The 144,179-nt window shown below is 38.3% G+C and overlaps 4 protein-coding genes, 3 non-coding genes and 1 pseudogene across 7 annotated transcripts in view; all 8 read left to right on the top strand.

The window, feature by feature from the left end:
- LOC122044052 overlaps positions 1-1,050 on the top strand; it is a 3,034-nt gene extending 1,984 nt beyond the window's left edge. Inside the window, exons 4-6 of the mRNA XM_042604596.1 lie at positions 1-146; positions 235-340; positions 418-1,050. The exon at positions 1-146 is cut by the window's left edge and continues 402 nt beyond it. Of these exons, the coding sequence (XP_042460530.1) occupies positions 1-146; positions 235-340; positions 418-1,050 (885 nt within the window). The remainder of the gene's footprint in view (positions 147-234; positions 341-417) is intronic.
- A 27,305-nt stretch (positions 1,051-28,355) lies between these two features.
- On the top strand, positions 28,356-33,583 carry LOC122044051 (annotated as a pseudogene).
- A 7,970-nt stretch (positions 33,584-41,553) lies between these two features.
- Positions 41,554-59,718, top strand: LOC122042476 (formin-like protein 1). Its single transcript, XM_042602618.1, has 4 exons — positions 41,554-42,961; positions 43,067-43,260; positions 48,952-49,196; positions 58,722-59,718. Exons 1-4 carry the CDS (start codon positions 41,616-41,618, stop codon positions 59,517-59,519), a joined length of 2,583 nt encoding a protein of 860 aa, XP_042458552.1. The 5' UTR covers positions 41,554-41,615; the 3' UTR covers positions 59,520-59,718.
- Positions 59,719-62,907: 3,189 nt separating this feature from the next.
- LOC122042475 (PHD finger protein ALFIN-LIKE 8-like) lies at positions 62,908-75,645 on the top strand. Its single transcript, XM_042602617.1, has 5 exons — positions 62,908-63,192; positions 63,264-63,296; positions 64,004-64,232; positions 74,917-75,046; positions 75,158-75,645. Exons 1-5 carry the CDS (start codon positions 63,093-63,095, stop codon positions 75,416-75,418), a joined length of 753 nt encoding a protein of 250 aa, XP_042458551.1. The 5' UTR covers positions 62,908-63,092; the 3' UTR covers positions 75,419-75,645.
- Positions 75,646-76,046: 401 nt separating this feature from the next.
- TRNAS-AGA lies at positions 76,047-76,128 on the top strand. The gene has a single exon. It is a non-coding gene; the product is annotated as a tRNA-Ser (tRNA).
- A 121-nt stretch (positions 76,129-76,249) lies between these two features.
- TRNAS-AGA lies at positions 76,250-76,331 on the top strand. The gene has a single exon. It is a non-coding gene; the product is annotated as a tRNA-Ser (tRNA).
- A 121-nt stretch (positions 76,332-76,452) lies between these two features.
- Positions 76,453-76,534, top strand: TRNAS-AGA. Its single transcript has one exon. It is a non-coding gene; the product is annotated as a tRNA-Ser (tRNA).
- Positions 76,535-77,779: 1,245 nt separating this feature from the next.
- On the top strand, positions 77,780-143,140 carry LOC122044050 (glycine-rich cell wall structural protein 1.8-like). The gene is made up of 3 exons (XM_042604595.1): positions 77,780-78,367; positions 142,800-142,985; positions 143,069-143,140. Exons 1-3 carry the CDS (start codon positions 77,780-77,782, stop codon positions 143,138-143,140), a joined length of 846 nt encoding a protein of 281 aa, XP_042460529.1.
- Positions 143,141-144,179: the final 1,039 nt, after the last annotated feature.

Here is a 144,179-nt window from a genome sequence, read left to right as displayed (position 1 = left end):
GGGGTCCCTAAATCACTACGTGACCCAAACGCAAGCATTCCTGGATTCTCAGCAAGCAATTCATCAATCATCGTCCAACAAATTGATCTCCAACAAGCACACTTGACTGTTCTAGAAAATACAGAAGAAATATCTTCATACATTATGTAAGTGTACTGCATAACTAATAATTATATGTACTTGGCAGTCCATATGTATTCATGAAAATAAAACTTTAGAAGTAAAATTCTTCAGTGAACACAAATCCTTCTTGAAGACAATGTTTCCCAAGAAACAGAAAGATGCAAGGTGGATACAAGATGCTCATAATAAGAGGTTCATTGACTGGTTTCGTGCAAAGGTGATGTAGAAGATGCTAACATACAATATTTGTTAATCATTGTTTTGATCACACTAATTAATAGGAATGCATGTCAGGTGGCTGCTGAAATCGATAGTTGCAATGGTGGAATGACATCGTCATTGAGATGGCTGGCCCATGGACCACGTGTGCGAGTCTTAAAGTGTGATAGCTATGTCATAAATGGCAATTTAAACCAAACAAAAGAGCGGGATGATGAGAAAGTTTATCAAAACAGTGGTGTTTCTCTACTTGCCAACACGATGCTTGTTTGTAGTGCCAAAGATAAGAATCCCGTGTTAGAGAATGTAACTTTTTATGGAGTTATTGAAGAGATATGGGAACTAGACTATCATCAATTTCAAGTTCCTCTTTTCAAGTGCGCATGGGTATCAAATGACAAAGGAATACAATACAATGATGAATGTGGCTTCACCTTAGTTAATCTGAACAAACGAGGCCACCAGAAGGATGAATTTGTGCTTGCAAGTCAAGTTAGACAAGTATTTTATGTTGCTGACCCATTGAACAAAGGGTGGTCAATAGTGCTTCAAGTTCCAAATAGATGTTACGAGGGAGAAGAGGATCTTTGGACCAGAATTCCCGAAGCTCGACCAATTGATAATGTTGATATTCATTGTATTCTTACACATGAAGGATACTTTAGATCTTCTAAAGAGGGGTTCTTTGTAACAAACAAGAAAAAATGATGTTTTCCACTTTTATGTCATCTGCATTAATATTTATTGTTTTTACTAGTATTATTTTTACTTGTTCGTATGTGTTAATGTTATTATTTGTATCACGTCTTCTTTTATTACATTGTCACTGCATACTTTATATACCGTTATCTCATCATTTATTTTCCTATATGCAGGGAAAAGAACAATGCGTCCTAAAAAACAGCGAAAAAAGCAAAATATGATGAGCCACGTGTAGTTGAGGACACCGAACTACACCATGATGTTGATGGGTTAGCAGCTGCAGAGCTACGAGGAGAGACTGAAATAGAAGAACCTCCTATTACTGGGCAGAAGAAGACTCGGGGGCCTACATCAATGTGCAGACTTATTGCTGCTGCAAGATGGGGAAAAAAGTCGACGATTGAATATGATGACATGGGACGACCTGTGTACAATGAAAATGGGAAGGCACTACAATCTTTCATAGGCTCTGTTGTTAGATCCATGGTGCCTATTAACATAAAGTCATGGCCCACTGTTCCAGAGAACATGAAACAGAAAGTGTGGGAAGAAATATCGGTGAGTATAATCCAATAATACACTTCCTTATGAGATTTCTTATGTTTTTTTTTCATTGTGATTTTTTCAATATACAAACTGATAGCAATTACTGCTGTGTGTTTTAGAATGTCTTCGACTTAGCACCTCAAAGCGAGGCGGCAGTGATGAGTTCAGCAGGCCAGAAATGGAGAAACTTCAAAAACAAACTCAACAGTAGGTTTGTCTGGCCATATAGAGATAATCCTGAAAAACTGAGGTCACCACCGGAGCAGATCAGATCCCATCTGCAATTTGGAAAGCTTTTCTTGATGAGAGGCTACATCCATCTTGGGAGGTACTTGATGATATTATCATGTTATATTTAAATTATTATATGCACCAAGATTTAAAACATTTAGGGCATTTAATTAACAAAATGAAGTTCTGTACAGCAGGAATATATATAATAAGTTCATCATACTCCATCCTATTGTTTTTAAATTCTAGCCATTCTTCTAAAAATTTACTTTTTTTTTACGTGACATAGGTCACTCATGAAAAACAAAAGGAACGGGCGAGCAATTGCAAGTATCATCACAAAATGTCTCGCAAGGGATACATTGGATTGGAGACTGAATTGGTAATCCATGGAACATTATATTATCCTTTTCATGTAGTACGTCATGTTTTAAATGATCATTTTTTGGAATTGTAGAGGCAGAGAAAAATATTCAGGGAGGATGAGGAAGTTGATAGGTCATTCCTTTGGCGTAAGGCCCGCGAAGACAAATCCGGAGACATCACAAATATAGAGACTGCTGAAGTTGCTGAAAAAATTATATTATTTTAGTTTTATTTCGAGTTCATTCATAATAAGTGAAAATAGTGTCTTCATTGGATATTTAATGTTACCTCCATGTTTTTAGGATGATTTGTTGGACAAAAAAAAGAGGGGAGAGTTCATATCTTCTGGAAGCAATGACGTATTAACTACTGCATTAGGGAGCCAAGAACCTTAAGGAAGGGTTAGAGGTGTAGGGGGATTTGTGAAGCCCCAAGTCTACTTCAAAACTCCAAGGAAGAAGAGGGAGTTGGTGTCAAAGGCTTTGGCTGAAAACTTCAAAGAGCAAGTGGAGGAAACAAAGAGTTTGAAAGCTGAAGTTGAAAAACTGAAGGCTCTTCTTGCTCGATTTATGCCAGAAACAAGTGATCGAGTTTCTGAACGTGTAGCATCTAACAAGTCATCGCACATGGCAGTTCAAATATTGGAAGATGATGTGGAAGTTTTTGAATGCGACAATTCATTCAATCAGGTTTTGTATTATATTTGGTACATTAAATTTGTTTCCTAGCTTCAGATATTAAAAGATAATATCTTAGTGTTCAGGGGAAAAAATGTCATTTGGCTCTGAAGAATAAGGGGAATGTGGTGGCATATGGCACGATAGTATCCGACGGAGGCCCAAATGTAATGTTGCACAATGCTCCACTTGGGGAAGGCAACTTAAAGGTGTCTGTTGATGTTGTTTTACAGGAGGAAGCAGAGCTTCCAATTCCACTTAAGTCGGGACCAACAGTAATGGTAGATGCTGTTGGAACTGTGGTTGGCTGGCCAAAAGAATTGGTGATATTTCCGACGACAAAGGTATTTTCAGTTCACTTTTCTGTTGCTATAGTTATATATTTTGCTACAATTATTTAAAATTATAGAAAAAGGAGAAACCTGCACCACCATTTGCTATTTTGGAGGTTCCTGATGAGAAAAATAAATTCAAGGAAGTTGAAAGTGCTCTACCAATGCCATGCAAGTTTTTGTATTCTTTTGTTGTTAGACTGATGACTGAGGAGGAGACCATTCCTATCGAATTTGATGAAGCCATGTTTGGACGTAATGTGAGTACATCGTTGTTGAGAGAGGATGTCATGCGCTGTATGGAAATGAGAGAGATAGGGTCCAGACAAATTTTGGTTTACATGGGGTAAGTTATGTCTTATATACAATTCTTCTCTTTGCATGAGTTCATGTCTTAAGTAACCATGTTTTTTATTACTTGAATGCAGTTACTTGTACAAGTACTTGAAGGAAACAAACAGGACTGAGTATGTGTCGTTTGTGGATCCCAACAAAATACTAGCCGCTCAAGATGGCAGTACCTCTTCACAACACATTGCTAATCAGTTGAAAGCATCAAACGGAGACAGCATATGCCTTATCCCATACAACACTGGGTATATTTGTAATCCCTGCTCAATTCCTAATATATAGTAGCTTAGCTATATATTGACAATCGTGCAGGAACCACTGGATCTTGACCGTTATAAACGAGGACAAAGATACAATTTATTTATTGGACTCAATGGGTAATAGGACCCGAGATAACGCTTGGAAAACTACAGTGTGCAAGTATGCTTTAGATTATGTAGATTATGAATAGATTGATTAGCAAATATGAAATGACATAAGTTCTATTTTTACAATGTAGTGGAGTGAGGGCGTACCTTTGTATGAGGGGTAATCCAAAACGACCAACTTTCAAACAGTTGACGGTATGTCTTATTGAAAACATGCATTCCTGGTTCTTATATATTTGGTTTTTCACTTTGCATTAACTTTGATTCATTAGGGTAATCTCAAACAACAAGGTTGTGTTGAATGTGGATATTGTGTCATGCGGTACATGAAGGAGATTGTTGAATGTGAGGATCTACAGTTGGAGAGGAAGGTGTGTAAATTTCTTCCATTTTGAACAGGAATGCACATACTGAATCAAATCGTTCACGCCCTGCTACTGCTTTCTTCTCATGCTTTGATATGGCTTCTTTCCTTCTTTTTTTTCCTCGCCCTTAGATGACACCCTGTTTATGGTTTTATACAAAACTGTGTTATGCATAGTTCTATTAGTAGCTGGGGGAAATTAGTAACTGATTTGGGCATGGTTACCTTATAGACCTAATAAACTATTAAATTTCTGCTTGCCGATGATTGAGAATATAGAAGGTTGTCAAGGAACAACTATAATAGTCTTGCTATTAGCACTAATGTTATAAAATGCTTTTAATTAATACTAGTCATTTGCTAATAACAATGACAAAACCTTTCTAGACACGTGCTTAATTTAAATCAAATCCAATAGAACCTTAGGCATCAAAATATAAACTGTATTATGAGTTGAAATTCAGATGTTTTAAGATGAGAGACAAGGGATCATAAGTCATACCTCGATATTGAACATTATTTATGACCAAGGTGGGTAGAATACTGACATCTCCACGAGAACCATGCCCAAGCTACCATAAGAAAATGTTCAGCATATCAGCTAGGCTACTTGAAAGATCCAGTTATCTGTCCACACCGCTAATTCAGTACTTTCGTGTTGTGTGATTATTGAGCAAGTCTCATTGTACAATTTTTTGCTTTTTTGTCATAGTGCATGTGAAATTGAGAATGCAATACATTAATTTAACTGAGCATCTAATCACCATGCGATTGGAACTACTAAAACTTAAGGTTCAAAAAACTGTTGGATCATTTTTATTGCACATTTGATGAAATGTTATTGTTACTATAAGAGTGCATATAACAATACATATTTATTTGTCTTATCATGCTTTTGTTAATTTAATTCATGATTTTTTTGTCAACTTGCTGTGTTTTGATTTAAAGTTTTCAGTTACAAAACATAACATGATGGTTCTTTCTAAATTGCAGTTTACAGGTTGTGTGAAGAACCAGTACTATACGCAGACACAATATGATGAAGTGAGAAATGAATGGAGTGAATTTGTGTATTCGTATTTGAAGTGAATTGCAGGTTGTGTGAAAGAACCAGTACATGTTTTTGGTTTTTTATGGCTTATTTTGATCATATTTAGGGAGATTTATTTTGTATAAACATATGCTGAGATCATGGCTTATTTTGATCAAGGCTTATGAAGTTACCTTTTGTGATGCTCAAAATTACTGAAGTCTAAAAATAATGAAGTAAAAAGAGAAAAAATACTTCAATTTATTCATAAAATCTGAAGTAAAATTTACTTATAACTTCGAAGCAATACAATTTGTTGCTGTAAAATAGTATCAACTACTTCGGTTACTACCAAAAATTTCGAAGTAGTATCTATCTATTACTTCGATCCAGAACGAAGCTAAATGTAATTTAATCGATAATTACTTCAGGAATTAACGATATATGACGAAGTAAAAGTACTCCATTACTTCATTTTTAACCGAAGTTAAAGTAGGTATATTACTTCACAACACATACTAAACGATGAAGTCGAAAAGGATTTATTACTTTGGTGTTTTTAAAAACCGACGAAGTTATACGCACTTTTTACTTCGTAATATGTCCGAACCCGACACCCAATACGACTTCATTTTTTCTGGAGCACTAGATTCTGCAGGATTCATTAAAGCAACGTTGGAAAAATAATCTTTCTTTTTAGCTATAATATTATGGCCTTCATCAAAGTATATCATCCAATCTTCATCTAGCTTATGATGCAGTATGTCAAAAGTTTCTAATTCTGTAAGATCTTCTTGTGTAAAATAATTAGCTATTTCAAATAGAAGGTAGACGTATTCATTTAAATCATCATAAAATAAAAAGTTGTCTTTCTCTTTCTGTGAGTGTGTACTAATTTCTATATTCATTAGATTTAGAACAGGTTGGTTATCTTCCTAGTTGTCTTCTTGAGAAGTTGAGGACTTGTAATTATGAAATCTTACTATTGATTTACCATGTCTGTCTTTATAGATTATGGATTCTCTTGGTTGTAATGTTAGTGGTATAATGTTTAGTTCTAGGTTAAGATTCCAGTCTAATCCAGCAAGTAGGTCAGACGAAAAATCTTTAGGTTTGATGAAATAGATTCCCCTTATTGTAAGGGTTTCTATTATGTTATTAATTTGTACTTTGAAACTGTTGTTGATGCTAGTCATTATCTTTCCTAGAAAGATTATGTCTATTTAGATATATGTTTTTGAAAATCTCCATATCCCCTGGCTTGAACAGAATTTTTAATATGTTCAATAAAGTCTAGAATGGTCATATTAAAATTGGGACAAAAATAAATAATTCCTAGATTACTATTCATATCTACTTCTATAAATCCAATAACTGCTTTGTCATTATCCGAAAACCTTGAGTCATATAGTACTAAAAAGATTTTAGCTCTTATACTTTTTCTGGTAAGTTCTCTTAGGCCAACACAATAAGTCCTACGTGGATATAATTATATTTTCTTTGTAGGAGTATTCTAGCTGATTCTTCATTCATAAGGGTAAGTATTTCTTCTCCCCCATCTAGTAAGTATAATGGTTGGGTTCTATGATGTCTATAAAGTGAAGTAGAAAAGTTATTTTGGTATAGCTAATTTGTTCAACGGCTAATTTGTTAGGCATTGATCACAGTAAAATTTATTTTTTTTAATTAAAAAAAAAATTATAAATACATTTCAATCTCTCTTTTTTTTTATTTATCTTATCACTCTCTTCACTCTCTACTTCTTCTTTCTTCCTTTCATTCTCTATTTATATTTAAGATAAATGAAACTTTCTATAGCTCTTTACAAATCTTTTGAATTCTTCAAATGCATAAGAAAATGCATCTTCTCAAAATACTCACATTCTTCCAAATGTCCAATATCTTCATTTATTTCTCTCACACATAATACCCTCCAAATTTCTAAAATATTTCATATGCTTCACAATATCCTCCAAATTCCTAAAGTTTTCAAATTTTTTAAAGAATCCAAGTAGCGTCGCCCCAGCTCCATTTGGTATGTATCCACCCCTAAGATTTGTCAGCCATGGGCAGCCAATTTGGGATGTCTTTTCTGTCGTATGTATTTGTTGGACCATGTTAGGCCGGCTAGAGGGGGTGAATATCTTACAATTAAAATTAATAATCTCACGCTAACTTACTTTAGCAGGGACACAATATTAGTTAAATTAAACAACCATTTAAAAATATAAAGTAAGAGACTCATAAATTACTTCATTATAACCTAGGTGGTTGTTCATCCAAGGTAGAAGAAAAGCTCTAAAGATCTCATTTGTTAAAAGTGGAGAAACCCCTTATACTATTTAATAACTCAGAAAGTTAATGGGAATTGAATACAGAAGTTGTTAAATTCTTAGTTCCAGAGGGCTTTTTATAGCCTTTGGAAAAATATTACTATTACTTGGAGGTGCCTCCAAGGTCATCCAGGGCACCTCTAACGTGGATAAAGTTTTATATGCATTCCAATGGTCAACCAACAGCTCTGACTGTTTGGAGGCACCTTCAATGCCATTGGAGGTGCCTCCGCACCTCTGCTTAAGGCACCTTCGAGCTTGCTCGAGGCGCCTTCGCACCTTTCCATATGAGGCGCCTCAGACTGCTTTGAGGCACCTTCGTGCCTTCCTCAAATAGCTTTGAGGCACCTTCATGCATTTTCTAAATAACTCCACTAGTTGCACCCAAGGTGCCCTCAATCACAAGGGAGGTACCTTAGGTCTTCGAGATCAACCTTCGAGTTAATCTTCTTTGATCTCGCTTGCTCGGGTAATGTTCCAGTCATTCAGAATTGAGTTCACCTGAACCCAACTCTGATCTTCTCTTTGAGTAGACTTTCTCCTTAGCTTCTTGTCCCTCGAATGTCATGCATGTCCTTCTCATCCACCGGTGTACTCTTCCGCAACACATTGTCCCTTGGATGTACCGAACCTGTCAACTCGTTTCCAGTGTCATCCTTCTCGTTAGCTACATCTTTCACTCGACTTCTTGTATTCCTAAGCTCTTACACACTTAGACATAAGACATCAAATACAACATGTCACGCCCCAGAGGAGTCCCTGTCCGAGAAAATTTCGGCAGTATGTTCCCTGTACGGTGGACAATCTGAAACTTTTCTACATCCTCATATACCTCAGCCACAGGCGGCTGGAATAATAAAACCAATAAAATACAACCACACATACATCCACGCAGTTTATATATAAGTACACCGATCAGTAATATCATGACTCGAACACAACTCTACTCCACTACACTCGTAAAGCTCAAATCCGACAATAAAACCAACTTACCTCTTCTGCCATCTAAGCAGGCATGTAGTAAAAGCAAATCCAAAATCAAATCCATCGACATCACAAAATCCATACAATGTCCAAGTATCATCAAACAAGAATAGAATCTGAAACAAATTTAGCATAGTCTATGTAAGAAAAACCAAAAGTCCAATAATATCCTCGAGGTCTGCAGGGGACTAGCGACTGGAACTCTCTCCTGACAGCATCAACCTGAAAATATCAACCATGGAGGCGGGGTGAGTCCAACACTCAACAAGTACAACTGATATACAAAGTAAGGAAATAACACCTAGCACTAATCATGCATACAGTCTCCTGATGTAATAAAGGTAAATGCAAACTAAAATAAACAGGAGAATACTGTACTAACCAGGACCTGGGTATAAAGACAAGCAGTCCGAGAGATATGGAAATCCTGTATGCATGTCAAACATAGGTATCCAAACAATATGCAGCATATAAATGCAGCAAACACAAACACAAGCAATAAATGCATCATGCATATGATGCCAATGATGCGTCCTGGTCACCCCTGACGCCAGTCGATCATCTCACACAATAGAGAGGCCGAGTGGGTAGGGCTGTGACAACCGTGCACTCTGTCGTCACTACTCCTGATGAGTGACCGAGTGGACGGGATGCTGTCGGAGTACACCTATCCTCCTACCCCAAATCATAAATGGGGGAGCGCAATGCTCTCATCTCCCGGTACACGATGACGGGGAGGAATCCATGCCGGATAACACGTTGTGTCACACTACCCATGAGCGAACCAACGGTGCCTAACAGAGTCCCTGCTGCAACACACTCTGCCTGAATCGACCACTAACCCATGAGTGGTGGTGTGTGCAGATCCATGTAACTGACTATGTGCTCACAATAATGGAGTGAACTATCACACAACATGCAATTATGCAAATGGTGCATGACACTAACCACAACATATCCTGACCTAATCCATATATATATAAGTGCGTCATAGGTCAACGAATCAAATCAAATCAAAGGTACACAAGGTATAAAACCTAGGTCCTGAACATGGTGAAGCGTGGTATATCACTACCCCTATAAGCATGTATCAACAGGTAAGGAATACATGAGATGCAAAACAAACAATCAATCAATCATGTAACAATTATCGGGTAGTGATTAACCGGAATAAATAAGAAACATAATTAATGTAACTTGTTATATTCACTACTATGTATATCAAATGATATAAGTCAAAAGTACCCGCCTCCAAAGAACAAGATCCAAATCCAAAATAGATCCCTTGTCGAGACACCGTCTCGAATCAAAGTCCTGTACCAATCAATATATATACATTTTTATTTAGCTACAACTCATATAAATAACTAAATAAAAATCTCTAACACTAAATTAGGGTAAAACCCTAATCATATAGCATTAATCCTACCAAAATTAAATCCAACGATTATTTAGGGTTAATTGCCTTAACCCTAATCATACCATTAATTTAATTCCAAACCTAATCCATTTCACCTTTCAAATTAGAAATTGCTACTAACCTAGTCAACCTGAACTCGATAAAATTTGAGTCTAATCTCATTCCTAATCTTTCCTTCAAATCAGTACACACTACAACATAAGAAACAATTGCACTACACCTTACCTCAATTCTCACAGCCCCCTATTGATGCTAGAATTGTTGCCGAAGTCACAGCGAAGTTGCTGCTAGGAACCTTGTGGCTTCTGTGGCAGCAACACAAAGAAAATTTCCAAGTATTAGAACAGCAAGCACCCGGAACTAGGGCATAATGGCAAATCAAAAGGGAAAGGTGATTGAGGTCGGCTTACCCTCGAATCAGCAGTTCCTTCTTCGACGACTGGTTCCAGCGGCTGTTGAATACTGGCTAGGGCTACACTGGCGATAACAACAAGAAGAACTGAGGAAGAAGGCACAATCTAGGTCACCAATCATAGATCAGAAAAGAGTAAGGATCGGTAGCTTACCCTCGGAGTCCTAATTGTCCCTTCCACGCCGGCGATCTAGAGCACAGCAAGAACAGCAACACCCTTATTCCGGCATCAGCACTGCTCCGTGCGGGGAAGAGAGCGATCGGCACGAAGATCAGAGGGGAAGGAAGGTAGAGGCTTCCGGTGATCGGCGCTAGGGCTCTTTGGACCGGCGGCGCTGGGTCGGAGTGGCGACGACGCGGCTAGGGCTCGGCTCCGGGATGAAGAGAATATGGAGTGGCGTCGACTTTTCCCCTTGGTCACGGATTAAGCACGAGGGAGAGAGGAAAACCGCCGGGGTCGGCGGTTAGAGCTCCGGCGGTTAGGGCTCGGAGGTGTCTGGCGCGCGGCGAGGCTCGAGCACTCGGGTTCGGCGAGGAAGAGAGAACGGCGGAAAGAAAATAAAGAAAAGGCAAAATAAATAAAGAAAAGGAATTAAGAAATTCAACTTTTCCTCATTTAAATGGGGTAGCCTAAACAGGCTTTTCCGGACCCCGTTTTTATCCCCGTCAACTCGTCCGTACGAGCTCCGAAAAATTCCCGAAAAATGTCCAAAAATTCCGGAAAATTCTCTTATTAATATTCACCTATTTTTCAGTATTTTACACAACAAGACCTAACTTAACTTGGTTGACCACATCAAAACTAATCCGGAATACTTGTAATCTCCCTTTTTCGATGTGCATCAAGTTAAGTTAGGGTAACAAATAATAAATTAACATATGAAATATCAAGTATAATATTTGCAATAATGCAAATATACAAATATGCAAAATGCCCGTTAACTTGCACATCCTCGTCCACCGGTATGCTCTTCCACATCACTTCGTCCCTCAGATGTACTGAGCTCGTAGACTCACTTCCTATTGTCATCTTTCTCGCTAGCCGCGTCTTCTGCTTGACTTTCTATGTTCTCAAGCTCTTACACACTTAGACACAAGGCATTAAACACAATATGACCTAACTTGACTTGGTTGACCACATCAAAAATAACGTAAGGTACTTATAATCTCCTTTTTTTTTATATGCATCTAACCAAATTAAGTTAGGGTAACAAATAATAAATTAATATATGAAATATCAAGTATAATATTTGTAATAATGCAAATATACAAAATATCCCTTTAACTTAACCTTAACATTTTCTCTTCCTTTGATCATATATAAAAATATAAGAGAAAATATGAAAACTTATAGAAAAAATTTTGCAAAATTTTCTTAGGGTTTTGTAAAATAGTGTTTTTCAGGAATATTATTTTTTATCGAAATTAATTTTCAAAAGTAATAATTTTTATCAATTTAACCTCAATTTTGGTAAAAATAATTTAAAAATTATTTTTAAATTTCAAAAAAAGGCGACAATTTTTGTCTTGGTCAAATAGAAAAAGTAGGATTAGGAAAAAAATTCACAATATTTTTTTTATTTTGACCAAAATACTTATTTTTAAACAAAAATGACTATTTTTTACTTTAAGTGTTTAAAAATAGATTTTTAACTCAAAAAATCTTGATATTTTTCTCAATGTTCAAAATATAATGATAATCTTTAGAAAAATTAAAAATTTTAAAATTAATCTCCAAAATAAATTTTAAATTTTAAATTATAATTTTTGATTAATAATTCATAAAAAATCAAATAATTATCAAAAAAATCTTGAAAAACTTTAATCTAACAGAAAATGAATTTCATTATCATTAAAAATATTTGAATAGAAACACACGAAAAGTAGGTATATGAAATAATTAATTTCCTAAACAATAACGAGATTAAACTAACTTTTTATTTTAGCATACATAATTAATTAAATCAAACTAAATATGATTTAGGCACCCAATATAAGTTTCTAACTATTGTATTAATAAGATAAATTTTTGGAATAAATTTTTGAGTCACTTTTCTAATTTATGCCTTGTTAAATTTAAAATACCAGTTTAGTTCTACATCATTTCTAAGGTTTGAAACATATGAAACATTTGAGCATGCATGGTCCTTTTTCATTTTTTTTCTATTTGATTCTTTATTTTTTTCATTATCAATTTTCAACTTATCAAAATCTTCTAGTCGGCATGCATTTGCTAGGGAAACTTTTAATTTAGTATTTTCCCTCTTTTAATTGTGCATATTTTGATTTTAGTTTACATGAACTTCTAGAAAGCAATTTTATAAATTCATACAATTTATTGGGAGATAGAGAATGTACCCCACTTACCGTGTCGGTCTCATACTTCGACCCTCCCTCTTCATCACTATTTTCTTCTTAAGTGTCTCCCCCTTTGTCAATGTTGTTAGAGTGTATACCAAAAGCCTAAATTTTGTATAAATATTTATTTAGAAATAAAGAATCATAATGGTCAAATATCTACATTTATTTGTTAAATGTAATTTGTTCAATCAATTTATATAGTAGACAACATGGTGTGTGGTGTCACACACAGAAGATCATGTTGTCGATTCTTTATAAATTATAAACAGTTGCTCGTGACTAAAATGGAAAGGAACAAACCGTTGAAGTAGTCGTAGTGTAATTAAGTATTAGTTTATCTTAACTAATAAATTACACTGATACACTCCAAGTGTATTGAGTAGAATCATTTTAAGTAAGTTCTTTTTGTACTGACTTTATAAAAGAACTAGACCTTAGTTATTATGGAAGTGTGTGCTCTTAATCCTAATATAATAACAACCACATATATTTAGTATTTATTTCTTTGACTTATCAATGGGTGAGATTTAGCTCGATAAATCAATAAGCCCGATAAGTTGGGAAATGATATTACTTATAGTGTGTGTTGTTGATTATAGAAGGAAATTGTGTCCTAGTAATCTAGGTAGAGAATGACCCCAAGAGGAGCTCATAAGGATTGTCATGTTAAACCCTGCAGGTGGACTTAGTCTGACATGACGATAAGGTTGAGTGGTACTACTTTTGGACTAAGATATTAATTAAGTGAGTTGTCAGTAACTCATTTAATTAGTGGGTATTCATTATCTTAAACACAGGGAGACTAACACACTCATAATAAGAAGGAGCCCAAAACGTAATTTGGGATTGGTGCGATAGTTCAATAATAATTCTTTAGTGGAATGAATTATTATTGATGAAATTAAGTTGTGTGTTCGGGGCGAACACGGGAAGCTTAATTTCATCGGGAGACCAAAACCAATTCCTCCTCTCGGTCCTATCATAGCCTCTTGTATATAGAGATTTATATCCACCACATACACACTCCTTACCCAACCCAAGGGGGTTGGCCAAGCTAGCTTGGAACCCAAGCTAGGGTCGGCCAAGACCAAGTGGTTGAGCCAAGTTGGTGGCCGGCCAATGCTTGGAGTCCAAGTATGATGTGGCCGGCCACATCACATTAAAAGGGATTTTATTTATAAATTTTTCTTATGTGGATTCACATGGTTTTAAAAGAGAGTTTAAAATTTAAATCTTTCCTTTTATAGCTTTCTACAAAAGATTAAGTTAAGATTTGAAATCTTTCATTATTTGTACATTGAAAGGTAGATTTTAATTTTGAGAAAACTTTCCTTTTTTAACCATGTTCTGATTTAAAAGAGAGTTTAAAAATTAAATATTCTCTTTTATAAGTTTCTACAAAAGATTAAGAAAAGATTTGATATCTTTCCTTATTTGTAGATTGAAAGGAGATTTTAATTTTTAGATATAACTTTTCTTTTTGGAAATCATCCACATGTTTAAAAGAAAGATTTTAATTTATAAAATTTTCTTTTACAAACCACCATGAAGGGAAAAATTATTGGAGAATTTTTTTATAAATTTCTGGAAACAAATTAGGAAGTTTTAATTCTTGTGAATTAAAACTTTCCTTGATGGAGAATTTTAAGTGGCCGGCCATATGATTTAAGAAAAGGTTTTTAATTTTAATTAATTAAATTTTCCTTTTCATGGCAAAGGAATTAAGGAAGTTTTTATTTAAATTTCCTTATTTGCCAAGGCCAAGGATTATAAAAGAGGGGGTAGAGGTGCCTTCATGGAAGCGAACTCTATTCTATTTTCTCCTCTCTTTTTCTCCTTAGGTGTGGTCGGCCCCTCCTCTTTCTCTCTTCCTCTTCTTGTGGCCGAAACCTCTTCATTGGTGGAGTTGCTTTGGTGGCCGGATCAAGCAAGGAGAAGAAGGAGAGAAAGGTAGCCTTTTTTCTAACATCCCTTGGAGCATTGGTGGTGGCCGAACCTCTTCATCTTTGGAGGAGCTCTTGGTGGCCAAAACCTAGAAGGAAGAAGAAGGAGTTTTGGTGGTTCTCATCTCGGTAGATCGTTGCCCACACAACGTCCGGGATAAGAAGAGGAATACGGTAGAAGATCAAGAGGTCGTTGCATACAAAGGAAGGTATAATTAGTAATTAATTTCCGCATCATACTAGTTATTTTTCTTTGTATGAATTCCAAACACAAGAGGCATTAGATCTAGTTTTTCGAATTTATTTTTCGAGTTTATGTTTTCTTTGTTTTTCGAATTTGTGATTCGATTGTTTCATTTGGTTAACCTAGAGTTATTTAAGGAAATTAAATATTAGCTTTCCTTAAAAGGCTTTGTCTAGGCAGTGGTGGTTGCTCCCATATCCAAGAAGGCCATGTGCCTCGCCATGCAGTCCTGGAAGCCATTTTTGAAAATTAATATTTAATAGAATTAATAACATAGGTGGATTTGGATCAATAGTGTTAAGTTTCGCTTGCGATCCAAATCTAAACCATTAAGAACAGATAAGTTAAATTTGGAATCAACGATGTTAACTTCCGTCTGCGATTCCTAATTTAACTTCTAAAGAACACAATAGGTTGTTTAGGAAAGGTTCGACACTTGTACAAAATTTTTGTACAGTGGAACCGGTACGATCTTCCTAGGACCAACCAACAGTTGCTTATCTCCGAAGTGCTTTCATCATTTTTTAGGTGATCCGCTAATAATGTCAATCTAGCGTACTCTTCTAGTTCGAACTCGGATGACGACGACTCGCTCCAAGTTGCTTTAAGGTTCTTGTGTTTTAACTGTCTTGCCCCTTTTCCTTTGTCCTTACCTTTATTGTTCAGCTTCGGACAATTGTCCTTGATGTACCCTTTTTCTTGACAGTTGTAGCATCGAACATTCCTTTTGCTTCAAAAGAGTTTCCTTGCCTACGCCTTATTGAACTTATCAGTTTTAAAGAACTTATTTAGTTTCCTTACCATATAAGCTTGTTCATCTTCATCGATGGAAGACTCTGATTTTGGTTTGTCTTTCTTGGCTTGTAGTGCCAGATTCTGACTTAGTTCCCTTCTTTTCTTATACCTGCATATCAAAATTCATATAATTCGAATGTAGAAAAAATATTTTCTAATGTACTTACCTCTAAGTCCTTTGAGATGTAGTAGGAGTCGATAATCAATATCCACTCCGGTGTTCTTGGAAAGACGTTAAACGTGTATTAGAGATAGTCCCAATTCGTTACTATTTCTTTGAGGTTTGTTAGACCAGTGATTAGCTCCTTGATTCTTGCGTGTAGATGAGCTACCATTTCTTCCTTTTCTTTTTGAAGGTTCTTCAATTGATTTCAGAGCAAATCTCATTTCGCTAGCTTCGCCTCCAAGGTTCCTTCATGCAACTCCAAGAATTTCTCCCAGAGTTTTTTGGCTGACTCATAGGCTCAAATCTAATTAACTTCATAGGGTGGAAGGACGCTCAGTAGATGAAACTCTATTTTATCGTTTACCACGAAGTCAGCTTGTTCCTTTTTTATCCATAAGTATTCTTCTTTTTCAGCTCCATACTGATCTTTAGGTTCTACAAAACCATATTTAATTATTAAAATAATTTTAAAGTTTGTTTTGAAGAATACCTCAATTTGATTTTTTCACATTATGAACTCCCTCTTGAACTTTGGCGGGTGAATACTAGATCTGACCATCATCTTAGTGTTTTAGTCAATGGTTAGTCCTTCTGAGGTGGTTGGACTTTGATACTAATTGTTGGACCGCATTAGGCCAGCTAAAGGGAGGGGGGAGGGTAAATAGCCTACAATTAAAATTAATAATCTCGAGCTAACTTACTTTAGTAGGAACACAATATTAGTTAAATCAAATAACTATTTAAAAACATAAAATAAGATACTCAAAAATTACTTGGTTACAACCTAGGTGACTGTTAATCTAAGGCAGATGAAAAGTTCTAAAGATCTCATTTGTTGAAGGCGGAGAAGCTTTTTACACTCTTTAATAGCTCAGAAAGTTAATAGGAATTGAATACAGAAGTTGTTGTTGAATTCCTAGTTCTAGAGGGCTTTTTATAGCCTTTGGAAAAAATGCTACAATTACTTAGAGGCACCTCCAAGGTCATCCAAGGCATCTCCAATGTGGATATAGTTTTATTCACGTTCCCACGGTCAGCCAATGGGTCTAACTGTTTGGAGGTGCCTTCAATGCCTTTGGAGGTGTCTCTGCACCTCTGCTTGAGGTGTCTCTGAGCTTGCTCGAGGCGCCTTCACTCCTTTACTAAACAACTCCACTAACAACACCTAAGGCACCCTCAATCACAAGGAAGGTGCCTCGGGTCCTCAAGATCAACCTTCGAGTTGATCGATCTTCTTTGATCCCTCTTGCTTAGTTAATGCTCTGGTCGTCCGGAATTGAGCTCACCCGAATCCAAGTTCAACCTTCTCCTCAAGCAAGCTTCCTCCCCGGCTTCTTGTCCCTGGAACATCGCACACATCCTTCTTGTCCACCGATGTACTCTTCCATAGCACCTCATCCCTCAGATGCACCAAGGCCGTTGACTTGCTTCCCTTGCTATCCTTCTCCCTAGCCGAGTCTTCCGCTCAACTTTCTATATTCCTAAGCTCATGCACATTTAGACACAAGGTATCACACACAACAAGACCTAATTTGACTTGGTTGACCATATTAAAACTAACTTGGAGTACTTATAGTATATTCTCCTCCTCAACCATCAATCATGCTTTCGAATGAATCAAGAAGGGCTAATATAGACCCATCTAGCAACGACAAAGAATCTCTAATGTCATCATCTGTTCCTGCAACTCAATGGTCACCACACTCACCATAAGAAGAGCATGAAATTGAACTAGAGAAAGATGATTTGAAATGAAGATTTTGGTCTCTCGATGAAAACATGATCCTTTTGAAGTCATGTGCAACTATCAGCATTGACGCAATCATTAGTAATAACCAGAAGGATCAAGTTTTTTGGAAACGTATAACTGATTACTACAACAAGCATCATCCAACTTTAACGAGAAGCTATCAGCGACTAAAATTATATTACTATAAGTTTGCACCGATAGTAAATAAATTTTATATAACTTATAATAATTTTTATACTCATCGTCAAAGTTATTGAAGTGACGAGAATGTGTTAGAGAACACACTAAATATGTGGAAAGCCAACAACAATAACAAGGACTTCAAGTATATGAGTGTGTGGATGGTTCTTAGATAGTATGAGAAATATGATCTACAATCAATTGCTCATTATTCTAGCAAGAAGGCAAGAACATCTGAATCAGGGGGTAACACTTCAACATCAAATCCAGATACAAATGTTGATGTGGATGACTCTGAAGTCAGCATTTGTCCTATAGGGCAAAAGGCAACGAAGATGAAGGGTAAATCCAAAGTCAGAGAGGGCGACACAATTGAACAAAACATCAACAAAGAATGACAAAATATTAAAGAATATCAAATGTAAAAAATGACTTTGCGGGAAGCCAAGATCTTTCATAAGGATTATGAAATTCTTATGTCATAATCCTTATGAAATATACTAGTGAGATGACACTAGGACAACTTCATATATATAAGAAAATGATTTCAAAAATTAAAGAGAGATGTGACCTCGTATAGATGTGTTTAAATTTTTTGTATATATTATTATAATTTATGTCTTTTATTTGATGTACAATAATATTTATATAATTTATGGATTTAAATTTTATAAAAAATTAATTTTATATAATGTAAAATATGAAGAAAAGATACCAAATATATATATTGGAAAAGTGTGGGACCCATGAAGGAGTTATTGAGAGGTTTCTTTGATAGTGGAGAGATGTATGAGTTTCATTACTTTTGACATGACACCGATGTGGCAACGAAGGAGATCTCCAAGAGCTCACACGACTGTGGATGCTCTTAGATCATTTGACACGTCAACAATTTGAAGACAGTAAAGCACTCTGTGGATACACAATATAAAAATGGCAAAGGACATCCATAATGGGAGCTCCTATTATGAGTTGGCAATTCCGAAAAAGCTCCCTCCCATAATGGGAGGGACCTTTTTTGGTGTAATTGAAGAAGCGGGTCCGAGGTTACGGAGTCGCTTCAACTTTTTTTTATATTGAAATATTTTTTTAATATTTGTTAAAAAAATAGACAATGACTAAAAATTAGTCATTGCTCAACAGTTAAATTTAATTTTTATTTTTTTTAAAAAAAATCTATAAATATATCATTGATTTCATTTTTTTTCATTCATCTCATCGTTATTTTCGCTCTTTACTTCTTATTTCTTCCTTTCATTCCCTATTTGTATTTGAGATGGATGAAAATTTTAATGCTTCATTTATAAATTTTTGCATTCTTCAAATACGGAAGAAAATACATCTTCTCAAAGTACTTGTATTCCTCCAAATGTCCAATATTCTCATTGTTTCTTTCACACACAATATCCTCCAAAATTTTAAAATATTTCATATGTGTAGGATCGAAAAGCGCTAGAGGGGGGGGTGAATAGCGCTCGTGGCAATTTCGTTCATTTTGTAATACTCAAATGAAATATGCAGTGGAAATAAAAGAGAGAAAAACAAAACACAAACACCAAGGATTTACTTGGTTCGGAGCATGTGGCGACTCCTACTCTAAGGCCCGCGCGTAAGAGTGTTTTCGATGGGCAATCACTATAGCTTCTAAAAATTACAACTTTGAATTACAATATTAATGCACTAAAAAGTATAACGACAAATAAAGTAGGAGAAATTAAAGCTTCCGGTTGTCGGAGTCGAGTTACGATTTTGTCGAATCATCCTTTGAGCAGTATACAGAAGAGGGACTACAAGTTTGTGTTGTTTTTTGCTGTTACTTGGACCAGGCTTAAATAGCCCATTGAGGGCTCCTCCAACCTCCATAGGAGGTGGCTCCGGCCCTGAATCGGCCACGTTGATAAGCCCCATGGAGTTTGCTTCTATCCACCCGAATGCGCCTCCAAGCTCCATGGAGGGCGCCCTCCATCCAACGTTCGAGGAGCCTCCCATCTCCTTGGAAGGCGCCTTCACTCCCTGCTGCGAGACTTTTATCCAAGGCACCCGAGGCACCTCGAAGCTCCATGGAGGGTGCCTCAGGTACTGTTCATCTAAGGCTTCCCTTGGAGAACTTCAAACCTGCAAGGCATATTAGTCCACAAACAAAGTATACCCTGCAAAACCAAGTTACCACAATAAAATACAAATAATATAAGTATTTGACAATCATTGGACTGTCTGATTCTGATTTCAGATTTCCTCCGAAAATCCTAGGTCGAACCGACGCCTACTGTTCCCTCGTCGGGGAACGCGTCCTCACCTACTCCTCTCAGGAGAGTTTACCTGTTGCCAGACCAATCCTCCAGATCGATTGGACTTTTGCTCAGCGTCTGAAGCTTTCGGTCTTCATGCTGGACATTCACTTCACGACCTGTCCAGTCTTCCACCCGGTTCGCAATACCAAGATTTCAACCTAGAGTCCCTAACTCTAGGATTTTTGCCCGAAGCCTTCGACCCGCCAAGACTTTCTGCCTAGGGTTACCACCTCTAGGACCTAGGGTTACCACTCACTAGGGTTTTCCACCTGCCTAACCGTAGCTAGAACTTTTCCTCACCTAGGGTTACTGCCCCCTATGACCTAGAGTTACCACCCCGTAGAGTTTTCTACTTGCCTAACCGCAGCTAGGACTTTTACCTAAGAACACTTAGGACTTTCTTGCAAGCTCATTCAAACTTGTTAGATCACAAGACAACTTAACTTTGAACCCTTTGATATAATCAAAACTCAGGTTCGATCATCGGATACTTCCCGCACCAACAATATGTTTCACAATATCTTCTAAATTTCTCAAATTCCGAAAGTTCTCAAAAATTTTTATCGAATCCAAGTAATGTTGCTCCAGCTTCATTGGTATGTATCCACCCCAAGATTGATCAGCCATGAGTAGCCAACTTGGGATGTCTTATCCTTACGTAATTTGTCCTACTCAACTACCAATCATACCTTCTAATGAATCAAGACGGGCTACTATTGATCCATCTATCATCAACAAAGAATCTCTAATGTCATCATATGTTCCAACAACTGAGTGGCCATCACATTCATCACAAAGAAGAACATAAAGTTGAACCAGAAAAAGATGAATCAAAATGAAGATTTTGGTCTCTCGATGAAGACGTGATCCTTGCAAAGTCATGGGTAACTATCAACACCGATGCAATCATTGGTAATGACCAGAAGGATCAAGCTTGAACATGTATAGTTGATTACTATAACAAGCATCGACCCACTAAATCTATGACGAGAAATTATCAATAGCTGAAATCACATTATATAGGTTTGGACCGATGGTAAATGAATTTTCTGCAACCTATAATAATTTTTATACTCATCGTCAAAGCAGTTGGAGTGACAAGAATGTGTTGGAGAATGCACTAAATATGTGGAAAGCCAACAACAATAACAAGGATTTCAAGTACATGCATGTATAGAGTGTTCTTAGAGAGTATAAGAAATATACTCCATAATTAATTGTTCATTACTCTAACAAGATGACAAGGACATCCGAAATAGGGGGAAACACTTCAACATCATAATCCAGATACAAGTGTTGATTTGGATGACTCTGAAGTCCGCATTCATCAGATAGGGCAAAAGACAAGGAAGAGGAAGGGTAGATCCAAAGTCAGAGATAGCGACACAATGGAACATAGCATCGACAAAGAATGACAAAATATTAAAGAATATCAAATGCAAAAAATGACTTTGTGAGAAACTGAGATCTTTTATAAGGATTATAAAATTCTTATGAAGGATACTAGTTAGATGACACAGAATAACTTCATGTATATAAGAAAATGGTTGAAAAAATTAAATAGAGACATAGCCTGGTGTAGATGTGTTTAAGTTTATTTTTATATATTATTACAATTTATGTCTTTTTATTTGATCTACTATAATTTTTTTAATTATTAATGTATATATATATATATAATGAAAAGTGTGGGACTCATGAAAGAGTTGTTGAAAGATTTTTGGATAGTGGAGAGATGTGTAGGATTTTTTACTTTTGATGTGGCGTGGATGTGACAACGAGGAGCTCTACGAGAGCTTCAACCATTGTGGATGCTCTAAGGGCATTGATAACCATGATTTTGCTACATTATTTTAATTCATAATGCATGTTTTTATTGGTCTATTCATAGCTTAATCTCATATTTACATCATATTTCATAATTGTATGTGATCTTGGACTTAATTACAAATTAGCCTATTATCATGATATTTGATGCTAATATTCGATTATTATTTCATAGGCATCAAAAGGGTCATGGACCCGATCAGATCAAACTATACTTGGGATTAAATCTAGGGTTAAACGAGGCGATCAAGCCTTAGAGCGATTTTAACTGTCCATTAAAGATCGGAGAGATCTGAGTCATCCGTCAAGGATCTAGACCATCCGACCTAATGTGGAGCAGATCTCGTCTGTTGATGAAGATCCAGAGATTTTGATCCAGATATGAGTTCATCTATGTAGGATCGAAAAGAATTTAGATATCTCCACAATAGCATGATATTATCCACTTTGGGCCTAGACCCTCATGGATTTGCTCTTGGTCTCTCCCCAAAAGGCCTCATGCCAATGGAGATATCTTTTCTCTTAAAACCCATGATCTTTCTAATGTGTTTCCAATATGGGACTATGTTTGCAACCTTGCAACCCCAACAATCTAGTCATTGATCAAGTACGAATTGATTTGGACTGTTGGATCAGATTGGAAGGGGTTTAAATCGCGCGAGAAGCTATAGTGCTTCTATAACGACCACCCTTCTTACTACTACTACTCTCTAAGGATGACCGTTACTTAACTACTAACTCTACTTAACCGGTATGATTAAAAATCACATGGAAACCCTATCGAAAAATTTCGACAGAGTCTCCCCTGTACCGGTGACCATATTCAACAATACATGCAATATATACTCGGCCACAAGCGGCTGGAACACAAATCAATCAACCACGCAGTTAAATAAGTATCAAACACACAAATATCTACTTACTAACCTGAACTCATCCTACATGCAATCTAAACAAAATAATCTCAAATGACATGAACTTAAAATACAACTCAAATGTTTACAATAACTAAAATGCGGAAACTAAAATTAAAACTTCTTTCCTAGTCCCAAGGCTTCCATAGTCCTGGCATCACACATCCTTCGAACACCTCCTTGTCGCCTTTCTTTCTATATCTTTTCCTTTCCTGTATCTGCAGTAAGAGGAAGTGCAATCTATAAGCAAAATTTGCTTAGTAAGCGCTATCTAACTCACAAAATCACGAATGTGCATGTATACGAAAAAAAACTAGAAACTATATGCTCTAAAAAGAAATAAAGCATAAACATAACTGCTCATGTCAAACTAATAGCAAAGAAAAGCTAAGGAATCTACTCATGTAATTCTAATAGCTAATCATGCTACTCATCTAATAGGTAAACATGAAAACTACTCATCCACTAGATAAACATGGTAGAATAAAGAACTAAACTTACTGATTTTCAGAACTATATGAAGCTTATTTCATTTGTTCTAACTTAATCTTTAATACTTTATGTTTATGTAAAACTCGTTTTACTTATTCAAAAACTTATACTTATAATACTTCAAAATAATAATCAACTTCTCTTGGGCCCGGCAACTGTGCTTTTACTTTTGTAACAACCCGACCCATTTGGCGGCCCATTGGGCGACCCTCGGGTCGTCGACCGTCGACCGTCGACCGTCGGCCGTGTCGTTACTACTAGGTTATCTAAACCTAGGGACGACTATGAGAGCCCAACCCAAGGACAACTGAGAGTCCAGCACAGTGCCACTGATAAAAGTAAAATACTTGTTATCTTTTAATACTTCTATATAATACCTCGGCATTTTCTTTAGCACCTTGTGTGCCAAAATCCCTAAAGTCTTGACTTCGGGATCTACTTAAGGCCTTGGCCTTTTTCTTTCTTTTCTTTATCTTTCTTATACTTGTTAATACTTCTAAAAGAATATTTCTTTAAAAAGAAACTGAAATGTTTAAGCAAATTCTAACTTTGAAATGCTTAACCCAAAATCTGCCTACTATGCTAATAAAATTCTGCATATTAAACTCTAAAGAAACTAGAAACTGATTGTTTTAAAAGGAAGGCTACTCATGCACATCTAATAACATAAGAAACTAGAAATCTGCTCATGTTATTCCAATAGCAAAGGAACTAGAAATCTAAATCTGCACATGTTCATGTTATTTACTAAATCTAAATAGCAAAGGAACTGAATGAATATATAAATGCACACTTGAATGAATCTGTTCATGCCTACTTCTACTTGAATGAATATAAATGCTCACTTGAATAAATCTGCTCATGTTATTCCAATAGCAAAGGAACTAGATGCTAAAAGGGGACTAAAATTCTGTTAGTCAAATTCTCGCATGAACAAGAAGAGAAATGCATAATCGTTACCAATAAAACATGCATTGAGTTTGTAGCATGCAAAAGCATAGAACCAAAACTAACATAACCTACTAATTTATCTCTTAAACATGGTTAGGTTTGCCATTCCTAAACATTATTATATGAACTGAATATTATATAAATTAGTTTAGAACATGCACAATTTATATAGAACCAAAACATGATATCATGATAAGAAATCAATCTAACCTTACAAGCTGTAGAATTACCAAATTCACAAAATTATGGAAACTAACTAAGAGTATTAACATAATTAAAATCATGCACAATTCATTTAACTTAAACATGATATCATGACCAGGAAATAAGCCAACCTTCTAAGCTATAAAATTTCCAACCTTCACCAGATTATAGAAGCTAATTAAGATCATTAATATAATTGCTCTACTGAAAATATAGCAGCCCTAAAGAACCACTGTTAATGCACGGCAGAAACAAAGGGAATTGCTACTGGAATCCCAAAATCTGAACCATCTAAAGAGGTAAAGTCATCTAAAGGGAAAGGAATCCACACAAGAAGCCAACTTAAACCCGAATTACTCTATTACAAACCACAAGCAAATACTGATTACATATATATCAGTAACATTGAAATGCTACAACTGGGATGCTAAAATCGACATCAGAAGAAAGAAATCAAGCAAGCATGCTACTCTTAACCTCCAACAAATCCTAATTCTGAACATAAATGAATTGATCCACTCAATACCACAGGGAAGCTTCTGAAGAACATCAGATCTTTCCAAACCAAAAACCCTAGCTAAATTCTGAAACTTGTAGGGCTCATGTGTAAACCGAACATACCAATTAGGGTAACAAACAGGAAACCCAAATCAAACGCTGAATTGCTAACATCAAAGCTTGAAGAAAACTAAATCCGAAACCTCAATTCACAGCGACAAGGCAGAAAATCCCGGAACTACTCTTACCGCAGGTGAGTGAGCAACTTACCTCTTCTTAAACCTACAACCGGAACAACTTCTAGGGCTTGCGGAAATTGCAAGCTTCGACTCCTTCGTGCTTACGGTTCCTCCTCGACGCAAGGATCACGACGGTGAAGAACCACCCCAAGTTAGCCACCCGCCGGCCGCTGGAATCGTGCCCTAGCCGCGGCTTGTTTCCGCCCGAGCTGCCTTTGTCGCGCGAGAGAGGAAGGGATCGGGAGGGAAAAGGATTAGGTTTAGGTCACGGGAAAATTAAGCCTTCAGTTTCTCTTTTAAATTCCCGAATTCCATTAACTTCCTTAAATAAAATTTCCTACCTTTTCTAAACAGAACCGGTGGCTGGATCACTTGGTCAGCTGGGTTTTGACCGAGCCAAAGGCCACAGGTTCAAATCCCCAGCCGAGCCTTTTATTCTCCTTTTATTCTGCTATTAACTATTTATTACTTAAATACAATTCGACCCTTATTTGATCAAGTAATAACTGCTAGCCCAATTGGTTAGTCGGGTTTTGCTCAGGTTAGGGGTTGCCGGTTCAAGCCTCAGCTTGGACATTATTTTGTCGAAACTTCTTTCGTTTAGTAAAAATACCAAACGACCTCTAAAAATTGCACAAAAATATTCTATAAATTCCTAAAAATCTCTAGAATTTTTCTAAAGTATTTCTAAATATTTTAAACCACTTTTAGAACTCCTAATGAGGAAAATTGGGTCATTACAGCTTCCCTGAGCTCGGTTCCTCGCGATTTCCCTACTTTTCACCATCTTCTTCGCGCGACGGTCGCAGTTCCCGTTCACATTTCCAAATCTGAGAGCTAGACTTCTTCATCGTCGGTGATTTTTGAGTGAGTGGCGACCAACATCCTAGGGCACAGAGAGCTCTATGTTCTTCACGTGTTGAGTTGCCAGGCGATTGCAAGCTTGAGAGGTGTTCCCAGGAGCTGCGCAAATTCGTCTGTGCTAGCCATGAGCTTGGCTGATTTCCGGAGATTTCCCAAGAGGCGTTCCCAAAGGAGGCATTGTGTGACGGTAGTGGGAAGAAGCTTAGTTTCTTGATCTGTGTTTGTGAACGTTTTACCCTTTTTGCAATTAGTTTGAATTCTCCATTACATTGCTCAGATCATCAGATTTGATTCGTTTTCCTTTTCATTTCTTCTTGTTTCAGTTTACTGCAGTTCCTTTTCTGAATTTCTTTGCTGCAAACCCAGTTCTGATTTCCAATTTGAAATTCTGATTCCTTAAAATTTCTGCAATTACAGCAATGTTTAGCTACTAACTTAGTTTGCAATTTTCCTTTTTATTTGGAATTCTTTGTTTCAGTTTCTATAAGTTAGAGTTAGTTTCAATTAATCAATTTTGAAAACTCTTATTTGATTCATTGGATTTAGTTGTGGCGGTTAATATGCTTAAATTGTTGAATGCTTAACTTGATGTTTCTGGTTATATATTTCTATTCAATGTTGCTGCGATGAGGTATTTGATTTCAATTGATGAATTAAGTGTAATTGATAATTGGATGATACTTCGGTTTTACAAGTTGTTTGAGATTTCGAGTTCAATTGATACTTGCTACCATTGTTCTGTGAATTAGAATTGTTATGACTGTCATTTAATTAAGATGTTGAATGAATCATTCGAGCTTTTCATACTTTAACTTTATTAAACATTGTTGAATGTGTTTGAGAATTGAAGCCTTTGTGCTTGAGTGTTTAATTTGATTGTGATGGTGAATGGAGTGTTAATTTCGGATTACAATTGTATTGAGTTCTTGAATATAATTGTTACTGTGGTTGTGAATTGTGGAGATAGAAATTGATTCATGTAATTAAATGATGCATTAGATCTTGAATTTAAATGAGGCTCATTTGGTTAGAAGGAAGTGGATCATGTTTAGATGAGAGTTATCTTTCTTTGATGCTATTCTTGACCTAGTTGAAATTAGATTTTGATTGGAACCAATTCTAGGATTCACACACACTTATTAGTTATCCTTGGAAAAATACGACTTGGGACTCCTTACTACAACTTTATTCTTTAGCTTAAATGAGTTCCAATCTTTATTAATTTTGATGTGCCACGTGACATGTGAAAAAGGCCAACACCATAATTTTAGGGCGCCGTTGCTGGGGAAATAACTAGTAGTGTGTGTTTATTTTAGATTTAATTTGATTGATTTTATTGTTAGCATCTTGATTGATTTGATTGATATTCTTTTTGTATTTTCATGTCGGTTTGTTCTTGAATTGTTAAGTTCTTTAATGTTCATATTATCATGTGTTTGAAACTTTATGCTTTTGAATCTTCTAATTTTGAGTGCTAGTGTTGTAGTGAAGAACAGGAGCTTTCTTTAGCATGAATCCATATTTTCAGAATTTTGGATGTGAAATGGAGAATTAGTATTTTCAGCCTGAGTATCAAATTTACCCAAACATGGATCAACAAAATAGGTATGAGTCATTTTCTAATGGTTTTAATGTTAATTGGGTGGATAATTCATGTTTCAGGTGTGAAAATGAACAAGGACAATTTATTGAACAATGTCCTACCTACCAGAATTCATATGGGTTTCAAGAGGTTTCAACATCTTTTTCGCCATATCCTTTTCAACAAAATGATCCTCAGATGGATGAGTCAACATGAAAACTCAGGGAGATTATGTAACAAATGAGCGAGCATCAAGAGCAACAATTTTCAAGGATACAGAACATACAGTTACAATTAGATCAAATTGCATCATCCATCAATCAGTTACAAACACAAAGTGCCAGTGAGGAGGTGGATTGTGGAGCTCTTGTCAGGCCTGACACTGCATCTACTACTTCACTAGATTCTTTAAGTACTTTTATTGTTGTGATGATGTAGTTGATCATACTTTTGATTCTACTGATATGGTTGCTTTATATGTTGTAAATGATGCAGGTATTGATGTTGAAGTTGATTTAAGTGTAGGGGAATGCTTACTGGAAGCATTACCTCAAGAATCACCAAGAATAGAGAATGTAAGTATAGGGACTTGTGCTATGGAGCCAAGCGCCCAAGAATCACTACATAAAGTTGTACATTCACTAGAACCAGAGCTTGTGTCATTACTTGATGAACAATCACCACTCCAAGTACCTATCAACATGACAAGGTGAGTATTATTTGTGATTTTTCAGAAATTTAATTGAGGTACCAATTATTGACTTTATTAGATGTGATTCATTTCTTGATAAATTTTCTACTCACACTAATATTCTCCTATTTTCTTCTTATCCCACATGCATGTGGGAGGGATTTTCTTTTAATAATGGTGTAGGAGAATACAAGCTTCTGGAGTGGATGCTTGAACTGAACCGCCTCCGTCCTCCAGAAAATGTTTTCAAGGGAAAAATGAAGAATAAAAAAAAAGTTAGTTTCGACTAAGGATACTCCACTTCTGGGGTGGCTTCTACTTTTAAATCTTCTTCAACCACCGGGGGAAAGGGGAGTTTGTTCCAACTTAATTTCCTTTTTCAATTTTAATTCATGCTTAATGTTTAGTCTTTTCTTTAATAAATCTTTTGAAATACAAATGTTGATTTTCTTATTACATTTGGTTATGTTTATAGTTGGTAGTTTTCTTATTGCATTTGATTTTGAGTGTGAATAAGAAAATGACACCCCTAGCAATTTTTCTATAACATGTTAGAAGTGGGGAATGTGAGCTAGATTTGAGAATCTATTTTGGAGCTTAATGTCAATAATGGACTTTTAATTTTCTCAAGGTTTATATTTAATTATGGACATTTGATTGGTAAATTGAATTGATACTTTTTCATGTCTAGTGAGGATGAGCCTTAATTGAGTGATGCTCTTGTGTTATTACACTCTAGAACTTGCTTTGATTCTTTCAAACCCACAATTCAATGGATTGAATCATGTTTGTGAAGGTTAATCACTTTGCTTATTTTTCTCTTCCACACAAATTCTTGCTATTCTTTTTGATAATCATCATATCAATTTATGTTTTCTCAATTATAAAATCTTTTGGATGTGAATACATGGTTTATTATATGATGAGTGACTTGGCCAAGATGAACAAGGATTCAAGTGTGGGGGAAATGTGAAGTAGTTTTGAATGTTGGATGCATTTGTTAATGACTGAAATTTAAATTCAAAACAATGATGGAGTTTTGGAAGGATGTAATGGAGTTAATGTTAAAGGTTGTGGATGTTTGTATAAGTTACAATTCAGGAGTGTTGCTACAGATCTGAAAAAGGAAAATGCTCTGAATTCCGTTAGTATCTATGAGATTAATTTCATTGTTGAAATTTGATTGTGAGTGTAAGTGATTGAGGAGCTATGCAATTCAGAAATGGAATGAAGAATGTAATGGATTTAAGTTGAATTGCTCAAGTTTTGATCATTGTTCAGTTAACTAAGGAAAAATGTATCCAGATTTGGAAGAAGCACCTGGAATCAATGTGAAACTCAAGTGAGAATTGTAAATGTCAGTAACAAATGAAAGGAGCAGATATAGACTGGAAACTGTACCAAATTCAATTTCGAAACTGAATTCAGTGAGGAAGTAGAGTTAAGCCCTTGCATTTACACACAAATTGTATTCTTCTACCTCTATACACTGTATATCTGAATGTCAGAGCTGGGAATTACTGAACAATGCAAGAAATCTGTGAATGCAGCATTGATTTTGGGCAACTGGAATGAACTTTGAATTTAGTTTGCTTCCATAGGATTGTTGCTTCAAGGAATTCAGAAAATCTCTCACTTTGAATTTGGATATGAAATTTTGTAATCAGCCACAAATGGAGTTCATTTATTTCCATGTCTTCTATAATTGGATGAAATTGAATTATGTTTCCTGAAACACACAAGTTGCTAAATGTAGTTACTGAAATTGTTTAGAGAAAAGCTGCAGAATGGGAACTTAAGTTGATGATCTCTGAACTATACAAATCAAGAGCATTTTTCATACTAACCAAGAAAGACTATGACTTGTAAATGAAGAAAAGATACTTAAATCTGTACAAATAGAGAAGATGCAGTGATGAAATTCAAATATGAAGAGTTGAATCTGTTTAGAGATTAAGGCTGATTGGATTATCAAAACAAAATGGAATCAAGTTCACTACAGAGATTAACTGTCAAGTTTGATCAACAACTTCATAAATTGAGCCAGTAAAACATTTGAACCATTTGAATTTGAAAAGAATACAGTAAAGGCAGCAAGAAACAAAATAGAATTCTGATTTAAATGTGTATCAAGTGTGTACCAATTTGTCATCACCAGCCTTTGAAGTCATTGGGAAATTAAGTGAAACTCTTGTATTATCATAAGCAAATGTTGTTTACTTCTTTTCCATTTTTTTTACAAACCTGCTGAACAGAATTTGGATAGTATCAAATTACTGAAATGGAAATCAGTGCAGTGTTAATCAGTGATGGATCTACCGGAAATCTGATCAAATGGATCAAAATTCGAAAGTCATTTGTAGAGCATCATTCAACTCATAGAGCACTTCAAGATGGTTACATAACTCTGAATATTTGAAGAAGTTACAATCCAGAAACCCTTTTGAACAATTTCATAAATAAATTGTTGAATCTGAGCAAAAATTTCAATACTTTTATAAATTTGTTGAGTTCTTCTAATGTGGAAGAAAATACATCTTCTCAAAATACTCACATTCTTCCAAATGTCCAATATCATCATTTTTTCTCTCACACACAATATCCTCTAAATTTTTTAATGATTTCATATGCTCCATAATATCCTCCAAATTCTCAAAGTTCTCAAAATTTTTTGATGAATCCAAGTAACGCCGCCCCAGCTCCATTTGGTATGTATCCACTGCAAGATTAGTTAGCAATGGATAGCCAATTTGGGATGCCTTCTCCTTGTGTATTTTTTTCTAGTCAACCATCAGTCATGCTTTGGAATGAATCAAGAAGGGCTACTATTGACCCATCTCTCAACGACAAAGAATCTTTGATGCCATCATCTATTGTAGTAACTCAGTGGCCACCATACTCATCACAAGAAGAGTGTGAAGTTGAACTGGAGAAAGATGATTTAAAACAAAGATTTTGGTCTCTCGATGAAGACATCGTCCTTGCGAAGTCATGGGCAACTATCAGTGCCGATAGAGTCATTGGTAATGACTAGAAGGATCAAGCTTTTTAGAAACATATAGCTGATTACTACAATAAGTATCAGCACATTGGATCTATGATGAGAAGTTATCAGTGGCTAAAATCGCATTATTATAGTTTTGCACTGATGATAAATGAATTTTTTGCAACCTATAATAAATTTTATACTCATCGTCAAAGTGGTTGGACTGATGAGAATGTGTTGGAGAATGTACTAAATATGTGGAAAGCTAACAATAATAACAAGGACTTCAAATATATGTATGTATGAAGGAAATATGTTCCACAATCAGTTACTCACTTTAGCAAGAAGGCAAGGACATTTGAATCAGGGGGAACACTTCAACAACAAATTCAGATACAAGTGTTGATGTGGATGATTTTGAAGTCCGCATTCATCCGATAAGGCAAAAGGCATCGAAGAGGAAGGAAAAATACAAAGTCAAAGAGGGTGATACAATGGAACAAAACATCGACAAAGAATGACAAGATATTAAAGAATATCAAATGTAAAAAAATAACTTTGTGGGAAGTCGAGATCTTTCATAAGGATTATGAAATTCTTATGAATGATACTAGTGAGATACATGAGAAAATGGTTGAAAACATAAGCAGAGACATGCATAGTTTAGTGTAGATGTGTTTAAGTTTATTTTTATATATTATTATAATTTATATTTTTTATTTGATGTATTGTAATATTTATGTATTTTTTTAAATTATTAATGTTATTTCATGTTAGCAATTTATGAATTTAAATTTTATAAAAATTTAATTATATATAATAGAAAATATAAAGGAGGGATGGAAAATATATATAATGAAAAGTGTGAGACCCATGAAGAAGTTGTTGAGATTTTTTTTATAGTGGAGATATATATATATATATATATATTGTGCTTTTTTTTTACGTTCGACGTGGTGCGGATGTGACAACGAAGGAGCTCTAAAAGGGCTGACACATCAACACACACAAAAAGTATTCATTGTTCCTCTAATACCCTTAGATCATTCATAATGGTTGGAGCTATTAGAGAGCTCTTTAATTGTCACATATGTGGCATATTAAAAGTAAAAAAAATCTCACACATCTCTTCACTAACAAAAAATCTCTCAACAACTCTTTTATAACTTCAATACTTTCATTATGTATATTTATCATCTCTCATCCATATTTTATATTATAAATTAATTTTTTTTAAAAAATAAAACTATAAATAATATTAATAATTAAAAAAATACACAACGAGATGCTATTGTTTTTTTTTATTTTTTATTTTTTTTACAAATATTAAAAAGAAAAATATTATTTTAATAATAAATTTTTTTTGAAGAAGTGACTCCCTAAATACGAAGTCGCTTCTTTGTGTTTCACGAAGGAGGTCTCTCTAACTATAAGGGCGTGTTTGGTTCAAGTCATCGTGTATAACCTTGGTTATGTGATTACTTAGTAATCACATAACCAAAGTTATAGGGAATACAATATAACCTTAGTGTTGTTTGGTTCAATCAAAATAATACTATAATTTAATTTTACATTTACTATATTACCCTTAACCACCGAGGCCTCCCTCTCCGCCACCCTCTTCCCTTCTCCCGCACCTCCCCCCTTCCGCTCCTTCACCGTCCTCATCCTCGAGCTCTCCCCCCACCCCGTTCCCTACCTCTGACGCCGACGGAGGTTTCTCCCTGATCGTGCGCCAGCTCCATCCGGACGCGCCGGTGGAGGATGCTGAGGCTGGGGAGTTCGCGTCTCCGCGTGGTGGGGGTGTGGTGGTTGTGGGATTCGTTCTGTACTTCCCCAACTACTCGTCGTTCCTAGCGAAGCCGGGGCTGTATGTGGAGGACATTTTTGTGCGGGCGGCATAGCGACGGAGGGGCCTGGGGCGGATGATGCTAGCGGCGGTGGCGCGGCAGGCTGCGCTGCTGGGGATGGGGAGGGTGGAGTGGTGCGTGCTCGACTGGAACGTTAACGCAATCAAGTTCTACGAGGAGATGGGCGCCGAGGTGTTGCCGATGTGGAGGATATGCCGGCTCGCCGGACCAGCATTGCAAGCTTATCGTCTTCAATTGCATTACAAGGAAGGTGAAGCTGTGGCCAAAGAGGAGTAGCCATTTTTTCTCTTTCCTATGACAATAAGGGTGGCGTCGAGACGAGCAAAGTAAATGTGCTCCCAATCGCAGCTGTGGCGGCGTCGAGACAAAACCTTTGCTTTGTGATTCGAAGGGTAATTTTGGAAAAAAATATTGATAACCCCGGAATCGTCGAAAACCTAAGATTTCTAAGGGTTTGTGATTCCTGGTTCTATTCTCTAATTGCTGATGTGGCGGGAATGTTGTATCACCAGGAATCACCAATTACTTAAACCAAATAAGGTTATCAGCGATAACTCTGAACTAAACACGCCCTAAGAGGAAACTCCTTAGGTGTTGTTATTCACAATGGGGGTTCTGAATTATGGATGCGCTTTTATTATTGTATTATTTTTTTGTCGTAATTATTATTATTTATTTGAAGTTCCCATGTTTGTGAAAGACGAGAAAAAAAATTGTCATAGATGATGACCTAGCAATCTAGGATTATGAAATACGTTAAATCATGGTGTTTCTTTGCATCTTTGTTGAAGACAATATGATATGAGAAGAAAGTTTAATTATATACTTGCAGTTATATTATTTACCCGTCCTTTTCTATCGATTTTGTTAAGGTTTTCAACACCTTAATAATATTGTAATAACTATGCAGAGGGATAATTTAAATTAAAAATAAACTATTATTTTGATGATTAATCAAAACAAAGGAACGCGGGAACGCGGGAACGCGACACTTTCTATTTTTGACATAAAATATAACATTCTTTTATGTATTATTTAATTTTCTTTGACTAAAATAAAAATATATATATATTATTTTAACGATACCATAAATATAGTTACGGTGACCTTTGAATGTGTGACGGTGAGTTGGCTCACGTGGCAGAGAATCCTTGGCAGGTCGACGTCGGCAGTAATGACGCAGCCAGGAGTCGAACTTCCTTAATATATAACTATTACGAAAATGATGGTTGATCGAATCCTAAGCCGGAAAAAAAACTGCATAATTCAGAGCGCCCATGCCCCGCCGCTGGGTTCCACTTTCCCTCTTTTGTAAGCTTGCGGATGGGCAGCTGTCGGTGCACCAAATAAGTCTGTATCATTACTCAATGGCTCTTACAAACCACTTACACGTGGCAGAGAATCCTTGGCAGGTCGACGTCGGCAGTAATGACGCAGCCAGGAGTCGAACTTCCTTAATATATAACTATTACGAAAATGATGGTTGATCGAATCCTAAGCCGGAAAAAAAACTGCATAATTCAGAGCGCCCATGCCCCGCCGCTGGGTTCCACTTTCCCTCTTTTGTAAGCTTGCGGATGGGCAGCTGTCGGTGCACCAAATAAGTCTGTATCATTACTCAATGGCTCTTACAAACCACTTACAACACTGACTATAAAAAAAACACACACGTTGCTTTTTATTTTTTATTTTTTAAAATAAAACCATATCTCTTCCAAATTTTATTAAAAGTACTTTTATTAATGTTATTATAATAGGACTTTGGGGGTATGGTGCTCTCCACTGTCTTCGACTGACTGAACGAATTTCCGGCGAACCTGCAAGGAAGTCGAGCCGAGAAGGGGTTCCCGACGACGACCCTCCGACACTCAAGTCAGGCAAGAGGAAAACGATGAAGTGGCTCCAAAGATGAGGGATTGCGTACCTCCGGCAAAGTCCGAGAGCTCTTATATAAAGCTGTGGGGAGGCTTATGCACACCTACCGAGGCGTACACGTGTCCTTTACCATACCTTAGTATGAGTTTACCAGAGGAGCATGTCTGACATCATATACTGCTATAGTCCGAGCACCTCTCTGATGGGACGACAGAACCTTCCGTGAGAATCCTCATTTCGCCTTTATCACTCTGCCATGTCCATGGGTAAAATTAGGTAAAAACAAAAGGCAAAATTGAAAGGATATTTTATTATTATTATTATTATTAAAAATATATTTCTACTTTATTTATTATCAAAAAGATATTCTTCTTTACATATTTTATTTTAAGAAATTAATTTTATCATAACCGCTACCAAACTATAAATATTACAAGTATAATAATTATAATCCCATAACTATTACATTGATCATTGATCTAGGGGTAATTAGAGAACACAATGTGAATAAAGGATATTAGTAATCAATCATGTGGAGATAGTAGTTCAAGTCAAGGGAAAATTGAATTGATCTCGACTTCTTGACGCTCTCGACTCCTTGGCGCTTTGATTCTGTAGTGCTCGTATCTCCTTGGTACCCATGTCTTTGGCACCTAAAATCGGGATTTCAGACTGTTTCAGGAAAAGAATAATGCTCACGTAGATATAGAAATTTTTGACAATTTTAGAAAGAGGATAAAGATAGTGTAGATATCGGGATTTCAGACTATTTCAAGAAGCGAATAACAAATCACGTAAATTTTGAAACACACGGGGAACGTAGGACTCAGCCATAGCTCTATAAAAGGTAGTCCGCCCCTATGGGCTCAGGTACGCATAAAAATGCATTCAAAACCCTAGAGCTACTCATCTTTATTCTCCCTCCTCTACCGTTGTCAAAAACTAACTAGAGTGTCGGAGTAACGTACTAGAGAACTCCTTGACCATCATTATAACCCTCTTGTTTCTTGGTTTTCTTCTGTCCAAGCTCTAGCGGATCTCCTCGCTGATTCTCACTAGGCGATTGATGGCAAGTCAACATCCACACCAACTCATCAATGGTTTATTTGTCAGCGTTCTCAGGCAGGATAAAATTGACATTGTTTATGGGAACACTAAGTTAAGACCTAAACTAAGACATTAATATGGATGACACTGGAAGACCCAACATCATCGCCATAGAATGGAGGATTTAGACAAATTGATAGCTACGGCGGTTCAGGCGGTATTGCTAGGGCAGCCCCAACAAACCTTTCCACCGAGAACCAATCCACCAACTGAGCCTACATCTCGGTCAGTTGAAGCGATGTTGATGCCTCATCAGAAGATGCCCTAGCCCGTCGAAACATTACGGAACACATTCCCCATGCCGATTGGTACGTTGGTCATAAGGAAATCTTTTGTAGAATCCATGGAAGAAACAACCCACTGAGATCCTCTGAAAGGAAAAGCCCCATATCTAGAGGGGCAAAAGCACCCCAGCGCCCTCTGTTCTTAAGGAATATTATCTAAGACGAGTTGCCAAGACACTTTTGGGCATTGCAGATTGGAGAATATAACTGTACAACCGATCTTGAAGATCATATATGTAAATTTAAAAATATCTCCCTATTATTTCAATATACAGATGACGTCACGTATCGAGTCTTCTTAATGGCGCTCTCAAGCTCGGCGCAGAGGTAGTTTAGCCACTTTCTGCCTCTTCCATTCAAACTTTCGAGGAGTTTAAGACAATATTCATGAAACACTTTGCCACCGGTCGAAGATATCAAAAATCCTCACATGATTTGTTTGATCTCAAGTAAAAGCCCAAAGAACCCTTGAAGGAGTATCTACAACGATTCAATCGGGTAGTTATTGATGCTCCCTTGGTTTCCCCTAAGGTGCAGCTTAGCACTTTCTTGCTGTATTTAATTGATGGAGATTTCTTCAGATCCTTGGTGAAGAATCCCTTGGTCAACTTCGACGGGTTGCAAGCTCGGACACTTAAATATGTTTAAGTCGAGGAAGCCTAGTTTGCAAAGAGAAAGGAAGCTCTGAATCTAGCTCTCATCTCCACTCATCTAGATCATAGAACCCCTTCTCTCTCCTTGCGAAATTGAGAGTTCATAAATTAAAGGGGGGGGGGGGGAATATGGTACAGACAGTGGAAGTAGCCCCGACTCAGCTATTTTGCCTTCCAGTTGGCCTCTTTAGGCCTCCAACGCCACTTGAAGGTCAGACTTAGTGGCTTCCAGGACCTACATGGCAACTTTGGCTGCCTTCGTCTTAGCAAGCATGAATTCTGCTTTGCGTAGCCGGGCCTCTGCCAAGGCCTTGACCGACTTAGTTCCCCATTTGATGGCCTCTAATTCCACTTTTAAGATCCCCAACTCAGTGTGACTGACTTCCAATGTGGTCACAATTGCTGTCACCTCAGCCTTAGCAACCTCTGTCCTCGCCCGATTGCCCTCCAGTGAGATCTTTCGTGCCACAGGGCATAGCGCAGACGGTGAGAGTATGACATCTCTGGCGTAATGGTTAAGGTTCAATTATCAGGAAATAACAGTCTGAGGTTTACCCCACCATGTATCTAATGCCTGTGTACCTACATTTACCTCCTTCCATATTCGTGGGGCCGGCATTAGGGGTCGTTAAATTAGTGGATCTATCTTTTTTTGTGCTTTTGCCACAGTCTTCAGTTCTTCTATCTCCTTCCATTGCCCCTCCACCTCCGACTTCAAGTTCTTGTTCTCGACCTAGAGAGATTTAACCTCCCTCTTCATCTTGTCTAGGTCATATGTCACCTAGATCCTCTTCGTCGTCACCTCTGCTATTCTCCTCTTCGATCGGGTGATCACTGCTTGATAGGAAGTGTTGGGTTAGCTTATCGTTTCTTTAAGCTGTTGATCTCCGATCGTGCAAGGGGCATTTCTTCTTGGGCTACGGTTAAGACCTCCTGAGAAGGGGTTGGGAAGGGGTTGGGCTAGTCGAGATTCCAGTTCCAGTACTTGGGCCCACATTTTCTGTTGATCCTGTTAGATCTTAGGATACTGTTGGCCAAACACCATTAACTGGGACATGTGTTTGGTCTCATTCAGCATAAGCTTCTTTGCTAAGACCCAGATGGCAATGCCCTTGGTCGTTTTCTCGGCATTCCTTCATACAATGGTCATCAGACCATAAAGGGTGAGATCTAACTTATGATCCCCTTGGATTTATTCCTGGGATGCTTCTTGGGCAATTGGGGCATCATTGTCGTCTGGAAAATCTACCTGGTTATTTGCAAAATCTAGGTCTAAAGGAGGGTGTGAAGGACAAACCCTGGTGTGGAAATCCCCCGACTCTATAAGGGACGCAGGAGCTAGGGTCGGGTGATTCCCTGACCCAGTTGGCGTGTTCACCCATTGAGCAAGTGTAGGAATCAATGGTCTTGGAGAGCTAGCAAGAGCTAACAGTGGGGCAAACAGACTTGAATGGTTAGCGAAAGTTCTTGGCGAGTGTCGCCTTATCCTAGTGAACCTAAAAGGTGTTCTCAACTCTTGGGACGGAGTCGGTTCCACGATCACTAGTTGTGTAGTTGGGGGTTATCTTGCTTCTTGGGATAGGGGCAAATCTCTAGCCATTGCTTGGGAAACGATCTCTGTTGGAGCTACAGTCAAGACCTGGAGGTGCCCTTTCCTCGGGAGTCGCCTCTCTGAGGTGAGATCGACAATTGCCATCCCACATGCCTCTAACTCCATCTTAGTAAGTTTCAACACTTTGTTTATAGACGCCTTCAACATAGTGTCAGTTGCAAAAAATGATACGCCTTCAGTTTTGTTGTTGAGACTTGCAAAGATTAAAAATCTTACCAAATAAAGCTCTAAGGGGAGTTAGAATAAGGCTCACCTCATACATATCCAGCAATCTCTCTTTGAGTATAAGGTTGTTGTCGAACTTCAAGTCCTTCAACTTTTGTGATGCACTAAAATAGCTCCACTCCAGATGATAATCTTTCAAGGTAGGAGACACGGGTAACTCACATTGCCATCGAGTCAGCCAAGACACTACACTTAGGGGTTTAATGAAGGAAAACTATGGTTTCCACCCCTTGTGTGATGACGGGAGGCTCTTAATTAAGCTTAGTCTAACTCAGAATGAGAAGAAGAAGACCTCATCTTTTATTTTCTTTGGGTAAAAGAAGAAATGAAAGATGCGAGGGGAGAGAGGAAGGCGATACAAATGAAAGAGGATTACTACACCAGTTAAGATGCAGAAGGAATTAGGCCCAAGTTGTGATAATAAAATAAAAAATACAGTGATACTTCGATGATAAACATTAGAATAGAAAAATACAACCCACTCAATAGATGACTTCGAAAGAATGTCATGAAACCAGGAAGAAGATGATCTGATCGGTCATTATTGTTTGGAAACCCTAGCAAATGGTCAATCGATATCTAGTAAATGATCCTTAATCAATCTAAAGACGCATTAGTGAAATTTGACTCAATAGACATATACTAGGGAGCATAAGACAATTTCCTAACCATCAAGATGAACGCTACCTAACCACAAAGACTCAAATTAGAAAATTCCTAATTGAAATCAAGAGCGACAACTAAGAACCAAGTGACCTATTGAATAAGGAGATGCCAAAAGTTTGAAGATGACAGACAAAGAATGACAAATAAAAAAATGTTTACATGATTCAAACAACGAATGACAGGAAGGAATCAAGCAATTTACTAAGCAAAAAAACATCGGAAGTTCAAAGAGGATGAAAAATGATGGACGCAGAAATAGTGAGTGGAAGGTTAAGAGTAAGGGCATCCTTATCTGACCTAATTTATCCCAACTTGATTAATAAAAGCTTTTGGATCTCCGCTATTACATGGGCAAGATAAATTTTTGATCATAGGATCAAGAGCATGAAACAAATCAAATCTAAGTAACCTTTATCTGGTGAAAGACGCTTAGTCTTCCTTATTGCATGTTACATCATATTATTATGATACAACATCAGATATACACTGGTGCATTTTGAGCTTGGGAACTGAGACAGATAACATAAATAACATGTTTAAAAAGAGTGTTGTATTTAAAGACATTGATTTATTGTGTAACCCTTTCAAAAATATGCAAAGGACTTGCCATGGGGCTTGGGCAGTCAAAGTAATTGTTGTTATACAACAGTTTAGTTAGTTAGATTTTTGTTTCTTTCAACTAAATTTAAAATGAAGATTTGTGATTCAAAAAGTAATCAGAGAACGCCACGTAGATAAACGAGATTAGTAATCCTACAGAAGTGGGGGTTCAAGTCAAGAAAAAACTGAGTCAACCTTGATTCCTTGACACCCTCTAGACTTCTTGGCGCCTTTGACTCCGTAGTGCCCCCACCTTCTTGACACCTGTTTCTCTCGCAGCTTAAATTGAGATTTTAGATTATTTCAGGAAAAAAATAATGTTTATATGGATATAAGGATTTTTGACAATTTTAGAAAAAGGATAAAGATCACGTGGATCTCTAAAATTTCAAACTATTTTGAAACGAATAACAAATCGTTCTATAAAAGATAGTCCACTCCTATAAACTTAGGTATGCACAAAAATGCATTCAAAATCTAGAGTTATTCTTCTATATTTTTTCTTTCTTTCAGAATCCTTAATTGTTATTCTAACCTTCTTATTTATTTATTTATTTTTTTTATCTATCCCGACTTCAATAAATTTTTTTATTAATCCTCATTATCACTTGGCGATGGGTGGCAAATCAACATTGATTTCAACTTATCGATAATTTACTCGTCATTGTTATCCGACATAATTAATTATAAATAAATTATATATATCATAATAATTAATAGTTACAGTCAAAATTAATAAAATTTAAATATCAATATTATAATTATAATTCATAACTACTAGGCAGGTCCGTATAAATGAATTTATATTATATCAGTTATATATAATTTATTTGTATTAATTAGAATAGTAATATTACATATTCTAAAATAAAAATAGTTTTTAAAATAAAAATATTTAATAATAAATAAAAAATATTTTTAGTTAAAAACGGTCTTTGTATTTTTTGCTAAAAGAAAACTTATTGTTAGAAATTTGTGTCTGACATCCCCCGATGTCGGTGCCGTACGTAAGCGTCGTCACCGTCGACTCGACACCAACGGCTGACTGGCTCGCCACTTTGGCTTGTAATGTTGTTGGCTTCTACTGTCTCCTCGCTCGCTCGCTCGCTCGCTCTCGCTGACACACGCAACGTTGCCGTACAGTTTGCAGGACTGCAGACCCGTGCACTGCCAATCCAACTCACTCTCGTCCTTTTTCCCCCTTTTTACCCTCTCCCCTCCCTCGCGACGTTGCTTCCGCATAATCCACCGCCTCACGGACGACACTTCTTCCCGCCACCGACACAATGCCGTCGGCGTTTCGCCACAGGAGATCTCTCCACCTCCCTTTCTTTCCCGCCCCTCCTTCCACCCCATCTCCTTACGCTTCCCCTTTCCCTAAATTCCCCTCTTCTTCTTCTTCCTCCTCCTCCTCCTCCTCCTCCTCGGCTTCGCAGTCACAGCCGAACTTCTTCCCCTCCTACATCGCCCCTCCGCCGCCCGTGCTGCCGACCTTTCCTGCCAACCTCTCCTCCCTTATCCTTCCCACCTCCCGCTCCGCGCCACCTCGCCAGGCCACCGCCATCCGCCTACTCCCCGCGGTTCTTCTCCCCCTCCTGGCCCTTGCCGCCCTCCTCTCCGCGGCCGCATTCTTCCTCCACCGGCGCCTCCGTCCAAAACCTGCACTCGACGCGCGATCCGATTCGCTCCGCCTCTTCCCCCCTGGCTCCGCCGTCTCCGACCGCAAGCCGCACGCTTCCTCCGAGTTCGTCTACCTCGTCGATTCCCGCTCCCAGCAAAACCCCTCTTTCGCTCCCGCCGTCGATGACGCGAACCTGCAGGTTCTGTCCTCTCCTCCGCCACCGCAGCTTGAGTCGTCGCCGGAGCTCCGTCCGCTCCCACCTCTCTCTCGTCGGATTCTGGAGTGCTCCAGGAATGCTGAGGGAGGCAGTTCACCTGGGGAAGAAATCCACTGGTCGGAGGGGCCTTCGATCCCCTGGAATGTGTCTCCTCCGGTTGCGATTGAGAAATGCGGGTCTCAGAGGTCGACGTTGAGCACATTGTCGTACCCGTCCTCGAATTCGGCGGCCTTGCCTTCTCCGTCGTCGCCGACGATTCCGTCGCCGCCCGCCTGGTTGAGTCCGTCGAATTCGGGTGGCAGATCGCCCAAGTCCATAACCGGAAGAACCTTAGTCCAGGGAGGCGTTGGATTCCGAGATACCCTATTACCGCCTCCGCCTCCGCCTCCTCCCCCACCGGTTACACCTTCACCTCCTAAGCGAAAACACCCGCCGCTTTATTCGCCAATTTTTCTTGCGAAGGAGATCGCTGGTAAACTAGGAACGGTTGCTCCCTCTTATCGGAATTCAATGGGACCAATGCGAGCGCCATCTCCGCCACCTCCACCTCCACCTCCACCCTATGCTTTTTGGCATGGTACGGTCAGGAAATCGGTGGACTTGCCACCGCCAAACGGCGTGTTGCACAAGCCGGGAGCCGTGACCAATCCCTTAGAATTGGAAGAGTCGTCGAAGAATGAGGAAAAGGACGAGGAGACCCCTCGACCAAAATTGAAGCCTTTATTATGGGACAAGGTCCGGGCGAGCTCGGATCGAGCAATGGTGTGGGATCAGCTGAAATCGAGCTCATTTCAGTAAGATCTTTGAATTGATTTATACTGTTCTACATGACTACATCGAATATTTAGTATGACTTTGCTTGTTTCTAATATATCTATTGCAAACGCTAATGGATTCAGAGTGAACGAGGAGATGATGGAGACTCTATTTGTTCGTAACGCCACAAGCACTGCACCAATGAACAAGGCGCAAGTCCTTCCCCCTCCGACTCAAGAGAACAGAGTCCTTGATCCGAAGAAGTCTCAAAACATTGCTATTCTTCTTAGGGCGTTGAGTGTGACCAAGGAGGAAGTCTGTGAAGCACTGTTTGAAGGTCTGTTTAACTTCTGCTTGGAACTCTGGAATTTCCAAACTCTTTCTTGTAACTTGTTAGTTTCTTGCTAGATTTAATGGACTCTTCTTGAATTGGTTTTCTTCACAATCAACAAGATTAAGCGTTTTGGTTCTACACTGCTAACTGAAATAATGTTCATATATGGAAAAAAAAGAGATTATACAAGTTGCTGATTAACGATTTTTGTTGGTCACATCATCATTAACAACAGTCAAGAACAGTATATTGCACATTCTGAGCTTTTGGAGCTGGCAACTTTGGTTCTTCCATTGCTGCAAAATTCTAACAGTTTAAAGAGATTTGAGATGCACGTGGCCTGAAAAGGCTCCTCTGTATCTTAAAGATGACAACATGCATTTTTTTTTCAACTCTTATCTGAAAGCCTAAGCAAGCCAAGCATACTTGCCAACAGTCTTCCCAGTTCACCAGCTAGGATCAAGCAAAACTTCTGTGCAGGTCCTTGCAAAGGAAATCCCTGTGCAGGGTGTGAAGTCCTTGTAGGGAACTCCCTTTGTAAGGTGTGTATGTGTACCCATTCTTTATTTTATGTTATGCCATATACATCCTTTCTTTATACCATGTTCAAACTCTTCTCTCAACCTCGTGGGCACCCATTTTTTGTACCATATGCATAAATCTCTCCCAGATTCATGTGCACCCAAGTTTAAAAGTTTTATAACATTTGTGCAGGTTTCTCCCTAATTCACGTGCACCAGTTTCTTTTAACATGTGCACTTGTTTATAGATCATGCACACTTGTCTTTTACCATGTGCCACTCTGTATGGAAGTTTTGTGTAGGACGTCTTTTTATAAGTTTGTTGATCCTGCTCGAAAATCATGGAGATGGCAAGCTGGGGATGTGACTACTGCGTTGACTGGATGTAGACTCCGCTCCGCTCTGCAGCACAAGAAACGTCAGTACCGAGCTAGGGAAGGGGTCCTCGACATTGGCCCTCCGACGCTCAAGTCAGTCATCAGAAAGAGGAAAAAAGATGGAGCAACAATAGACACAGGCGTGAATAGTGAATAATGTGTACTTCCGTCGATGTATGGACCCCCTTTATATAGTGCCCTGGTGTGCGACGTGTGCATTTCTTTCGAGACATAGGCACGTTCTCCAATTGATCGTGGGCACGCTCTCTAATTTGTCCTATGAAAGGACACGTCAGGAAAGTGTCTCTGACATCATACCTTAACAGGGCATCCATATCCCTGATAAGACAGTAGAAGTTTCCATCGTACGATCCGCTTGTTGACCATGTCTTGTGGCAGCAGCGCTATCTCCCTGAAGGATACGCCAATGATCCATCTGCTCGGCTGAGTACTCCTCCGCTCGGCCAGACTTGGTTGCTCTTTCGCGTGGCGACAGGTTTCGATAATTTGTTTCCGCCCGACCAGACCAATGCTCCGATCATACACACGCTCCTCTGCTTTGTGACTACCGTCTGATGATTTCGACTGAACGGGCGCTTCACTTGGATCGACCCTTGGCTGATCGGGCAAATACATGCCCGATCGGCCATTGCTAGAGAGATCCGCTCGGCCCCTCAACGTCCGTCTCTTTTACGTCGACCTCCTTGACTTTGACCTCTACGTGAGCTACTACCTTCGTCATTTGACCCGCACTTAGTGGACCCCCCTTTATCACCGCATCATTTGTCTTATAGGATATTCTTGTCCTCGAGAATGTAGAGCTTCTAATCAAATCATTGGAATTTCCTATTGTTCCCTTGCATGTAGTATTCTTGTAGTAGTTGATTGTATTTTCAGCAATTGGTCATGAAAATGTGGAAATAGGAATGAACATTAGCATGCAAATGAGGGAAAATAGAGGAGCTCCATACTACAACAACAAACAACAATGACCCAGCCTTATCCTACTAAATGAGGTCGGCTATATATGGATCCTTCTACGCTATTGAGCTCTATCCTCTACTATATAATCAATTATATTTCAATAAATTTTATTTTATTTTATTATTGCTAATCAAGTCTTCTTTGGTCTTTCTATTTTTCGTTTGATGTACACATTTGTCAAGTGTACATTTCTTGATTAATAAACATTTTCAAAGATATCAATCCCAAATTAATAAGCGGTTTCAAACCTATCAAACACTTCTACCTCTAATTAGTTGGTTATTTTAGTTTTATGTATATCTATGCTTAAACTAACTTTGAATTCTTACTTTGAAAAACCTAATTATTGTCACAATGGAAATCCGAAGATAGTTTAGGGGAGGCAACTTAATACATACGACAACCCTTTTAGTCTTTGACCCACCGTTTTTTTTTTCTCTTTCCGTTCTGCCTTCGCCTAACTGAAGATGCCTCTTCTTGTTCAAATATGCACCTTGTTCAAATATGCTCATTTATATTAGTCTCAAACTCTGCACGTCTCCTTGATTCCTAAGCATCATGTGCATCCAAAATGGCTATGGTCATGCAACACATCATTATCAACCTCTGAGAATAAAATCATGGTTGGCAAATCCCGGTCCCCTTGGGACGGATAGTTGGTTGGCGCATAGTGGTGTTGCCATCATGAGGTCTGGGGGTCACATAGTAGCTACGTGTTTGCCCTCCCCCATGCGCTGTTTAATTGTCCAAGGCTAGTAGCCATCTGTGATTTACCTCTTCCGTGTTGGCTGGGACGGGCTAGTGGAGGTGTTGGAGTGAGCGAATTGCCTTTTGCCACCCTGGTTGGCAAATTCCAATTCAATTTTGAGTTATTTCTTGGACATTTCTTCGAGAAACTATGAAAAATTCAATAATCAAGGGGAGATTGATAAAATTTTATGATGAATGAGTCATAATTTGTTGAGAGTGGTAGAAATCTATCAAATTAGAATGAAATTGATTGATTTTGCTAATTTCATCAGTTCCCACTTGGGAATTATTTGGATAGAAAGAATAGCAAGATTGATGGAGAATGGATCTAGATCTAGATTTGGGTGAGTATTACCTATGACTTTGAGTCTGAGAGGAAAAGAGATCCACAGTTTGTGGTGGAAGATCAATGTTGTGTCATTAAGAAGTGGACATGTCAGCATTGTGCATTAGTCTACGAGGAAGGTTGATGTTGCCTCTGGCATTTTGTGAGTTGAAGATAAAGCATCTTTTGCTTTGCCTTCTATTTAGGGAGTTTGGACTTTGGAGTCTTGAAAGCATAGCTCTAGATTGGAATGGACGAGGAATAGGTAAGCATATTAATTGTGATTATTAATTCATAATTAAGGGTAATTATTTATATTTTAAATTATTATTAATAAGTTTAAGAACTAATCAAATAGTAAAAGTTTCTAATATTAATAGTTTAATGTCAAATTAACTAATTTTAACTTAATTAAATTTAATTAGTTTTAGTTAATATTTAGTTTTAAAAATTTTAACTAATTAATTTTTTAATAAATTTAATCAATTTATTTATAATAATGTAAATATTTCTATTAATTAAATTCATTCTTTTAGATAAATTTACTAGTTTAAGAAAAATTAAATTATAGTTTTTAAATTAATAAGTTAAATTAATGGAAAGGAACTAAAGGGTACAAATTTTCAAATTTTACAATAAAAGAGAGAAACAAGGTAAGAATGTATTGATTTATTGATAATGCGATTCTTATTTAAAACAAAGGAAGACTTTTATAATTTGTAGCATATTTAATAAAATATACACATGTTTTTTAGATTTTTTATATATCTTTCATTTGTCTTATTCACTAGATATTGGTTTTTTATTCTTTTCATATTCTTAACTGATTTTGTTGTTGCTTTGTGACCAAAAGATCACACATTCGAATCCTGGAAACAACCTTTTGCAAAAAGCAAGGTAAGACTGCGTACAATGGATCCTTCTTCGGGACCCCGTATAGCGGGAGCTTCGTGCACTGGGCTGCCCTTTATTCTTAACTGATTTTGATTCGATCCAACTAATTTGATATGCCTAATACTTAGATTTTCTAAATTTTTTATACCAATATCAATATTAATACTGCCAACCATGGAATGGAAATTATGACCAAAGAGGGGTGAGCTATTGCTAGCCGTGCATGAATCATCAATGTATCATCAAACCTCTGCCTAGTCCACTATTTTGTCCTAGCAGAGTGATCCAACAATGATCATCAAGCCCCATTGCTTTGGGCTTATGTGCCCTCTTGATTCCTTCCTCTCTGACCATCATCGTCTATTGAAACTTCTAGAGATAATACTTCTTAGTTCTCTCATCTTCTGGGAGCTCTTCCTACTAACAAAACGATTGCTGAATCACATCTATTGATCTTAGATTTCCTCCGATAAGTTTATTCTTAATGTATTCTCCATAATATACATTAAGCCACGTGCCACCAACGGCAGAGCGCCTTCTTAGTTTCCTAGACATCTAAGGATTGAGTCCTAGCTTTGGCGAATTAATGAATGAATTTTCCTTAATGGATGGTTGACCTAAGAATACTAGACTAATGGGTCGTTGGCTGGGAGCGCTTCCCGATTTACCTTGGTGGCTTGTAGGAAACTTTCGTAGGGCCGATTATCCCAGGATTAGTCGGCGTAAGTTGGATAGCTGGCGTCAACTAAAAAAAATAAAAATGTACTAAGTCGCCCCACGGGCACGATACAGTAAGGTGTCAAGGTGGATTCCTAGAGCACCATAGATCTATACTTAACTGGGGCATACGTGGGCACTTAATTTGGAGGAAAAGACTTGTCTTGAGGGATTCACGATTCGAGTACCCGATTCGGCGCACACGCAACCCTACATTGATGGATGGCCTATGGAAGTCGGTTGCTGATGCACATCCACGAGTGTTTTTGGATTTACTCGGTGGACGAACCAGGAGGAGGGTCGCCCACCTCAGGACTAATTGGGTCTGTAAGGGTTTGGGGATTAACAAAAAAAAATTAAAATTAAAATTAAAAATGTACCAAGTCTAGTCCTAAATGCCCTTGGCATACAATTCTAGTGGCAATATCCGAACAGATGGAAGCCCTTTACTTGGCCATAAGTGATCTTCCCAGTTGCAATGCACACTGCTTAATCTCCCTATATACCAAGCTATTATTCTGTTATTGAAGACCCCTTTCTCTACAAAGCTTCTCCTTTAAGTCTAGCTGCTTCATTGTCTTGGTTCTTTCTCTAACAGACTTACAATTTTTCTTCTCTCTGTGCTCCATCAAGAATTTCCAAAACTCCACTTAGTTATAAGAGTTTATTTAACAAGTTGTATATTGATAGTATAAATGAGCCAATTTGAGGAGATTGTCAGAGCACAAGTTTATTATAGTCGCTGGTGTAATTGATTTATTTCTATACTGATATTTTAATTTTTAGGTTTAGGGTTTCTATATTTAGTCCTATATTTGCATGTAATTATCGAAGGTATATAATATTTTCCTTTCTCATAATTTAATAGTTGTTCAAACAAAATTAGTATATTGCGAGTTACTAATTACTTGCAAATCTTCGAGTAAGATATATAAGGGTAAAAGTTCATGATTCATCCTCTCTCTTTTTGGATGGATAACTACTTAACTATCTTCGAGAAGTACTGTCAACCTTAAAGTTTTTCTAGTCTGGTCCGATGATCTGCTGAAATTTTTATGTAAATGGTATTGTAGTCCTCATGTGATATCTTTTAGATGAGTTACAAGTTGGTCATCACTGAATGCAGGTAATGCAGATAGCTTGGGAATTGAATTTCTTGAAACCATACTGAAGATGGCTCCTAGCAAAGAAGAAGAGTACAAATTGAAAGAATACAAAGATGAATCAGCTATTAAGCTTGGCCCAGCAGAAAAGTTCCTTAAAGCAATGCTTGAAATTCCATTTGCATTTAAGAGGGTGGATGCAATGCTTTATATTGCCAATTTTGATTCGGAGGTCAAATATCTGAGGAAATCTTTTGAAACTCTTGAGGTAAATGGATGGCTCTTTCTTGAAATCCTTTCTTTATCATTTAATATCAGTGTTCTACATGCCTGCATATTGGTGGATAAAGTTGCTAACTGGATAGCAATAGCTTTTTTTTGGCAATTGTATGATGCAATGGTTCTTCAGTGTGTGCCATTCATTTCAATGACAATAACTGCATTGTTAAAAAAATTTATCACGATTTTATGTACAAATTCAACTAGAATTGCTCTAACTAGTGTAAACTTAGACCAGCCAAACTAGTAGCTGGTTGTACCTGAGACCTGCTGCCGGCAAAGTCATGTTTTAATGGTTCCTTTGGACTTTAGTGTTTTATTGTCTTATGATCCTTACCATGGATCTTGGAGATCTTGAACTCTAGTGCAGTAGGGTCTCCAATTAGTCGTGATGTGCAAGAGAGACCAGAATGGAGGCTTTGAGATATCTATGGAATCAATATTCATCTGCTTTAAGTTTTCTGGGTGCATGATGCTTTCATAGATATGGAATCAACATCTCACTCATGATTAATGTTGCTCATCAGAGTCGATTCTTTGTCCTATGAAAACATTAACCATGCTACTATGCCTAGGAGGTTACTTTTGAGTTACAATTTTGAAATTAAAGTGGTAAATGATTATATCTATTCCCAAGCTGCTGCTACTCTTCTTCTCCCAAAAAAATACAACAAAGGTTGACACTCTATCTACTCATGTAGATGAGAGGGTATTTCTTCTTCGATTAGGGGTTGAACTACATAAATCTCAATTTTCATTTTTTTTTTTCATTTTGTGTGGATACATATGTTCCTTCACAGGGTTCCATTTTTTACTATTCAAAAATAACAAAACCATGACTATCAACGTGACTAATTTTAGATTTTTCAGATCATACTTTGAATCAAAATGATAGATGTCAATGGAGTTTGTAAAATAGGTTTATAGTTTCACTCAGAATAATGCAAACCATTATGTTTGGGCCTAGATGGCATTTGGTTCAAAATGTTCGTGTCAATATTAGGCAATGTTGACTGGATTAAGAACACATCTGAGCTATGAAATTCAAGGAAAGCAAATGCTTTGGTTCGAATTAGTCATGTAAATATTGCGCGGGTTATAATGGATTAAAGCAACAAACACAAAATTAAGGTAATAAATTCAATTAAAAAGATATAATAACAAATGTGAAGAAAAAATTAATATTTCTGAGTTTGGCTGGTTGTTGAGTTCCTTAAACTACACTGTGCTTCTTTGTAGTATTCTTGCATCAAATGAATGAGATGATGAATTACTATTTCATAGATTGAAAAGGGATTTAATTTTTCTTAATGCCATTGTCTAGTGTAATTGTTAAGATAAGAGATGATGAATTGTTTGGAACCGAGAGCTTTAAATATTTAGGATCATTTTTTAAAATGATGGAGGGATTGAGAAAGATGTCTTACATAGAATACAAGCAGGATGGTTGAAATCGAGAAGAGTGTTGAGTGTTTTATGTGATCGTAAAGTACCTCTAAAACTTAAAGGAAAGTTTTACAAAATTGCAGTTAGACCTGCTATGTTATATGGAGCTGAATGTTGGGTTATGACTCAAGCACATGAGCAGAAGATGAGAGTTGCAGAGATGAGGATGTTAAGGTGAATGTATGGATATACGAGGATGGACAAAATAAGAAATGAGAGCATTAGAGAGAAAGTCGAAGTTGCACCTATTGAGGGAAAACTTCGAGAGACGTTTAAGATGGTACAGGCATGTACTTCAATGACCAATAAATGTTTTAGTTAGGCGATGTAAAACTATGACAAACACATATATCAAACTAAGAAGCGGAAGACGAAAAAAAGACTTGGCTAGCAACAATAAAACAAGATAAAATTTATTTTTAAGTATAGATAATGATATAGTAGGAGATAGAGCTCTATGACGTAAAAGGATCCATATAGTCGAGCCTACCTAGTGGGATAATGCTTGATTGTTGTTGTTGTTATTGTAATGTCATTGTCCGGTGCCGGTTCAGTATAATCCTCTAGTTGTGGCAATTCTCAATACATAATCCTCTAGTTGTGGATATTCTGAATACATGCTCATTAGCTGAAACATAATGTGGAACAGGTTTATATATTCTCAAGTGTCATCTTCTTTTCAAAATATGTGCCAGTGGCCGTTTTTTTTCCTTCTGATTTTGGACACTGAAAATCAGTAACGATGCAAAGGGGCGTTGATCTGCTGCTTTTTGGCTAACTAGCTGCATGAAATTTCATTTTTTCATTTGTTATTTAGTTTGTTTATAACAGCACGAAAACATTCTTGGTTAGATTGGTTCCAAAATTGGCTTCGTCACTGAAAATGAAGCACTATCACTTGTGGAGTCATATTTTTATCCAACTAATGTTACAGGGTAAATATGCTAAAAATTTTGGCATTCATAAATTTAGGCCAATATTGTTTAGGCAAAAAATCAAATTCAAGGTGAACTCCAAGAAATTTCATCACAAAATTTAAAGGTTTTTTTTTTTTTTTTTGATTTTTTGATTTATTATTTCTTAGAGGAATATAAACAATATCTCTGTTAGGATCGATGGTCGCGGCTAGAGAGGGGGGTGTGAATAGCCGACCTCAAATTCTTTCGTTTCTTCCTACGATTAGGGTTAGTGCAGCGAAAATAACAAATAGAAACGAAAAACGAGAAGCAAACCTCAACACGAAGATGTAACGAGGTTCGGAGATGATACTCCTACTCCTCGGCGTATCCGTAAGGTGGACGAAGCCTATCAATCCGTCGGTGGATGAGTCCCCGGAAAACCGGCTAATATAAACTCCTTATGGGTGGAGAAACCTCGCCACAAAAACTTACAACAGCAAGAAGGAGTACAAGTACAGCAAGAAGCAAAATACAATACAACTGTAAAACCTTCGCTTACTTGCCTTCTCTTCGACTGGATGAAGCAGCAGCTTCAAACGACAGCCGAAAGGAAGCTCACGCGAAGCTTAGACGAGAGCTCGGCAAAGCTCTAGAGAAAGTAGTAGCAGCAAGAAGGAACAGAGAGGAAGAAGAAGAGCAAGAGAGAGTCGCTCTCGATCTCCTTTTATACCTGCATCCACCTGCGAAGAAGAAGCCGAAGACCGTTGGCACAACGGATAGTTCTGGACCGATAGTTACGGACCGATCGAGCTCGACTGATCGGTCCACCTCGATCGGTCTTGGGGACCGATCGAGCTAAGCCTGATCGGTCTGTGGATCGGTCCAGAAGACTCTGATCGGTCTTGGGACCGATCGAGACCTTCTGATCGGTCGACCGATCAGCATGCACCCTTCCTTTTCTCCCGAACTTCTTGCCTTCGATCGTTGTTTCACGATCGGTGCGGACCGATCGATAACACCGATGAGCTCGCTTAGTTCGATCGGTCACCGGCCGATCCGGATACCAATGTATCACCGATCGATCCATCGATCGATCCGGTGGTTTTTGCCCAAACCAATTCCCAAGCCTTCCAAACTAACATCCGGTCAACCTCGACTGTTGGTACATCATGCCTAGCATCCGATCCTCCTCGACTGCTAAGACTCCCCACCAGTGTCCGGTCAATCCTTCGACCCACTTGGACTTTTCTCTTCGTGTCAAGTATCCGGTCACTCTCGACCTACTGACCTTCTCAACACCGGATGTCCGATCACCCTCGATCCATCCGGATTTTCCTGCCCGGCTTCACTCACGGGACTTTCACCTAGCTTCACTCACTAGGATTTTCACCGCTTCACTCACCGGATTTCCAATCGCCGGCTCACTCACCACTGCCTGGCTTCACTCACCGGACTTTCCCACCGCCTGGCTTCACTCACGGGACTTTCACCTAGCTTCACTCACTAGGGTTTTCCCGCTTCACTCACGGGACTTTCCAACGCCCGGCTTCACTCACGGGACTTATCCATCTGTCCGGCTTCACTCACGGGACTTTCCGAACGCCGACTTCACTCACGGGACTTTCTAACTGCCTAACATCCCGTTAGGACTTCCCATCAAGTATCGGACCCTTGACTTACTTGATTCTTCTTCATCCAACCTGATCAGACCCTGATCAGTATCTCTCCGCATGGACAGCTGCACCTGCATTGTCCATGTCTACATGTCTTTCTGTATTGTCAAACATCGAAACCATGACCAAGGTTTACGCTTGGTCAACTAGGTCAACCTTGACCGATTGCACCAACAATCTCCCCCTTTTTGATGTTTGACAATACCTTTAAGTTAGGCTAATCCAATAGCCTCAACTTTCTTCATGCCACTAGGTAATGAAACATAAGTTACAACCTTACATTCTCCTTCTAAGAAGGCAACCTCCTTCTTAGATAATGAAGGCCTAACTTAAACCCTTCATTCTCCCCCTATTGGCATACATCAACAAACTCTCCCCCAAAAGAGTAAGTTATCGTTGTTCACAACTTCACTCGTTGTGATCAACAAACTCTCCCTCTAACTCCAATGTTCTTCCTTGAACATTCTCTAGACATTCTCCATTCTCCCCATTTTTGACACACATCAGAAAGAGTGAATCAAGGTCAAGAGTTTCTTCCTAATGAAAGTCCCATACCTTTCATTGAAACTCTTAATTTCCCCCTTGATACTAAGGTCCAACAATTTAACTTAGTGATAATCCCATATCACTCGAGTCTTTAGGAGTAAAAACTCCCCCTAAAAGTCAACTCCCCCTTGACCATTGCACCAACAATGTCTTGGAGAGTTCCAAACCTTTAGAAACCTAAAACACCACTTTCCGAGCTGAAATTTCAAACAACCAGTCGAATTTCAGCAAGTTGGCACGCCCTGATCGGTCACCAGACCGATCAGGCTCCCTCTGGATCGGTCCAGTGACCGATCCACACTGACTTGGACCGATCAGGGAACCTCCTGATCGGTCCACAACCTCTGATTTCTGATTTCTGAATTTTTCTTCTCCCGAAATTCAGAAACCTCTAGAAAATCACAGAAAGTTTCAAAAATTGTAAAATTTTGAGGATACATTCCTCATAACATATACTATCATGGAAAAATAGTTTTCTATGAAAATAACTTCCATTTTCAAATCTTGATACAAAGTTCAAAAGTCTTTGAAATAGCTCAAAGTTAATCACTCTTTGTATCACTTTGCTCAATGATGAATGCTATCACTAGAAAAGCTTCATCAAGGTTTTTCAAATCAATTTTAAAATGATTTTAAAACCCTTTAATTTAGGACCACAATCTTAGGGCTAAATGTACATGACTTGTACACAAGCTTTCCCTATGATCCCCAATTTTGAATTAGGCTCATCTAGGTACAAGAACTATGCACCTTGATCCTAACTCACAATCCTAATATCTCACACACATCTAAGGTGTATCAAACACATCCAAGTCAATTTTGATGTGAGATATGGGTTTAGGTTAGCTTAATCTAAGTTCTCATGCATTTTTCTAAATAACAATTTGATCTCCATATCAAATTGTGTTTTAGTCCTTAAATCAATTTCATTGATCATTAATGCACAAGATGATGACATGACATATAATTGTATCATAAATGGAAACATGTGCCAATGTCATGATGTCATGGCATAAAGTATGAAACTTAAATAAAGCATAACATTTAACTAACCTAAGCATTATCATGACATTTTAAATGATCATAAAATAAATATGATGTCATGACATGGCATATGGCAAACAATATATGGCAAATAGCACATAGAGGCATAGAAAATACCTAATTCTAGCCTTAGTTGCCATTTTTGATCATTTTGATCATTTTGCCATAGGTTCTATATTCCTAAGTGTAATAGACCTAGCATCTTATACCAAAGATTTTTAGATCACTATGTGTCAATTAGATTGACTCTAGAAAACTCCTCAAATTTGATTGGCACATTCTAATCACCTTAGGAATAATTCTTAATTTCATTTTCAAGGCTTGATTATACCTTGAAAAATCCTAAAGTGCCACCTTTTGCCATGATTAGGTTAACTACCTATTCAAGTAAGGTTGACACACCCTAACTAATCTAGCGTGATGAAATCACGCTCCTAGGAACTCAATACCTATTGGAGCTCATTGGGTTCACTAAATATTCACTAGGGATGACTTCCCTAGCAACCCTTCTAATGACCCTCCTAGGCTTTGAAGCCTTGGTCATTTGGGACTCATCAAGATCAACTCTAGGGGTGACTCCCCTTATGACCTTGGTGATGGTCTTCCTAGTCCTAGGTTTTGTTCCATAATCGAATGGAACATCATGGTAAGTGGGCTTGACCACTTGGGACTTAGGTTTGTGACCCAAACCTTTCTTGTCCTTGGACTTGGGTTTTTGACCCCTAGACTCTAGAGTCAAATCCTCAAGAGCCTTTTCTAGAGAGTCAAGTCTTGACCTCAAGACTTGATTTTCTTTCTCTAATACCTCAAGCTTTAATTTATCATTTTTCTTTGAGGTATTCCTAGGCATATGTCTAGATGATTTTGGATTTCTACCTAGATTTTCCTTAGCCTTAGATGGGTTAATTCTAGGGTTGGCTTTCCTAGTGTTATCCTTATCTAGGCTCACATGTTTGGCACCTAAGCATGTGTATCGATTTCTAATGTTATCATGCTTACCATTATTAACAATAGCAATAAGGCTACTAGCATGTGTCTTATTATTATTGCAATAATGTGCCTTAGAGATTACCTTAGGGTTTGCCCTAGCTCCCCCTATACATGTGCTCGATCTCTTGTCCTTGTGAGGTTGCCTCCCCCTCGGACATTGACACCTATAGTGTCCCCTTCGCTTGCATTGGAAGCACACCACGTGCTCCTTGCCCTTGCATATCGGGACTCCGGCTTCCTTGACTTTTGGTGCCGGTGGAGTCTTCCTAATCCTCCTTGGACACTTACTCTTGTAATGTCCATACTCCCTACACTCAAAACACATTATGTGTAATTTATTTGAAATTGAAATGCTTGAGTTACCTAGGGTTGAGGATGGATGAAGACTTTCTTCTTCATCCCTTCCGGAGGTAGAAGCTTCTTCCTCTTGCTCCATTCTTGAAGAAGAACTCTCCTCCTCTTCTTCCTTAGATGTTGAGTAGCCCTCAACTTCTAATTCCTCTCCTCCATGATGTGAGCTACTTGGCTCACTTGACTTCTCTTCATGACTTGAAATGGAGCTTCCCTCATGGAGCTTGGCCAAGTTGTTCCACAACTCCTTGGCATTGTTATATCCACCTACCTTACACAAAATGTCATTAGGTAATGAAAATTCAAGAGTTTTCGTTACCTCATCGTTGATTGTGGATTGGTGGATTTGCTCCTTCGTCCACTTTTTCTTCTCTAGGGTTTTTCCGTCTTTATCCACCGGATGGGTAAACCCTACTGGCACACAACTCCAATGAACTAGGTTAGTCATAAGAAAGTACTTCATCCTTACCTTCCAAAACGCGAAGTCGTCGCGATCGTAGAAGGGTGGAATCGTGACGTCTTCTCCAAGTTGATCCATTCTCTAGCTTGTGCTCCCTTGGGTGTTAATCCGTCGAAGAGCAACCTTGCTCTGATACCACTTGTTAGGATCGATGGTCGCGGCTAGAGAGGGGGGTGTGAATAGCCGACCTCAAATTCTTTCGTTTCTTCCTACGATTAGGGTTAGTGCAGCGGAAATAACAAATAGAAACGAAAAACGAGAAGCAAACCTCAACACGAAGATGTAACGAGGTTCGGAGATGATACTCCTACTCCTCGGCGTGTCCGTAAGGTGGACGAAGCCTATCAATCCGTCGGTGGATGAGTCCCCGGAAAATCAGCTAATATAAACTCCTTATGGGTGGAGAAACCTCGCCACAAAAACTTACAACAGCAAGAAGGAGTACAAATACTGCAAGAAGCAAAATAAAATACAACTGTAAAACCTTCGCTTACTTGCCTTCTCTTCGACTGGATGAAGCAGCAGCTTCAAGCGACGCCTACAACAGCAGGAACCCAGCCGAAAGGAAGCTCACGCGAAGCTTAGATGAGAGCTCAGCAAAGCTCTAGAGAAAGTAGTAGCAGCAAGAAGGAACAGAGAGGAAGAAGAAGAGCAAGAGAGAGTCGCCCTCGATCTCCTTTTATACCTGCATCCACCTGCGAAGAAGAAGCCAGAAGACCGTTGGCTGAGCAGCGGATAGTTCCGGACCGATCAGGCTGAAGCCTGATCGGTCCTGGGGACCGATCAGAGCTTCCTCTGATTATCAGAGATGGAACTTGCTCTGCTCAGAGAGGGCACTCCTCAGTAGTTTACTCAACCTAGTCCTTCCTTTTCTCCCGAACTTCCTTTGGATAGCAGGTTATTCTTCCTGATGAAGAACCAGACCATATTGAGTTTGTTTTTATTCAAACTCCTGATATATGGAATCCGGTTTTTGCCCAAACCAATTCCCAAGCCTTCCAAACCAACATCCGGTCAACCTTGACTGTTGGTACATCATGCTTAGCATCCGGTCACTCCCTCGACTGCTAAGACTCCCCACCAAGTGTCCGGTCAATCCTGACCCACTTGGACTTTTCTCTCGTGTCAAGTATCCGGTCACCCTCGACCTACTTGACCTTCTCAACACCGGATGTCCGATCACCTTGATCCATCCGGATTTTCCCTCGCCCGCTTCACTCACCGGGACTTTCACCTAGCTTCACTCACTAGGATTTTCACCGGCTTCACCAGGATTTCCAATCTGCCCGCCTTCACTCACAGACTTTCCAACTGCCTGGCTTCACTCACCAGGACTTTCCCACTGCCTGGCTTCACTCACCAGGACTTTCACCTAGCTTCACTCACTAGGGTTTTCACAACTGCCTGGCTTCACTCACCAGGACTTTCCCACTGCCTGGCTTCACTCACCAGGACTTTCACCTAGCTTCACTCACTAGAGTTTTCACAACTGTCTGGCTTCACTCACCAAGACTTTCCCACTGCCTGGCTTTACTCACCAAGACTTTCCCACTGCCTGGCTTCACTCACCAGGACTTTCCGAACTGCCTAACATCCCAGTTAGGACTTCCCAGACAAGTATCCGGTCAACCTTGACCTACTTGATTCTTTTTCATCCAACCTGATCAGACCCTGATCAGTATCTCTCCGCATGGATAGCTGCACCTGCATTGTCCATGTCTACATGTCTTTCTGTATTGTCAAACATCGAAATCATGACCAAGGTTTACGCTTGGTCAACTAGGTCAACCTTGACCTACTGGAAATTGCACCAACAATCTCTACTTTCCCAATTTCATGTATGAGCAGTAATGTTAGTTTCCAGAGGGTTACATCTTCCCGTTTGCTTCGAGCATATTCTTCACTTCAGGTTTATTTCCTTTTTCTCAGTTATTTGATACAAGGAAACAAGTCATTTGTGGAGTGCATGATTAGCCTTTCATGTTTTGATTCTACAACATAGCATCATTAATGTTTGAATTTGGTAGTTCAATTGAAATTGTTGGTATTTTCTTGGGGTTACTAACTAAATTTTGTTCTCTTTATTCACCCACTGCATTCACCAGGCAGCCTGTGAAGAGCTGAAGTCTAGCAGGTTGTTTCTCAAGCTTCTAGAGGCTGTCCTGAAAACTGGGAACCGCATGAATATTGGAACAAACCGTGGAGATGCACATGCCTTCAAGCTAGACACACTTCTCAAGCTAGTTGACATCAAAGGCACAGATGGAAAGACCACACTCCTACACTTTGTTGTTCAGGAAATCATAAGATCAGAAGGTTCTCGTCTTTATGGCACCAAAACTTCCACAGACAAAAACAAAACAATTACTCTTCATTCTGACCTTGAATGCAACAAACTAGGCCTCCAAGTCGTCGCTGGCCTCGGAGATGAGCTAAGCAATGTGAAGAAAGCTGCTGTCATGGACTCTGATGTGCTCAGTAGCTATGTCTCAAAACTTGCCGGAGGAATTGGAAAGGTCACCGAGGTTCTTAGATTGAACGAAGCATTACATCAATGTGAGCAACATCCTACGTTCAATGATGCCATGAATGAATTCCTGAAGAAGGCAGAGAATGAGATCATAAAACTGCAAGGTCAAGAGAGTGTTGTACTGTCTCTGGTCAGGGAATTGACAGAGTATTTCCATGGTGACTCGGCCAAAGAAGAAGCTCATCCTTTTAGGGTTTTCATGGTAGTTAGAGATTTCCTGGCCATTCTAGATCAGGTCTGCAAAGGTGTTGGTAATGATCACAACTTTGTCAATTCAGTCAGGCAACATTCTGTGCCAATCAACTCAAATCTCCCTCTAGTATTCCCAAAATTACATGCATTAAGAGCTGAAAGCTCTGATGAAGAGAGCTAATTGGCATATTGTCGCAAGTGAGATGCCTCGGCCTTGTGCCACTGCCAGTTAGAAGCCTGTTGGTGCATCAGGACATAGTCTAGAAGCAGGTTAGCCAGTTATATATATTTTTGTTAGTACCATGTAGTGACTATGTAACATATTTTTGTGGATAATTAAGGTGTTCTATATAATATAGAGAAATCTAGATCATATAAAATTACAAATGGGAAGTGGGCTCTAAGATCTCCTATGATGCACATCTACTTTATCCCAGTATTTGGCTATCTGGCTCATATGTAATGTTGATATACAGGTTCAGACAGTGTTGACCAGGCATCTGTCTCTATGAGATGCCTGGTTCATTTATGCCTCACGGATTTATCTGGCTCATATGCGATTGTTTTCCATTTAAGTTTAGAATGTCAGGGGCAATAATATGAAGTGAGATATTGCACTAACATATTAGGCAACTGTGTCAGGGTTAATTGCTACATGTTATCAAACTTTTTTTTCTTCTTCTAGTTTGGTGATGTCCACAGGGTAAGTAAATCAGTCAATATAGCACATTATCTAGTTTATATATGAAAAATTTGTACTTAGTTGTTATCTTGTAGATGGTCCGATCGCCAATGCACGTCTTCCAGTGACTATTTAGCCTTGCCTTGGCATTACAAGGTATGTCTAGTGCTAAATAGTAAGGGTGGTATGTCATCAGATTACTCCTTAAAGTTTACATCCTTGAATTCAACTTAAAATTTTTTCAAACAATTGACTTCCTGCATCATTCTACATGTCATTGTCTCAAGGGACCAAAGGGGTCCCAAAGTTTAGATGGATCTCGGAGAGGACCAGATAGAAGAGCAAGGAGTAGCTCTAAAAGATCTCAATCTCTCTTAGTACTCATCTGCTTGGTGACTTCGCTGCTGTTCTTATGAAATGTCTCATTTTGATTGAAGGAATAAGATTTTATTTGCAAATTGTTTGTGCATTTGGATTAGAGTACTTCGTTTGAGAAAGTTCATGGTCCTAAATGTGATATATTGGATGAGTAGTTCAAGGTCTCTTACTAACTAGAATAAGCGACCTAGGAGATCTATGTGATATATTGGATAAGTAATTCAAGGTCTCTCTTACTCAGTAGAATAAGTGACTAGTAGATCTTTGTTCAACTTCTCGTCCGTCAAAATGGAAACAAACTCTAAATGACCAAACCTCTATTGACTATCAAAAGAGTACTATAATTGATCTACCCCAAAATAACCCTACACTTGCAACAACACATCCCATGGGTCTTGTTCTTTTCTTAAAGTTGATGATCATCCACAAGTTTAAAGGTCCTCAAGGCTTTAGTGTTCGATCCATGAAGTCCATCACCCAAGATAGTTCATCTCAATTTCTATAATAGACAAGTCTTATAATTTGATGTAAATTAGAAAAATATGAATGGCTAATTTAATCCATATTACCAAATTATTACAATTTCATAGTTAGACCTAACCATAAGGCTAATCATAAGGAGGAACTATTTTTCTAATGGTAGATATTGGTTATACTTTAAAGTTGACGTCTTATCTCAAAATCACTATGATTGGAGATTTAATAATATCCTTTTATGCTTTAACATCATTTCACACTATAATAGACCCATTACTAGAGTAATGGTACTGTTTAGAGTTTTTCAGTGTTACACAATAAATAATGAAATCATAAATAAAAAAATATTTAAAAAATATAATTAAATTTATAGTGTTTCTTTTTATAATTCAATTCTCCATGACACTATCATTAATAAGATGAGACAAGATAATCTCATTTTTTATACTTTTGTCTTCCCTTCTCTCCTAAATGGATGCAAATGAGGTAAACACACAAACAATTTCTTTTCTTTTACTCTTCTCTTCTCTACGACGAGAGAATCCATAGGTAGAAAGGACTCTAACTTCAAGAAGTTCTACTCTTTATTTCTGTATAAAGTAGGAATAAAATTATTCTTTGTGGTATTATTATTTTTTTTCTCTAAAATTTCATTTTTGGAATCCAAGGAAAATCCTTCTGTTAACCCTTGAAGTAGAACTTGCTACCTAGAGAGAGAGAGTCCATAGTTGTGGAAGTTTTTCATGAGCTTTTTTGTTATCATATTCACGTCACGTCAAAAGTAAAAATTTCATACATCTCTTCATTATAAAAAAAACCTCTAATTAATTTTTTTATGGATCCTACACATTTTCATTATATTTTACCTTATATATAAATAAAATTTAAATTCATAAATTACTACTAAATAATATTAATAATTTAAAAATAATTTTCATTATTTAAAATAAAAGATAAAAAAATATTTTTATAATTTTTAATATTTAAATTAAAATAATTATTTTAATTAAAAATAAAAAATAAAAAAGAAAGAAGAAACGGCTTCCAAACCTAAAAACGGGGGAGCTCCCTCCCATAGTGGGAGAGAACTCCCATTATGAATAGTCTAATGTTAACTTTCAATACTAACAAATCTAACAAGAAGGCAAGTTAAGAGCATCTACAATGCAAGGTTTTTAAAGAGGTTTGTAAAATGAAAAAGCTAAATAAAATTTTTTTAACTATTGTGGATATAAGGTTTGAAGTTTGTTGTTAAAGAACAGTAGTGAAATTTTAAAACTGTTTTTTTTTTGTTGAAATTGATGTAATATGCATATAGTCATGCAATTACATATTATAAAATGGAGCACATAAAAATCATTTAAAGCTCTAACTATTAAAGATATTTCAATAGAGTTTTAGAATGTTGATGTAGCATGATGTGACATATTGAGATCATAAAATTTTTTTTTTGTAAAACTCTAACTATTAGAGATGCCCTAAGCATTAGGGAGATAAGAAATGAATTCATAAGGTCCACACTCCATCTTGTGCAGTGCATTGATCATTAGATAGCCAAGTAGCTGATGTGCGACGAACGTTAGCAAGGCCCTGTAGGTAGTTTGGTACGTAATTGCGAGGAGCTCATTGCACTAAGAGGAATACTCTTTCACTTCTCATCCTCATCCTCATCCTCATCCTCATCATGGACCACATCAACCATGTCTAGGTCAAGTTTGAGAGATGCATCCCCTCTTCTATGGGCAGTAGCAACCCAAGGAGTTTGAAATCTTTCAAAATCCGATTCCCTCCCTCACTTCCAAGTCTCGATTTGAATTGCTTTCCTCTCCTTTCCGCCGCTCACATGTAAACATAAACCATCACGAAACAACCCTAGCAATTAATCCTCCATCCTTGCCTCCCCATGTAAACACAGCCAAATGCTACACATATGGGCGCCCGGTCCGGGTCAATCGATCCGAATCGAACCCGATCCGAAACCCGAACCGACCGAGCCGGAAAAAAACTAAGAGCAGCTCGAACAGCACTTTTATCCAAAGCTTTCTCCCTCGCTTCCTCGCTTCTCGTCGCCGGCGAAAACCCTAACCCCTTTCCCTTCTCTCGGTTTCTCTTCCTGCGCTCCGCCGTCACTCGCGTTGTTCCCGGAGGATCCTCCGCGGACTGCGCTACGGTGCTTAAGTTACCTTCGGCATCACTCCTTCTCCGGTCTGGTGGAAGATGGACGGGGACGAGGTACCTCGCGTTTCACGCTCGCACGAGGAGGTCTTCCGCGACTTCAGAGGCCGCCGTGCCGGCATTATTAAGGCCCTCACTACTGGTATAGTTGCCTGATTTTTGTTTGATTTTGCGCTGCGTTTGTTGATTTTCGTTTCTTTGGTGGTATTGCAGAGGTGGAGAAGTTCTATGGACAGTGTGACCCAGGTGATTTGCCTTTTTCTGGTTTCTTGGGGAAGGTTTCGGCAGTTTCGTCTATAAGCTTTCAGTTCTATAGCCTCGCGAGTTGCGATTTTTGCAGCATTTGATGTTGCGATGACAGTTCAGCTTTGTGAGATTAGTTTAATTTCTGAAATGTTTTGTTTTCTAAAATATTCTTATATTTTCGTTGAGTTTGTGTATTTTGTGCTGCTGGATTTGTTTGGTCGTTGATTTCTACCCTTCATTAGTGCCTAATCTTAGGCTGTGGTTAGGGTTATCTGCAAACAAAATAAGAAAATTGAAGATTTAAGCTGGAGAAAATATGACTTAACTTTTTGGTTCCGATTTCCATGCTGTACAAGTTCTCTTTTATTCCGCCTGGCCAATTACTCACCATGGCTCTCCTTTCTTTTATTTTGACGCACATACTATTGTATTTTTTTGTTGTTTTTATCTAGTTGAGAATTCACTTTTTTATAGAAAAGAAACTTAAAAAGATTGGTTTGTAATTTTAAGCTATACCTGATTCATGGTCTTCATCTTTATAAGATGATTATGATCTTCTTTTCAAGAGATCTCTTTTTACCTCAAGCAGATAAACTTGATTAGCACAGTATGCATCATGTTTTCTATAATTATTGTAAAGTGGCATGATTATGATCCACTCAAGGGACGTAGTGAACATATTTGGTGACAATATGAAAAATTTACAGAAAAAGAGAACCTATGCCTTTATGGATTTCCAAATGAGACTTGGGAAGTCAATTTGCCTGCTGAAGAAGTTCCTCCAGAGCTCCCTGAGCCAGCTTTAGGCATCAATTTTGCTAGAGATGGGATGGAAGAAAGTGATTGGCTTGCACTTGTTGCAGTTCATAGTGATGCATGGTTACTAGCTGTTGCTTTCTACTTTGGAGCACGCTTTGGGTTTAACAAAGAGTCAAGGTATTATTTTCCATTGAGTCACTGCTACATAATGAAACCTTCTTTCATCTAACAGTTATTTGCTATAATTTCTTATTTAACTTTTATACCTTTGATGTTAATTTGTTAGCTGTCAAAGAACTATATAATTATGTTACTCAGAGCATGCGAAGCAAGATTTTTTAGTTACTGGTACTTACCCTTTTTTGTGATTTTCCTTTGAATGGTTGAGATTACTGGATACTTGTATTTGTTGTTCCAATTGAATGGAGATGTATCAAATACTTCAAACAAGGGATTTTAGCTGAGTCTTTTGGACTAGATATCTCTGTTCGATTTTTTTTTTTTTTTTAAAACATGGTACCATAGCATAGGCCACGGTTTTGCAAACTGAACCATGCTATGCTCTAGAGGTTTCACCCTTTTTCCTATTGTCCATGTGTGATATGTGGCATATTTTCAGATAATGTTTTTCGCTGAGGCTTGCACTCTATTGTTGTTCAAGCCTAAGTTGGTTCGGTATTGATGGGGCTATTAAAAACAAATGTGTAGATAGAGCTCTTTCAGACTGACTTAAAGATGAGTGATGGTCAATCAATCAATAGTTTAGCAATTAATACATTCAAAGGGTAGCAATTTGTTTTGCATGTTTCTTCTGCTAATTCCTGTTCAGTTGATCTTGAAACTGCTGCAACCCATATTAGTTAAGAATTGTTGGAAACCTGTGAATCCAATGGAAGCATCAGATTCACAATTGCTTTATTTATAAATGGTTCTTGTCTTGTGTTGTAACAATTTTAGCCATTTCTTACATGGGCTTTAGTCAAGTTTTGGGCACTGTTGGATTGAGTTCCAACAAGTCTGCATTAAGAGATCTAATGTTGGGAATATGAAATGTTCCTTTTTTTCCATGTTGCTTCCATTCTCCAAGCGCCAGTTGGAACAATCTAGTATTTCCTACTAACACTGGGACAACATATTATGCTGCAACATAGTTGGCAATGTATTGCCACGAAAGCTGACATACTGTATATTAAAATCCTTGCTCTATTGAATAATATTACTAGAATAAAAATTGCAAAGAAGACACTAGTTAACATAATTGAAGGTGATTTAGAAGATTTGACTATCAGTAACAATATTCTCTTAGAGTTCAACTGGGATAATATCCATGCATCTGTAATCTGACCCAAATTGTTGGAATTCTCACATCTTCTTGTTGTTTAAATTGCTAATCATGCTTCATATGTGAACCTGATGTTCTTCTGAACTGCCATCACCTTTGCCATGTATCACCTAAGGCCAGGGTTTTGCATTCAGCAGTAGCTTAACTCATTTATTTGCGTGTTTACTTGATTTTCAATGCTTTCTTCAAGCGTCTACTTGAAAATTAAAAGAAAAAAATGGATGCAAGGTGGGTGGTGAGTCTTGAAACCATTATTTGTTGGGTGTTTTGGTTCTAATCTTTTGTAGATAATACCAATGTTATAAATATTTTCTTGAGTGGTCACCTAGTCATTAATGCTAGGGGACTGCTTTGCCTACGAGGTAAGTGTCCCTAGTTAAACATTTGATTTAAAAAGTGGGATAGGCGGACAACTGGTTCAATTTTTGTGTGTGATCCTATGATGAAATTTGACTTCTTTTCTTCTCCTTGACGGCTACACACTCACTGAAATATGACTTCTTTGCTGGGCTACAATAAGCGACACTGAGATTGACTTCACATGCCATACACATCGCTGTCATTGCGAGTCCACGTGTGACACCTCTATATATGCTAAGACTCCCCTTTCATTAGCCACTTGCAACGACCCACCATATGCATCATTGTCATTGCGATGCCACATGCAATGCCTCCACAGGCTTCGATACTCGTCTGTTGTCGGATATTGCAATGCCTCCAAATTGAGTCCTCTCAATTGTTGAGGCAACTGCCCAATCTCCAATCTCCAAACACCAAACAACCTCTACATCCCTACAACATCTGGTTAGTTTTTTTTTTGGGACTTTAGATCAATATCTGGGGTTCACTCTCCACAATAGCAAGTATCTAGAGCAACTGACTTTTTTTTCTTGTTTTACTTTCATTTTAAATGTTTAAGTGAATGATTTTGACTCTACACATTGAAATTTGACTTCTCCCCTTGGGAAGTCAAGCCACACATGATGTGGTAGGTAGCTAGTCTCTAGTGTAGTTTTTTTACTTTCATTTTAAATGTTGTACCATTTAGATTCTACATGTTGGAATTTGACTTCTCTACTTGGGAGGCTATGCGTGATGTTGTAGGGCACACACGTTGTTGTAGGTTATATGCTTTACACTGTTGACAACTCGAGGTCATTGACTGCACATGATTGTGTTAGCCATAAGTGACACTGTGATGTCATATACTGCACACATTATCATTGCAAGTCCACACTCAACATCTCTGTCTGCCAAGATTCCTTCATCATTGGCTATCCACCACATGCGTCATTGCCGTTGTGACTCTAAATGTGGTGCCTTCGCATGTGCTGTTGCTGTTTGATCGTTGCATACATGCGATGCCTCTGCATTGTTGCCCCTGACTCCTCTTGATTCTTGTCGCTAGCTGACCAAAATCCATAGCACCAGCCAATTTCTACATTAACAGGTTATTTTTGTTTCTTGCTTGGCTTTTGATTAGTATCTAGGCTTCACTCTCCATAATGTCTTATTTTGCTTGTTTTATTTCCCATTTTAAATCTTTGATTAAATCACTCTATTTTTTTGTTGTTGTATTTTGTGTATTGTTTAGAGAATTAAAGTATAAAACAACTCGACATAAGATAATAGTTTTGATTGTCATAAACTAATTGAGTGAGCCGATTGATCTGACTTAGAATTTTGGATATCTTCCTAACAGGAATTTAAAACTGCAGTGTGCAAATTTTGTGTTGCATATTGTCAAAAGATAACATTTAAAGCTAAGAAATTGATCCTCGTATACATGGAGTCAACAAAAAGACAAGAATGGTGCAATTGCTCAAAGAAGAACGAGCAAAAGGGATGAAGAAATCCAAGAAGTGAGTAGTAAAAGGCCAAGGACCAATGTATCGATCCACCGTTAGTGATCTAGAAATGCTTGTGGCATCACAAGTTTAAGTGAAGCAAAATAATATCGAAGATAAATTAGCTAAGGAAGATCAGGAGAGAGTCAACCACTATGTTGCTAGGTGGTTTTCTTTCCACACTATGGTATCGACAATTAGTTAATATCGTCTGGGCTATAGAGGTCCAATTCTTTATGAGCTAAGTAAACCTTTATTTGAAAAAGAAGTGGCAAATATCATAGAAGATTTTCAAGTCCATAGGGATGCTTGGAAAAAAAATGATTGCACTATTATGATCGATGCGTAGACATATAAGAAGGGCAGAAGTATTATGATTTGTGCTTAAATTGTGAATTAGGCATATGTTGCTTGAATTTCATTGATGATCTAAGAACTCCTAGAAATATATTTTTAATATTGTTGATGAATGCATAGAGGTTGGGGAAGAGTGTGTTGCACACATGGACAAAATAATAAAAGGGTAGTTTGGTGCATGAAGCTTTTGTCAGTGCAGGTCCTGGTGAAGGGTCGGATCACATTGAGTCTATTAATGCTACAAAAAAATTAGCTATTTAAATGTTGATGAAAGAAGAATGCTCACAGACATTCTGGTGCCTTTATGCAACCTACACTATTGATTTAATACTTGAGGAGACTGGTAGTAAAAAAAAAAAGGCTAAGTTATAGTTGAAAGGCAAGAGCTCTCACTGGTTTCATGTACAATGATAATAAGATTTTGTGCATGATGTGCCATTTGACTAAAAAGAAGAGCTTTTGTTTGAGCTTAAATTAATTGTACTTTTCTTTCATTGTAAGTCTGAGAGATGTGAGTGAAAAGAAAGTTAATGAAGATGATTTCTTCAGGTGAGTGGGTGTATTACAAATGGTTTATAAGTGTTAAAGGCAACAAATCAAACACTATTGTGATGCACAAACATTTGGTTAGGTGTGAATACTATTTTTTCCATTAGTGAAGATATTAAGTATTGCTGATGCAAATAAAAAGCCAACAATGGGATTTATGTACGGTGGAATAATCAGAAAGGGAAACATCCTTTGAAGTCTAAAGATGCCACTCGTGCTAGAGAATCAATAAATGAAGATGTAGAACTTGGGAGCAAATGAACATTCTCAAGCAAGGAGAAGTCTATGCTGGTTGGTCTTGCTATAAGTGAAGATTTAAGAAGAGATTAATTTTAAAGAAGGAAATGAGGAGGGTGATTAGGAGACGAAATTTAATGTGACCTTTTTTTAATATAGTTTTTCTCCTATTCCTTGTGAGAACTAGCCTTGATTGTTATTTATTAGTTATGAATTTACTTTATTGTTAACATGAGTACATGACACTAGTTATCTTTCTTTATATTTTGATATTAGAGTATGATAACACTAATTTTTGCAATGCGGTCTTATGATTTTTTGTGATTTTTGTTTTATTAGTTGCAATGTGAAATAAATGATTGTAAACTCGAGTATATGATTCTATATTATTCATATTTGAATGCATATCTAGAACCTGTAAGTATCCCGAGGTAATTTTGATGTGATCGACCAAGTTAAGTTAGGTCCGTTGTGGTTTAACCCTTGTGCCTAAGTGTGCAGGAATTTAGGAGCACAGAGGTCGAACGAAAGACGCAACTAGCTAGAAGGATGGCACGGGAGAGAGCTGACAGGCTTGGTGCGTCTGAGGAACGAGACCTTGTGGAAAAATACGCGGGCGGACGAGAAGGAGGCGCACAGCGTTTTTGAGGGAAGCCGAAGCGGAAGGTTGCTCGAGAAGGCTGGAAAATGGGTTCGGTTGAGCCCTATTCCGGATGGCCGAAATCACCCAAGCAAGTGGAACTACAGCGGAAGACCCGGACCAATGCGAGCAGAACCTGAGCAGAAGATCGGGACCGAAGTCAACAAAATGTTGACTTTTTGGTCCGGGCACTCGGACCTAGTCCGGGGCGCCCGGACCTGGCCTAGCACCTTGACTTGGTTTGGGCGCTCGGACCCTCGCGACAGCTCAGGGGCGCCTCGACTCTACGGAGTTGCGAATAGCAGTTCAACCTGGTCCGAGTGCCCGTAGTATCTCCGGGCTCCTCGACTAGAAAACTTATCAAAACGCGTGTTGTCGCGATCCGGTGCGACACGAATAAAATTCTATCCACATCTTGGCACCTGGAACCTTTCTAGGCGCCTCGATTAGGGCTATAGATACAGTCCTGATCCAAGAAACTATATAGAAGACTTGAAATCAATTTCATTTGTGTTTAGCTTTGTAATTGTGAGCTTTGACTGCTGTAAGATACTTCTCCGCCCGAAGGAGACATTAGTGAACTTTCAACTTTATTGGATTAATAATTCCCAGATTGCAAACCAAGTAATTCCTTGTGTGTCTTTGTCTTTAGTTTACTTTTAATTCCTTTTATGCAAGTGTCTAATTTTATCAAGCTATAAAGATCGAGAAAGATTTTGTTTATTTTATTGTGTAGGCTATTCACTCCCCTCTAGCCGGCCGCCAAGGGACCAACAAGTGGTATCAGAGCCCAACCGTTTCAGGAGGACTAATCGCTGATCGAAGTACAAGAGATAGCCAGACTGAGCATCTACCTGCCTAAGTTCAAGGGGGAGTTCACGATTTGGAAAAGAAAGATGGAGGTATTCTTCAAAATGGACTTTTGATTTATTACTAATATTGAAATATGGTTTTGAAGCACCGAAGAACAAAGAAGAGTATTAATGGACCAAGAAGGAGTAAGCAGACTTCGTAGCAAATGGACGAGCCGAATTTCATCTACTGAGTGTGCTACCTCCGTAAGAAGTCAACAGAATCAGCGCCTACGAATCATCAAAGGAATTTTGAGAGAAGTTCCTGGAGCTAATGTAGGTACGTCCGAAGCTAAACTCGCGAAACGGGACCTGTTTCGGAACCAGATCTACAACCTCTGGTTAGAAGAAGGAGAAACCATCGCACACCTCTATTTAAGGATCAAGGAACTCATCACCGGACTCACGAATCTCGAAGAAAAGGTAACCAACCGAGATTTGCTAAGGCACGCACTTAACCCATTTCCGAGGACTATGCATCATTAGTAGATGCTTATTATATCTCTAAGGATCCAGAAGTAAGTACTTTAGAAGAATTATTTTCAACATTTGAAGTTCATGAAACGAGATGTGCAAATCTGAAGGAGTCAAAGCACAACATTGCCCTAAAGACAATAATAGACGAACCAGATTCTGAATCTTCTCTCGATAACACAACGAAATGACGTTCATGGTAAGGGAATTTAAAAAGTTATTTAAAACTAATATATTTAATTAAGTGCAGAGTAAAAGAAGGAAAAGAAAGGTAAGATGCTACAATTGCAATGAAGAAGGGTACGTTAAAGATAACGGTCCAAAATTGAAGAGCAAGGACAAGGAAAATAACAAGAAGCCAGTTCAGACCAAGTATAGAAATCTAAAGGTGTCATGGGACGAAACGTCGTCCGAATCAGAGATCGAAGCCTTTGCCGGACTTGCGCTAGTGGCAAGTCACTAAGAAGATGAAGACGAAGCATGCTTGTCCGAAATGAGTATCGAGAGCATCGATGAAGGGGGAGCGACATCAAAAGGAAGTAACATTTCAGGGGGAGCTTCAGATTATGAGATTGACAAGGTAAGTCAGGTATGGTCTCTACCTCTTGATAAATTATTTCAGTTTATAAAATATTATCAAAAAATTCCTTTAAATTAAAAAAGGAAAATGATGAATTAAAAGGAATTCTAGTAACATCTTGTCGATTAGAAGATTTCGACAAGATAAAAATGAAAAATTGAAAGTAGAAATATTAGATTTGAAAAATCGTGCATGCTCACATATTCAACAAATTAGAAAATATAATGGATTGAATTGACAATTTAGATACTATAAGGGCCAAGTTAGAAGAATATCACAAAGGTATGTTCCTAGAAAGTTTTTGATTAATCCAGTAGGAAGGAATCTATTTTGGGTTACAAAGTCATGTTTAAATTAAATTATCTTTTTGTGCATGCCTTGTTTTTTTTTAAAATTTTTGAAAGTTAGACCTAGGGCTTTCAGAAAGAAAATTAAATATTTAATTTCTTTAAGAGACTTTATCTAGAAGTGATTATTGTTCCAATAACCAAGAAGACCTAGTGCCTCACCACAGCCTGGAAGTCAATTACTGAAATTAATGTTTAATTGATTAACTGTTAAGCATTTAACTGTTATAAAATTATCTAATGCTTTCAAATATATTGTTTTGCAAAATTTCTGATTGAAATTAATTGGATCTTAATTTTTCGGAGAAAGAAGAGTTCAATTTAAAAATATTTTTCAAAATTTGCTGTAAGAATCCAGATTTTTCAAAATTTATATTTTCCTTTGTTTTTGGATAATAGTCATTTTAGACTTTGTTTCCCTTAGACTTTGTTTTAGTTTTATTTCCAAGTCATTTTATAGTACCCTATTTTTAATGTGATCAAAGGGGGAGAATTAGAGGTGAAGTCGAGGGGGAGGTAAATTTTTTTTTTTTTTTTTTTTGCATACTTTTCTTAAATGCAAAATATCTCTATTATTTGTTTTTTTACCCTAACTCAACTTTGATTGCTCACATCAAAAAGGGGGAAATTGTAAGTACCCTGAGATAATTTTGATATGATCGTCCAAATTAAGTTAGGCCTTGTTGTGGTTTAACCTCTGTGTCTAAGTGTGCAGGAACTTATGAGCACAGGAAGTTGAGCGAAAGATGCAGCTAGCGAGAAGGATGACACGAGAGAGGGCTGACGGGCTCGGTGCGTCCGAGGAACGAGGCGTTGCGGAAGAGTATGCGGGCGGACGAGAAGGAGGCGTGCGACGTTTCCGAGGGACGAGAAGTCGGAGTGGAAGGTTGCTCAAAAAGGTCGGAAAATGGGTTCGGGTGAGTCTTATTCCGGATGACCGAAATCACCCAAGCATGTGGAACCGGAACGGAAGATCCTGGCCAATGTGAGCGGAACCTGAGCGGAAGAGCAGGACCAAAAGTCAACAAAATGTTGACTTTTTGGTCCGGACGCCCGGACCTCGCGACAGCCCAAGGGCGCCTCGGCTCTGTGGAGTCGTGGATGGCAGTTCAACCCGGTCCGTGCGCCTGAACTAGAAAACTTATTGAAACGTGCGTTGTCATGATCCGGTGCGACGCAGATAAATTTCTATCCATGTCTAGGCGCTTGGAAGTTCCAGGCGTCCTGATCAGGGCTATGAATACAGTCCTGATCCAAGAAGCTATATAGAACACTTGAAATTAATTTCATTTGTGTTTAGCTTTGTAATTATGAGCTTTGACTGCTGTAAGAGGATTCTCCGTCCGAAGGAGACATTAGTGAACTTTCAACTTTCTTGGATTAGCAATCCTCTGATTGTAAATCAAGTAATTCCTTGTGTGTCTCTGTCTTTAGTTTACTTTTTAATTCTTTTTATGCAAGTGTCTAATTTTATCAAGCTATAAAGATCGAGAAAGGTTTTGTTTATTTTATTGTGCAGGCTATTTATTCCCTCTAGCCGGCCACCAAGCGACCAAGAGAACCACTTTTTAATACCCTTGAGTATAAGATTCTATGTATCATTAATTTTACTAGAATGTTTGCCTCATGCATATGCAAGCTAATATGATTGGGATTAAAAGGAAAACTCTTTTATTATTTCATCATTTTTTCCAGTGGTTGCAATTTGGTGTTTGATTTGCATTATACACATTTTAATAGCTTTCTTAATTGACTAACAAAGGAGTTGTAAGAAACTTATCATGATTTATTCTGTATTTATGATTGAAATTTCCTTGCTTATTCATGGAGGCAGCATGCTGACTTGCTCTGTTCTCCAGTGAGATTTTTTTTTTTTTTTGCCTTTGACCTCTAGTAAATAATTTTTCATGTGATTTATCCATTTTGTGAGTGTGTTTCTTTGTAGTCTAACTAGTTAAACTGAACTTCATTTTTGTCAATACACACACACACACACACACACACACACACACACACACATCATGATTCTTTTGGTTTCTCATGTCTGATTTAACTCATTTTTTATGTTGGAACAAATAAAATAACTACTTGAGCTTTTATTTATTATGTAATTTTCATTATGATGACGTGCTTCAAGTCTTCTGGTGTTTTCAATTGATATTATTACCAAATTGTCACATTGACCTGTAACATCTTTTATTGGAACAGAGCCTAGATTATTAAATCTTTTTTATTTATATGGAGGAAGGGTGGTCATTGCAATGATGTGTAGAAAGAGAGTTTAGTTAAATGGAAGATTTATGTGTAGTATCATTTTCTTTTCTTCAAGTTGCTGGGATTTTCTTTTATGAATGTCCAGAAAAAAATTGAAACAATGTGGGGAGAAAATGAGAATATGATTCCTAGTTACCCTTTGAACCTTTTAGCTATTTATAAATTTAAAATTATAAATCAAAAGGGTCTTGAAGGGTGACCAAATCATCTTCATTTTGAAAATATCAGAAGTTTGAGGGGAAGAATTTTGAATGCGATTTAAGCTGCTTTAGCATTTCATTGTACAGATAAAGGAAGTTTCATACATCTTTATGTTACATGAAAAACCAAATTTTGTGTAATTTTGTTGATGGCTATAAGAGCATCTCCAACGGTAGGAGTGCTTCTTGGTTTTTTTGTAGTCCCCACCACTGCCCCATCAAGTTTTTTTCCTTTTTTTTTTAAAATTAGGTTAGGAGCACTCAGGGAGCGGCTCCCTAAATAGGGAGCGGCTCCCTACTTTTTGTGACGTCATTCACATGGGAGCTCCCATTGTGGATGCCCTAAAATTCCAAGGGGAAATTTACTAGGGTTTCATAATTTTATTGTCAATCATAACTATGAGTTGTTCTTCACATTCAGCTTAAAGATGGGACATAAGGTTCATGAACCCATACCAAATACCTGAGATACAAGGCTTGTCATTGTCTTCATCCTAAATTTTGTTATGCGTATATTCTTCGTGTTCTTGATCATAGGATTGCAAACAGTAAGTGAACCAGTGATAAACAGCTAGTTTTTTATTTTAATTAGAAGATATGAACAAAAAATCATGAGAAGTTATCATTCTTTGGCCACCTAGCTCTAAACTTGCCTGATTCAGTTGTTTGTGCTGATATTCATTTATTATTTCTTTTCTTTTCCATATATCAATCACTTGCAGAATTGCAGATTCTTGTTCATTGTATTCATGCATTGCATTCAATTAAAAATGACTAGGTCGATTGTACTTTTGTCCTCCCTTTGCTCGTATAGGACTGAATAAGCCTTCCTCGTCGTATTTAAGTCTGATTAATTTGATCTTTCTACTTTGTTTGGAACTTAGGTCCAAACAATGAACACAATTTTTTCCTGTGAACAATGTACCATCTTTATGATGCACATTCCGGAGATAAGAGTGCCAAGTGTTTCATTCTCTACAATGTTAGCCACTATAGACACAAGTATTTCAATCTGAAATTAGTTCCATGGTCTTACTGCTAATTTTCTGTAGTTGGCATCGAGCTGCATCATCTGGATATGAATTTAATTTTTAATGCTAAAATGTTTAACTTTAAAAAATCAATCCTCTTATGGTTTTTGGTCTCCCCAAATAACACTGCAGGATGCGGTTACACAATATGATCAACAGTCTCCCTACGATATATGAAGTTGTAACTGGAACTGCCAAAAAGCAGTCCAGAGAAAGGACCTCCAACGGCAGCAGTAAGAGCAGCAAATCTAGTTCAAAGAAGGCATAGTCAAATCTGCCCATTTATTCTTTTAAATTTATTACTATTACTGCTGTCATTTCCTTGTGTTTATGCTAGTGTTCGACTATCTCACGCCATTGTACCTCTGGACAGCCAAAACTCGCAGAGTCACTGAAGTCACTAAAGATGCAAACTCCCAAAGATGAAGATAACGAGGATGAGGAAGAGGAGCACGAGAATACCTTGTGTGGTGCATGCGGTGACAATTATGCGAACGATGAGTTCTGGATCTGCTGTGATCTCTGTGAGAAGTGGTTCCATGGAAAGTGCGTCAGGATCACACCTGCAAAGGCTGAGCATATCAAGCAATACAAGTGCCCAAGCTGCAGCAGCAATAAAAGGGCCAGACCATGAACAAACCCCAAAGCTCGATGACCCATTCATCAGAGAACACAAAAAAAGTTCTCATTGCAATTTGTATTCGATACTCGGAAGATGCCCAACCTGGAGGCATGTATTTAGTTTCAAGACTATCTTATGCTGTTGATGACTGCCCCAAATTCCATTTTGTTTATGTTAGATTACTTGGATGTTGGGAAAAAAATTGCTAGGATCAACTGGAGATGACATTTGAACTTCAATACTGCCTTTTCTGCTGTGTGGTTGCTCTGGATCAATTGGATTAAGTTTCTTTTCAATCTACTGAAGATGGAGCAAGTGACTTGCTTATTTTCAGTATGAGCTGGTCTCAGTCTTGGGTTGGGGTGTGGATGTCGCATGAGTTGCTGCTAAGTTGTTCGTGTCAATTGAGTTAAATTGTTCGACGAGCTGTGGCAGACAAACTGATGCTTATTCTCACTGTTCCCAAATGTTAAACATACCTACAAACCCACAACATTGATGACTGGTGCTTGTGGATGACAGTAGAAGACGAGGTTGGGGGAAGCTACCGAATTCTCATTGCTCCCAGTTGTAATACGTATTGACCAGGCGTGCATTGGACTCAAAGGACAACAAATAAGTGAACATTCTTTGAATAACAGTGGTCGTGCCGGAGTGGTTATCGGGCATGACTAGAAATCATGTGGGCTCTGCCCGCGCAGGTTCGAATCCTGCCGACCACGTTCGTAATTCGTTTTTACTAATAGAATATTCTTTCTTAAAAATGCTAAATGGAATACAATGTATTTAAATTTTAATGTTAAAAAAGGTTTAGATAATTTTATGAACAACTTTTGAATAACTGTGGTCGTGCCGGAGTGGTTATCGGGCATGACTAGAAATCATGTGGGCTCTGCCCGCGCAGGTTCGAATCCTGCCGACCACGTTCGTAATTTGTTTTTACTAATAGAATATTCTTTCTTAAAAATGCTAAATGGAATACAATGTATTTAAATTTTAATGTTAAAAAAGGTTTAGATAATTTTATGAACAACCTTTGAATAACTGTGGTCGTGCCGGAGTGGTTATCGGGCATGACTAGAAATCATGTGGGCTCTGCCCGCGTAGGTTCGAATCCTGCCGACCACGTTCGTAATTCGTTTTTACTAATAGAATATTCTTTCTTAAAAAAGCTAAATGGAACACAATGTATTTAAATTTTAATGTTAAAAAAGGTTTAGATAATTTTATGAACAATCCTTGGACCGTGCCCGATTTGTTATCGGGCGTGACTAGAAATTATGTGGCGCTGCTCTGCGCCTCTGCCCACGCAGGTTCGAACGCTGCCGACCACTTGATTCGTGTCTTAATGCACATGCAAAATGGAACAACTATATTTTAACTTTGATGTTAAAAGCGGTTTAGATCGGCCCTTTGAAAAAAAATATTAATAATAAAAACTTACAAAATGTATGGTTTGGGCTGCAAAAGATATTAAGTTTTTTTTTAAAAAAATCTAGACTTTAAGCCGTTTAGATAGACTCTTTTAAGAGCATCTATATCAGTATCCTCATACAAAATCTAAAATTTAAGGTAAAAGAATTACATTATTAAATTTAGATATTCATTTTTTACTACATAATACATCAGCTTCCCTATAATTTACCATATATTTAATTTTTTATTATTTTTTCTCTTTCCTCCATATTATTTATTATTAGATGGAGGAGAGAGGAAGAAGAAAGAAATTTTTTTATTATTAAAGGGAGGAGAGAGAAATAGTATTTTAATGTTTAGGGAATGGAATCCATTCCCTAAATTTAAAGAATTACTATTCATGAAATGTATATTTAGGGAATGGGTAGAGTAGCTGATGCGGATATTTTTTTAATGTAAAATGTAAAATTTAAGATAAAAGTTAAATTTAGGGTAATTGATGTGGATGCTCTAATAACCATCAACTAACCAAAGTCAACAAATATATAAGTGTCTATAGAAATGAATACAATAAATTCTCGAACAATATAAACACAATTATTCATATGAAATTCCAAACGCGATATTATATAAGTTATTAAAGAATCAACCAATCTTTCAGGTAGGCCCACCATCGACCTTTTCTGTTAACCGGCCAGGCCGGGGCGACTGGTTCCGGCAGTGGAGCCCGCAGTCGGGTCCACGGAGCCACCGAGCGAAGCTTTAGCAACCGCGGCCGCCTCCCCCTTCTTCAACCTCTCGCGGACTACGACGTCCTCGTCGACGATGACAGCCGCCAGATGCTGCCCATGCGGCCCCGGAACCACCGTCTCATGCACGTGCACGTGATCCTCCAACTCCACCAACTCTTCTCTCGCCGTCATCTTCTGCTTCCTCTTCTTCTTCAGGAAACAGAGTATGGCGGCCGCAAGGAACGCGAGGAAGAAGAGGCCGCCGAGGGAGACGACCACCACGATGACGACGCTGTTGCTTGGGCTCGGCGGAGGCGGAGCAAGTGGTGCAACTGGGGTGGGTGGCGGGCGGATAGGCGTCGGTGGCAGTTTAGGAGGTGGCGGTGGTGGCTGCCTCGACGGTGGGGTTGGTGGGGGTACAGCTGCAGGTGACGGCGGAGGGGGGCTTCGGCGAGGTGGAGGAGGTGGTGGGGTCACAATTGGCGAGGGAGGCGGGGGACTCCGACGTGGTGGCGGAGGTGGTGGGGTCACAATTGGCGAGGGAGGCGGGGGACTCCGAAGTGGTGGCGGAGGTGGTGGGGTCACAATCGGAGGGGGAGGCGGGGGACTACGACTTGGTGGCCGAGGTGGTGGGGTTACAGTTGGAGGTAGAGCACAAGATGGATTAAAAGGGCGACATGGGACGGGCCGGAAGGCCATCGATAAGTTTGAAAGGCTTGTAGTAGTGTGGAATGAAGGAGCTAGGGATGAGGAGGGAGGAGGGTTTGAGTGGGTATTTGTACTAGTGCAGGGAAAGGGAAAACAGAAAGAGGAGGTGATCAATCGATCGAAGCGTAATTAATGTTGGCGTTGGATAAAGCTAAGTTATGACGCACCTAATCATAACTTGGCTCCCATGCCAAGGCTTTCTTTGTATTTGGAACTTGCTTCCAATCAATGCGTTGCTTATGAATCATGTTGCTTTTGATGTGATTATTTTGTGATAATTGTTAATACATAGCAAAAGATGATTACACTCCAGCTTAGCTAACGATTATAATTCGTTTACTAAAAAAAACCAGAATACCAACAGAATATACAGTTGAAAAAAAAATTTCCATCAGAAATACTGACAGAATCCTATTTTTGTCGGTATTTTCTAATGGAAATAGGATTCTATCAGGATATTGGTCAATGACTCAACTAAGACAGGATAATTAACCGAACTTATTAACAGAATTCTATTTCCGTCGATATTTTTCGATGGAATTATACTTATGTCGGAAAAATTTTACCGGACTTAATGACAAAGATTAATTTTTGTCGGTAATCCTTGTTGAAAAATTAGGGCACAACCCTAATTTTCTTATGCGTGCGGCTTCTCCTTCCTGAATCCTCTTCCCACTACAAGAAAATGGATATTTCGCGACGAAAATTTTCGTCGCTAATATTGTATTTTCGTCGCTAACATTTATTTGCAACGATAAAATTTCATCGTCTGGGTCGTCGTTATTGTTAGGATCGTCGTACTCGGCTAGAGAGGGGGGTGTGAATAGCCGCCCCAAATTCTTCGCGTTTCTTCCTACGATTAGGGTTAGCCAGCGGAAATGAAACCGTAGAAACGAAAAGGAAGAAGACAAACCTCAAACTCGATGGATGTAACGAGGTTCGGAGGTGATACTCCTACTCCTCGGCGTGTCCGTAAGGTGGACGAGCTCTATCAATCCGTCGGTGGATGAGTCCCCGGAGAACCGGCTAATATATATACTCCTTCTGGGTGGAGAAACCTCGCCACAATCTTTCTTGCACCAGCAAGAACAGGAGTACAAGAATACACAAGAAGAAGCAACAATATGAATGTAAAAACAAACAATCTTGCCTTCTCGTCGGCTGTTGATGAAGCAGCAACTTCACGGGCCAAATACAGCAGCAACTGTTGGAGACCCCGGAAGAAACTCACGCGAAGCTTCGAAGAAGAGCTCAAGAAAGCTCAAGCCAAGCTCTTGAAGCAAGAGGTGGCTGAGGAGAGGAATAAGAAGAAGAAGTATTTCAGAAGCCCTCGATCTCCTTTTATAACATCTGATAAGACAGCGAAGAAGGCGGAGATAGCCGTTGTCACTCATAACGGCTATACGGACCGATCGAGCTCCACCTGATCGGTCAAAACCTCGATCGGTCTTGGGGACCGTCGGGACCTATGCTGATCGGTCCCGGACCGATTAGCACTCTTCGCAGAGAACTCGCCCAACTCTTTGATCGTCTCCTGATCGGTCTGTGGACCGATCAGGGTGCATGTGGATCAGTCCACAGACCGATCCCCTCCTTTTCTCTTTGCCTTCTGTTCGCTTTCTGATCGGTCTGCAGACTGATCAGATAACATACAGTAGCATACTGTTTGGTTACTCATCGGTCACCAGACCGTCAGATAACCCAGTGTATCACTGGATTGATCCACTGATCGATCCAGCTCTTGGTTTTTGCCTAAACCAAGTCCCACGCCTTCCAAACCAATATCCGGTCAACCTTGACCTATTGGTATCTCATGCTTAGCATCTGGTCACTCCCTTGACCTGCTAAGACTCCCTACCAAGTGTCCGGTCAATCCCTTTGACCCACTTAGACTTTTCTCTTCGTGCCAAGTATCCGGTTACTCCCTTGACCTACTTGACCTTCACAACACCAGATGTCCGATCAGCCTTGATCCATCTAGATTTTTCCTTGCCCGGCTTCACTCACCAGGACTTCCCAACTAACTGGCTTCACTCACCATGACTTTCCCTTGCCTGGCTTCACTCACCAGGACTTTCACCAACTGCCTGGCTTCACTCACCAGGACTTTCACTTTCACCTAGCTTCACTCACTAGGGTTTTCACCTGGCTTCACTCACCAGGATTTCCAATCTGCCTGGCTTCACTCACCAGGACTTTTCCGTCTGCCTTCCTGATCTAGAGAACGAGCTACCGAGCCCTCTCTGACCTAGTCCGGAGAACGAGCTACCGAGCCCTCTCCGACTTCCACTTGCCAAGTTCCCATACTTGGACTTCTCCGTGCCAAGTCTCCATACTTGGACTTTCTCCCGTGCCAAGCTCCCTGCTTGGACTTTTCCGTGCCAAGTCAACTCACCTCGGGTCAACCAGGTCAACCTTGACCAAGGGTTGCACCCACAACCTCCCAAGTTTTTGTTCTTGTCAAACATCAAGATACAACTTGAGTCAGGTCTACTCGAGTCAGGTCAACCAGGTCAACCTTGACCTAAGGTTGCACCAACAATCTCCCATCAAAATACAACTCTTCTGTTCTCGTCAAACATCAAAATACAACTCGAGTCAGGTCAACTCGAGTCGGGTCAACCAGGTCAACCTTGACCTAAGGTTGTACCAACAATCTCCCCCTTTTTGATGTTTGACAAAACCCTAACCTAACTTAGGTTTTCTAATGTTCTTCCTTGAACATTCTCCCCAAACCTACACTCTCCCCCTTTTTGACACACATCAAAAAGAGTGAATCAAGGTCAAGAGTTTCTTTCTAATGAAGGTTCCATACCTTTCATTGAAACCCTTAATTTCCCCCTTGATACTAAGGTCAACAATTAACTTAGTGATAATCCCATATCACTCAAGTCTTTAGGAGTAAAAACTCCCCCTAAAAGTCAACTTCCCCTTGACTAATAGGTAAAACTCCCCCTAAAGGTCAACTCCCCCTTGACCATTGCACCAACAATGTCTTAGAGAGTTTCAAGCCTTTAGAAATCCAAAACACCAACTTCTAGCTGAAATTTCAGACAAAACAGTCGAAAATCAGCAAGTTGGCACGCGCTGATCGGTCACCTGACCGATCAGACCTTCCCTGGATCGGTCACCAGACCGATCCACACTTCTCTAGATCGGTCCAGTGACCGATCCAGAGTGCCCTGGACCGATCAGAATCCCCTCTGATCGGTCCCCAACTCTGATATCCGAAGTTTCTGATTTTTCTACTTCCGAAATTCAGAAACCTTTTAAAAATCACATAAAATTTCAAAAATTGTAAAATTTTGAGAATACATTGTTAGGACCAAAAGTAGCTAGAGGGGGGGGGGGGGTGAATAGCTCGTCGCGTTCGCTCGGTGCTCGGCGTTGCTCGGTGCTCGGCGTTGCTCGGCGTTGCTTGTTTCAAGAATATGCAGCGGAAAATACAGAAACAAACACACAACGCTAACACGGTTGGTTTTACTTGGTATCCACCTCACAAGAGGTGACTAATCCAAGGATCCACACCAACACACACATCCTCCACTAAATAAAACTCTCCTTTATGGTAACTACCAAGGGCGGAGAAGCCCTACAAGACTCAATACAGGAAGAGAGGGAAAGGATACAAGAAATACAAGCTTACAAGCATACAATGAGTATAAACCCTAACCCTAGCTTCTCTTCTTGGCTTTGATCCGCCTCTTGACTTGGAAAACTTCCAAGATCCTTCAAGAACTGGCGATCTGAGCTTTGTGAGTGCTGTGGAGGAGCTGGCGAAGATCTGAGATGAAACCGTGAAGGGATGCTGCAGCCAACGCACGCCTGCAGCTCAAATACGACGCAACGGTTGGATCCCGATCGATTCGAATATTCCCAATCGATCGGGGAGGCTTTGGATCGATCCACGGATCGATCCAGAGCGCCTCTGTGCTCTGGAAAAGCGCCTGGATCGATCCACGGATCGATCCAGAGCCTGGATCGATCCACTGATCGATCCAGAGGCTCTCTGATCGCTGGGACAGGTCTGGATCGATCCACTGATCGATCCAGAGCCTGGATCGATCCACTGATCGATCCAGCACTTGATTTTTGTCCAAAACCAAGTCCCAAACCTCCCAAACCAACATCCGGTCAACCTTGACCTGTTGGTATGTCATGCCTAGCATCTAGTCACTCCCTTGACCTGCTAGGACTCCCTTACCAAGTGTCCGGTCAATCCCTTTGACCCACTTGGACTTTTCTCTGTGCCAAGTATCCGGTCAATCCCTTTGACTTACTTGGACTTTTCTCTGTGCCAAGTATCTGGTCAATCCCTTTGACCTACTTGGACTTTTCTCTGTGCCAAGTATCCGGTCAATCCCTTTGACCTACTTGGACTTTTCTTTCATGCCAAGTATCCAGTCAATCCTTTCACCTACTTGGACTTCCCAGCGCCAGATGTCCGATCATCCTTGATCCATCTGGATTTTCCCTTGCCTGGCTTCACTCACCAGGACTTTCACCTAGCTTCACTCACTAGGGTTTTCCATCTGCCTAGCTTCACTCACTAGGACTTTCACCTGGCTTCACTCACTAGGATTTCCATCTGCCTAGCTTCACTCACTAGGACTTCCTTCTGCCTGGCTTCACTTACCAGGACTTTTCTTCTGCCTGGTTTCACTTACCAGGACTTTCCTTCTGCCTGGCTTCACTTACCAGGACTTTCCTTCTGCCTGGCTTCACTCACCAGGACTTCCATCTGCCTAGCTTCACTCACTAGGTCTTTCATTTTGCCAAACATCCCAGTTAGGACTTCTCAGTCAAGTATCCGGTCAACCTTGACCTACTTGACTCTTCTTTAATCAATATCTTATTGTCAAACATCTAAACCCAAACCAAGACTCAGCTTGGTTACCCAGGTCAACCTTGACCTGAGGGATATTGCAACAACAATCTCCCCCTTTTTGATTTTTGACAATACCACAATAACACTTACAATCCCATATGTAAGTTAGGCTAATCCCATAGCCTCCTTCTTCATGCCACTAGGTAATGAAAGCATAAATTAAGCTCTTCATTCTCCCCCTAAGAGGGCAAACTCCCTCTAGGTAATGAAAGCCTAACTTACTCCCTTTCATGAGTCCTTTCATTCTCCCCCTATGACCTTCCCATAGGTAATGAAGGCCTAAGCTTAACCATACATTCTCTCCCTATTGGCACACATCAACCCATCGTTGGACACACATCAACCTATGCTCCAATTCTGGGCACACTTCAACAAATCCATTTGTTGAAGACTCTCCCCCTGAAGAGTTGCTCATCGTTGTTCACAATATCACTCGTTGTGATCAACACGATAATGAAGGTCCCATACCCTTCATTTATCCTTAACTTCTCCCTCAATGTAGACAACTACCCAACCTTGAGCATTATCTACCACTTGAGTGTCCACTTGAAATAATGAGGATATCCACTCCCCATTTCTCCCCATTTCAAGTTTAAATGCTCAACCTTGAGCAAGTTCACAAGAAGGTTAACCACCTTCCAAGGTTCATGAAAAATAATTTTCATGTCTTTAAAGAGTCCCTCCCCCTAAAGACATGGTGGTAACTTCTGTCATTGCACCAACAATGACTTGGAATCCCTAAAACATTAGGAAACCCAAATTTAGAAGTTTTGAGGTTCAAATATTCAAAATTTGAAACAACCTCAACCTAAACTTCTACTTAGTCTTCGTTAACCAATCCATCCTTGTTTTCAACATGAAAACACCCTTTGTATGTATACAAATGTATTTAAGGGGTTTGGAATGGTTACCTAGACTAAAATAGGTTCAAAGATGCTGAAATCAGGCCTTCCCAGCCAAAACCAGCAACTTGGATCGATTGAAGTTGGGTTCCAATCGATTGAACCTTGCTGAATCGATCCACTGATCGATTCAGACTCCCTGGATCGATCGGCTGATCGATCCAGCGAGCTTCTGCTCGTGGGAATTACCGTTTGAATCGATCCATGGATCGATTCAGGAACTCCAATCGATCCATGGATCGATCGGAGCTCTGATAGTTGCTGAAATTCCATTTCAGTCAACTTCAGAAACCCCTAGAAAATTCTACAAAAATCCAAAAATCATGAAATTTCGTGTAGACATTATTTAGGGCATATACTATCAAAGAAAAATAGTTTTCTATGAAAATACATCATATTTTTAAAGATTGACACAAACTTGAAAACTTGCAAAACTTTAGTGTTTTTCTTCAAGTTTGTGTCTAACTATTCAATGGTGATTACTATCAAAAGATAGCCCTCACCAAGGTTTTCCAAAAACATTTTAAAAACATTTTCAAAACCAATATCCCATCACATTCCTTGGGCTTAATGCACATGACTTGTACATTAGCTTTCCCAATGATGGGAAAACACATAACTATGTGTTTTGATGAACCTAAAAACTCAAAAGAATGCACTAAATCAACATCTTGAGCTTTGTTCATCATCCTAACATCTCACTTGTATCTAATGTGCACTAAACACATACAAGTCATCTCAGAAGTCTTTGTGAGATGTAAAATTTGGTTTTGCCCTATTCTAGGGATCATGCATATCTATCTAGGCATTTTAGAGATATTAGACATCCACCCAGGATGTCACTTGTCAATAAGTGTCGTTAAATGCCATTCGTCCTTAATTTCAAGGAATTTAAACTTAATGCATGATTATGCTATGACATACATCAAAATGAAATAACTTTCAAAAGAAAGATTACTATAATTACATGATGTATGTATGACATGACATGGTATTTTTGTATTTTCATAATAAGTCATGAATGCACAAATAAACTTGATGTCATGGCATATGATGGGCAAACAATCATGGCAAGATTTAGCATTAATAAAATATACCTAGATTAACTATCTAAGTATCCTTAAAACCTTAGCTAACCTTACAACTTAAACCTAGATTGCCCTAAAGTGCTTCAAGAAAATGCCAAAGCCTAAGTTTGCATTTCTAATTCCCTTGATTAATTTATGCCAATTAAAATTAAGCATATTCCTCAAATGTTGGCATATTCCATTTTTCCACAAGAGTAGCACTTTTAAATTAAGGCTCGGATTGCCTTAAATTGCCTAAGAACATACCAAAATCCCAACTTGATAGTTCTTATGAATTTCCCAATATGTGCCATTTAAGATTAAAATCAATTCTTCCACCATTAGGCACATTTTACTCTTTCAAGGAGTAAACAAAGATTCCATTTCATTTTCAAAGGTTAACTAAAACCTTGAAAATGCTCCTTGAGTGTCAATTTCCTCAAAGTTGGGTTAACTACCCTTCTAATCGGAGTTGACACTCTCTAACCCATCTATGGGGTAGAGAAGATGCTCCTAGGAACCCAACACCTATTGGTGCTCCTTGGATGCTCTAGGTACTCACTAGGGATAACTTCCCTAGATACCTTCCTAGTGACCTTGTTGGGCTTCTTAGAAGCCTTGGTCACATTTTCTAGGTCAACTCTAGGGATAGCTTCCCTTGTAACCTTCTTTGTGACTTTCTTAGACTTCTTAGAAGTCTTAGTCACATTTATTGCAAAAATACTCTTAGGGATGACTTCCCTAGTATTCTTGGCTTGACCACTAGACCTAGGGTTTGTTCCATAACTATATGGAACTCTATGGTAAGAGGGCACATCCTTATTAGCCTTTGGTTTGTATCCCAAACCTCTATGGCCATTAGATGACCTTTGTGCTCCTAGACCTAGGCTATGCTCATTTTGCCCTTTTAGGATATTTTCCATCCTTTTTAGGGTCCTTTCCATTTTATCAAGCCTTGACCTCAAGACTTGATTTTCCATCACTAAGTCCTTAGTTTTTGGTTTTCTATTAAGTTCATGAGCATTTTTGTTTCTAGGCTTGTAGCTGCAATCCTTAGAGTTTTTACCTAGACTTTTACCTACATTCCTAGTCTTAGGTGTAGTAGTTTTAGCATGAAAAGCTATATGTTTTTCTTTAACGCTATCATGCTTTCTATTTTCATGGTACATAGCATTAAAATGATAGAAATTTGACCTAGCATGCTTTTTACCATTTTGTAAGGGAATAGGCTCAATGAAAGTTATCTTCCTTTTTACCTTAGAGGCTCCCCCTTGACTAGTGCCTCCTTGAGCCGTGACCACCTTCTTCCCCTTGGGGCATTGACTTTGGTAATGCCCCTTTTGATTGCAAGAGAAGCATATGATATGCTCCTTGCTCTTCTTCGTTCCGGGGATGGTCTCCTTGGGCTTCACCTTGCCCTTTTGTGCCACTTGGCCCTTCTTCTTGGTCAATTTAGGGCACTTGCTCTTGTAGTGCCCATGTTCCCTACACTCAAAACATATTATATGATTTTTATTATTAATTGAAATATTCATACCTTTGCTTGTAGGGGTGGCATCTTTCCCTTTGGATCCGGAGGTAGAAGCTTCCTCTTGATCCGATCTTGATTCTCCTCCATTTGATTTTTCTTGACTCGTGGAGGTAGAAGCTTCTTCAATCTCTTCATCTCTTGACCCGGATGTAGAAACTTCTCCTTCTTCTTGATCCGGCGTCACCAAGGATTGCTCCCCCTCAATCCTAGAGCTGGAGGCTGTTAGGACCAAAAGTAGCTAGAGGGGGGGGGGGGTGAATAGCTCGTCGCGCTTCGCTCGTTGCTCGGCGTTGCTTGTTTCTTCAAGAATATGCAGCGGAAAATACAGAAACAAATACAACAATGCTAACACGGTTGGTTTACTTGGTATCCACCTCACAAGAGGTGACTAGTCCAAGGATCCACACCACGCACGCACCCTCCACTATGAAAACACTCCTTTTCGGTAACTACCGAGGGCGGAGAAGCCCTACAAGACTCTCAGTACGAGAAGAAAGGAAAGGGAAACAAAATACAAGCGCAAAGCTTACAATGAGTACAGAAAACCCTAACCCTAGCTTCTCTTCTTGCCTTTGATCCGTCTCTTGACTTGGAAAGCTTCCAAGATCCTTCAAGAACTGGCGATCTGATCTTTGAGAACGCTGTGGAGGAGCTGGCGAGTAGTCTCGAGTGAATCGGAGAAGCGCTGCCGCAGTCATCGAACGCCTGCAGCTATAAACGATGTCAACGGTCGGATCCCGATCGATTCTAATGTTCCCAATCGATCGGGGAGGCTTTGGATCGATCCACGGATCGATCCAGAGCGCCTCTGATAAGCGCTGGATCGATCCACGGATCGATCCGGCGCTTATCGCGCGACTCCTCCCAATCGATCCGCGATCGATTGGGACCTCTGAATCGATCACGGATCGATCGAGGCTCTATTGGGCAGTGCGGATCGATCCAGCGATCGATCCGGCGATTTTGTCCAAAACCAAGTCCTAAACCTCCCAAACCAACATCCGGTCAACCTTGACCTGTTGGTATGTCATGCCTAGTATCTAGTCACTCCCTTGACCTGCTAGGACTCCCTTACCAAGTGTCCGGTCAATCCCTTTGACCCACTTGGACTTTTCTCTGTGCCAAGTATCCGGTCAATCCCTTTGACCTACTTGGACTTTTCTTTCATGCCAAGTATCCAGTCAATCCTTTGACCTACTTGGACTTCCCAGCACCAGATGTCCGATCATCCTTGATCCATCTGGATTTTCCCTTGCCTGGCTTCACTCACCAGGACTTTCACTTAGCTTCACTCACTAGGGTTTTCCATCTGCCTAGCTTCACTCACTAGGACTTTCACGGCCTCTCCAGGATTTCCATCTGCCTAGCTTCACTCACTAGGACTTTCACCTGGCTTCACTCACCAGGATTTCCATCTGCCTAGCTTCACTCACTAGGACTTCCTTCTGCTTGGCTTCACTCACCAGGACTTTTCTTCTGCCTGGCTTCACTCACCAGGACTTTTCTTCTGCCTGGCTTCACTCACCAGGACTTTCATTTAGCCTAACATCTCAGTTAGGACTTCCCAGTCAAGTATCCAGTCAACCTTGACCTACTTGACTCTTCTTCAATCAATATCTTATTGTCAAACATCTAAACCCAAACCAAGACTCAGCTTGGTTACCCAGGTCAACCTTGACCTGAGGGATATTGCACCAACAGAGGCTTCATCATCTTGAATATGAAACAAGGAGTATGCTCCCTCCTTGTTCCCTTCGTTGCATTCCCTTGAAGATGAAGCTTCTTCTTGAACTTCTTCTTCGGAGGTTGAGCATCTCTCAACCTCGGAGTCCTCCTCTTGGTCTTGATCCAATGAGTCGCCCTCTTTGGATTCTCCTTGATCTAGTACAGTGGAGGGGATCTCATGAATTCTTGCCAATTTGCTCCAAAGCTCCTTGGCATCTTCAAACTTTCCAATTTGTTCCAAGATGTTGCTTGGCAATAAATTGACCAAAAGCTTGGTCACTTTGTCATTGGCCTCACATCTTTGGATTTGGTCTTTGCTCCACTTGCTCCTTTTGAGTGCTTTGCCCTTGGAATTTGTGGGAGCTTCAAAACCTTCCATGAGAGCAAACCATTGCTCTATCTCCATCATAAGAAAATTTTCGATTATTGATTTCCAAGAATCAAAGCTTGTAGATGAATATGGTGGAGCCACCCTTGTGTCAAATCCAAGTCCATCTTGGAATTGCATCTTGAAGTTGAGCTTGATAAAATTTTGAACTTGAAGAATTTGCTCCAACTTCTTCACCCCTCTAGCTTTTCTTGATATGTTTGCCCCTTCCGGCGGTGATTCCTGTGAAGAGCAACCTTGCTCTGATACCACTTGTTAGGACCAAAAGTAGCTAGAGGGGGGGGGGGTGAATAGCTCGTCGCGTTCGCTCGGTGCTCGGCGTTGCTCGGTGCTCGGCGTTGCTCGGCGTTGCTTGTTTCAAGAATATGCAGCGGAAAATACAGAAACAAACACACAACGCTAACACGGTTGGTTTTACTTGGTATCCACCTCACAAGAGGTGACTAATCCAAGGATCCACACCAACACACACACCCTCCACTAAATAAAACTCTCCTTTATGGTAACTACCAAGGGCGGAGAAGCCCTACAAGACTCAATACAGGAAGAGAGGGAAAGGATACAAGAAATACAAGCTTACAAGCTTACAATGAGTATAAACCCTAACCCTAGCTTCTCTTCTTGGCTTTGATCCGCCTCTTGACTTGGAAAACTTCCAAGATCCTTCAAGAACTGGCGATCTGAGCTTTGTGAGTGCTGTGGAGGAGCTGGCGAAGATCTGAGATGAAACCGTGAAGGGATGCTGCAGCCAACGCACGCCTGCAGCTCAAATACGATGCAACGGTCGGATCCCGATCGATTCGAATATTCCCAATCGATCGGGGAGGCTTTGGATCGATCCACGGATCGATCCAGAGCGCCTTTGTGCTCTGGAAAAGCTCCTGGATCGATCCACGGATCGATCCAGCGCTTATTGCGCGAAGCAGCCGCGTCCCAATCGATCCACTGATCGATTGGGACCTCTGGATCGATCCACGGATCGATCCAGAGGCTCTCTGTTCGCTGGGACAGGTCTGGATCGATCCACTGATCGATCTAGCACTTGATTTTTGTCCAAAACCAAGTCCCAAACCTCCCAAACCAACATCCGGTCAACCTTGACCTGTTGGTATGTCATGCCTAGTATCTAGTCACTCCCTTGACCTGCTAGGACTCCCTTACCAAGTGTCCGGTCAATCCCTTTGACCCACTTGGACTTTTCTCTGTGCCAAGTATCCGGTCAATCCCTTTGACCTACTTGGACTTTTCTCTGTGCCAAGTATCCGGTCAATCCCTTTGACCTACTTGGACTTTTCTTTCATGCCAAGTATCCAGTCAATCCTTTGACCTACTTGGACTTCCCAGCGCCAGATGTCCGATCATCCTTGATCCATCTGGATTTTCCCTTGCCTGGCTTCACTCACCAGGACTTTCACCTAGCTTCACTCACTAGGGTTTTCCATCTGCCTAGCTTCACTCACTAGGACTTTCACCTGGCTTCACTCACCAGGATTTCCATCTGCCTAGCTTCACTCACTAGGACTTTCACCTGACTTCACTCATCAGGATTTCCATCTGCCTAGCTTCACTCACTAGGACTTCCTTCTGCCTGGCTTCACTCACCAGGACTTTCCTTCTGCCTGGCTTCACTTACCAGGACTTTCCTTCTGCCTGGCTTCACTCACCAGGACTTCCATCTGCCTAGCTTCACTCACTAGGTCTTTCATTTTGCCTAACATCCCAGTTAGGACTTCCCAGTCAAGTATCCGGTCAACCTTGACCTACTTGACTCTTCTTCAATCAATATCTTATTGTCAAACATCTAAACCCAAACCAAGACTCAGCTTGGTTACCCAGGTCAACCTTGACCTGAGGGATATTGCACCAACATACATTCCTCATAACATATATTATCACGGAAAAATAATTTTCTATGAAAATAACTTCCATTTTCAAATCTTGATACAAAGTTCAAAAGTCTTTGAAATAACTCAAAGTTAATCACTCTTTGTATCACTTGTTCAATGATGAATGCTATCACTAGAAAAGCTTCATCAAGGTTTTTCAAATCAATTTTAAAATGATTTTAAACCCTTTAATTTGGGACCACAATCTTAGGGCTAAATGTACATGACTTATACACAAGCTTTCCCTATGATCCCCAATTTAGAATTAGGCTCATCTAGGTACAAGAACTATGCACCTTGATTCTAACTTATCATCCTAATATCTCACACACATCTAAGGTGTATCAAACACATTCAAGTCAATTTTGATGTGAGATATGAGTTTAGGTCGTCTTAAGCTAAGTTCTTATGCATTTTCTAAACAATAATTTGATTTTCATATCAAATTATGTTTTTGTCCTTAAATCAAATTAATTGATTATAAATGCAAAAGATGATGACATGACATAAAATAGTATCATAAATGAAAACATGTGCCAATGTCATGATGTCATGACATAAAGTGTGAAACTTAACTAGAGCATGACATATAAATAACTTAAGCATTATCATGACATTTCAAATGATGATAAATTAAGTATGATGTCATGACATGGCATATGGCAAACAATATATAGCAAATAGCACATAAAGGTATAGAAAATACCTAATTCTAGCCTTAGTTGCCATTTTTGATAATTTTGATCATTTTGCCATAGGTTCTATATTCCTAAGTGTAATAGACCTAGCATCTTATACCAAAGATTTTTAGATCACTATGTGCCAATTAGATTGACTCTAGAAAACTCTTCAAATTTGATTGGCACATTCTAATCACCTTAGGAATAATTCTTAATTTCATTTTCAAGGCTTGATTATACCTTGAAAAATCCTAAAGTGCCACCTTTTGCTATGATTAGGTTAATTACCTATTCAAGTAAGGTTGGCACACCCTAACTAATCTAGCGTGATGAAATCACGCTCCTAGGAACCCAATACCTATTGGAGCTCATTGGGTTCACTAAATATTCACTAGGGATGACTTCCCTAGCAACCCTCCTAATGACCCTCCTAGGCTTTGAAGCCTTGGTCATTTGGGACTCATCAAGATCAACTCTAGGGGTGACTCCCCTTGTGACTTTGGTGTTGTTCTTCCTAGCCCTAGGTTTTGTTCCATAATCGAATGGAACATTATGATAATTGGGCTTGACTACTTGGGACTTAGGTTTGTGACCCAAACCTTTCTTGTCCTTGGACTTGGGTTTTTGACCCCTAGATCCTAGAGTCAAATCCTTAAGAGCCTTTTCTAGAGAGTCAAGTCTTGACCTCAAGACTAGATTTTCTTTCTCTAATACCTCAAGCTTTAATTTATCCTTTTTCTTTGAGGTATTCCTAGGCATGTGTCTAGTTGATTTGGGATTTCTACCTAGGTTCTCCCTAACCTTAGATGAGTTAATCCTAGGATTGACATTTCTAGTGTTGTCCTTACCTAGGCTAACATGTTTAGCACCTAAGCACATATATTGGTTCCTAAAGTTAACATGCTTATCATTATTAACAATTGCAACAAAACTACTAGCATGTGTCTTATTGCAAGAGTGAGACTTAAATGTTACCTTAGAGTTTGCCTTCGCTCCCCTTATTGGCGTGCTCGGTCTTTTGTCCTTGTGAGGTTGCCTCCCCCTCGGACATTGACTCCTATAGTGTCCCCTTCGCTTGCATTGGAAGTACACCACGTGCTCCTTGCCCTTGCGTGTTGGGACTCTGGCTTCCTTGACCTTTGGAGTCGGTGGAGTCTTTCTAACCCTCTTTGGACATTTACTCTTGTAATGTCTAAATTCCCTACACTCAAAGCACATTATGTGTAATTTGCTAGAAACTAAATGGCTTGAGTTACCTAGAGTTGAGGATGGATGAACGCTCTCTTCTTCATCCCTTCCGGAGGTAGAAGCTTCTTCTTCTTGCTCCGAACTTGAAGAAGAACTCTCCTCCTCTTCTTCTTTAGATGTTGAGTGGCCCTCAATTTCTAATTCGACACTTCCATGATGTGAGCTACTTGGCTCACTTGACTCCTCCTCATGGCTTGAATTGGAGCTCTCCTCATGGAACTTCGCCAAGTTGTTCCACAACCCCTTGGCATCGTTGTAACCACCTATCTCACACAAGACATCATTAGGTAATGAAAATTCAAAAATTTTCAATACCTCATCGTTGACTAGGGATTGGTGGACTTGTTCCTTGGTCCACTCCTTCTTCTCTAGGGTTTCTCCTTTCTTGTCCATCGGAGGCTTGAAACCTAATTGAACACAACTCCAATTTTCAAGGTTAGTCATAAGAAAGTACTTCATTCTTACCTTCCAAAACGCGAAGTCGTCGCGATCGTAGAAAGGTGGAATTGTGACGTCTTCTCCAAATAACTCCATTCTCTAGCTTGTGCTCCCTTGGGTGTTAATCCGTCGAAGAGCAACCTTGCTCTGATACCACTTGTTAGGATCGTCGTACTCGGCTAGAGAGGGAGGGTGTGAATAGCCGCCCCAAATTCTTCGCGTTTCTTCCTACGATTAGGGTTAGCGCAGCGGAAATGAAACCGTAGAAACGAAAAGGAAGAAGACAAACCTCAAACTCGATGGATGTAACGAGGTTCGGAGGTGATACTCCTACTCCTCGACGTGTCCGTAAGGTGGACGAGCCCTATCAATCCGTCGGTGGATGAGTCCCCGGAGAACCGGCTAATATATATACTTCTTATGGGTGGAGAAACCTCGCCACAATCTTTCTTGCACCAACAAGAACAGGAGTACAAGAATACACAAGAAGAAGCAACAATATGAATGTAAAAAACAAACAATCTTGCCTTCTCGTTGGCTGTTGATGAAGCAGCAACTTCACGGGCCAAATACAGTAGCAACTGTTGGAGACCCCAGCCGAGGAAGCTCACGCGAAGTTTCAGCTAAGAAGAGCTCAGCAAAGCTCAGCAACAGCAAGCTCTTACAGAAGCAAGAGGTAGCAGCTGAGGAGAGGAAGAAGAAGAAGAAGTATTTTTGTAGAAGCCCTCGATCTCCTTTTATAACCTGAAGCCCTCGATCTCCTTTTATAACCTGCACTGCAAAGAAGACAGCGAAGAAGACGGAGATAACCGTTGTCACTCATAACGGCTATACCTGGACCGATCAGGCTCCACCCTGATCGGTCCGAGGCCTCCCTGATCGGTCCGAGGCCTCCCTGATCGGTCCGAGGCCTCCCTGATCGGTCTTGGGGACCGATCAGGACCTATGCTGATCGGTCCCCAGACCGATCAGCACTCTTCGCAGAGAACTCGCCCAACTCTTTGATCGTCTCCTGATCGGTCTGTGGACTGATCAGGGTGCATGTGGATCAGTCCACAGACTGATCCCCTCCTTTTCTCTTTGCCTTCTGTTCGCTTTCTGATCGGTCTGTAGACTGATCAGATAACATACAGTAGCATATTGTTTGGTTACTCATCGGTCAACAGACCGATCAGATAACCCAGTGTATCACTGGATCGATCCAATGATCGATCCAGCTCTTGGTTTTTGCCTAAACCAAGTCCCACGCCTTCCAAACCAATATCCGGTCAACCTTGACCTATTGGTATCTCATGCTTAGCATCTGGTCACTCCCTTGACCTGCTAAGACTCCCTACCAAGTGTCCGGTCAATCCCTTTGACCCACTTAGACTTTTCTCTTCGTGCCAAGTATCCGGTCACTCCCTTGACCTACTTGACCTTCACAACACCAGATGCCCGATCAGCCTTGATCCATTTGGATTTTTCCTTTCCCGGCTTCACTCACCAGGACTTCCCAACTGCCTGGCTTCACTCACCATGACTTTCCCTTGCCTGGCTTCACTCACCAGGACTTTCACCAACTGCCTGGCTTCACTCACCAGGACTTTCACTTTCACCTAGCTTCACTCACTAGGGTTTTCACCTGGCTTCACTCACCAGGATTTCCAATCTGCCTGGCTTCACTCACCAGGACTTTTCCGTCTGTCTTCCTGATCTAGAGAACGAGCTACCGAGCCCTCTCTGACCTAGTCGGGAGAATGAGCTACCGAGCCCTCTCCGTCTTTCACTTCTGGTCTAGAGAACGAGCTACCGAGCCCTCTCTGACCTAGTCCGGAGAACGAGCTACCGAGCCCTCTCCGACTTCCACTTGCCAAGTTCCCATACTTGGACTTCTCCGTGCCAAGTCTCCATACTTGGACTTTCTCCCGTGCCAAGCTCCCTGCTTGGACTTTTCCGTGCCAAGTCAACTCACCTCGAGTCAACCAGGTCAACCTTGACCAAAGGTTGCACCCACAACCTCCCAAGTTTCTGTTCTTGTCAAACATCAAGATACAACTTGAGTCAGGTCTACTCGAGTCAGGTCAACCAGGTCAACCTTGACATAAGGTTGCACCAACAATCTCCCATCAAAATACAACTCTTCTGTTCTCGTCAAACATCAAAATACAACTCGAGTCAGGTCAATTCGAGTCGGGTCAACCAGGTCAACCTTGACCTAAGGTTGCACCAACAGTTATAAGCTTGTCGCAAATACATTTTAGTGACGAAAGTGTAACAAGCATCGCCAATAATTTAGCAACGGTACAATATTCGTCGCTAAATAATGATATATCGTCACAAAGATATTAGCAACAAATTTTACAATTTCGTCACTAAGATTCATGTTAGCAACGAAATAAATTGTATCATCGCTAATATCTTGGCAACGATGTGAGTTTGTTCGTCGCAAAAAATGTTGGAGGAAATATTCGTTGCATCTTACACAATATGAAAACTATTTCCTCCTCCATTTTACATAAGTCCACTATGTTTAAAGATCTTGCAGTTATCTTTTTTAAAAAATCACATAACTCAATTAGTGTGTCGCATATGTCTTTTGAAAAGAATTTTCGTACAGTCGCTGGAAGTATTCTTTGCAACAAGATATGACAATCATGTGATTTTAGTCCATGTAACTTTCCATCGTTTACATTCACATTTCTAGATATATTAGCAGCATATCCATCAGGAAACTTCACAGATCTTAAAAATTGACAAAATTCACGTCTTTCTTGTAATGTCAATGTGTAACTTGTATATAGTTTACTAAATTTGTCTCCAACTGTCTTTAAATGCAGTTCACTTCTAATTCCCATATCCTATAAATCTTTCCTTGCTTTAAATATATCCTTTGACTTTCCATCTATATCAAATAATGTTCCAACTAAAGCATCACATATGTTTTTTTCAATGTGCATCACATCTAAATTGTGTCTCAACTTTAAATCTGACCAATACTTTAACTCAAAAAATATAAACTTCTTTACCCAATTTTTATCATCCAAAGATCGTTGCCACTTTTTACTTAATGTAGGATCTTTACTGAATGTCACATGGGTTAATGCATCTAACTGTGCTAAAATCTCATAACCATTAAGTCTTCATGGGTGTTGCACATTCAAGAATCGACGGTGGCATGTGTAGCATATTTTACTCCGTAATCTTTGAGATTTAGTTTCATCAAGATATACTGTACATGTTTTAAAACTCTTTGTACTCCATCCAGATACTGTTCCATATGCTGGAAAGTCATGAATGGTCCACATTACAGCAGCATGGAATTGAAATACTTGTTCAGTCGATGCATCATATGCTTCCACCCCATCATCCCATAGCTCTTTCAGTTCGTTGATCAAAGGTCATAAGTACACATCTATTTCTTTCTAGGTGATTTAGGCCCAGAAATTAAAAGAGACATTATCAAGTATGATGGCTTCATCATTGCCTATGGTGGTAAATTATAATTCACAAGTATAACAGGCCACATACTATAAGCATTTGACATATTTTCAAATGGATTAAAACCATCAATAGCCAACCCTAAGCGAATATTTCGTGGATCACTAGCAAATATTTCATGTGAAGTGTCAAATTCTTTCCATGATTCACTATCTGCTGGGTGTCTTAATACACCATATGTTTCAACCCTTTTTTCTTTATGCCATCTCATATCTTTTGTTGTATGTTTGGCAATAAATAACCGCTTAAGTCTGGGCTTTAAAGGAAAATATCAAAGAATTTTCTGAGCATTCTTTTTCTTATTCATCCTATCATACTTGTATCTGGGTTCCTTGCACAACGGACATATATCTTTATTCTCGTGCGATTCCCAAAATAATATACAATCATTCTTACATGTATGTATCTTCTCATATGTCAATCCTAACTCTTTTAACATTTTTTTTGTTTCATAATTAGAGTTTAGAATCGCATTCGGTTTGGGAAATGCCTCTTGCAATAACTGAAGTAACATATCAAAAGATTTATTGCTCCATCCATTTAACACCTTCACATGCATTAACTTGACCAAAAAATTGAATGCAGCAAAATTAGAACAAGTGTGATATAACTCTTTTTGTGCTTCTTCAAACATTGAGGTATAACTTCCTCTAATATCATCTACATTAATATCATCTAACTGATGCCTACTAGTATTGATATTTTCTGTATTTTTTAAATTAGTAAACATATCTTCAAAATCATCTTTTTTAAAATCACAATCATGTTCTTCTTCATTGACAATATTTATATTAATAGATGATGTAGCAGCTTCTCCGTGAAAGTTCCAAACTTTGTATAATTTATCAAATTCCCACCTATAAAGATGTCCTCGAACATAATCCAATATTTAAACAAATTGCCACACCTTCGACATGGGCAACGAATTTTTGATAAATTCAAACTTATCATATAATCCTCTGCCACCTTTAAAAATTGATTTAACGCATTTATATATTCAGACTCAATCTGATTCTCAATCATTATCCAACTTTTATCCATATTTATAACCTGTTTAAACATATAAAACATTTCATATTATTCAATAAAATAATTCTAACATTAATTAATAACATCAAAACAACCCTAAAATTATCATCTAAGGTTGAGGTCAACAAAGGAAAAAAATAATTGGCTCAAAGATTTGAAGTCCAAAGACAAAAAGAGTAAAAAGGTATCACCATCTAAAAAGTGAACATGGAGACATCTAATAAAATTGGAAGAGGTACTCGTTAACTATATTTGACAGTGAAATATGATAGCCTGAAATTAAGGAAGATAAAGTGTTAAAGCATGTGAGTTTGCCTTGCCCGAACAACAAAATGTAAAACCACTATATGCCCTCTTCCTTCTCTTTCTCTGTACTTGACATTGACTACTCTCGGTCATCTTCCCATAAAAACTAGGTGAGGTTTAGAAGGTTTTGAGTTTCAATCCATGCATTCTTATTTCTACGAAATTAACATTATCTTATTCTGTCTACTATGTACTTTCGAAGCAAATCAAAAACTAAGGGAACCAGAAGAAGCAGAACAGTGCATGTGGTTTGAATGAAAAGAGAAAGCTTTGACACAGAGAGGTATGAGTATAATAAATACTACATTACGAACCTATTTCGTGAAGAGAATTTATGCGAAGCTCGTTCAAGAGGAAGAACACAAATCCACAGCGATAACAAACAGGACGACAATCACCGGAGCAGGGAGGAGGGGAGAGTCACCTTGCCGAAAGGAGGGAAGACTCGGGGTGTCCGGAGGAGACAGACCGCCGGAAAGAGGGAAGAGTCGCGGAGGTGAGTGCGTTGGGAGAAGAAATTAAAGGTGCAGCGTTTGGTCGAGGGGCGGCTTAGGGTTAATAGAGGTTATCAGAAAGGCGGTATATAATTTTTGTCGCTACTTTCGTCTCTAAACAAATTTGGTCGCAAATATCTTAGCGGCAAATTAATTCGTTGCTACATTCATAGCCAACATATATATATATATATTTTTTAAAAAATTGGCATCGATACTATATTTAGTCGCAAATAATGTTATTTAGCTACGAAATTTAATTTCTTCGCTAATAATTCGTCACTATTTTCTTGATTTTTAGCGGCTTCGGCGACATCTCCGGTAAGCCTTATCCGTCGTCTCTCCCTCCTCCCGAATTTGCGAGCATGTGGTTGATGGCTTTGCTGGCCACCAACATGTGGCCGGCGGATTTGTCGGCCGCTAGCACGCGGTTGACGACTTTTTGGCTACCAGAATGCAACCGATGGCTTGGTCAGCTACTAGCTCGCGACTGTTGGCTCGTGGCCACTAGCTGTTGGCCGCAGTTGGCAGCATGGCTAGCGGATAGGCTAGTTGCCAGCTCACGGCCGACAAGCATGACCGTGATTAGCAGCGTGGCTAGCCGCTAGCTCACAACTGATAGCTTGGCCGACTGTGAGTCTGCAGTCGCTAGCTTGGTCTTGTCGTGAACTTGGCCGACCACCAACTAGCAATTACGAGCTTAGACTGTCACTAGCTCACGACTATAAGATCGGTCTGTCGCAAGCTTAGCTGCTCCTTTCTGTTGATACAGTCTGACCTGGATGTTGTTTTGCTGTTGACACTAATTTAAGTTTGTATCAGATATTTAACTCAGATTAATTACTAATCTAGGTTGACTAGGGTGACCTGATTGAGAAAGTCCTAACTGGGATGTTAGGCAGTTGGAAAGTCCTGGTGAGTGAAGCCAGGCAGATTGGAAATCCTGGTGAGTGAAGCTAGGTGAAAACCCTAGTGAGTGAAGCTAGGTGCAAGTCCTGGTGAGTGAAGCCAGGCAAGGGAAAATCCAGATGGATCAAGGGTGATCGGACATCTGGTGTTGAAAAGTCCAAGAAGGAAGCTTGGCATGCGAAGTCAGAGAGGGCTCGGTAGCTTGTTCTCTAGGACCAGATGAAGTCGGAGAGGGCTAGGGAGCTCGTTTCTTCGGACTAGGTCAGAGAGGGCTCGACCCGGACTGAGTCAAGAAGCTGGATCGGTCGGCAGACCGATCCAGTGAAACCTTGGACACCTGATCGGTCTGGCGACCGATCAGGAATCGATCAGTGGCTACTGAGCGATTACTGCCCACTGTTCACCGCGGGATCGGTCGGCCGACCGATCCATAAACGACGCCAACTCTCTGTTCGCGCCTGGATTGCTCAGCTGACCGATCAGTGACACGAACCAGCTCTGATCGGTCCGCGGACCGATCGGGAGTTTCTGATTTCGAATCAGAAACTCTGATTTCAGCACTACTTCGTGCCAATACCTCATACAACAACTACCTAATGCATGATAAACGATTCGAATAACATGTATTGTTTGTTTTGCATGCACTTTTTCTGATTGCCGTATTTGTTTTCACCCATCTGTTTTTAACCATCTGCTGTGAGTCTTTTTAGTTTGCAGGTTGCAGGTCACACTCTCATGGTTGAATTCAAATTAAGCTTCATTAAGAGAAGAAGACAAGTGCTCTTTTCACTGTGACTTGCTGCAACAGATGCATTTGAGGCATCAACGTTCACTGGCGAATCTGATTGCGATTGGGCTGCGCTCAGTTTGACCTCTACCTATTGGTTCGTATCCAGAGACGCCAGTGATTTCCATTGGCATGGGTTCAGAGAACCAGATGAGGTGGAGAGGTGATTGGCTACGCCTTGTTGGCAGCAGCGATTCTGCAGGCGGCGGTGATTCGAGCCAGTAAAGCAGAGAGACATAAGAAGGAAGAAGAGAAGTTCAGAAAAGGAACTGTCTTTTGTGATCAATCCTTTGAGAAAGCAAGTTGGTGAAGCTGTGAGCTCTTTGCTGAGAAGGTTGTTGTGCGCTCTCTGCTCTGTTTTCTTCTCCGCGTGGCTGTAAGCTCATCTGATTATTCTTCTCAGCCACTGTAAGTCTTGTGCTTAAATCTATAATCAACTGAGACTTTGTTGAGAGGTTGCTCCACCGAGAAGGAGACATCTTTAGCCGGATCTTGTCCGGGGTGTGATCTATCGAAAGATCAAGGAGTAGTCCTCCTTACGGACACGCCGAGGAGTAGGGGCAAGTTATCCTCGAACCTCGTATATCCTTGTGTCTGCTGTGTGTGTTTGTTTTCCTTCGTTTTAGTTTTCTACTTCCGCTGTGCTGTGCTAACAAGTTTTTCTTTAAGAAAGTTTTTGTTTAAGTTTTCAAAGAGGTTATTCACCCCCCTCTAGCCATCTAAGATCCCAACAAGTGGTATCAGAGCAAGGGGCTCTTTGATTCGGATTAACACCCAAAAGAGCAAACAAGGATGGCTATGAAGGAAGGCTTTAGCACAAATCGACCACCCTACTTCGAAGGAGCAGATTTTCAATATTGGAAGGGCCGCATGGAGTATTACCTCAAGACCGACATTGCCATGTGGTTCTCAGTCAAGGAAGGTTTCACACCACCAAAGGATGAAGAAGGTAAGGAACTCGATTCGTTAAGGTGGTCTACCGAACAACTCCGCAAAGCACAAGCCGATGCCAAGGCTATGGTCACCTTGCAATGTGGAATCGCCAAGGACCAACTCGTCAAGGTAGGTCCGTTCTCGAGTGCCAAAGACCTATGGAACAAACTCATCGAGCTCCAAGAGGGAACTCGAGATTCTCGGATTGCCAAGAGGGACCTATTCTTGAATCAACTCCAAAATCTAACCATGAAGGACAATGAAACAGTAAGTGAGCTTCATGGGAGATTCAAGGAGATCATCAACGGTCTACACTCTGTGGACGAACGAGTGGAGAATCGCGATCTAGTAAGGTACGCTCTTAAATCTTTTCCTAGGAATGCCTTGTGGTCATCTATGGTAGATGCCTACAAGGTATCCAAGGATCTTTCCATTGTTAAACTAGATGAATTTTTCTGTGAGATGGAACTTCATGAGCTTGCTAACAAAGGTCAAAAAGAGAAGGGTATTGCTTTATTTGCAGGACCAAAGAGCAAGGAGGGAAGAAGGAAGAAGGAAAAGAAGAAGGAAAAGGAGATTTCCTCATCCACCTCTTCCTCCGAATCCGATGATGAAAGTGGATCATCATCAAGTGAGATGGCGAACTTCGTAAGAAGGATTATGAGAAGAAGCCGAAGATACAAAGGAAAAGGTAAAACTAATGATCAAAATTTTGATAAATCTAATGTTATATGTTATGAGTGTAGCAAGAAAGGACACATTCGGAGCGAGTGTCCGAAGTTAAAGAGGAAGGAGGAACGAGCCAAACAGGAGGAAAGAGGCAAGAAGAAGAAGGCTCTCAAGGCCACTTGGGATGAGTCCTCATCAAGCTCATCGGAGGAAGAAGAGAAGATGGAAAAGAGCACACGACAATTAGCACTCATGGCAAGGGAGGTTTCGGACTCCGAAAGTGAGGGAGATTCGAGCGACGCTTCAACCGCGGCTTCATCATCGTCGGATGATGAAGAGGTAACCTCTTCTCATATAGAAAAGTGTTATAAGACTTTCACTCACTTATCTACATTGCTTAAAAAGTCAAAAACAGAAAATAAAGTGTTAAAAGAAGAAGTAAAAACCTTAAGGACCCTTAGGGAAGATGAGGTCGATGACCTACATCTAGAAGTCCTTGAGGATGAGAACAAGGCGTTAAAGGGTGAGGTTGAGAAACTCAAGAAAATGCTTGAGAAATTCTCAACTAGCTCCAAGACTCTAGACATGATTCTAAATGCCCAAAGGGCAGTCTACAACAAGGCCGGGCTAGGGTATCAACCCAAGGAGTCGAGTTTCATTTATCTAATGTCTAGAACTCAAAATAGTAGATCACATGTTTCTAGGGCTCATGGAACTAGGAAAGGTATGACCAAGGCATGGGTTCCTAGGTCTTTTGTTGTAGAAGCATTAGGTCCCAAGATTTGGGTACCTAAAACCTCTATCTTCCGTGTCTTGTAGGCATTGGTCGAGGGGGAGCATCTATCTGTTAGGACCGATGTGCCCGCTAGAGGGGGTGAATAGCGGCTCACCCAAATTGTTCACTTCCTAAGTTGTTAGCTTGCGCAGCGGAATAATACAAAAATAAACAAGCTAAATAAAATACAAGACAAGAAAGAATGCAAACCAAGCTACACGATCATTTACGTGGTTCGGAGATAAAGCTCCTACTCCACGGCGTGTCCGTAAGGTGGACAATCCCTATCCGTCGGTGGATTACTCCCCGGAAGACCTCCGGCTAGCTCAAACTCCTTGTGGGTGGAGAAACCTCACCACAAACTCACCAAGACCTCTTGGACACAAGGAAAACTCTTGAGCACTTGTAGACTACTAATTAGACCTTAACCAAGTCTAATTTCGTCACCTTGGCCGGTCATACCAAGCTCCTTCTTATAGAGCTTGGAACAAATCAGAACCTGATTTGCCCGTTACCAGTCGACTGGTCCTTGAACCAGTCGACTGGTGCCAGCCCAACGGCTATCTCAACGGCTCTGCTACAGTACATCAGTCGACTGGTCCATACACCAGTCGACTGCTACAGTACGCTACAGTGCTGCTACAGTAACCCTAATTCTAGGATTTTACCTCGAGTACATTCACTCAGCACTCGTTCTCGCCCGACCAACCTAGACCTAGCCTTCTAGCCTCCTCCATCAGCCTTGCGTCCCTCGGATGCCTCCCCATCCTTCACGTCTTGCCTTCTGGAGCTTCCATCGGCCTTGTCATTGTTGTCGGGTCTTCCTTTGCCAAGAGGTCGCGCCTCCGGGACTTCATCCATTGCCAAGTCACACTTGGACTTACGTTGCCAAGACTACATGCTTGGACTTACACCGCCAAGACTCATCCTTAGACTTTCCTCCTTTTCCAAGATCACACTTGGACTTACGTTGCCAAGACTACATGCTTGGACTTACACCGCCAAGACTCACCCTTGGACTTTCCTTGTTGTACCTGTATCCTGCACACTCACAATGCATATCAAATACAACAATAAACCTAACTTAAACCTTTGCCTAAACATCAAAACTTAGGGCACCTAGATTGCTCCAACACTATCAACTTGGTTTGTTGATAGTGGATGCTCCAAGCACATGACCGGGGACAGATCACTGTTTACAACCATTCAAAACAAAAGTAGAGGTAATGTGTCTTTTGGTAATAATGGTAGCCTTAAGGTTGTAGGAGTTGGAGACATTCATATATCCGAATGTCTCCGTATCAAGAATGTCCTTCTAGTCAAGGGGATGACTTTTAATCTCCTAAGTGTCAGTCAATTGTGTGATACGGGTTACACAATTGAATTTCATTCAAGTCAATGTTTGGTTAAACACATTGACACACTTGACACAGTACTAGTAGGCACAAGGGTTGATAATATTTATCAAGTATCATTTAAAAGTGCTACTAATGCTTTGATTAAGTGTTTCATGTCGAAAGAAGAAGAGTCTTGGCTATGGCATAGAAGGTTGGCACATGTAAACATGAAGAACATCCGGAAGTTGGCCAACCAAGGATTAGTGCGAGACTTACCCAGCATCAAGTACCACAAGACCAAACTATGTGATGCACGTCAAAAGGGAAAGCAAACAAAAGTTGTTCATAAAGGTAAAAGCACTGTAAGTACATCTACTGCTTTAGATTTATTGCACATGGACCTATTTGATTGCAGTAGTGTAATATCATTGAATGGAAGTAGATATTGCTTGGTAATCGTTGATGATTTTACTAGATACACATGGACTTTCTTTTTGAAACATAAGGACCAAACTATAGATATTTTTATTTCCTTTTGTAGAAGAACTGAAAATGAAAAATCGACAACAATTAAAACCATTAGAAGTGATCATGGTGGGGAATTTCAAAATCATAAGTTTTTAGAGTTTTGTCAAGAAAAGGGATATAGGCATGAGTTCTCTACTCCAAGGACCCCACAGCAAAATGGGGTTGTGGAGAGAAAGAACCGAGTCCTACAAGAGGCTGCACGAAGCATGCTCAATATGTTAGAGTGTATACTAAAAGCCTAGCTTTTGGTATAAACATTTATCTAGAAATAAGAATCACATTGGTCAAATTACTACATTTATGATAAATGTAGTTGTTCAATTAATTTATATTGTAGATAACATGGTGTGTGGTGTCACACACAGAAGATCATGTTATCAGTACCTTATAAATTATAAACAGTAGCTCACGACCAAGATGGAAAGGAACAAACCATTGGAAGGTCGTAGTGTAATTAGGTATTAGTTTATCTTAACTATATAATTACACTAGTACACTTAAAGTGTATTGAGTAGGACCATTTGAGGTCGTTCCTTTTATACTGACTTAATAAAGGAACAAATACCTCAGTTATTATGGAAGCGTGTGCTCTTAATCCTAATATAATAACAAGCACATATATTTGATATTTATTTCTTTAATTTATCAATGGGTGAGATTTAGTTCGATAAATCAATAAGCCCGATAAGTTGGGAAATGATATCACTTATAGTGTGTGTTGTTGATTATAGAAGGAAACTGTGTCCTAGTGATCTAGGTTGAGAATGTCCCCAAGAGGAGCTCATAAGGATTGTCATGTTAAACCCTGCAGGTGGACTTAGTCCGACATGACGATGAAGTTGAGTGGTACTACTCTTGGAGCTAGATATTAATTAAGCGAGTTGTCAGTAACTTACTTAATTAGTGGACATTTGTTATCTTAAACACAGGGAGACTAACACACTCATGATAAGAAGGAGCCCAAAATGTAATTTGAGATTGGTGCGGTAGTTCAATAATAGTTCTCTAGTGGAATGAATTATTATTGATAAAATTAAGTTGTATGTTCGGGGCGAGCACGAGATGCTTAATTTTATCGGGAGACCAAAACCAATTCCTCCTCTCGGTCCCTATCGTAGCCTCTTAATTATAGAGTACTATACCCACCTATACCCACCTTCTTACCCATCCTATAGGGGCCGGCCAAGCTATCTTGGAGACCAAGCTAGGGCTGGCCATGGGTATGTTCATGGGTGAATTCATGTGGCCGACCCTATTAAATAAAAAGGAATTTTAAATTTTAAAATTTTTCTTATGTGGATAATATAATTTAAAAGAGAGTTTAAAATTTTAAATCCTTCCTTTTATAAGATTCTACAAAAGATTAAGAGAAGAGTTTAAATCTCTTTCCTTATTTGTAGATTAAAAGGTTGATTTTAATTTTGGTAAAAACTTTCCTTTTAATTATATTCATGATTTAAAAGAAAGTTTAAAAATTAAAAATTCTCTTTTATTAGTTTCTACAAAATATTAAGAAAAGATTTAATATCTTTCCTTATTTGTAAATTGAAAGGAGATTTTAATTTTTAGAGATAACTTTTATTTTTGGAAATTATCCACATGTTTAAAAGAAAGATTTTAATTTATAAAATTTCTTTTTATTAACCAATCATGAAGGGATTAAAATTATTGGAGAAATTTTTATAAATTTCTAGAAATAAATTAGGAAGTTTTAATTTTTGTTTTAATTAAAACTCTCCTTGTTTTGGGGAGAAGAGTGGCCGACCATTATAATTTGAAAAGAGAAAATTATTTTAATTAAATAAATTTTCCTTTTCAATTGCAAAAGAATTAAGGAAGTTTTTATTAAATTTTCCTTATTTACCAAGACCAAGGATTATAAAAGAGGGGGTAAAGGAGGCTTCAAGGTGAACGACTCTATTCTATTTTTCCTCTCTTTTCTCCTTGGGTGTGGCCGACCCTTTCTTTCCTCTCCTCTCCTTTGTGTGGCCGAAACCTTCTCATGGTGGAGATAGCTTTGGTGGCCGGATCTAAGAAGGAGAAGAAGGAGAGAAAAGAAGCCTCTTTTCTAGCATCCCTTGGAGCATGGTGGTGGTGGCCGAACCTCTTTATCCTAGGAGAAGTTTTGATGGCCGAAACTTGTAAGGAAGAAGAAGGTGCTTGGTGGTTCTCATCTCGGAAGATCGTTTCCCACACAACGTCCGAGGTTAGAAGAGGAATACGGTAGAAGATCAAGAGGTCTTTCTAAAAAGGTATAACTAGTAATTTTTCTTTCCGCATCATACTAGTTATTTTTGGAAATAATACTAAATACAAGAGGCATACGATTCTAGTGTTTCGAATTTGTTTTCGATATAGTGTTTCTTTGTTTTTTTCCTTGTGATTTGATTGTTCTTTTCGGTTGACCTAAAGTTATTTTAGGAAATTAAATATTAGCTTTCTATAAAAGGTTTTGTCTAGTCGGTGGTGGTTGCTCCCATATCCAAGAAGGTCGTGTGCCTCGCCACGTCAGTACTGGGAACCAATTATGGAAATTAATATTTAATGGAATTAATAACTTAAGGTGATTTGGGTCGAACGTGTTAAGTTCCGCAGGAGACCCAAGTCAAAACCTAAAAGAACAAATAGATTAAGTTTTGGATCAAACGTGTTAAGTTCCGCAGGCGATCCAAAATTTAATTTAAAAGAACACATGGTAGCTAGGAAAAGGTTCAGACCTTTGTACAAAATTTTTGTACAGTGGAACCTCTAGGTTTTCCGAGTAGCAACCAACAATTGGTATCAGAGCTAGGGTTTTACCTCTGTGTATTTGGTATTAGTTTAATTATGCACATGTCATACATAATTTAGGCAGGATAATAGTAGGATGTGCTAACTTTGTGGATGTAGGATCCAACTATTATGGCTTTTAGTTATTATGTGTGTGATTAGACCCTTGGACATGTCAAGGGCATTTATATGTGTGTGCATAATTGTATTATAAAATACAGCAGGAGCTGTATTTAGTTTTATTAGGATTTTATTTTTGATCTAGATACATGTACATTCCTTTTATGGAATATAGGATCAAAAATGTAAAATTCTATTTATGTCGCGGATCGAATCTTGCAAAGCGTGGAACCTTCTAAGGACCAGAGGCGCAGCGGAACTAGGAGCAAGATGGATGCGACAGCTAGACCCGGTGGCAGTGGCCAAATATGGCAACAGCTTGGGATGACAACACACGGAGGACAACTAGAGATAAAAGCCATAATAGTTGAAAATTAGATTTTCTATTTATTGTTTTTATATTGTGCTGTGTGTGCATGTTGGTTTACATATTTAGTAGGCTAGCATAGTTAAAATTCCTCATTTATAAATAACTAAGTGGGAGAGGGATTTTTAAGTAAATCCCATGGTCTCCATTACTGGTTTGTAAGTGATGCAAACAAGCTTGCGCGTTGGCTCTGAGTGCCTTCCTCCATAACGGATGAGCTTGTTTGTGGATCACTAGAACAGACTTCCAATTTTGGATGACTATCGAAAGTTAATTAAGAGCGTGTGATCTTCCCCAACGGAAGGGGCATAATCTTATTAATGGACTTAGTGTCAAGTAATGGTATACACTTAGACACATTTAATAGTATCCTCCCCAACGGAGTCACTACTATCACTTGTGTGACCAAAGGGAAACCAACTATTGATTTGTCATAAAACTAGATTGGCAATATAATAAAATTAATAAACCCCTCTTACAAATGTTTGAATTTGTATATGTCCACACTAACGTGGCATACAAGATTCATGGTGTTTGAGGTAATTTTATTTGTTAAAAAGTTATATTGACAAGATAGTCAATGGGTAAAACCCTCCTCTTACAAATGATGAATTTGTATACGTCCACACTAACGTGGCATGCAAAATTCACGGTGTTTGAGGTGTTGGTGAATTTAAATAATATTATTTGAGGAATCAATGTTATTTTAAATTCAAAGAGTTTTGACCAAATATTTGATCAAAGACAGATCAACTATTAATTTTATTCGTCATAAAGTAAAGTTGACGAGATAATAAAATTAATGAATAAAATCTCCTCTTCGATTTTGTAAACACAAAATTCATGGAGATTTTAAGGAGTTGATCTTGACCAAATATTTTTGTGATTCTTAGGATGTTTGTCAATCCCTAGTAGTCATACTATAGAAAAAGACTTAGTAGTCCCAATTGTAATGATTGGAAATAGGACTTGGACATTAAGGCAGACTGTCTTCTTAGAACTAAGAACAATTTAGGTGTATTTAATTCATTAGTTGAAACATGTCTAGTGGTGTTATCTACCAGAACCTGGAGTGTAGATACAAGATGCCATTAATCATGTCTGCAATTCATTGCAGGGTTCTAGGAAACCCGACAACTAAATGAAAGGTAAATCACCGTCCACATGGGCACTACTATAAAAGTGGTAGTTGTTGCAGTGGGAGATGTTTATCTTTTGATAAGAATAAAATATGGATTTTAAGTAATTATCTTTACGTACCAAGTTTAGAAAGAACCTGATTTCAGTTTCTAAACTATTATAGATATTGTGTCTATTTTGATAACAAAGTTGTTATCAAGAGAAATAGGGAAGTTATCTATTCTGGTATGATGGTTGACAATTTAGAATCCAATAACTCCCACGATGCAACAAATGGAAATTAGTAACACATCTTCTAATTTTAAGAGAAAGCAACCTTTAGAAATGAACCAATTATATCTTTGGCATCTAAAGCTAGGTTATACTTGAGTAGGATTCATTGGTAGCTGATGAACTTTTGGGTTCATTAGTAGTGGAAATCTTTCCAATCTGCGAGTCTTACTTGGAAGAAAAAAAAACCAAGAAGCTTTTAAGTCCGAGGGGTATAGAGTCAAAGATATGTTGAAAACGGTTCATTCTGATTTGTGTGATCCTATGACTATCCAGACAAGAAGTAGTATTGAATATTTTGTCTATTTTATAGACAACTATTCAAGATACAAATAAATTTACTTAATGTACCGCAAGACTAAGTACTTTGATTAGTTCAAAGAGTACAAGGTTGATGCGGAGAAATGTTAAAGTAAAAAGTCACTATGGAAGATCGTAGTGGCAAGTACCTCTTGAGAGATTTTAGGAGTCACTTATCAGTAGTTGGATTTCAATCCCAACTAACTGCATCTGGTACACCCCAACAGAATGGTGTAGTAGAAAGAAGGTAAAGGACTCTTATGGAATAATTAGATAGATGATGAGTTATTCAGAAAATTATCAAATTTGTTTTAAGGATAAACTCTGAAAACGAAAGTGAACATAGAACCTTCCAAGTTAGAACTCTCTACTCATATAGAATTGCTGAATAGGTGAAAACCTATTTTGAAGCATATTCGGATTCAGGAAATCCAGCACATATGTTATAGAGAGACAATGATAAGTTGGATAGGAGTTCACTTGTTTGTAAGTTACCCTAGATAAACAAAAGTAGGTTTATAGTCTTAAAAATCAGAAGGTCATTGTTAGCATCAATGACTGATTTTTAGAAAAGGACTATATAATTAACCACGTGCTCATAAGTAAATTTGTTCTTAAGGAAATAATAAAGGACATGTCTAACCTAGTACCAACTGTACAAGATGAGATACCACGAGGAAACTGCAACACGTATCACAAATGATACACAATTGCAGAAAGTGCCTTGTAGTAGTGGGAGGGTTGTTAGGCAACCTAAAAAGATTCATGTTTTGGGAGAGTTTTTGGACTCGATCCCTGGAGGACATGAACCTGATCTCCGGACATATGACGAAACACTCCAAGATAAAGATGCAATATCTTGGCAAAGAGTAATGAATAACAGAATTAGAATATATGTATTTTAATAAAATCTGGAAGCTTATAGAACCACCAAATGGTATAAAAACCTTTGGGTGTAAAAAGGTCTATATTAGGAAAAGAGGGATAGACAGGAAGATAGAAACTTTCAAAGCAAGGCTAGATGAAAAAGGAAATTTTTTCACTGGTAGCCATGCTTAAGTCTATCCGGATTCTTTTATCTATTTGGCAAGTGGATGTCAAGACAGCATTCTTTAATGGAAGTCTTGAAGAAAACGTCCATATAAAGCAACCAGAAGGGTTCATTGCAAAGGGCTAAGAGCATCTTGTGTGCAAGTTCAATCAGTCTATGGACTGAGGCAAAGCTTCAAGGTCTTGGAACATCCGGTTTATCAAAGTAATCCAGATCTATGGATTTAGTAACCGGATAAGTCTTGTGTATACAAAAGATGTGATAGAAACGTGGTGGTATTTCTTGTACTATACTTAGATAACATTTTTGGTAGTTGGAAACAATATCAAAATGTTGTCAGAAGTAAGGGTATGGTTGTCCAAACAATTCGATATAAAAGACTTGGGAGAATGTATATATTCTTGAGATCAAAGTAATAAGGGATCGCAAGAAAAGAATATTTTACTTATCCCAAGCTTCATACATCAGAAAAATCCTTGCTCGTTTTAAGCATACAAAACTCCAAGAAAGGTTTCTTACCTTTTCAGGATGGAGTAACTTTATCTAAAGATATGTCTCTGTAGACATCAAAGGAGATAAAGGAAATAAAGGCAGTTCTTTATGCTTCGGTTGTCGGAAGCCTAATGTATGCTATGCACGAGATCAGAAATCTGTTTTGCCAAGGGCATAGTTAGCAGATATCAAAGTAACCCTAGACAAGGACATTGGACTGCAGTAAAGCATATATTGAAGTACCTTAGAGGCACTAGAGATTATATGCTAGCTTACAAGGCAGTTAATTTTGTCCCTGTGGGTTGCACGGATTTTGACTTCCAGTCGAATAGGGACAATAGTAAGTCAACCTCGGGGTTTTGTGTTTACTTTAGGAGGTAAAGTCATAACTACGGAAGAGTGATAAGCATAGGTGTTTTTTTGGACTCCACCATAGAAGCTGAGTATATGGCAAACCTCTAAGGTAGTCATAAAAGCTGAATGACTCAATAACCTCAAGATAAACTTAGATATGATTTCTGGTTTGTCCAAAAATTATTACAATTTATTGTAATAATGTTGGTGCAGTAGCAAACTCGAAGAAACCATAAGTCTATAAGGCAAGTAAACACAATAGAGCGCAAGTACCACCCAATACGAGGAATCGTATAAACGAGGAGAAGTTGTTGCCGCCTAGATTGCATCAGGTGATGACCTATAGATCCTTTCACTAAGGTCCTTAAGGCAAGAGCTTTTGATGGGCATGTTGAAGGGATGAGAATTAGATGTATGGCAGCAGATATGGCAGCTTAGTCTTTTAGTTTAAGTGGGAGATTATTAGAGTGTATACTAAAAGCCTAGCTTTTGGTATAAACATTTATCTAGAAATAAGAATCACATTGGTCAAATTACTACATTTATGATAAATGTAGTTGTTCAATTAATTTATATTGTAGATAACATGGTGTGTGGTGTCACACGCAGAAGATCATGTTATCAGTACCTTATAAATTATAAACAGTAGCTCACGACCAAGATGGAAAGGAACAAACCATTGGAAGGTCGTAGTGTAATTAGGTATTAGTTTATCTTAACTATATAATTACACTAGTACACTTAAAGTGTATTGAGTATGACCATTTGAGGTCGTTCCTTTTATACTGACTTAATAAAGGAACAAATACCTCAGTTATTATGGAAGCGTGTGCTCTTAATCCTAATATAATAACAAGCACATATATTTGATATTTATTTCTTTAATTTATCAATGGGTGAGATTTAGTTCGATAAATCAATAAGCCCGATAAGTTGGGAAATGATATCACTTATAGTGTGTGTTGTTGATTATAGAAGGAAACTGTGTCCTAGTGATCTAGGTTGAGAATGTCCCCAAGAGGAGCTCATAAGGATTGTCATGTTAAACCCTGCAGGTGGACTTAGTTCGACATGACGATGAAGTTGAGTGGTACTACTCTTGGAGCTAGATATTAATTAAGCGAGTTGTCAGTAACTTACTTAATTAGTGGACATTTGTTATCTTAAACACAGGGAGACTAACACACTCATGATAAGAAGGAGCCCAAAATGTAATTTGGGATTGGTGCGGTAGTTCAATAATAGTTCTCTAATGGAATGAATTATTATTGATAAAATTAAGTTGTGTGTTCGGGGCGAGCACGGGATGCTTAATTTTATCGGGAGACCAAAACCAATTCCTCCTCTCGGTCCCTATCGTAGCCTCTTAATTATAGAGTACTATACCCACCAATACCCACCTTCTTACCCATCCTATAGGGGCCGGCCAAGCTAGCTTGGAGACCAAGCTAGGGCTGGCCATGGGTATGTTCATGGGTGAATTCATGTGGCCGGCCCTATTAAATAAAAAAGAATTTTAAATTTTAAAATTTTTCTTATGTGGATAATATAATTTAAAAGAGAGTTTAAAAATTTAAATCCTTCCTTTTATAAGATTCTACAAAAGATTAAGAGAAGAGTTTAAATCTCTTTCCTTATTTGTAGATTAAAAGGTTGATTTTAATTTTGGTAAAAACTTTCCTTTTAATTATATTCATGATTTAAAAGAAAGTTTAAAAATTAAAAATTCTCTTTTATTAGTTTCTACAAAATATTAAGAAAAGATTTAATATCTTTCCTTATTTGTAAATTGAAAGGAGATTTTAATTTTTAGAGATAACTTTTATTTTTGGAAATTATCCACATGTTTAAAAGAAAGATTTTAATTTATAAAATTTCTTTTTATTAACCAATCATGAAGGGATTAAAATTATTGGAGAAATTTTTATAAATTTCTAAAACAAATTAGGAAGTTTTAATTTTTGTTTTAATTAAAACTCTCCTTGTTTTGGGGAGAAGAGTGGCCGACTATTATAATTTGAAAAGAGAAAATTATTTTAATTAAATAAATTTTCCTTTTCAATTGCAAAAGAATTAAGGAAGTTTTTATTAAATTTTCCTTATTTGCCAAGACCAAGGATTATAAAAGAGGGGGTAGAGGAGGCTTCAAGGTGAACGGCTCTATTCTATTTTTCCTCTCTTTTCTCCTTGGGTGTGACCGACCCTTTCTTTCCTCTCCTCTCCTTTGTGTGGCCGAAACCTTCTCATGGTGGAGATAGCTTTGGTGGCCGGATCTAAGAAGGAGAAGAAGGAGAGAAAAGAAGCCTCTTTTCTAGCATCCCTTGGAGCATGGTGGTGGTGGCCGGACCTCTTTATCCTAGGAGAAGTTTTGATGGCCGAAACTTGTAAGGAAGAAGAAGGTGCTTGGTGGTTCTCATCTCGGAAGATCGTTTCCCACACAACGTCCGAGGTTAGAAGAGGAATACGGTAGAAGATCAAGAGGTCTTTCTAAAAAGGTATAACTAGTAATTTTTCTTTCCGCATCATACTAGTTATTTTTGGAAATAATACTAAATACAAGAGGCATACGATTCTAGTGTTTCGAATTTGTTTTCGATATAGTGTTTCTTTGTTTTTTTCTTTGTGATTTGATTGTTCTTTTCGGTTGACCTAAAGTTATTTTAGGAAATTAAATATTAGCTTTCTATAAAAGGTTTTGTCTAGTCGGTGGTGGTTGCTCCCATATCCAAGAAGGCCGTGTGCCTCGCCACGTCAGTACTGGGAACCAATTATGGAAATTAATATTTAATGGAATTAATAACTTAAGGTGATTTGGGTCGAACGTGTTAAGTTCCACAGGAGACCCAAGTCAAAACCTAAAAGAACAAATAGATTAAGTTTTGGATCAAACGTGTTAAGTTCCGCAGGCGATCCAAAATTTAATTTAAAAGAACACATGGTAGCTAGGAAAAGGTTCAGACCTTTGTACAAAATTTTTGTACAGTGGAACCTCTAGGTTTTCCGAGTAGCAACCAACAATTGGTATCAGAGCTAGGGTTTTACCTCTGTGTATTTGGTATTAGTTTAATTATGCACATGTCATACATACTTTAGGCAGGATAATAGTAGGATGTGCTAACTTTGTGGATGCAGGATCCAACTATTATGGCTTTTAGTTATTGTGTGTGATTGGACCATTGGACATGTCGAGGGCATTTATATGTGTGTGCATAATTGTATTATAAAATACAGCAGGAGCTGTATTTAGTTTTATTAGGATTTTATTTTTGATCTAGATACATGTACATTCCTTTTATGGAATATAAGATCAAAAATGTAAAATTCTATTTATGTCGCGGATCGAATCTTGCAAAGCGTGGAACCTTCTAAGGACCAGAGGCGCAGCGGTACTAGGAGCAAGATGGATGCGACAGCTAGACCCGGTGGCGGTGGCCAAATATGGCAGCAGCTTGGGATGACAACACACGGAGGACAACTAGAGATAAAAGCCATAATAGTTAAAAATTAGATTTTCTATTTATTGTTTTTATATTGTGTTGTGTGTGCATGTTGGTTTACATATTTAGTAGGCTAGCATAGTTAAAATTTCTCATTTATAAATAACTAAGTGGGAGAGGGATTTTTAAGTAAATCCCATGGTCTCCATTACTGGTTTGTAAGTGATGCAAACAAGCTTGCGCGTTGGCTCTGAGTGCCTTCCTCCATAACGGATGAGCTTGTTTGTGGCTCACTAGAACAGACTTCCAATTTTGGATGACTATAGGAAGTTAATTAAGAGCGTGTTATCTTCCCCAACGGAAGGGGCATAATCTTATTAATGGACTTAGTGTCAAGTAATGGTATACACTTAGACACATTTAATAGTATCCTCCCCAACGGAGTCACTACTATCACTTGTGTGACCAAAGGGAAACCAACTATTGATTTGTTATAAAACTAGAATGACAATATAATAAAATTAATAAACCCCTCTTACAAATGTTTGAATTTGTATACGTCCACACTAACGTGGCATACAAGATTCATGGTGTTTGAGGTAATTTTATTTGTCAAAAAGTTATATTGACAAGATAGTCAATGGGTAAAACCCTCCTCTTACAAATGATGAATTTGTATACGTCCACACTAACGTGGCATGCAAAATTCACGGTGTTTGAGGTGTTGGTGAATTTAAATAATATTGTTTGAGGAATCAATGTTATTTTAAATTCAAAGAGTTTTGACCAAATATTTGATCAAAGACAGATCAACTATTAATTTTATTCGTCATAAAGTAAAGTTGACGAGATAATAAAATTAATGAATAAAATCTCCTCTTCGATTTTGTAAACACAAAATTCATGGAGATTTTAAGGAGTTGATCTTGACCAAATATTTTTGTGATTCTTAGGATGTTTGTCAATCCCTAGTAGTCATACTATAGAAAAAGACTTAGTAGTCCCAATTGTAATGATTGGAAATAGGACTTGGACATTAAAATTGTCTTCTTAGAACTAAGAACAATTTAGGTGTATTTAATTCATTAGTTGAAACATGTCTAGTGGTGTTATCTACCAGAACCTGGAGTGTAGATACAAGATGCCATTAATCATGTCTGCAATTCATTGCAGGGTTCCAGGAAACCCGACAATTAAATGAAAGGTAAATCACCGTCCACATGGGCACTACTATAAAAGTGGTAGTTGTTGCAGTGGGAGATGTTTATCTTTTGATAAGAATAAAATATGGATTTTAAGTAATTATCTTTACGTACCAAGTTTAGAAAGAACCTGATTTCAGTTTCTAAACTATTATAGATATTGTGTCTATTTTAATAACAAAGTTGTTATCAAGAAAAATATGGAAGTTATCTATTCTGGTATGATGGTTGACAATTTAGAATCCAATAACTCCCACGATGCAACAAATGGAAATTAGTAACACATCTTCTAATTTTAAGAGAAAGCAACCTTTAGAAATGAACCAATTATATCTTTGGCATCTAAAGCTAGGTTATACTTGAGTAGGTCTTTGGTACCCACGTACTGAGTCTTTTGACTTGATAGGTTATACCGACTCCGATTATGCTGGGTGCAAATTGGATCAGAAAAGTACTAGTGGGGGCTGCCAATTTTTAGGTTCATCTTTAGTTAGTTTATCAAGTCGGAAGCAACATTGTGTTGCTCTCTCCACGACCGAGGCCGAATATATTGCCATGGGAGAGAGTGTATCACAGTTGTTGTGGATGATACACACCCTAGAGGATTATGGACTTTCTTATAAGGGTGTACAAGTGCTATGTGACAACATTAGCACGATCAACCTAACTAAAAATCCAGTCCATCATTCGAGGACCAAACACATTGAAGTGCGTCATCACTTCATAAGAGATCACGTAGCTAGGGGAGACATTGCACTCACATATGTTGAGTCAAAGTCAAACCTAGCTGATATTTTCACCAAACCCCTTCCGGAGAATGAATTTAGTCATTTAAGGAGGGAGTTGGGAATGTGTTTGGCTCCTTAGGTCATTAGAACTTCACCATGATCAATAAGGACTATTAAAATGACAAGAGTAATTGGGACAATAATTTGGGCAACTTGGGAACATCTCACACAAACTATAAGGTTTAACAAAATATTTTTGTTTGCTAGAAATGGGGTGAGATGCTAGGAACAACCAAATTATTCAAAATGTATCATGCATCTCTTGAATAATTTGGTTGAAGAGACATTAATTGAGTATGGGGAACACCATTACATAATTCATATGTAATTGGTTCCTAGATCTTACTCATATATTCCAACCAAGGAATCTTGGTTGGACTTTTGCCTAGAAATTATTTAATTATGGTTGATGGTTGATGTGTTGATTGGTATTGTTGTTTGGTTCATTTCATGACTTTGATTGATAAAACGATAGGTTGTTAAAGGAAATAATAGCAACTTGGATATATTTTGACAAACTTGAAACTAAACATAACAAGGATAAAAAATTTCAGCTTTCATGCCTTGATTGAAAAATTAGGACAAGTTGTTTATATTTTGACAAATTTGAACCTGATCATAGAGATGAGTTTAGCAAAAATATGTTTTGAACTTCTAAGGACCAAGAAGACAGAACTCTATATGGTTGGAGTTAGTGTGAGGTTTGGTTTGATAAGAGTCTGAAACTTTTGGATTATGAACAAGTTCAGGCCATAAGAAATCATATTTCGAATATATTAGTGTTTGGTGATTCCTAAGTTCTAGGGTATGTCTTAGGGAAGTTATGAATTCTTGAGTTCCGGATTCTTCAGACTTCATGGCTCAGTATTTCGGTTACTGAAATTACTGAAATCGGGTTATCAGACACTGATCGGTCCACAGACCGATCAGGAAAGTCTGGATCGGTCTGTCGACCGATCCAGAACGAAGCCAAACTCTCTGTTTGGTATCTGATCGTTCCAGTGACCGATCAGCGCACGAAGAAAGCCCCCTGATCGGTCCGGGCACCGATCAGGATGATCCCTGATCGGTCCACTGACCGATCAGGTGTCGCCGATTCACTCGGGTGAATCTGATCGTTCAGGATTTCTCCTGATCGAACAGCCGTCCGATCAGGGAATAGATCGATCCCTGGCTTTAACTCCTCCCGACTCCCTCCTTTCCCATTACCTACGAAGCCCTAGCCGACTCTCTTTTCCCCCGTTTCTTCTTCCCCTTGATCGCCGAACCCTAGACGACTCCCTCCTGCCTCAGCATTTCTTTCTTTCTCCGAAAACCAGAGAAATGGCTCCAAGGTAACTTCATTAGCTCTATTTCTCGTTAGTACTTCATTTGTTTCATTTCTCACTGATTCAGTGATTTGGGGTGGTGCTCGGGTTGTGCTCCTTTGCTTCATCTGTGTCATGTTCCTAACCCCTTAGGAAGAAACCAGTAGGTGAGGGTACTTCCAAGTCCAAAGATAAATCCAAATCCAAAGAAACCTCCCGACCTCAACCATCCAGTTCGGGAAGATTTCCCAACCAACAGTTTGAACAATCCTTTAAGGAAAGGACCTTCAAGTTGCTCCCATGTAGATCAGTCGATAAAAAATACATGAATGAGTTTTGTCCAGCGATTACGGAGACCATAACCTACTATAAACTTGATTCCTTGGTATATTTAGAGAGGGATATCAACCTTGACCTAGTTTCTGAATTCTATAACAACCTTCATCAGACTATTGATGGTAGTTATAGATCAAGAGTGGCTAAGCAAACCGTTGATTTCAGCTTAATTGCCTTCTTTAGTTATTTAGGCTGTCGTATGTGTTCGGGGACGGTGTTCTCATTCTATCCTGCTTTGCCTGAACCCGTGCCTCATCCTCTTGATGTCTCATCTGACTCGATTTATGAGTACTTCTTTGGTCATCCGAGACCAGATGGATTAGATGAGTTAGATATCGATTTTCCTACATTTGCAGCCCTTGGCCTTTCTGCTCCTGATTACATTCTTTTCAAAATTGTCACAAACTGTCTTCTACCTATTACTTCTAAACCATTGGCAGAGATTCGACCGTATCATTGTCTGATGCTTTATGGGTTGCGTAGGCGTCTTGACTTTGATATCATGTCAAGTGTCTATACTTCTATCATATCCCATAGCGAGCCAAGCGGTTACACCATCTATATGCCTTATGGGCATGTAATTACTGATTGACTTGAGACCCTGGGTATTGACATCTCTAGGGGGAGGATAGTAAAGATAGTTAGGCAGGATTGTCGACTTGGGAAACATGCATTTTCCAAGTCTGGAATCTTAGGACAGGCTGGGGCGGTTAGGTGGAAGGATGGGAGGGCACTAGGTGAGTTACCTCGACGATAGGTTGCTGCTGCTGCTGCTGCTGCATATGGCGAGGCGGATCCAGATCTGCGCTGGCAGATCGCTGAGTTGGAGAGCCGATTTGATCGCCACGAGGAGATGATGGCTGCTGAGTTCGATGGGCTACGCGTCCGGATTGACCAGCGCTACGATGATTTGCGTAGTCAGCAGCTGGCGACCCATCAGACGATTATGGACTGGATGGCCAGATATCCACCTCCGCAGGATTTCCCGGGCTATCCATCTTCGAGCAGCGGCTTGCCACCTCAAGGATCCTTTCCTCCCGCTGATATTGCTGATGCTCCTCATGATGAGGAGGCTGACTGAGACACACTGTTCTATGATATCATATTGATTGTATGTTTTGGATGATGGTTGCTAGATACTTATGTCTGACCTGGTTGTATGCTACTTCCTATTACGCTACTCATTCTTCTTTATATATTTGCTGTTCTTTTCTTGGTTGTTACTATACTCTTCATATGTCTTTTATTTCTTTATTCATTTACTGTCCTAAAATACACTTAGAAGGAACTCTAGGGGGATTAAGCATAGGACAGTATGGATTAAGGGGGAGCTCTTTAAGTTATCTCACCTTGTTTGCTCCTTTTTGGTGTTTGACAAAGGGGGAGAAGATAACTAAGTTTAGTAATGAATGAAAGGTTGATTTAAGGGGAGAGGATGACTTTCTTTGAGTCTTTTTGAATCCTCTTACCTAATTCGCACCTATTCGACTAAGTTAAGTGATGAATTGACTTCATCGAGTCGATATGAAAAAGGGGGAGAAGATAACTAAGGTATATCCGTCTTAGGGGGATCCCGATTTCCCTAAAATTATGGGTATATGAGCATTTCGATCTAAACTTAAATCGTGTTGTCAAACAACAAAAGGGGAGATTGTTGATCGATCGACACGGATGTTGTTTCTTGTTGACACGATTTAAGTTTGTATCGATATTTAACTCGATTAATTACTAATCTAGGTTGACTAGGTTGACTGATTGAGAAAGTCCTAAGTGGGATGTTAGGCGGTTGGAAAGTCCGGTGAGTGAAGCCGGTTGGTGAAATCGGTGAGTGAAGCCGGTGAAAACCCTAGTGAGTGAAGCTAGGTGCAAGTCCCGTGAGTGAAGCCGGGCAGGAAAATCCAGATGGATCAAGGGTGATCGGACATCCGGTGTTGAAAAGTCCAAGAAGGAAGCTTGACATGCGAAGTCGAGAGGGCTCGGTAGCTTGTTCTCTAGGACCGATGAAGTCGGAGAGGGCTAGGGAGCTCGTTTCTCCGGACTAGGTCGAGAGGGCTCGGAGCTAGTCGTGAAGGCTGGATCGGTCGGCGGACCGATCGGTGAAACTGGACACCGATCGGTCGGCGACCGATCGAGAATCGATCGATGGCTGCGGCGATTCGTCGATCTGCGGACCGATCGAAATCGATCGATGATCTCGTGATTTTCGATCGGTGCGGAGACCGATTAGGAGGCGTAAGCGCTTGGGAAGAGCGACATCGATCGGTCTCGGGACCGATCAGATTAGTGCTGATCGGTCCCGAGACCGATCAGAAGTCGCTGCGCTTAAAGCGTCTGATCGGTCGGCGGGACCGATCAGATTAGTGCCTGATCGGTCCGCGGACCGATCAGCGATGATGAAGCATGGATCGGTCTGCAGACCGACCCACGGTATTGTTTGTTTTGCATGCACTTTTTCTGATTGCCGTATTTGTTTTCACCCATCTGTTTTTAACCATCTGCTGTGAGTCTTTTTAGTTTGCAGGTTGCAGGTCACACTCTCATGGTTGAATTCAAATTAAGCTTCATTAAGAGAAGAAGGCAAGTGCTCTTTTCACTGTGACTTGCTGCAACAGATGCATTTGAGGCATCAACGTTCACTGGCGAATCTGATTGCGATTGGGCTGCGCTCAGTTTGACCTCTACCTATTGGTTCTATCCAGAGACGCCAGTGATTTCCATTGGCATGGGTTCAGAGAACCAGATGAGGAGGAGAGGTGATTGGCTACGCCTTGTTGGCAGCAGCGATTCTGCAGGCGGCGGTGATTCGAGCCAGTAAAGCAGAGAGACATAAGAAGGAAGAAGAGAAGTTCAGAAAGGAATTCTGAATTCTCTGTCTTTTGTGATCAATCCTTTGAGAAAGCAAGTTGGTGAAGCTGTGAGCTCTTTGCTGAGAAGGTTGTTGTGCGCTCTCTGCTCTGTTTTCTTCTCCGCGTGGCTGTAAGCTCATCTGATTATTCTTCTCAGCCACTGTAAGTCTTGTGTTTAAATCTATAATCAACTGAGACTTTGTTGAGAGGTTGCTCCACCAAGAAGGAGACATCTTTAGCCGGATCTTGTCCGGGGTGTGATCTACCGAAAGATCAAGGAGTAGTCCTCCTTACGGACACGCCGAGGAGTAGGGGCAAGTTATCCCCGAACCTCGTATATCCTTGTGTCTGCTGTGTGTGTTTGTTTTCCTTCGTTTTAGTTTTCTACTTCCGCTGTGCTGTGCTAACAAGTTTTTCTTTAAGAAAGTTTTTGTTTAAGTTTTCAAAGAGGCTATTCACCCCCCTCTAGCCATCTAAGATCCCAACACTTTCTTGTAATTGTTTGTGATTAATTTTAGCTAAATTATTTTTTTTATTTTGTAGTATACTGCATTTGCTACTCTTCTCCGACTGAACTACTCATCTTCAAGTATACTTTATATGGTTGAATTTAGATGTAGGTTAAGTTAGTATTTTGATCTATAACATAATATAGTCATTTTTTTTAGTGTTGGTATATTTACATCTATGTTAATTTTAGAGTTCATTATCTTTAGTTGGAACCTAGAAACAACCTCTTGTAAGAAACATCGTAAGGCGGCATACAATGGATCCTTCTCCGGGATCCCGCATAGTAGGAGTTTCGTGCACCGAGTTGTCCTTTATTATCTTTGGTTGGAAAATGAAAGATAGTATAGTTTATTATTTGTCTGATTTAAAATTTAGATTTATTGTGATTTAGGTTGATACATACTACAAGTTTAATATGTGGGAAACAAATTATATTTTTAATTCTCAATTTAATAGTTTTAGCAACTCATATAATTTGTAACAAATATAATGAAATTGTATTCTCATTAGGTAACAGTACAATGAACAAACCTTGAATGTACAATCAATTAGAAAATGAATTTATTAGAGATAATTTTATTACTGAAGTTGAATAGTTTGTGAATTTTACTAAGAGTCATCCAAAATGTATGAATGATACCAAGTTACGATGTTTGTGTAATTATTGCAAATGTAGAAATAGAGCCTTTTGTGATGAGAATACTGTGAAAGTACGTATATTAGAAATGGTTTTATGCCAAATTACTACAATTGGTACTCATACTCTTACGGAGAACCTTATTTGTATGAACCAATGACTTTATATATTATTTGAAGTATTTTCTATTATGGTATGGATGTAGATATCTTATTCTATAAATTTAAATTTAGATACTTTATGATGACAATTTAGTTTTTATGGATTGTGTTTGTTTGGATTTAGGTACTTCTATCATGGTATGGATTGTTTAGATTATTTCTATGATTATATTTATGATTTGTTTAGATTGTGATTAGTTTAGATGAATTATGTTTGTTTGTATGTATTTAATTGTATGTATAGATTATATTTGTATTGCCATCGTGATGATTTTATATAGATATGGAAATTGTAAATAGGATATTTTGAATATAAAATTTTTCTTTTATATATATATATATATATATATATATATATATATATATATATATATATATATATATATATATATATATATATATATATATAATTACCGACGGAATATCAACAAAAATAACATTTCCATCGGTAAATATCAAAACCAGCAACAATACGACGTTCGTGTTTACCAACGGAATAGAGTATTCCGTCGGTAAACACCCACGAAAATATAAAATTCCATCTGTATTTATTGATAGAATATAGTATTCCATAAATAAATACCGACAACGACTATTTATTTAGGCGTGCACAACCCTGCGTAACAGTATATATATATATATATATATATATATATATATAATCAAAATATACATACGACTATATATACTTGAAGGGGTCATTTTCATTTGGTCGAGCTCTCTAAAAACCTCTTGTGATGCTAGTGGCCTGTGAAATAAGGAACATTAGGGTTGGTCAGCCTTATCAGCGCGGTCACTCCGACGCTCAAGTTAGTTTTGGATTCAAGAATAGAACTCCTGGACACGAGAGAAAGAAAGAAGAAGATAGAATGAAAGTGCTAGAGAATTAGGATTTAATGGAGAAGAGTCACTTATGCACACGAGAAGAAAACTCATCCTCCTTCCACTTACCTCTGTTCATTTTATATAGCACTTCGGATGAGAATCTCCATGTAGCCCATCAGCTTTTTGCCTAAGGGGTGATTAGGGCATCGAAGGTGACAATCGTTGGACTGTATCACTAACATTGTCAGGTCATTAGCTAGGTGTGCGCAATTTACCAGAGGTTGAGGCTAGTAGTCAGTTGTCGACAATATGCTTCTTGAGTCTAAATGGGCATGATGATGAAGGCCGAGTGATCAGGAGTAGAGATCGAATGGTCTGAGATGAAGGCTGAGTTAGGGTGCTCAGGAAGACTAGTAAGTTAGGGTGCTCAGGATAGGACTCTGGCGACTTGGGAAGTGAGATCTGGTGCTCAGGAAAGACAACCAGTGAGTTGGGTTGCTTGGGAAAGGACTTTGGTCAATGGAATATCTAGGTTGAATATGATGTTATATTTGTGCTTAGTATTGAATCTGTTGCAATTTTATATGGTTTTTCATTTTGTATAGAAAATAAAAATAAAAATGACACTCTGTGGAATTGTTGGATCGTAAGTGTTCGATAGAGGGGGGGAGGGGGTGAATATCGATTAAAAGAAATTATCGAGAGTACGCAACGGAAAGAGAAAAGCAAAAAGAAATGACACAAGTAAATTTACTTGGTTCGGAGCCTGTGTCGGCTCCTACTCCAAGGCCCGCACGCAAGGGTGCTTTCGATGGACAATTCACTAACAATTTGAAAATATTTACAAATTAAAGTACATGAACGCTAATAAAAAAAATAGTACTGACAAGAAAAAGAAGAATGAAAAAGCAGAGCGTTGTCAGTGTTGGTGCGGTTAGCACTAACGGTCTAACTCAAGTTTTGATGAATGACAAAATAGGTTAAGTTAGTTTCGTTGTTATCTAACACTTTGATCGAGTGTGCAGGAGAAGTCTAGCTAGGTCGACGGGCCGACCGGATAGCTGGCACGAAGTCCAAACGGGTCGACGGGCTGACCGGACGTTTGGCACGAAGTCCAGCTAGGTTGACGGGCTGACCGGATAGGTGACACGAAGCCCAGACGGGTCGAAGGGCTGACCGGACGTCTGACAGGTAAGTGAAGGTAAGTCGCTAGAGGGGAGTGACTGTGAGGACGCGTTCCCGGGAAGGGAACTTAGGCGCCGATCCGACTTAGAATCATTTCGAAACTTTAAGTCGAGATCTTGACTAGATTCTGGTCTCGGAGAGACGGAATCTAATTAATACTCTACTTGTTAAACTTGAACTGTGCTAACATTTTGTTTTGCAGGATATATGTATTATATATTTACCTCTGGACTAACATTTTCTTGCAGGAAGGAAGCTGCTGGAAAATTGGGGTCCGGGCGCCCGGGAGGGACCCGGGCACCCCGGAGGTGAAAACTTATCCTCAGCGTCATCTTGCCACATGGAGCGCCCTAGTTGGCTCAGCTACGTCATGTTCAGGGCGCCCTGAAGATTCCAGGCACCCTGAACCTCCTATATAAGGAGGGTTAAGGCTGAAGCTCCAACAACAACTCACGATCAAATCTTCTGTGCTCCTGCGACACTGCTAAAGCTCACCAACAAGTTTTTCTTTCTGTCTTATTTTTCATAATTGTCAGCTTTTTCGTTTACTAGTTAATTCCTATACTTAACTTGTAATATTCTGTCGAATTATTAGTGATTGCCCATTGAAAGCACCATCGCGTGCGAGCCTAGGAGTAGAAGTCGCCAAAAGTTCCGAACCAAGTAAAAGGTTCTTGTGTTAGCATTGTTTTGGCTTTCAACTTTTCCGCTGCATACTCCCTCGAAAATTTTTAATCGATATTCACCCCCTCCCCCCCATCGAACGCTATGATCCAACAAGTGGTATCAGAGTAGGTACCGCTCTGATTTGGTGCAACCACGAATCAGACAGGGGGTGTAATTTTTTTTTTTTAGTTTTCAGTTTTTCGTCTTTATCCCAAACTGGTATTATCACCTTTTTGGGAACTCTTTTCATTGCTATTAATTTGATTTGGTGCAACACCAAATCAGTTTTTCAGTTTATTTCTATTTTAATCCTGCATTACTAATCCAAGACCTAGTCTTGAGACTATGTTTATTTTTTTCTTTACTTGTGTGCAGGATGCTCAACTTGAAGGCTTCAGCACAGTACGCCCTCCCCTGTTCAATGGGGATGACTTTCCGTACTGGAAGAAGCGGATGGAAGTCTACCTGAAGACGGACTTCGACCAATGGTTCAGTGTCACAAGAGGCTACAAGACGTCGATCGACAACTCCGGAATCCCACTGGACCCAGAACAGTGGACTCCGGATATGAAGAAGAAATCTTCAACGGAATTCAAAGCACTCAACACGCTCCAGTGCGGACTGACGAAGGAAGAATTGAACTGGGTAGGACCGCACCAGAATGCGAAAGAACTTTGGGACAAATTGATCGAGCTACTCGAAGGAACAAGCGACGCAAAGGTAACTGTTGGTGCGGTTAGCACTAACGGTCTAACCCAGGTTTTGATGAATGACAAAATAGATTAAGTTAGTCTTGTTGTTGATCTAACACTCTGACTGAGTGTGCATGAGAAGCTCAGACAGATCGACAGGTTGACCTGATGTCTAGCACGAAGCCCAGCTAGGTCGACGGGCCGACCAAATAGCTGGCACGAAGTCCAAACGGGTCGACGGGCTGACCAGACGTTTGGCACGAAGTCCAGCTAGGTCGACGGACTGACCGGATAGCTGGCACGAAGCCTAGACAGATCGAAGGGCTGACCGGATGTCTGGCAGGTAAGTAAAGGTAAGTCACTGGAGGGGAGTGACTGTGAGGATGCATTCCCGAGAAGGGAACTTAGGCGCCGATCCGACTTAGAACCATTTCGGAACTCTAAGTCGAGATCATGACTAGATTTCGGTCTCGGAGAGACGGAATCTAATTAATATTTTATTTAATGATAAACTATGCTAACACTCTATTTTGCAGGATATATATTTGCCTCAGACTAACGTTTTCTTGCAGGTAGGAAACCGCTGGAAAATAGGGTCCGGGTGCCCGGGAGGTACCCGGGCGTCCGGAGGCAAATTTTATCCCCAACGTCACTGTGCCACGTGGAGTTCGCTGATTGGCTCGGCTACATCACAACCAAGGCACCCCGAACCTCATATATAAGGAGGGTCAAGACTGGAGTCAGAACAACAACTCAGAATCCGCTCTCCTGTGCTCCTGCGACGCTGCGAAGCTCTGACAACGCGCTGCTCTTTTAGTTTCTTCCTTTGTCGGTATTATGTTATTTTTTCATTGGCATTCCTATACTTAGTTTGTAATAATTTCCGAATTGCTAGTGAATTGCCTATCGAAAGCACCCTTGTGTGCGAGCCTTAGAGTAAGAGTCGCAAAGGCTCCGAACCAAGTAAAAGGTTTTTGTGTTAGCATTGTTTTGATTTCATCTTTTTCTGCGGCGTACTCTCGACTTTTTTAAATCACTATTCACCCCCCTAGTGAAACTCTAGGATTCAACAAGTGGTATCAGAGCCGGTATCGCTCTGATTTGGTGCAACTACCAATCAGACAAGGGGGTGAAACTTTCCTTTTATTCATTTTCGACTTTCAATTTTTCGCATAATTCCAAACTGGTATTATTACCTTTTTGGAAATTTTTTCCGTTACAATTAAATCTAAATGGGTGCAACACCAATTTAGCTCTTTTTATTATTCTTAATTCTTCCCGCACTACTAATCCAAGACCAAGTCTTGGGACTTTGTGTGTCGTTGCTTTATTTTGTGCAGGGTCAGCATGTCTCAGATTGAAGGCTTCAGCACGGTACGTCCTCCCCTATTCAACGGGGACAATTTTCCGTACTGGAAGAAAATGATGGAAGGCTACTTGAAGACGGACTTTGACTAATGGCTCATCATCACAAAAGCCTACAGAGCACCAGTTGACAACTCCGGAAATCTACTTGATCTGGAACAATGGACTTCTGACATAAAGAAGAAAGCATCGACGGAGAACAAGGCAATCAATACGCTACAATGCAGACTGACAAGGGAAGAGCTGAACCGGGTAAGACCGCACCAGAACGCGAAAGAACTTTGGGACAAGTTGATCGAGCTGCACGAAGGAACCAACGACACTAAGGTAACAAAACGCGATTTGTTATTAAATAGAATATTTAATATAAAAATGCAGGAAGGAGAAACGGCGAATCAGCTTCACGCAAGGATCAAGGACATCCTCAACGGGCTCCACGTGATAGGCCACCAGATGGAAAACAGAGATTTGATAAGGTACGCGTTAAACGTATTTCCACCCAATAATTTGTGGGCATCTATCGTGGATGCCTATAAAATTTCAAAAAATCTATCTAAATTAAAATTAGACGAATTGTTTTGCGAATTAGAATTACACGAGCAAACTAACGGCATGACCGAGAAAGGTATTGTGTTGTTTGCATGTTCCTCCAAAGAAAAGAAGAACGAGTGCCCGAGATTGAAGATCGACAAACCGAAGACAACCAAAAAGAATGCCCTCAAAGCGACGTGGGATGACTCTTCCTCGGACGAATCAGAGGTCGAAGATCAGAAGCACCAGAGTCACCTTGTGCTGATGGCCCGCGAAGTAGAGTCGGAAGACGAATCAGAAGACGGGTTCGAACCCGAATCGAGCCACGCGTCCGTACTTGTTTCTGAAGGTCCCGAAGAGGTATACCTAAATTTAAATAGAAAGTTCTTTAAAATTATTTCTTGTTTAAATAGGAAATTAGTTAAATTAGAAGATGAAAACAAATTACTCCTTGAGGAAAACCAAAACCTTAAGGAACAAATTACAAAAAATAATCAAACTCGAGATTTAACACTTGGGGAGGAGAATTTATCACTAAAACTAGAAATTAATAAATTAAAAGAAATTTTAGAAAAATTTACAACAAGATCTAAAAATTTAGATTTAATCGTAAATAATCAAAAATCAATTTACAACAAAACCGAACTTGGCTATAAGTCAAGTTCAAATAAAACATTTAAATCATTAATAACCCAACATAAACCAACAAGTAAAGCTTGGGTTCCGAAAGCGTGTTTAACCATACAAGTAGGACTTAACCAATACTACATACCCAAAGAAAAAATACATTACATAAAACCAAATAAACCAAATCAAAAATTAAAATTCAAACCTAGACCAACAAATTCAAAATCTAAATATTTTAAGCCACACCAAGACTTAGAATATCATCAAGTAAATTACAACTACAAAAAGAACAGACATAAACCAAGAACCAGAAATTAAAGGCCAATGATTCAGGGGGAGACTCCAGAATAGCTGACACCTCCAAAACTAATCTACCCGACAAGGGTAACCCAAATCAACCTACCCAGCAGGGTAATAAGGATTAATTAGAAAGGGATCAAATTTAACTTGACCCATAGTACTGGTGAAATTTTGGATGATAGTACGTTAGGGAAACTCAGTCTATGCATATCTAGGAAGATATGTCTTCGACTTGGTGCATTTGGCTAAGTGGAACTGACCGAAGCTACCCTCTATGGATCCTAACCAGTTAGACCAAGGTTTTGTATTAAGTTCAGTGGATAGGACTGTAACGACCCGGCCCCTCGACCCCTTGGGCGGCCACACTAGCGGCCCAACTGGCGGCCCAACCTTGGTCCCTTGGGCAGCCACAATGGCGGCCCAACTGGCGACCCCTTATGTTGTCAACCGACGACCCTTCGGTCGTGTCGTTACTCACAAGGACTTCCCACCCCTGGCCAGTGGATTTTTGCCTTCCTCAGGATTCGAACTCTAGATCTCCAGGTTAAATACTAGAGTTTATGAATCCTGGATTTTTGTCATCAACTGACGTTTGGCACGAAGTCCAGCTAAGCCGACGGGCTGACTGGATAGTTGGCACGAAGTCCAGCTAAGCCGACGGGCTGACTGGATAGTTGGCACGAAGCCTAGACAGGTCGAAGGGATGATCGGACGTCTGGTAGGTAAGTAAAGGTAAGTCACTGGAGGGGAGTGACTGTGAGGACGCATTCCCGAGAAGGGAACTTAGGCTCCGATTCGACTTAGAACCATTTCGGAACTCTAAGTTGAGATCATCACTAGATTTAGGTCTCGGAGAGACGGAATCTAATTAATATTTTATTTAATGATAAACTGTGCTAACACTCTATTTTACAGGATATATATTTGGCTCAGACTAGCGTTTTCTTATAGGTAGGAAACCGCTGGAAAACAGGGTCCGGGTGCCCGGGAGGTGTCCGGGCGCCCGGGAGGTGTCCGGGCGCCCGAAGGCAAATTTTATCCCCAACGTCGCTGTGTCACGTGGAGTTCGCTGGTTGGCTTGGCTACGCCACAACCAGGGCACCCTGAAGGTTTCAGGCGCCTCGAACCTCATATATAAGGAGGGTCAAGGCTAGAGTCAGAATAACAACTTAGAATCTGCTCTCCTGTGCTCCTGCGACGTTGCGAAGCTCCGACAACGCGCCGCTCTTTTAGTTTCTTCCTTTGTCGGTATTATTTTATTTTTTCATTGGCATTCCTGTACTTAGTTTGTAATAATTTCTGAATTGCTAGTGAATTGCCTATCGAAAGCACCCTTGTGTGCAGGCCATGGAGTAGGAGTCGCCAAAGGCTCCGAACCAAGTAAAAAGGTTCTTGTGTTAGCATTGTTTTGATTTCGTCTTTTTCCGCTGCGTACTCTCAACCTTTTTAAATCGCTATTCACCCCCTCTAGCGAAACTCTACGATCCAACAGTAACGAAACACGACTTGTTATTAAATAAGTTATTTAACATTAAAGCGCAGAAAGGAGAATCGGCAAGTTAGCTACACGCGAGGATCAAGGACATCCTCAACAGACTCCACGCAATCGGGCATCATATGGAGAACCGAGACTTAATAAGGTATGCCTTGAACGCGTTTCCACGTAATAATTTGTGGTCATTTATCGTGGATGCCTACAAAATCTTTAAAAATTTATCAAAATTAAAACTAGACGAATTTTTTTGTGAATTAGAATTGCATGAGAAAACTAACGCCAGGACCGAAAAAGGTGTAGCCTTGTTTACAGGTTCTTCAAAGGAGAGATCTAAAAACAAGCCTGAACCCGAAGAAGAGTCTGATCAGGAGACTGAAGATGAAGAGTACCTGGTGAACCTAGTAAGGAAGATATTCACCAGGAGAAAGAATAGCTTCAGCAAGAAGGATTTGCAGAAGATCAACTCCCCCGAACCAAAGAACGTAACGTGCTTCAAATGCAACAAGAAGGGGCATAACAAGAACGAGTGTCCGAAACTGAAGAGCGACAAGACAAAGACATCGAAGAAGAAGGCTCTCAAAGTGACTTGGGACGACTCCTCCTCGGACGAATCGGAGGCCGAAGATCAGAAGCACCAGAGCCACCTCACGCTGATGACCCTCGAAGAAGAATCATACGAAGAATCGGAAGACGGGTCCGAACCCGAATCGAGCCACGAGTCCGTACTTGTTTACGAAGGTTCCGACGAGGTAAATTTTATTTTAAATATTTTTTTTAAAAAAATTATTTCATGCTTGAATAGTAAATTAGTTAAAATAGAAAAAGGAAATAAATTGCTCTTTGAGGAAAATCAAAATCTCAAGGAACAAATCAAAAATCCAAATCCAACTCAAGACACAAACACTTGAGGAGGAAAATTTATTACTAAAACTAGAAATTAATAAATTAAAAGAAATGTTAAGAAAATTTAGAACTAGATCTAAGAATTTAGATCTAATATTAAATAATCAAAAAGTAAGTTACAACAAAATCGGACTTGGATATAAGTCAAGTTCGAACAAAACATTTAAATCGTTAATAACCCAACACAAACAATCAAGTAAAGCTTGGGTTCCGAAAGCGTGCTTAACCACGCAAGTAGGACTTAACCAATACTACATACCCAAAGAAAAAATATATTATATAAAATCAAATAGATTAAATCAAAAAATAAAATACAAACCTAGACCAACAAATTCAAAATCTAAATATTTTAAGCCACGCCAAGACCTAGAATATCATCAAGTAAACTATAATTATTAAAAGAACAGACATAAACCAAGAACCAAAAATTAAATAAAGGCCAATAATTCAGGGGGAGGCTCCAGAATAGCTGACACCTCCAAAACTGACCTACCCTGCAGGGTAACCGAAACTAATATACCCGGCAAGGTAATTAGGACTAAGTAGAAAGGGTTCAAGTTTAACTTGACCTATGATACTGGTAAAGTTTTGGATGATAGTACGTTAGGGAAGCTTAGTCTATGCATGTCTAGGAAGATATGGCTTCGACCTGGTGCATTTGGCTAAGTAGAACTGACCGAAGCTACCCTTTATGGAACCAAACGGTTAGACCAAGGTTTTGTACTAAGTCTAGTGGATAAGACTATTTGGAAAACCTCGAAGGCATTGTTACTCTAATGATGTCCAAGTGACTCACCATAGCCCAGAAGTTTATCCAGAGAATGCTTATTTGTTGGACCCAAAGCTAAACCTCAATCTAACACAAAGTTAAACCAAACTCTAAAATTGAACCTAATTCATTTCACAAAATTATAGGATTCCCTGAATGAAAACGTAGATCCGGTGAGATGACTAAAGACTCAATTAAAATTATAATTCAATTAAAATTAAATTAAATTAAATATTAAAAAAATTAAAAACTGTAAAAATTATTTAAAAAATTCTTTTAAAAACTTTAAAAACTATTTTAAAAATTCAATTAAAAACTTTAAAAATTATTTTAAAAATTTTAAAAATTCTTTTAAAATTATTTAAAAACTTTAAAAATTATTTTAAAAACTTTAAAAATTCTTTTAAAAAAAAGCTTTAAAAATTCTTTTAAAAACTTTAAAAATTCTTTTTAAAATTATTTAAAAAATTCTTTTAAAATCTTTAAAAATTATTTTAAAAACTATAAAAATTATTTAAAAAACTTTTTAAAAAAAGCTCTTTTAAAAACTTTAAAAATTATTTCAAAAATTCTTTAAAAATTATTTTAAAATTCTTTAAAAATTAATTCAAAAATTCTTTAAAAATTATTTTAAAGCTCTTTAAAAATTATTTTAAAATTCTTTAAAAATTCTTTTAAAAATTATTTAAATATTATTTGAAAAATTCTTTAAAAATTATTTGAAAAATTCTTTAAAAATTATTTCAAAAATTAATTAAAAATTATTTTAAAACTCTTTAAAAATTATTTTAAAATTCTTTAAAAATTATTTCAAAAATTCTTTAAAAATTATTTTAAAACTCTTTAAAAATTAGTTTAAATATTCTTTAAAAATTATTTTAAAAATTATTTTAAAATTCTTTAAAAAATTATTTCAAAATTTTTTTAAAAATTATTTCAAAAACTCTTTAAAAATTATTTCAAAAATTCTTTAAAAATTCTTTTAAATTTCTTTTAAAAATTATTTCAAAAATTCTTTAGAAATTATTTCAAAAATTCTTTAAAAATTATTTTTAAATTTTTTAAAAATTATTTTATATTTTTTAAAATTTTTTAAAAATTTATTTTAACTTAAAACTTATTTAAAAAATTAATTTAACTTAAAAAATTATTTTAACTTAAAAATTATTTTAAAAATTAATTAACTTAAAAATTATTTTAAAAAATTAATTTAACTTAAAACTTATTTAAAAAAAAATTTAACTTAAAAAATTATTTTAACTTAAAAATTATTTTAAAAAATTAATTTAACTTAAAAATTATTTAAAAAAAAATAATTTAACTTAAAAATTAATTTAACTTAAAACTTATTTTAAAAATTATTTTAACTTAAAACGTATTTTAAAAATTAATTTAACTTAAAAATTATTTTAAAAATTAATTTTACTTATAAATTATTTTAGAAATTAATTTAACTTAAAAAATTATTTTAGAAATTAATTTAACTTAAAAATTTATTTTAAACTTAAAAAGTATCTTAATTTTTTTAAAAATTTAACTTAAATTTATTTTTAATTTTTTAAAACTTAAAATTATTTTAAATCTTTTTAACTTAAAAATTATGTTAAGACTTAACTTAAAAAGTATTTTAAAAATTTTCTTTAGTTAACTTTAAAACTATTTTAAAAATTATTTTTAACTAAGTTAATCAAAACTAAAACTCTAATTAAAAATCAAATTTAAAATCAACTCAACTAAAAATTAAATTAAATGAATACTGTTTAAATTAAATTCAAAATTTACTAAACTAAATTAAACTAGTTAAATTAAGTTAAACTTAATACTTAAATTAGGTTATCAACGGGAGCATGCGGAGACAGATAAGGAGGTAACAAAAATTTTGTTAAATCTATTACCCTCTAACATAATTTTTAGTGTAGGTAAATGCATGTGTGCAAGTGATCTTTGGAAAAAGGTCATTGTCTATCATGAGAACCTCACTCAATTTCAAGGAGTGGATGAGCCTAAAGAGAAGAGCTCATTGGTCCAAGAAGAGAAGGACCAATCTGATGTTGACATAAGGTCAACATTCGAGGAGAAGAAGGAAGAAGCGGAGAAAGAAGATGAGGAAAGATCATCCACATCTTCAAGAGAGGAAGAGGTGGAAGCATCCACATCCTCAAAAGGAGGAGAAGAAGAAGATGATGCAACCTCCACAATTCAAGCTACATCAAATGGAGAATTAAGCATCATCCCTATAAGCAAAGGTATAGAAACTTCAATTGTAAATAATAAAAATCATATCATTTGCTTTAAGTGTAGGGAACATGGACACTATAAGAGAGAGTGTCCAAAATTGATCAAGAAGAAGGGCCAAGTGGTAACCAAGGCTAAGGAGAAGCCTAAAGTGGTTGGTCCCAGGGAACACAGAAGTAAGGAGCACATTGTGTGCTTCTCATGCAAACAAAGAGGACATTACCAAAGTCAATGTCCTAAAGGAGGAAGCACAAATCAAGGGGGAGCTTTTAAGAGAAAACCCAAGGTAAACTTAAATAGTGCAATTCCTCTTAGTCATGATAAAATGCATGCTAGAAATAATTCTTATCATCTTAATGCTAATTATCATGAAAGTAGGAAGCCTGATGGCACTAAGGATAAATATATCCCTCCTCATGCTAGATCTACCATACCTAAGTTTAAGAAGGTAGATAGCTACTTAGGCAATAATTCTAAGGATTATAGATATATGCCTAAAAATAGAAATGCTCAAGGATTCAATGAAAAACCAAAATCTAGGAATTTATGGAGTGAAAATCAAGTCTTGAGGACAAGACTTGATAATTTAGAAAGGACCTTAGCAAGAATGGAAAACATGCTTAGGGGTCAAAATGAGCATAACCTAGGAAAAGCTAGACAAGAGCCATCCAATGGCTATAGAGGTTTGGGATACAAACCTAAAGTCAAGAAGGATGTGACTTCTTTTCATAGGGTTCCATATAGCTATGGAACCAACCCTAGGTGTAAAGGTCAAGTCAAGGATACTAGGGAAGGAATCCCTAAAGGTTCTTTTGGCAAGACCAATGAACTAAGACTTTTAAGAAGTCTAACAAAGTCACAAAGAAGGTCACAAGGGAGGTCAACCCTAAAGTTGATCTAGTAAAGGTGACTAAGGCTCCAAAAAGGCCAAATAAAGTCACAAAGAAGGTCACAAGAGAAGCAATCCCTAGAGTTGACCTAGTAGAAGTTAAGTGACCAAGGCTTCTAAGAAGCCTAGAAAGGACCTTAGGAAGGTGACTAGGGAAGTTATCCCTAGTGAGTACCTAAAGCATCCAAGGAGCACCAATAGGTTTTGGGTTCCTAGGAGCATATTCTCTACACCCTAGATGGGTCTAGAGAGTGTCAACTCCAATTGGAAAGATAGTTAACCCAACCTTGGTAAAGTTGACACTTGAGAGCATTTTCAATGTTATTGTTAACTTTTGAAAATGAAAAGGATTATTGGGTTACTCTTTGAAAAAGTAATATATGTGCCAAAATTTGAAGAGTTGAACTTAATCTAAATTGGTACACTTACGAAAAGTAAAAGAAAAATCAAGTTAGAATTTTGATACTTTTTTAAGGAATTAAGAGAAAACCCATGCTTTAATCAAATGTGATTAAGCCTTGAAGAGCAAAAAGGTGTCAAGTTTTGAGGATTTGAAATTAGGTTAAATTGGCACAATTTGGAGAATCATATGAACTACCAAGTTGAGATTTTGGTATATTCTAAGGGAGTCAAGGGCAAATTCGGGCTTAAAATATAGGATGATTACTCCTTTGGAAGGATAAATATGCCAAAATTTGAGGAATGTGCTTAATTTTAATTGACATAAATAAATCAAGAGATTAAAGAAATGTCAAGTTGGGGTTTGACACTTTCTTGATGAAATTGGGCAATCTAGGATTTAATTTTAAGATTAGCTAAGGTTTAAGGATACTTAGATAGATAATCTAGGTATTTTATTTATGCTAATTTTTCATGCTTTGTTTGCCCATCATATGTCATGACATCATATTTATTTTTGCATTCATGATTATTATGAAAAATACAAAAAATATCATATCATGTCATACATACATCATGTAGTTATAGGAAATTTTCTTTTTAAAAGTATTTATTTTTGATGTATGTCATAACATATCATGCATCATGTTTAATTCCTTACAATTAAGGACCAATGACATTCACTAACAAGTAACATCCTTGACGGATGTTCATAACCATCATAATGCCTAGATAGTTATACATGATCCCTTAGTTTATGACAAAACTAAATATACATCTCACAAAGAATCATAAGGTGACTTATATGTGTTTTAGTACACATTAGATACAAGTGAGATGTTAGGATGGTGAACAAAACTCAAGATATTGATTTAGTGCATCTTGTTGAGTTTTAGGTTCATCAAAACACATAGTTATGTGTTTTCCAATCATTGGGAAAACTAATGTACAAGTCATGTGCATTGAGCCCAAGGAACATGGTTGGATATTGGTTTTGAAAATGATTTTAAAAGGCTTTTGGAAAACTTTGGTAAAGACTATCTTTTGATAGTAATCATCATTGAATAGTTAGACACAAACTTGAAAGAAAACACTAAAGTTTTTACAAGGTCTTAAGTTTGTGTCAATCTTTGAAAATAGGAAGTATTTTCATAGAAAACTATTTTTCCTTGATAGAATATACCCTAAATAATGTCTACATGAGTTTTCATGATTTTTAGAGATTTGTAGAATTTTTGGAGAGTTTCTGAAGTCTGTTGAAATTGAATTTCAGAGAAATCAGAAACTCAATCGATCAGTCGATTGATTGGATGAGTTTCGATCGATCAGCCGATCGATTGACCCAGGATGGATCGATCAGTCAATCGATTCAGAGGGAATTTCTGCAAGCAGAAGCTTGCGGAATCGATCAATGGATCGATTGAAGTAGCTTAAATCGATTGAGTCCCAACTTCAATCGATTGGGAAGTCTGATTATGGCTGGAAAAACCTGATTTCAGCACAATAAGCCACTTCAAGTTCCAATAATCATTCCAAATCCCTTGGAATACATTTGTATACATTTAGGGGGAGTTTTCTTGATGAAAACAAGTATGGATTGGTTAAGATAAATCAAAGTGAAGTTTCGAATGGGGTTTAGTTTCAATTTTGAATTTTGGAACCAAAACTTCAAGTTTTGGTTTTCAAGGGTCATTAACCATTCCTAATCCTTTAGAATACACGTGTATATATTTAGGGGGAGTTTTCATGATGAAAGCAAGTATGTATTGGTTAAGGTAGACTTAGGTGAAGTTTAGGTTGGAGTTTAGTTTCATTATTGAATTTTGAACCTCAAAACTTCAAGTTTTGATTTTCCTAACTGTTTAGAAACTCCAAGTTATTGTTGGGGCAATGACAGAAGTTTGACCATATTTTTAGGGGGAGTTACTCCTTGAATTCATGAAAATTTACTTTCAAGGACTTTGGAAGGGGGTTAAACCTTCATGATGGATAATACTCGGGGTCGAGTATTGGGGAATAATGGAAGATTGGTTATCTTCATTGCTAGGATGATAAATGCTCTCGGATGAGCATTGTGGAGTAGGTTATTGCTTAAGGGGGAGCATTAGATTAATGAAGGGGATCAAACCTTCTTTGGTAAAGTGAAAAATTATCTTGGATGAGCATTGAGAAGAAGATTACTGCTCAAGGGGGAGCATTGAATAACATGAATGGGAGTTTCATTGGGAAGTTGATGTATGCTCTAGGATGAACATTGTGAAGTGAAGTAGAGCTCAAGGGGGAGCTTAGGCGGCAATGAAGAATATGAGATCTTCATTGTGGGGTTGTTAACAACATATGATGTTGTAAACAATGTAGAGTTAACTCTTATGGAGAAGAGTTTGTTTTCAATTTTTAATGTGTGACAAAGGGGGAGAATGGAAGGTTAAGTTAGGCCTTCATCCCAAGAAGAGGGAGTTTGCCTTCTAGGAAAGGGAGAGAATGAAGGAAACCATCATTCATGCTTTGTCATAAAAAGGTTAAGGCTATGGGATTTAACCTTGTAATAAAGAAGAGGTTAAGGCTATGAGATTTAGCTTTGTAATAAAGAAGAGGTTAAGGCTATGGGATTTAGCCTTGGTATAAAAAAGAGGTTAAGCTTATGAGATTTAGCCTTGTGATAAAGAAGAGGTTAAGGCTATGAGATTTAGCCTTGGTATAAAGAAGAGATTGAGGCTATGGGTTTTAGCCTAACTTAGAGGTATTGTCAAACATCAAAAAAGGGGAGATTGTTGGGGCAATTTCCCTAGGTCAAGGTTGACCAGTTTGACTAAGCTTGAGTTGAGTCAAGCTTGAGTCAGGATTTGAGTTTTGATGTTTGACAATATAAGGAGATTGCTGGAAGCAATCATCCGGTTATGGAGATGGTCAAAGGGTTGACCAGGTTGATGAGAATACAAGTCAAGTAGGTCAAGGTTGACAGGAGACTTGACTGAGAAAGTCCTAACTGGATGTTAGGCATTTGGAAAGTCCTAGTGAGGAGCTAGGCAGGGGAAAATCCTAGTGAGGAGCTAGGCAGGGGAAAGTCCTGGTGAGGAGCCAGGCAACGGGAAAGTCCTAGTGAGGAGCTAGGCAGGAGAAAGTCCTGGTGAGGAACTAGGTAGTTGGAAAGTCTAAGTGTGATCTTGGCAAAGGAAAAAGTCCTAGTGAGGAGCCAGGCAATTGAAAAGTCCAAATGTGATCTTGGCAAAGGGTGTAAGTCTAAGCATGTGGTCTTGGCAAGGTAAGTCCTAGTGTAACTTGGCAAGGAAAACCCGACAACTAGGATGAGACCGAAGGAAGCTCCTGAAGGCAAGGCATGAAGGATGGGGAGATATCCGAGGGACGCGAGGCTGATGGAGGAGGCTAGAAGGCTAGTTTGAGGTTGTTCGGGTGTGGCCAAATGCTAGGCATGGAGACCCAACAGGTCACGGTTGACCAGGAGTTGGGTTGGAGACTTTGGACTTGAGATTGAGTCAAGTCCAGGTTGGTCAATCGATTGGGCAATCGATTGAACTAGGGTCCAATCGATCAGCCGATCGATTGGAGTGTGCTGCGAAGGAAGAAATGGCCCAATCGATTGGTCGATCGATTAGGAGCATGAATCATGAGCACAGAGACTTTCCCAATCGATCGGGCAATCGATTGGGAGCTGCCAATCGATTGGTCAATTGATTGGGCAGCAGAATCTCTCACGCGGATGCGAGAGCATAGAAAGGTTCTGAATCGATCGGGCGATCGATTTAGGAAGTCCCAATCGATCGGTCGATCGATTGGGAAGTGACCGTTGCGCAGGATGCAGGTGATGGACGCCTGCGATGGAGCGGTGCTGACATGACAATCGATTGGGGATGAATTCGATCGATTGGGAGCACTGTTTAAAGCCTGGGCGGAGCGTTTTCTTCGCCAGATTTTTGCAATCTTCTTCCTGCGATTTTTTAGCGATCTTCAGCGACTTTCTCCGATCTTCACTGTCAGTTCTTGAAGGCTCTTGGGAGTGTTCTCTCAAGGTTTAAGAGGCAACAACAAGCAACAAGTAAGCAAGAAGAAGTAGTGTTTTCATTTGTATCTTGTACTCTCTTCTTGTATTTTTTTTTGTTTGTGTTGTTGTGTGAGTTTGTACGAGGTTTCTCCGCCTCCGGCTGCGACCGAGAAGGAGTGTTTCATTAGTGGAGATAGCATCGTGTGTGGATCCTTGGATTAGTCACCTCATCTTGAGGTGGATACCAAGTAAATCCGTGTGTTAGCGTTGTAGTGTGTTTGTATTTTATTTTCCGCTGCATATCAAGACGAAGCAAGTACAAGTGTGTGACGAAATGCTATTCACCCCCACCCCCTCTAGCGGGCACAAAGGTCCCAACACCGGCTTCACTCACCGGGACTTCCACCTTGCCTAACCTTTGGTTAGGACTTACTTTTGCTAGTCATCTAGTCCTGACTAGACTTCTCTCTCCCAAACATCAGGTCTTGTTTGGGTCAACCCTTGGTCATATTGTCAAACATCGAAACCCTAGAGGTCAATTACAACAACAATCTCCCATTTTTTGATGTTTGACAATTTTCTTAAGTTAGGCTTGAGTCTTTTAAGTGTTAATTCTCAAGATTTGAGAAATTCGAAAAAGTTTGAGAGTAGGTTAGGAATGTTTTAACTTATTTTTCTAACTTAAGATTTTTCTAACTTAAGATATCACTCTCCCCCTTTGACACACATCAAAAGGATATGAACTTAAGGGTTAGCTTCTATTAGGTTTTGCACCAACAATGTGCGAAAAACTTTTTGAAAGTGAGTTTTCTAACTGACAGAAGTGACTTTTGAAAGTTTAAGTTACTTTTTGATAGTGTGTTTTCAAAATATTTTTCAAAGTGTTTTCATAAAAATTTGTAAAGCAAAGAATAATTTTGTAAAAAATTATGAAAATAATTTTTCAAACTTTGTTTCAACGATTTTCAATAGTAATTTTTTAAAGATTACTTTTAGTCTTTTAATCAGGGCTTCCCCTTAACCTAACCTAACACATTCTTAGGATTTCTTGTTAACCACAAGGAAAACTTCCTATGTGTCAGGGGGTTGGTCCAAATTGAAGGTGAGTTTTCAAAATATTTTTTTTTAAAAAAAATCATTGTGCATCAACACCTTTTAAGAAGACCTTGTCAACTTATGTTTTTTTTAAAAAAATGTTTACTAAGTAATAAAATAATTTTTCAAAATATGTAACAGTGTTTGAAAAGCATAGAGTGTTTTTTTTTGTATAAAATAAATTTGTAAGATAGTTTTCAAAATGAAAAAAAAATTCTAAAATATTTTTCAAATAAAGTGTGAGAAGGTTATTCAAAATATTTTCATATTTATAGATTTTTCAAATATTTTTACATAATTCTCAAGAATACCTCCCTTGATGTCAATACTCCCCTGATGTCAATACTTCCCCTCATGTCAACACTCCCCTTGAAGTCAATACTTCCCATGAAGTCAATACTAGGGTTTGGATACCTAAGTGTTCTAGGGGATTTAGCAATATTTTTCTATATAATTATTTCTATATCCTTGGTATAATTGTTCATTTAAGTTTGATTAATCAATTATTATAAAAATAATTGACTTTAGATTCAGGTGTAATAAGTTAAACTTTAGTTTAAGATTAAATAAGATAAGTTGTTATTAATTCAATAGTAGTTAATCAATAATTTATGGGTTAACTTTTACTTAATTCAATAATTGAATACTTATTTAATTAAAATAAATTAAATTTCGTATTAATTGATTGAGTTGATTAATGAAAGTGTTCGTTATAATATACTTCCTTTTAAGTAGGATTAACTTAGTTTAAGGTTAATAGTAATTTGAAGTTAAATTTATTAAAGTTATTAAACAAAGTTAAGTAAGGTTCAATTTAAGTTAATCTTTAATTATGTTTTAATTAAAATAGTTAAAATTTTCATTAATATTTTAATGTAAAGTCAAGGTTGATTAAAAAAAATTTAGAGTCAAATTAATGTTTTTAATTAGGTTAAATCTAGCTCATAATTAAGTCAACCTTAGTTTTCAAATAAGGCTAGATTTAAACAATTAAGTTTTAGTTATTTACTTATTAATTATTTAATTAAGTTTAAAGTTTAAATTTTGAATGATTTAATTATTTTATAAAATATCTAATTTTTAAATTATTATTATTATCATTATTATTTTTTAAATAATTTTAAAAAGAATTTTTAAAATGTTTTTTTAAAGAATTTTTTTAAAAAAGATTTTTAAAATGATTTTTAAAGAATTTTTAAAATGATTTTTAAAGAAAATTTAAAATAATTTTAAAAATAATTTTTTAATATAATTTCTTTTTAAAAAGATTTTTAAAGTTTTTAAAAGAATTTTTTAAAATAATTTTTTAAAGTTTTAAAAATAATTGTTAACATAATTGTTAATGTTTTTTTAAAAGAATTTTTAAAATAATTTTTAAAGTTTTTAAAAGAATTTTTAAAATAATTGTTAAAGTTTTTAAAAGAATTTTTAAAATAATTTTTTAAAATTTTTAAAAGAATTTTTAACATAATTTTTAATGTTTTTAAAATAATTTTTAAAATCATTTTTTAAAGTTTTTAAAATAATTTTTAATGTTTTTCAAAGAATTTTTAAAATTTTTTTAAAAGAATTTTTAAAATAATTTTTAATGTTTTTCAAAAAATTTTAAAATAATTTTTAAATTTTTTTAAAGTTTTTGAAAGAATTTTTAAAATAATTTTTAATGATTTTAAAATAATTTTCAAATAATTTTTTTAAAGTTTTTAAAATAATTTTTAATGTTTTTTTTTAAAAAATTATATAATTTTTTAAAATAAATTTTAAAATAAATTTTTAAAGTTTTTAAAAGTATTTTTAAAGTAATTTTAATGTTTTTAGAAGAATTTTTCAAATAATTTTTTAAAGTTTTTAAAATAATTTTTAAAGTTTTTAAAAGAATTTTTAAAATAATTTTTTAAAGTTTTTAAAATAAATTTTTAAAAGAATTTTTAAATCATTTAAAAAAAATTTTAAAAGAATTTTTAAAAGATTTCTAAAAGAATTTTTAAAATAGTTTTAAAAATAATTTTTAAAATATTTTTGAAATAATTTGTAATATGATTTTTAAAGTTTTTAAAAGAATTTTTAAAATGATTTTTAAATTTTTTAAAAGAATTTCTAAAATAATTTTTAAATTTCTTTTTTAAAAGAATTGTTAAAGTAATTCTGTTGGAACCTTTCAAAATTTATTAACAATTTTTAAACTTTAATACAAAGCTTCTTGGTTTTTTGTTGGATAAATTCCCATAGGTTTGTGCTTTTCGTACTCAGATCAAATGACGAAAAATAGTCTACATTAATTAGAAGGCAGTTCATTTTCTGCAACAGTTAACTTCTTTTGTTGGGAATCTCTTTCAGAACAATTGTCTACCACGAGTTCAATTTATGGGATATTTTGAGTTTCCCTGTCTTTTGTAATCAAATAAGCTAGTTTCTGATGCTTCCAAGAGGAAGAACAAGTATAAGCTAACCAAATTTGTTTTTTTTCCTTTTCAGTTGGATACTGCTTTGGAAAAGAAAGTGGAGCCCGAACTGTCTTATGGGATTTTGACAAATCCAGCGAGGGTCGTCCCTGCCCAAGAGAAGCACGTCAGATTCCTTGAGGGAACCCGATATGTTCCCATCAAGTTAGCACCCTCCGGATTTGTGCTTTTGAAGGATTTGCAACCATCCAAAGTGGAGGTACTCGCCCTTTGTGACACATCAACGACAGCACCACCCAATGCAGCAAGAACTGGAGTAACTTCAACCAGACAACGTAACAGGTATCAGGTTCTTCAGCGATGGCGGTAGATGATGAGCCTCAGCTTCCACAAGCATTCGAGTATGGTGGTTGATCTACCTATGACCATGTCCGAAACCTTAATTTGCTTTCTCTGCGTATCAAGGTGGTGTGCGTTCTTGTTAAGACTGCTTGGTATGAATCCAGTAGATGGGAGTTACTTCATTGAAGGGAAAGAAGATGGTGGAACAACGTAACTACTGAAATGACTTCTTTACCAGCCCCAACCTTGATCTATCTCTCTCAACTGCATCAGTGTCATCTAACGAGTAGCACCGCTTGATTGATGTCTGAGCAACAATGTCGCCTGTGAGTTGCCCATGGCCATTGCACTTGTGAGCAGGACAATGTTGTTCTGAAGCAGCAGTGGTAATGCTAAGAAGAGAGTTAATGAATCTGTTTGTTTTAGGCTGAAATGATTTCAAGGAAAAACGACATTTTATGCATGCATCACTGCTTACCTGCCGTGCCATTACATATCAAAGCATGATTCGCTGTTGCCCATGCTAACTGCTAAGTAGTTAGGACAAATGATGAAGATGACAATGGCAACATGAAAGTATCCTACACTGACATGGTTTTAGGGCTGTAAATGAATCAAGCGCTCGTGAACAAGCTTGGTGTTCGGCTTGGTAAAAGCTTGTTTATGTTCGTTCAATATGCACAAGATTAACTAAACAAACAAGCTTGAACAACTCGTTAAGCTAAACAAACAAGCTTGAACATATATGTGTTCAGCTTGTTTACGTTCGTGAACAACGTTCGTGAACAACGTTCATGAACAATGTTCATGAACCATATTCAGTAATAAAATTCTTTTCAATATATTAAATAAATAATAAAATAAAATAAATAAATTTAAATTATCAAGCTCAATAACCAATCAAACAACTGAAAGTTTTAAACAATCAAACAAGCTTGAATTGAGAGCTCGATAACATCTAAACAAACCAAGCTCGAACCAAGCTCAAGCCAAGCTCGAACCAAGCTCAAGCCAAGCTTGAATTTAGAGCTCGATAACATCTAAACGAACCAAGCTCAAGCCAAGCTCAAACAAGCTCAAGCTCATCAAAAATAAACCAAGCCAAGCTTGA

Source organism: Zingiber officinale, chromosome 2A (genome assembly GCF_018446385.1).
Source record: "Zingiber officinale cultivar Zhangliang chromosome 2A, Zo_v1.1, whole genome shotgun sequence".
NCBI lineage: Eukaryota > Viridiplantae > Streptophyta > Magnoliopsida > Zingiberales > Zingiberaceae > Zingiber > Zingiber officinale.
This window is presented reverse-complemented; position numbering and strand designations above follow the sequence as displayed.

Coding starts and splice junctions, on each gene's coding strand:
- LOC122042476 (XM_042602618.1), top strand. CDS start 41,616: ATGCCGTCGGCGTTTCGCCACAGGAGATCTCTCCACCTCCCTTTCTTT. Junction 42,962..43,066: donor CTGAAATCGAGCTCATTTCA/GTAAGATCTTTG, acceptor TAATGGATTCAG/AGTGAACGAGGAGATGATGG. Junction 49,197..58,721: donor AATCTTTTGAAACTCTTGAG/GTAAATGGATGG, acceptor TGCATTCACCAG/GCAGCCTGTGAAGAGCTGAA.
- LOC122042475 (XM_042602617.1), top strand. CDS start 63,093: ATGGACGGGGACGAGGTACCTCGCGTTTCACGCTCGCACGAGGAGGTC. Junction 63,193..63,263: donor TATTAAGGCCCTCACTACTG/GTATAGTTGCCT, acceptor GTGGTATTGCAG/AGGTGGAGAAGTTCTATGGA. Junction 63,297..64,003: donor CTATGGACAGTGTGACCCAG/GTGATTTGCCTT, acceptor AAAAATTTACAG/AAAAAGAGAACCTATGCCTT.
- LOC122044050 (XM_042604595.1), top strand. CDS start 77,780: ATGGCGGCCGCAAGGAACGCGAGGAAGAAGAGGCCGCCGAGGGAGACG. Junction 78,368..142,799: donor AGGGAAAACAGAAAGAGGAG/GTGATCAATCGA, acceptor TTTCCTTTTCAG/TTGGATACTGCTTTGGAAAA. Junction 142,986..143,068: donor TGCAACCATCCAAAGTGGAG/GTACTCGCCCTT, acceptor ACAACGTAACAG/GTATCAGGTTCTTCAGCGAT.